General features: G+C 33.3%; 5 protein-coding genes across 8 annotated transcripts; 1 reads left to right on the top strand and 4 right to left on the bottom strand.

The window, feature by feature from the left end:
• Nucleotides 1-6,377: 6,377 nt before the first annotated feature.
• Nucleotides 6,378-14,428, bottom strand: LOC133194252 (uncharacterized). Its single transcript, XM_061330247.1, has 9 exons — nt 14,360-14,428; nt 14,172-14,267; nt 13,989-14,024; nt 13,726-13,785; nt 13,263-13,331; nt 13,117-13,176; nt 12,906-13,016; nt 12,681-12,788; nt 6,378-7,172 (listed from the first exon to the last, which is right to left on the bottom strand). Exons 1-9 carry the CDS (start codon nt 14,426-14,428, stop codon nt 6,378-6,380), a joined length of 1,404 nt encoding a protein of 467 aa, XP_061186231.1.
• Nucleotides 14,429-43,132: 28,704 nt separating this feature from the next.
• On the bottom strand, nt 43,133-44,094 carry LOC133194251 (protein HtrL-like). The gene is made up of 2 exons (XM_061330246.1): nt 44,037-44,094; nt 43,133-43,932 (listed from the first exon to the last, which is right to left on the bottom strand). The coding sequence occupies exons 1-2, from the start codon at nt 44,092-44,094 to the stop codon at nt 43,133-43,135; spliced, it is 858 nt and encodes a 285-aa protein (XP_061186230.1).
• A 17,920-nt stretch (nt 44,095-62,014) lies between these two features.
• LOC133195853 (intraflagellar transport protein 122 homolog) lies at nt 62,015-85,861 on the bottom strand. Of its 4 annotated transcripts, XM_061331814.1 has the most exons (30): nt 85,734-85,861; nt 85,250-85,480; nt 84,833-84,909; nt 84,644-84,682; nt 83,188-83,321; nt 82,893-82,972; nt 81,329-81,404; nt 80,961-81,152; nt 80,727-80,865; nt 77,396-77,575; nt 76,911-76,969; nt 76,369-76,512; nt 75,825-75,962; nt 75,176-75,340; nt 74,675-74,794; nt 72,578-72,696; nt 72,006-72,159; nt 71,482-71,643; nt 71,096-71,262; nt 70,715-70,886; nt 70,017-70,119; nt 69,774-69,914; nt 68,151-68,248; nt 67,276-67,376; nt 66,837-67,002; nt 66,307-66,418; nt 65,921-66,049; nt 65,546-65,631; nt 64,942-65,106; nt 62,015-62,450 (listed from the first exon to the last, which is right to left on the bottom strand). In XM_061331814.1, the coding sequence occupies exons 1-30, from the start codon at nt 85,790-85,792 to the stop codon at nt 62,370-62,372; spliced, it is 3,789 nt and encodes a 1,262-aa protein (XP_061187798.1). In that variant the 5' UTR covers nt 85,793-85,861; the 3' UTR covers nt 62,015-62,369. The 4 variants fall into 4 exon arrangements, with proteins under 4 accessions (XP_061187798.1, XP_061187799.1, XP_061187800.1 ...); XM_061331815.1 differs by lacking the exon at nt 84,644-84,682 and having other exon boundaries at nt 62,016-62,450; XM_061331816.1 differs by lacking the exon at nt 77,396-77,575 and having other exon boundaries at nt 62,017-62,450.
• A 1,502-nt stretch (nt 85,862-87,363) lies between these two features.
• LOC133195852 (contactin-like) lies at nt 87,364-118,241 on the bottom strand. The gene is made up of 24 exons (XM_061331812.1): nt 118,155-118,241; nt 117,156-117,250; nt 116,562-116,647; nt 116,172-116,323; nt 115,771-115,878; nt 115,276-115,602; nt 114,433-114,534; nt 111,924-112,160; nt 111,512-111,617; nt 109,946-110,136; nt 108,132-108,398; nt 99,306-99,599; nt 98,791-98,954; nt 98,508-98,631; nt 95,687-95,857; nt 95,243-95,380; nt 91,935-92,029; nt 91,659-91,757; nt 91,161-91,311; nt 90,664-90,785; nt 89,962-90,151; nt 89,623-89,738; nt 89,173-89,350; nt 87,364-87,895 (listed from the first exon to the last, which is right to left on the bottom strand). The coding sequence occupies exons 1-24, from the start codon at nt 118,231-118,233 to the stop codon at nt 87,753-87,755; spliced, it is 3,735 nt and encodes a 1,244-aa protein (XP_061187796.1). The 5' UTR covers nt 118,234-118,241; the 3' UTR covers nt 87,364-87,752.
• Nucleotides 101,084-103,339, top strand: LOC133194746 (uncharacterized). Its single transcript, XM_061330652.1, has one exon. It carries the CDS (start codon nt 101,095-101,097, stop codon nt 103,123-103,125), a length of 2,031 nt encoding a protein of 676 aa, XP_061186636.1. The 5' UTR covers nt 101,084-101,094; the 3' UTR covers nt 103,126-103,339.
• Nucleotides 118,242-144,179: the final 25,938 nt, after the last annotated feature.

Below are 144,179 nucleotides of genomic sequence, written 5' to 3'. Positions count from 1 at the left end.
TCCTATAGCCATGTTGTCAACAACACGTACCCCTGTCTTTTATGTATGCCTTTGTGTTTATTGTCCTGCCTGTTTGTCCGCGTGTATGTCCTTGCATATGTATCATGCATTCGTAGCTGTTATTTAAATAATAAAATGCTTTCTTAAGTGGTTCATGTGAGATATGCATGACACTAGCATAAAAGTAGCATTGCAGAAAAAAAAAACACATGTAACCCGTATTAGCGGATTATGTAATTTTTTTCTGCAATGTTTGCGCCAAGCATTTCCCACGTGAACCATCAAAGAAAGCATTTTATTGTTTATATTTAAATTCACCTCCAAAAATTTCTTTAACTTTCAAAAAAAAAGTTAAATATGTAAATTATTATTGATCTTCAGTACGTTATATAGAAGGGACACCCTAACTGTTCTTCTAAATATGTAAAGGTTGTCGTGATAACTACGCTTTTAATAATAGGTAGTCTGAAGTCAGCCCTTGAGGCCCGTACAGTTCATTCTATCAATGCTGCTGAAATATCGATCATTTGAAATATAATCCATGCATAGTAAATCTCAAAACTATGAGGTGGGACAAAATTAAGATCATAAAAAAATATTTATTCATTGATGAAATGAATTATATTTAATCGTAGCAAACAAACTAACGTTTTATTAAATCGCCACAAGAAAAAATACACCAGCGTGAAAACAAGTTGTCTTCTTCAGCAGCCATGACAGTTCTCAGGTGATGTAATGACTTTGATTGCAAACGTTTAATACTGCAGTAGATTAACTTTTGTTATCACTAAACAGATATATAAATGTTTATGAGGTATGTATTTTATTTTTGCTGCATTATTTACGTATGAAGTAAGAAAAATTCCCATATTCAGTTCAAGATCCGCTCCCAAATTCTCATTGGCTGTCCCAAAATAAAATCGGTCAAGGTCAGTAAACTTTAAAGTTTGCGGTAAACTCAGACTTTACTAAATATTTTGAATAAGTATGCTGAATAATATATGCTCTGAATAATTACATCAAAATATTTATTTTGAAATGTTTCTGATTAGTTGTAACCCCCCCCCCACCACCACCACCACCACCACCACCACCCCCATGAAAAGGCTTCATTATTGCAGCAAGAAGTACTTTCAAGTTCCTACTTTCCTACTTAGGATACCCTTGGTAAATGTCCGATATGCACATGGATGCATTCATAACAATGTCAACCCGTGCACGCACGGGTCAAAGTCTAGTAGTCTACATAAAAGTCCAGGCTTAATACAAACCAATTCACTAATCTCGAGTTTTATAATGATGACACTAAAACTATTTTTGATCAACTTATTATTCTGCACTTATTTGCTGTTAAAAGTAAAAAAAAAAAAATTAAGATTAATATCCCTCACCAAATGAGACAAAAGAGTGGACAAATTAACACAGCAGTTTTTCTCAATTGTTCAGAATAGGATTCGTGTAAGCCAATGAGACCAATAGTCTTTTTCAAGAAGTTTAATTACAGAAAGTGATAGGTCGTACAGATGATCGTTTAGTGGCTCTCTCGAAGAGCTTCGTAGATCGTATTTTATACTGTACAATGCATAATACTCATTTACATATGAAATAGACAAATCAGATTCAAGTAAACAAGTTATTCAATAAATTTATACAAAATCCTGGAATTTTATAAAATAAATTGTAATTGAAACATAAACTTTAATAAGCTTCAGTCCGACGTCCCAATATTGTGCAAAAGTTAATATAATGTTAAGATAACTTTAGCAATGTTCCATTACTGTTCCTGTATCGACTTCCCAAGATAGATAAACATCCTGGTAGCTTACATTGTCCTTCATCCGATTACCAGGTTTCTTTATTATTACGCAAAAGTCTTACACTTTCATATCCCGATTGGATTATAGGTCAATGCACTCTATAATAAGTACATTGTAAATAGTTTAATATGTTTATTTTTTGATTAAAATCATTGTCTCAAACCCTATAGGTTTACATTCGTCGTGGAACAGCGCTGTAGTGAAGTCAAGCTAATGTCTACTATCAAATTAATGCGTTAGCAGGTGATTTTTACGCGGCAAAATAACCGAAGTTCAATTTGGCAACGTTTGAACTATGATATTTTTTTTAACTTTAAAACTATTCCAGTTTCAGAAATTACCGTTTGATTTTATATACTAAGACTTTCATGTATATCTACTAGTAGAAATCCAAAAGAAATATATAATTATACTTTACAATGTTCTAAGATATACTTTGCTTTCTGGTTTTTCTGCTTGTCCTTATATATGTATATCTGAACAGTTTTGTATTACATGTACATTGTAACTCAATTAACGCGAAAAAAGAGCATGCTGTGCCTCTTTATAAATTCTGTCTTCATATCATCTCAATGAAACTAATATGTATATTTTGTCTATATTTATCATGATACAATAAATTGATTTACTCACTATAATGATTTTTTCATTTGTTTTCTCATCAATTGCTATTCATTCCTCTTAATTGTATGCACTTTTGCACCTGCGTGAGACTTATCGCAATGTTAAAAATCTTGCAGTAATTTTTTTTTTTTTTTTTTTGCTGTGTTCAAACAGGCATTCTGCATATTGCTTTAAAAGAATAAAATGATTGATGTCTATTTTTATTCTATTTTTGTCTTTTTCAGACGTAGAATGATGGACAAAGAAAAGAAAGCAAGAACGCCCCATATCAAAGAGATGTAAGTGTATTATGAAGTAGTTATTCAATATGGCAGAACATCTGCATACAAAACTCTATCTGTGCCGTTTTGTAATGTTTTGATGAGTTTGTCTTAATTATTTTTCCTCAAAAGAGAAAACAACTTCCTTAGTCTGGACATAGATATTAAAATGCAATTTTCCTTATTCAAATATAATCATTTATGAAATGTAATCCGAAAAATCCAATCATACTATCCTAAATAATCAACAGCAGTAAAATTTATTTCATCTGCTCGATTCTAGCGTGAGAGGAAAACTTGAGGAGGATGAGAAAAAAACACACGCACGCGCTTAAAATCTATAAATTGTAATGAAAATAATTACAGTATTCAACTGTTGAAATGTAATAAGCCTTGAAATTTAGATAGCTAACAATTAAATGTAGGAAATTCTTGATTAATAGGAATCAAAGGAATTGTCGGGAATGTGTACAATATTCATATTATTGGTTGTCCGTTTCCCAGCATAACATTTTTAATTTGTGAGGACAAACTTGAATAAAATTAATAATTTAATTTGCTAATATAATTGCTTTCTCATTTTTAATCCCATAAATGTTAAAATGATAAGCGAGAAAAACCATGTTCTTCATATGTCATACATGCTTCATTTCTGGAGTTTTTGAAAAACTTGCTTTCTGTTTACAAGTCAAAATTGAAAAAAAGATAAACATACAAATATATGGAATGTCCCTTTTTTAAAATGCTCTTGATTTAATCTCTTTCAAAATTTATGGATACAAATAAGAGGGCATTGACTAATCTTTTTTGATTTGAAAAATGCAGCATTTTTAGGTTTGTGTATTCAGAAATATTCATACTAACTTTAATCTTGGGTGCTTATTCATTATTTATTTGCTGCCATACGGAAAAATCCGTAAAGACTAATGAACCATTTTCATATGTCATACATATATATATGTCATATATATATATATATATATATATATATATATATATATATATATATATATATATATATATATATATATATATATATATATATATATATATATATATATATATATATATATATATATATATATATATAAAGAATTTTAAGGGTCATCTTAGGATAAATGTTACTTTTCTTTCTCTTTTTAAATCATCTTCTATTCTTGATTCCTTTTTTTCAATAATAGCACCATAATTCATATAAACTAGCTGGTGTCTCATATTATTGCAGTACATGTAGATATATACATGTACTATAGCTAAATGAGTACATGTATGCATGTTTCTGGCATATGTATTAAATAGATTCAGTATTTGTAGGTTATATTGCTTGTTTATTCATATTGATCAGGTTGTTGGCATATAATTGATTAAATTGATTTTTTAACTTTTGCAATGAAATGGAACACAATTTTACATATTATCTATATCTATATCTATATATATATATATATATATATATATATATATATATATATATATATATACAAAGCACTAAAAATGACCAACGACACGGACAATAATAATCGTCAAATTTTCGGGACGACCTGCCCCTTCCTCAGGACAAAGAAAAAGTTAAGAAGTCATAAAAACAAAGGAAATAGAGAAACAAAAACAACTAGCACTACTACTAAACTACCAAACACTAAATATTTACAGTGTTACATGTTTAATTTCAAGTTAATAAGCAGTCTTGAACAAAGAAATCCGGAGCGCTATGAATTGCGTCCGGTCTATCGGGTGAACTATGGTGAAGTGCGATTTACATAATTGAACGAATTAATTATCGCTAATTAATTACGACAAGCAGTAAAACGTACATTGTCTTATTCTATATATATATAGCACTAAAAAAAAAAAAATATATATATATATATATATATATATATATATATATATATATATATATATATATATATATATATATATATATATATATATATATATATATATACATATATATATATTATACTTACTCATGTACCCATATAAAAATTTGTTCACACATAGTGGCCCAACCCTACCACCAGGGGTCACGCTTTGAACAAACTTGAATCAACACTATGACAAGAACCTGCCATGTAAGTTTCCTCTTCTTTGACGAAGTTGTTCTTGAGAAGATTTTTAAATGACCCCACCCAGTTCTTACTATTTCTTAATTATCTTCCCTTGGGAGAGGGTGTGGTATTACATTTGAATAAACTTGAATCCCCTTTACTTAATGATAGTCTGTGCCAAGTTTGGTTGAAATTGGTGGTTCTAAAGAAGAAGACATTGTAAAAATTTACGACGACAACAACAACAATGACAGACAAAGGACAAATTTTGATCAGAAAAGCTTAGGTGAGCCTTCGGCTCGGATTTGCTAAAAATGAATAAACCCTTTTATCTACAATGTCAAATTAGGAGGGGATCATCCCTCCGATCTGTTCGTCAAGAACCGTGTAAATATTAAGGAAAATAGTTAAAAATGCTAATGAAGATCCCTACCTCACTTTCAGTTATGAAGATTTTCGACATCATTAGTATTCCCTTACATCATCTTATCTATAATTGTGCTCACTTCCCTAACTCACCCGTATATACCCATGCCTCCCCCCTGCCCCGCCCATTTTGAGACTCAAAGAATTCTTTTTATTTCTTTGTGGACATCGACTTCTGTGTCTCATTTACAACAACTTTCCCTGGGTTTATTCATTTAAACAATAAAATACTTTCTTTGGTTGTTAGTATAGGAATAAATGCATGTCGCAGCTGTTGCAGAAAAAAAAACATAAAACGCTTACGCAGGTTATGTATTTTTTCCCGCAATAGCTGCAACGTTAATTCCCGTACTAACAAACAAAGAAAGGCATTTTATTTGTTTATATTTAGATCTGTAGAAAAACAAAACAATTAAAATTAAATATATTAAATATCTTATTTTAGATGTGTATGTCTTTGTATGCATAATTGATGGAAGAGCCGCTGCTCAAGAAGCTTGCTTAGGGGTGTTTACTGTCTGATAAACGACAATGGTTTTCATATGAAATAAAGAAAATAATATTCAGTGGATGTAAATATCAATATGTAGCTGCAATAATATACAACCCCCTCTTTAAAAAGATGTGTATAATACTGGGGGAACGAGGCATGCAAGATTCAGAATCAGAAAAAAGAATGCAAGATTCAAGCATGTTTTGGCAATATGAAAAAGGAAAGATAACTCTCATTCAAAGAGGTTTAACGCTTTCAATTTGACTATAAAAAATAGTGCACACGATAGTAATTAGAGTAGGAGATACTTTCAAACTAATAGCAGTCATCTTATTGCTTATCAACATGAATTTCGGTAGATGATAAAGTCGAAATCACCTCATCAAATATCAATCTTTGTAATAAGTACACTGTACTAGTAACGCAAAGCGAAACAGCCCAATTCCCTCTCCATAGTTATATTCACCATGCAAGAAATACCCTTTTAAAAATTGTAATAATATAAAAAAAAAAACACACACACACACACATACACACAAACAAACAAACAGACAAAGCAAAATGCATGTATAAAAATCAAATACAAAACATAAAAAGTCATCACGTGATGTGATACATCATGTGATAAAAATATACTGTTCCGTGATACTACTATCACTTGATTTCAAACTTTATGTACAGCGAGGTTGCTCCTCTCTCTCATCTTCTATGAAAACAATTTAAAGGCATCAGACCAGCATCCGCAAACATTTTCAAACAGATTGGGATTTTCTTTATAACAATGAAACGCCACGTTTTGATCATCATCCACTATGTTTTCCGTGAGGAGTTTTCGAAAAGTTTTCTTGTAGAGTTTTTCATATTTCAAAATGGCCCCAGCATCACCCCCAAAGAACTCTCCATTAAAAGCAGGGACTATTTGGACTTTATGAAGGTCTTTGATATCTTTATATAACGCTGGATCGTTCAATACAATATAGGTGATCTTGTTGCGTTTACTTAAAAGAACTCTAGGCTGAAAGTTCTTCCATTTGGTAAGATCATCCCCGTGTCCATACCCGGCATCAATCCAAAAGAAATGTGTACTGTTAAAAGGATTTTTTCTTACAGCATCTGACAAAAAAGAAACTTTGTTGTTCATCAAGATTAAATATTTTGAGGAAAACGCTTCTGGATAATTTAGCATTTCGTTGGAATCTCGGAATTCTGGAGAAACAAGGACATGTTCTATATGCTGTCTGAATCGGTAGTATTCTAAATCAGTAAATGGTAGCGAGTATGACTGTGTTTTGTGATGTAGATTTTTTCTTTCATCCAACACAACTTTTTGAACTGATTCGTCGGAATATATTATCATTTTTACATTCAAACGCAGGACATTCCTGAAATAAGATAAGTATTCATCGAAACTTCGTTTAAAGTGTGTCCAGTTTTCCCGACCAATGTCGTACAGAGCCGTCACGAAAACGGCCTCCTTAGTTGGTTTGTGTGCCTGGCCGTTCTGCACTGAATTAAAAAGATCAACTCGTGTTATGTCTTATGAATGAATCGACAAAAACAAAAAAAAAACATTCGTATACATGTAACAACAGTTGAATAAAACTTACCAAAATGGAGACACAGGAAAACTACTAAGTATATTTCAGCATATATGTACTTAGGCATTCTTGTATTCTATACATGACTTGCACATAATGCTGGACGATAACTTGGTGTGTACTTTAAAAACCGGAGCTGAGCTGGTTAAATATACGTGTACACACGGACAGCAATTAAGCATATTACGTAGCAGGTTACACCTCCAACTAATAAGACTACAGAGTGAAGCTATAAACAGATACCTGCATAGCACAAGCACGGGTTGCATAAAAAGTAGAGATAGAACTCTGCATATGGTTTTATTATTTATATCCCCACTTTGAGTACACTTGTTTGATATAACATATAAATTCTAAAATTAAATGTTTTCTTTTTATAGTTCTTTTTCCCTTTATTGTCTTCAAAGGGCTTTTGGATCAGCCTTGAATGAAATAGACGTTTTTTCTCGGTTTACAATTTCATTCCAATGTAGTGTACCAAGGAAAGCACACACTTTATATTGTTCACTTCCAAATGCTATTCTTTTGTCTTGATAAATATTCAATGTGTTGTTGAAACTTTCCACAAATGTGTATCTCTTCCCAAATTAAAATGACCTTATATATATATTTAGAATTTATAATGACACTTAATTGCCACTGGGTTTTCAATAACAACCTTTGAAGGTTCATAATGTGGATCCTGTTTACATCCTGTTTACATCTAGACATGGAGTGACATTGTTAAGGTCTTTCGTTTCCAACCGGAAGATCTACTGATTTCGTTGATTAAGATTATTAAGGTCTTTCGTTCCAATGGAAGACTTTCTACTGAATCTGTTGGTTAAGATTTTTTTCCTTCTTTTTCCTAGCACTAACTTTGAGGCCTCATATCTCGCTTATTTCTCAACGGATTGTGCTCAAATTTTCAGTTTATAGACGTTGCTAAATTGTTCCAAAATGCTGTAATACATTTCAGAAACTCCCTTCTGCTTCCAAGTTATTCCCCTTTCATTGAAAATTTAGGGTTTTGGTCTCCAGACAAAGGCTCTGAGACTATAAAAGCTGGAGCAAAGTAATATTGAATTTGAAATAAAGAAGCATTGTAGTTGTACACATCGGTTTCTGATTTTTGATTTCTGCGATCAAAATTGCGCTAGAGAGGGGTGATAAAAAAATTAGGATGCTAAAAGGACATTGTCCATAACTTTTTAATGGTTAGTGCTAAGGCTTTCATATTTCACATGTATATTTCTTGTGGCAAGACCTTCTCTTAGGCACCCTTAATTAAGGCCATTTATCCTTGGCCATAACCTTTGACTTACGTTTCAAAACACTTTAACCTTTGCCATAACTTTTCAACAGTTGGTGCTAGGGCTTTCATATTTCACAGTTACATTCCACGACCTTTCTTTTTTTTTTTATCTCTTGACCTTTACCTTGGAGTTTGACTTGCATTTGAGAATCTTTAACCTTTGCCATAAGCTGCCAAACGGGGGCATCAGAGTTTCACAAACACATCTTGTTCAATATCCACACTGGACATAAAACATTCACAATGAATCTTTAAATCAATGTATTGAACCTAATAAATTATTGTGGAGGATTTCATATTTTGACTCGATGCAGGTTCTAAAACAAGATGGGTGAACTTGTCCAGTCGGAAACCCACAGATTGGGATTGCTCATAACCAGTGTGTGTTATGGAGCTCGATGCAAGGTCATTTGGACAAGTTCAATGTAACTGACAGAGAAACTGTAAATTCGTTTACCGTCTCTCTACTAGTGAAACATTGGAAGTTGATATCTCATACAAGATTGCTCATGACCTGAGATTAAGTCATGACGACCAATGGTCAATACTTCCTGTCCACATCTCCAACGAAAGACCTATTCTTTGCTTTGCAACGAGCTTTGTTCTAGTTCTAATTCTTTTTTTTCCTAGACGCCAACTTTGAAGTTTCATATCTTCCTAATTTTTGAACGGATTTTGTTCAAATTATTAGAGCGTTTAGACTTTACATACTGTAGTACATTTAAGAAATTCCTTTCCTCTCACGAGTTATTCCCCTTTGATTGAAATTTTAGAGCCTTGGTTTCCAGACAAAGACTCTGAGAGTATAATAACTGGTGCACTAATACCATTGAAATTGAAAAGAAGAAATTTTGTAAATGTGCACATCTGTTTTTGTTTTTTGTTTTATTTCTGCGTTCAATATGGCGCTAGAGGGGGTCAAATATTAGGACGTCTAAAAGAGCAAAAATTTAAATATCTTTTCCTTTGTATCTTTTTAACTAAAACTATTTTGTTAAGATATGTAGAATAAAAGTTGTCCATAATTTCAAGAGCTTTCATTTGAAGCCACAAAAATTAGGCTCTAAAATTAGGGTTAAAGGGCCCTTTAAAGTTTTCGTTTTATAACTTTTACATTCTCCATGTTCACCTCGATGTTAACATTTATGTAATCCAACCCTCAATCGCACGCTGTTGAAGTCACCAGTGTCCGCCTCGTTTTAGGTCCAGGGGGACCTAATACGATAACATATAAGGTCCGCCTTTTATAAGAAAAGCTCCGGCCCGTGTAAGAAAAGGTCCGCCTACGTTTAAAGGTCCGAGTGGTGCAAAATGTTTTAATCTTGACTTAAACACATAAAATTCAAGAAAGTTAGTTTATATCACATGAAGAAAGAAGGGTTTACCCTGTTGTGTTTATTTTTTTGTACGATATATCTCTAGTTCAAGAATTGCTACTCCTCGTTTAGTGTGCTTTTAGCAGTGCCGTTTAAGGCAATGATTTTTAAAAAAAAAAATGTCACATTTATTGTGTTCGTGTTTGTTTTCCCCCAGCATTTGCTTTGTGTGAATTGGGATGATTAAAGGTGTGAAATCTGCCGGTGGGTATAGGTAATAAAACAATGGGGTGTATTCAAAATATTCGGATACCTGACAGCTAGGTACCCACAGGTTGAGCCCACGGCAGATAGCAATGACAATGTAATGTTCATGTGTTTGCTTTATATCAATAGATCTGAATTTCTTTATTTTAATAAATCATGCTAAGGAACCAATTATAATACTATGTTATTCATGCTTACACTTCAAAATTGTGATACATATAATTATATACATAGTCTATTTTTATGTGAATATTTAAAGAAAGATTTCTTATCCCAAGTGTGGAGTTTAATAGTAAGACCAATGAAAAATAAAAGTATTTCTATGCTTCCCTTTAGTTTTTAACAATTATCTTTTGTTTTCAGTTTATAATCATATTTTGGCCCTTTATTTGCGGATAGGGTAAAATATAACCTAATGTTGTATTCGACTTATATTTACTACAGAAACAAAATACATGCAATGTTTAAGCTTAAAACAGGTACATGTAGCTCAATGTTGAAAAACGTATGTACATCAGATTTAAAGAATAATGGTTTGGATTAAATTCAATTCTTTCTTATAAAAATATCACTCTTCCTCGTTATAATGAACTGCATATATATTTTGTATTTGCATATACATAATATGTTTGTTTGTTTGGGTTTTTTTTTCAATCCAAAATATCATATTAACCTTGCCTATAACTTTTGAACGGTTGGTGCTACGACTTTCATATTTCATTTTTGTACTTTGTTGTCCCCCGCTTTCACTGAAAGTGGGGGATATTAATTTGGATCTGTCTGTCCATCCGTCCAATCTGATTAAAATCAGATCTTTGTTACCCTCCGAAATTCTGATGGTCGCTGTACAACGACCATCAGAATTTCGGAGCGTAACAAAGATCTGATTTTAATCAGATTGTCCATCCGTCCGTCCGTCTGTATTTCTGTCTGTAACACTTTCGTTTCCACTCGATATCTCGAGAACCCTTTGAGCTTTCGCAATGAAATTTTGCATAGCAACTCCCTATGGCTTTAAGAAAAAGAATCCTATTGATTTTTAGGTCAAAAGGTCAAAGGTCAAGGTCATAAATTCATAAATTCTGTCTGTTTTAACACTTTCGTTTCCGCGCGATATCTCGAGAGTCCTTTGAGCTTTTGCAATGAAATTTTACATAACAACTCCCTGTGGCCTAAGGAAGACCCCTTTTGATTTTGAGGTCAAAATGTCAAAGTTCGAGGTCGTAAATTCATAAATTCATACTTTTCGTCTGTGTGTAACACTTTCGTTTCCGGGCGATATCTCAAGAAGCTTTTGAGCTTTTGCAATGAAATTTTATACCTTAACTCCCTAGGGCCTCTCTCGCCCCTCTCAAAGTGTCCCGCCCAATTTTTTTTATTATTATTATTTATTGTATTTTAAGTCGCACTATTTTAGCACAGGGGCATGTGGAGAGTTATTACGTATAATTCAGGTTGTCGGCGGACTTTTTCTTATTACATCTATTAGAACTGTTTAGTAAAGGCTAAATTAGACACCATGTATTGTGTAAAATTTTGACAATATCGAACGTGAATATAAACATTATATGTGACCTAATGTTTGCATTTAATTTTTTATATAATCAAGTGCCTCCGTGGTCTAGGGGAATGACTATCGCTTAGCATATGACCGGGTTCAAATCCCGGACAATTCTTTTTTTTTTTTTTTTTTTTTTTGAATTTTTTTTTTTTTTTTTTTTTTTTTTTTTTTTTGATTTACTAAATGATAGTATTCAGCATATGAAATGAAAAAGCTATGACGTCTGGCTTGTACAAACTCATGAAATTATCATTACAGTGTGATAAATATTCTATATAAAAAGAATCTTCTATACACATATTAAATAATAAGCAATCAAATCTTTATATCCATATTGGCATTCTTTATTTGCTTCAATATACATGTATACATTTAATAATTCTACAAATCCAGGGGTTTCCGACCCCCCCCCCCCGGAACTGCGCATGCTCTTTTTTCCCCTAAACGGGGGACTCAAATTCTCTGAATTAGCTTGTTCATCACTACATTCATAATAAAGGGAATTCAAACATCACTATGTATCTTTGCGTTTTTAATTACATATCTATAGTACATTATAATTAAATAGATCTAGAAACTCCACCTCCCACAGATTTCGGTGACTGATCTTCTTACGGAAAAAAAAACAACAAAAACAAACAAAATTTTCGATATGTAATATATTTGTGACATTTTCAATTCTAAATATATCAAAATATTTCACAGATCAAGCTCCGACTCTAACCCCCCCCCCCCCCGAAAATACTAACAGTCTTTCATATTCATAACATTTCATTTAAGTCCAAAGAACTTTAAAATGCGAGTTTTGAGGCCTCTTCTCTTTGTTGGAAAGACTTTCTGAAGAAAATAATTAAAACTACTTTAAATAAAAAGAACAAAAAATGAATGTGTTTATGAAAAGACGATTATATCTCATTAAAGAGTTTTGAAAACAAAGTTCTAATTCTTTTATCAATGTCAATTATAAAGATACCTTTTCTGCAAAACGAGCCTTCTCTGTAACAAAATCATGATTATCCTGCAAACTACGCATGCTCGAGCAAAGGGTATTAATAGACACGATTTCATTTGGCACGTCACTCTGTAAAAGATGGAATAGCAGTTTTATTGTTAAAATCCCAGAAAAAAAGTAAAGCAAATATATTTTGAGTGTCGTCTCTCAGGGGATGTAAAAAAATAAATAAATAATGGTGTTTACCTGTGGGCTGTCCATGAAGGAATCGACATTAAATAAGAACAGCTTTCGGGGAACAAACGTTTCATCGTAATCATAATCTTTATCTTTCATCCGTCCTTCAAACTTGAAATTCTTTAAATATGAAATTAAAAAGGAAGTTTAAAACAAAGAGGAAAAACACATGAAAGTTAATTCAAATACATGTATTTTTAAAGTATTCCTACAATTTTACCTTTGATTTCTCCTGGGTTTCTTGTTGGCCCTGGTCTGGTTTCAGTTTGGAACTTGTGGCCTAAAGAAAGAAACATTTTCGTCAAGTGGTCAGGTAAAAGCAGACAATGAATTATAAATATTTGCAAGAGTTGGTAACAAACTTACTTTTGAATTATTCTCGAATTCTTTCTGAAGCTTTTCTTTCGCCATTTTAATTATCTTATTGATGTATTCCTACATGAAAAAAAAATAAACTACAGTAGAATAATTTAAATTTCTAGCGACCAATTTAGTAAATTTGCTGCAAATGTACTAGTTCGTTGGGACGTTATTTCGTGGGCGAATTATCTCAGTATGAAGGATATTACATTTAACTATTATTTATTTCAATATAGTTAAGGTAATAAAAGTGCGTGTTATACCCATGATATAAATGCACAAGAATTTAAACCCACAAAATCTTATTTCACAATGGTTTAAATTCGTGTTTAACCCCCCCCCCCCTCTCTATCTCTCTGTGTGTGAAGCATACACAAAGCATTATCTCAAAAATGAAATTTTAAAATTATTATTTACAGTGTCATTAGCCAAGGGCATAAAGGGTTAAGTGTTGTAAGGACATACTTACGCTTGCAATTTCCTTTCGCAGCTTTTCATTTGCTGCAATCATAATTTCTTGGACATATTCCTAGAGAAAGACAAGGAATTCGCCTGATTCATATGGATAATTCCAAAAAATTCTTCAGACTCCAATTCCTTTAACAACTTTATAAATTTATTTCCCTTCATATTGCCTTAGTCTAAAATAAGTTTACTGCTGTTTAAACAGTTTCAGTAAAAACACAGGGCATTTAACCTTTCAAATTACAAAACATCAATATCAAACCATACCTTAATGAGGCGATACTGTTTCTTCTTCTCCACTATCTAAAATAAATAAATAAAAGTAAAATAAAATGAATGTTACATGTAACATAAGTAAAATATTCATACACAATATGTGTATATCACATGAGAAAAAAAACTTACATGCACAAGTAAATAAAGGTAAAGTTATTATTGAGCACTACGTACCTTAAGCTCTCCATGGACAGCTTCCATTTTCTCTTTCTTTCGCATCATGGAGGACTGTATTTGTCGAAATTCGTTTGACTTTCTGGTGGCTCTATCCTAAAATAAGTAAATATTTGCTTGCATTTTTAAGATATGTGCTTTTAATTTAATGTTAATTAATTGTACATTTATTAATGAGCACTACTTACCTTAAGCTCTCTATGTACGACTTCCATTATCTTACTCTTTCGCATCATGTCACACTGAGTTTGTCGCATCTAGGTTAATTTTCTGGTGACTGTGTCCTAAAATAAAAAAAATATATATTTTTTAATTTAAATTTATGTTTTTAATTTACTGTTTATTAAGTGTACGTTAATTATTGAGTACTACTACCTTGAGCTCTCTATGGACAGCTTCCATTTTCTCTTTCTTTCGCATCATGGAGGACTGTATTTGTCGCAATTCGCTTGACTTTCTGGCGGCTGCATCCTAAAATAAATAAATATTTGCTTGCATTTTAAAGTCACACACTTTTAACTTAATGTTTATTAATTTTACATTTATTAATGAGCACTACATACCTTGAGCTCTCTATGGACAGCTTCCATTATCTCACTCTTTCGCATCATGTCGGACTGAATTTGTCGCATCTCGGTTAACTTTCTGATGACTATGTCCTGAAATAAGTATATATGTGTTTACATTTAAAATTACATGCTTTTAATTTACTGCTTAATAAAGGTAAAAAAAGGTAAATTAATTATTGAGCACTGCGTACCTTAAGCTCTCTATGTACAACTTCTATTATCTCACTCTTTCGCATCATTTCGGACTGTATTTGTCGCATCTCGGCTAACTTTCTGGTGGCTGTGTCCTTAAGTAAGTACAAATATTTTTTTACATTTAAAATCACATGCTTTTAATTTACTGTTTATTAAATGTAGATTAATTATTGAGAAATACGTACCTTGAGCTCTCTATGGACAGCTTCCATTATCTCACTCTTTCGCATCATGTCGGCCTGTATTTTTCGAGTCTTCTTTGACTTTTTCTTTATTGTCTTCTAGAATAAGCACAGAAGTATATATTTGTTAATTGTTTTTGTACATGAAATTTGTATATAATTTGTTCTTAATAATTCTGAACAATTGATAATTCAGTTAGATTAGCCCGTTTTATAACTGTTTGGACGAATTAACCTGGCAATGAGAGGGGGTTATCCCTATAATTTTTTCAATATACATAAATTATATATATGAGTCCCCAACATTAAATAACTCATTTTTTTTTTCATCCAGTGTTGAGACATGAGATATATATAACAATATCATTCTTTTTTTTTTTTTTTACTTACAATCATTTCATGGTGAACTTTGCTCATAATGGCTCGCAAAATCTTCATTCTTTCGTTTTCTTCTAACTCAGTTGCCTTGAACAAATAATTATATACAATTTTTTTTAAATGGGAGAAGCGATTACATGTACAATGCGAATTAGTTGTGTAACCTAGTATTAATACAATTTTTGCTTCCTTGTTAAGGTATCCGATCCATAATAGCCTCAGATTCAATGAACCTGAATGCATAACAGATATACGTTGGCTGAATACTCAGTATATGTAGACATAATCTTCATATTTTAGTATCAATATGTAAGAGCGGAATGTGTCCTAATTTTTGACCTTGTCCTGTCCTTGAAGAGTTATCCCCCCTTTGCTTTTAATCAATAAAAATCAATTCTAAAAAATCTATCTGGTCAAAAAATTAGTTTTCAATCGTTTTTCTATTCCTAATAATTAAATACATCTTTCCACCACAGCATTTTTTGATATTCTTAGTATTTAAATTTTTATTTTCAAAAATTTGCTTGTCCCCATAGACCTCAATGCATTCTTCATTAATTAATTACTGCTTAGGTAATTATATTTTTGAAAATTTCTCCTGATAAATCCTTTTCTATTCTAAAATGCTTTGAATTAATTTCCAAGTATTTAATACAGGATGGATATTTAAGGTTAGAAAATTAGGTCCTTTTATGGATCGGATACCTTAAAAAAAAGAAGATGTTTGAAACAAGTTCAATATGTATGTCATGAATTATACAAATCACGTGTAAGTATAACAAATCTCAGATACATCCAAACTATAGTGTTTGTTTGTTTACATGCATTTTTCATTGGTGAAATAACAAAACTCGGTCGATGTCATGTCCAATCAAAACTTTCGGAAATATAATGCATACATTTTGTATTTTGTTATAGGGTAGTTAATGCAATGCCTTCATTGAAAAAAAAAACAAAAACAATATACTTTATTCAGTATTCCTGACGAATTATGCTTACGTGTTCAGGTATTTTTTGAAGCAGGATAAACATAAAATGCCAAGCGATCTACGTTTTATATGATTTTTTTTTATGTATACATGTATCATAACATCCCATGAGCAATGCGTCATTATTAGTAAAGGCTACATAATGGTAAGAAATTATCACCAATAAATATGTTAAGTATACCTCCAGTCTTTCTTGTCTCTCTACTTCCTCGGCCCAATTATAAGAAAACTTTAAAATTTCCAGTTTGGTCTCCTGAAATAAGACAAAAAAATAACATAGACCGTAATTTATGCACAAAGCACGTTTTTAGTTTTTCAAGAAAATGTGACAGCAAAAGATTACATATATATCGATATCAAACATGAACAAAAGCTTTGGTGTGTACTTACTCCCTTGTCACTGAAATCCAGTATTTCACTGTAGTCCATCATAAATATTTCTACAAAAGAAATTGTAAAATAGTTTTCACTTATGACAGACAGTTGTAACTCAGAAAATTAAGCAAATATTACAAAGCTGTAACTCACAGACTGACCTTTCTTTCTGCTTAGTTTCTTTGTTTATGGTGATGATTATGACGTCAACTACGTCAAATAGCTATGATGTCACAATCACATTTCGTTCATAACAAAAGAGAGGTATTGATAATTTTTCCCCGTGTATTTTTTTAATACAATTTGTATTTTATCATATTTTAACAAATGTAGCTCACGTCAGTGTCCATTCTTCTTTTAAGTAAATGATACTGTTAATTCAAAGATTGCATTAATTGATTAAAAAAATAAATAATTGCCTAGTTTGATGTTGCTTCTAGTAGTAAACAAAATATCTTATAAAATCAAAGAAGATGGGTGAACAAGGCGTGCAGAATGCCTATAGCTTCAGAAATTAAAAAAAAAACATATTCAATTTGTGATTTAAGTATTTAAAGTAAAGTTCTAATTATTGAAATTTATGCCATTGTGATGAGCAAAACTTTTCTGAGAAAAAAAGATCTCGGAAAAAAATATTCTTTTATTAAAAAAAATAAAATGGTATTCGTAGGATTCGAACCCTAGCAATAAAAATCGGAGTATCATACTGCTTTTAGACTAACACGTTAACCAGCAACGCTACACAGCCCCTGATGACTAGTGGCATTCAAATAATGTTTGTGATATGATCCTTGACTTAATGGACTTCAAGTATTTCTCGGAAAGATGCGAATGCTTTATCATAAAAGTGTACTTTTAAGGTATAGTGGGTCTTTGCTCCATGTTTTTGTAAACCAAAAAATTTATATTTTTATGCAAAATTTCAGGATTAACTTTCACAAAAAAAAAGGAGCGAAGACCCATTCAAATCGAAAAATTTGTTAAAGTATGAGAAAATGATCCTTTTTGTCCTCTTTAGTATGTGTATGCTATTTCGTAGGCAAATAATTTTTGTCTTTGTGAGATTTATATAAATTAAAGAGATTTTACATAAAGTATACTTTAATGTTAGATGAAATATCAAAGAAAATTTTTATATAATTGGGATTTTAATTTTCACTTCATGTCACTTCCGGCCTCCATTTTCTGCGATTTACTGAATGGGAAGCAGTAGACTGAGTTTGGAGTGATATTTGAATAAATAGGATGGATGTAACGTGATTTCAGTGGAAAAATCCGAAAGTTGAGATATATTTAAAGTAAGTAATTAACGTTGATGGCTGTTTCCGTTGATTTTAAACATGTTGTAGGCAAAAAATCGAGGCGATGTAGTTGACCTGAAAACTTCAAGATGGCGACCGTGACGTACCTTGTTATTATTATAGTATGGGGATATTTTTATTAATAAAGAGAAAAGTTTAAAACGTCAAGTGCCTGTGGTCATAACTTAGGATTAAAAGAGCAACGTCCAGTTGATTTTAATTATTATATTCAACCAAGTTCCGGTTGCTCCTACGTTTTAAGCAATGCAGCGGCGATGCGTTCAGAATAATTGACATTCCTGCTGACTGCAAGCTCTAAATTCTGGGGGGAAAGTGAACCATTAACATTAATTTTGCTAGCATTCACCTGTTTTCTCATGACATATAGCCAGAGCCCTCGGGCATACGTTAGTCTTTTTGCATTGAGTGTATGGATTCGATGTCATGCAATCTATGATTAAGTTACTGGTACTAGCTGCAGTGTTTTTCGTGCATTTAGTGCGGCATACAAGGTACAACACAATGTGCAATAGAAATTGTCAAATGTTTGGGACGCCCTGTATCTTCCTGAGGACAAAGAAAAAATTTAAAAAAAAATCATAAAAACAAAGAAAATAGATAAACAAAAACAACTAGCACTACAACTAATCTACCAACCCCCAACCCCTTTCATGTTTAATTTAAAAGTTTAAAAACCAATTGCTTTGAAATAATTCCGGACCTAGCTCTATGAAATACGTCCGGTGTTGCATAATATTTGGTCCGCCTCATATAAAGGTGGGGGGGGGGCAAAAAAAAGATAATATATAATCTATAATAAAAGCTCCTCCTTCAGTCTCTTATATGCAAAACATCGTAGAAACTTTACTTTTCTGTATTGATTTTTAAAATCTTTTTTAAAATTTAAGTAGTTGTTAGAACGGTTGTTTCTCCCAGCTGAATGTACGACACAAAAGGAAGGAATACGAAAATTAAAGTAAAATTTTTCATACTTAAACAGTGTTTTAGTTCCTCTCTTTACTTCAGTAGTTATATGATACATAGTGTAAAAAGCTTGTCCTATCATTGCAAGACATTACAATCATTTCTAATTTCATATCATGCTAATAAAATTTGGTATATAAAACTAGATTAAAGGAAATTTCGATTTCTTTAAGAATTAATTTATTTTTGTATTTCTATGGGACACAAACGTCAACTTTTTACAAGGATGTTTCTAATACGTCAAAGAAGCTTGAATCATTTTGAGATGCATAAAATGAAAATTGTTGCATGAAAAGGTTTCCATTTCAAGCTTCACGCTGAAATTTTAAAAAAATAAATTTAAGAGTTATCGTTCCTGGCTGAGGAGCAGATATCCTTCATCGTTTGTGGTAAGATCCGTTGTGCGTAATAATAACAATAGCCATGTAAGGTAAACACATTTATCTAAAAAAAAAAAAAAATCTACCAGCGTATTGGGTGACTGAACTCCAGTCTTCGCAGTAATTATCATAAAAGCGAAGATTCAGTAGGATGCAATTTTTTTTAGCTGCAGAACTGTAGCTCTCCGAAAAAAATATTGATAGACCGGAGAGCTACAGTGCCACCCATTAAAAAACTGTATATTTATTGCGCGCTTAAAGTTGCACTCGGCTCTGTATTTATTTCTCCAAATTCTTACCTCAACTGTACAAAAGTTAGATTTTAAAAAGTCCCTTGGACCCCTATCAACTACTCTTGTAGTTGACATCAGCTCGAAGTGTGTTGGACCAAATTATCTTGCCATCTAAAATGGTAGTTTCAATAGCTAGATGTAATATCGGGTGGTCTCAGTTTCAAGTCCAGGTGAGCTATAACAACGATTATGGGAAATGATTTGATGTGGAAATAGTAATAGAATATGTTAGGAAAACACGGGAAGTAATATTTTGAGATGGTAGTTTAAATATACGGGGAAATAAATCGTGAAACAGCGCACTTTTTCGTGCGCAGTAAATATGCAATTTTTTCAATGGGTGGCACTGTAGCTCTCTGGTCGTCCATACCAATTTTTTCAGAGCAGAGAGCTACAGATCTGCAGCTAGTGATTTTCAACCCACCCACCTACCCCTTTCCTTTTTAAAATCATGAAAATCTATCAGAAAGGTATGGAAAATCATTTTTTTTTTCATGCTATATGTATTTAAAAGAAACAGGCTATAGCAATTTTCTGTTTACTACAAATTTTATCTATAAAACCATACATGTACCACAGCAAGGTTGAAAGTAACTTATTATTTTTCATGCACATTTTATTACGTAACCAATGCTTAAAGTATTGAAATAGAAAACAGAGGAAATGATACATTTCCAGAATTATATATCATTTAAACCCCTTTAGAATCCTGAGAATTCTTTTCAGATCAGTTTGATAATCAGATAATTATAATATTACAATCCGAACTTTAGAGCCCTCTGGCTTTCACACATCATAAGATCAATATCTTCATACTTATCATTTGAATTTGGTACTACAAAGAGGCTGCATATTGTTGACTTAACTTCTGGCCGCTGCAGGAATGTTACCAATAGCAGACTAAGGAACACCTTAAACAGAGGGGTGTAATTTGTAAGTCACAGTGTTTTCAATAAGAGCCGGTGTAACCACGAAAAGTGACCCCGTAGAATATTGACCGGGGGGTCAAATTTCTACGTGGAAAAGTGACCCCCGGTCAATATTCTACTGCAAGTAGGGTCATTTTTCGACCATAGAAAACCCTTCCAGACCGGTAATTCTACGACTCCACACACGTTGAAAAATGACCCCCACAGAAATCTGACCCCCTACCTTTTAACTATATTATATAATGCAAGTAAAACTTGTCTAATCCGGATGTATAATCCGAAATCTTTCTTAATACGACGTTAACTTTAAGTCCATTTCAGTAGATTCATTTGTTTTAAATGTTGTCTAATCCGGCCATTTTCTATGGAACCAGTGGTGTCCGGATTAGACAAGTTTTACTGTAAAACCTTTAGAAAAAAAAATACACGTTCATCCCATGGTTGGGGGGGGGGGCAGCGAAGGCCCAGAAATAATTGCGTTTCCTGATTTTTTTTTTATACTCTCAGATGTATGTTGGGGAGCAAAGTACATTCTCCCTTCTTAACGCCACTTCCTAATACTATCATCATGTACAATGTATGTGGTATGTCTTTTACTTGTTTCCCATGAGTACTGAGTATATATATGTATATTATTGGAGAAGTATAAATATATTTCTATCAGGTTTTGTCGGTCGTCGTCCAACGTCTTTCGTGCGACATGCATCGATGGTAAGCTTTCAAACTTTTTCAGCTTTTTCTCTTGAACCGCTGAATGAATTTTAAACAATTTTAGCCTGTACCATCAATGACTGAAGGTCATTGCTCCCCTGGAACATAAGGGGAGAATCTAAAACCATCAAAATTAGTGCAATTTCAAAAAAACCCTCTTTACCTCTGGACATCAAGCATTAACCATTGAGTCCTCTACCAAAATAGTAAAATTCATGGTCTCGGGGTCAGGAGTTCTAAAGTAAGAGCGGGTCTCTTATGATCATATAGTGAAAATGACCTCTCTCCCCTATATATATAGCAGATAAACTAGGTGCGTGGTAATGTTGAGAAAAAGTGCCTTTTCCTAAATTGTGATATTTTTGGTCCCAGATCAGGGGTTCCGATGTAAGAGCGTGACTCTAATGATCACATATGTCCTCTCTTCCCTTTAGATAAACTAGGTGCGTGGTAATGATGAGTAAAGACGCCTCTTCCAAAACTCGTATAGAGGCGTCACCATACACTGGTGAAGAGCTTCAAGTTAAAACCTAAACACGGCACCCAGGGCCATTGAGCAGTAACGATTCTTTATCGTACCAACGCCTACCGTGACACGGGACCTCGATTTATATGGTTTCACCGAAAGAACCCTGATTTCTAGTACAGGGCGCTTGAATGGCGAAGGAACAGGTAGAATACTATGTAAACGTGTTACGTTTGACGCGGCATAGCGAACGAGAATCGAACCCAGGCTTCCTTATCACGAAGCGAATGTCAACGCTTTTCTGTTCTTATTCTATAAGAGGTTACCGTCACGGTAAATGTAGTTCACTCGGTAGAGCGCTCGCTCCGTGGTTGAAAGGTCGTGTGTTCGAATCACGGCCGCGACTGACCTAAGTCGATAACAAATAGGTAGCAACTGTTCCTTCGCCAAGCGCTGGGCAGTTTGAAGTGAAAGTTGCGGGTCATTCAGATGAGACCTTAAAAACCGAGGCCCCATGTCACGGTATGCGTATAAAATGGTTTGCAAAAAAAGGACAAAACAAAACCTTCCTATGCATAAACTTAAAATCTAACAAGGGATTCGGGTTACCCTGGAGGGTACTATTTCATTTACTACATATATGTAAGGAGATCTCCCACCCACGCTCGATCCTCTTCTGAACAAAAGAAGTAAAAAGGCAGCTGTCACGAGAAAAAGTCTTGTAAGTTTGTAAATCCGATCTTGCAATTGTAGAAGCTTCTTAGTCTACACATGTAAGTAGGTAATTACGATTAATTTTAGCATATATATAGTTCCGAACATACAACTTCAGAATTTACTGTAATTTTGCCCCGCTTGATATCATACTTGTACACTTCGTCTACTTGTAGTCAACAAGACATTTAACTTGCATGTATTGTAAGTTATCCTTTCATCCCCCTATACATGTTTTCTGCTATCTATATTGCCGAGTTCTTTAAACAAAAACAAAGACAATTCACAAGTCTGCAAATGTAAAGTCTACAGTTTGTCAAATTTTGATAATGAGAAAGTTTGGAGGAGTATCAGTACCACTTTTTTTTAATGTTTTATTTTCTAGCTATATCTTAACTTCTTGTTTTTCAAAATATCAATACCCCCGTACGAAACGTTGTCACGAACCTGCATTTATTGGGTGGCTATTTTCAAAAATTTGATATCATTGCAATTAAATTATTTCTCAATAACTGAGACACTGATCACAGTAGCCTATAGCTAGTGTCTATGGGAGATAGCTTCGTACGCCATGGGAGCTCAGGGTTCGATTGTCCAATCTTTCTGGTGCCGTGCCAAACCAAGATATTTTAACATACATGTAGATAGTGACTATTCCTTTGGCATTTAATTCAATGGTTTCTTGGCTGGGACCTTAAAAACCGAAGCCCATCTAGATCCCCGCATGTCATGCGTAAGCGGGAAATAATTCATATCATTTTTTTCTCTTTTATTAAAACATGGTACATAAATAGTTCAGTGTATAGAAAATCATAATACATACATTGCATAGAAATTTATAAATCAAAATCACAAATAATTGCCTACTTCTAGATACAGATTATCATTAATTACATGTGCTTTCCTTAGAATCACGTTTTGTGAACAAAGACAATTTTTTTATCTTATTTCGAAAAACTTCTATATACATGTTTTCTTTTTGAAATCTACATTTCATTTTATATTTATAAATGGTAAAACAAATGAATGACAATAGATTATTCAATCTAGTTGTTTTTAAATTGATTTCATTGTAAAAACCGAGTACCAGTATTTTCCATGTGATTTCAAAACCCAAAAACAAACTAATTTTTTTCCAAATATTTTCACAAAGTTTACACCTGTACAGGAGATGTTCAGTGTCTTCAACAACCATACAATATTCACAAAAAGGTTCTACATCTTTGTTCCATTTACTTACATTTAAATTATTGTTCAATATGCAATTCAATAATTTATAATTGAATTCAGCAACATTTTTTTCATACATATACTTAATTTTAGCTAGATATACATTTTTCCAGAAATATTTGTAACTAAGATCAAAAGTCTTTTGCCACATATTTTCATAAACTGATCGTTGAAACTTTATGTTTACCAAAATTGAATAATAAAAATCACATTTAAGGTTTGCTACAGTTCTTACACTATTATCTCTAAATAAAAATGACACTTCGTTTTTAATATTAATCAATTTTGCATATGTACAATCAAAATTGTTTTTGTATTCTCTGAGTGCCTTCTTTATCATGATATATTCACAGAGTATATTGTTTTTCTTTTCCAGTATATTATAAAAGTGTTCAATACTAAGGAAGTTTCCATCATTATCAAAAAGATCTTTGATATATAGAATATCACTTTTTATCCAGTTTTCAAAACAAAGAGGTTTAGAATCATACTGAAACAGATTATTGTTCCAAATGAATTCCGATAAAAATTGGTCTCTCTGTAAAGCACAAATTTGTTTAACTTTTTTACATTTATTGAAAGCAGAAAGGACTTCACCATAGAAAAGTGGTATTCTTAGCATCTTAAAAAAAGCAGTATTTTCAAAGTTACATACACTTGCTTTAACAATATCATTAACTGATAGGTTTTTAAGATTAAGAATATTATTCAACATTTTATATATTATACTTCTTTTATCTAGTATTCGTTTTATCCAAGAAGTCTTCGCTGCAGTAAATTTACTCTCTACATCAACAATACCTATTCCACCTTGGTCAACTTTACCAATTAGCGTATTTCTCTTTATCCTATCTTTTTTCTTCCATAAGAAATTAAATACAAGTTTTGATACATTTTTAAAGAATTCATTTTTTGGATTTGACAAAATAAAAGCATTATATACCAATTTAGATAATGCTAGTGTATTTATTATAGTGCATTTTCCGAAGATCGTTAAGTTTCGCCTTCTCCAAACACTCAGTATTCTTTCAAGTTTCTCTAATTTATTTGTCCAATTCATATCATAACAGATATCCTTATCATGACCGAGATATACACCTAATGATTTTACATGACTTTTAGCAATTCTAACACCACAAATATATTTTTCATTTAAATACATTTCAATAAATTTTCCTGTCAATAAACATTCTGTTTTGTCCATATTCAATTTCGGGCCTGCGACTTTGCTAAATTCACGTATTGTTTCTAAAGCTTTTTTCAATGAATAAGTGTCTTTCAATAAATTAGTGCAATCATCGGCATGCTGTACGATTTTTAAATTTCCATTATCACCTGGCGATAAACCGATGATTTTTTCATTATTTTTAAGCTGAACTGCTAGTATTTCTAGCACGAAAATAAATAAAAGTGCTGACACAGGACAGCCTTGTCTAATTCCTTCTTTGCATTTCACATGATTTTGACATCCAGCCATTATTTTTAACTTTAAAGGTTGGTTTAGAATATAATGTTTTTATCATTTTGATAAAATTTTCACCAAAATTAAATTTTTCTAAAGTTTTGTACATGAAGTTATATTCAACAGAATCGAAAGCTTTTTCAAAATCGAGAAAGAGCAAAATACCATCAATATCATTATTGTTACAATATTCAAATATGTCTAATATTATTCTCGCGTTCTCCCCAATGTATCTACCTTTGATATAAGCACTTTGTTCACTACTAATTATTCTACTAGCAACTTTTTGCAAACGATTAGCTAGAACATGAGCAAAAATTTTGTAATCAACGTTTGTAAGACTAATTGGTCTATAGTTCTTAAGATTTTCTTTCTCTCCTTTTTTATATATCAGGGATATCACAGCATTTCTTTGCGAAAAAGGCAAAATACCATCATCAATACTTTTAAGTAAAGAGGAAAAGAATGTTTCCTTTATATCATGCCAAAAAACCTTATAGAATTCTGCTGTTAAGCCATCTTGACCAGGGGATTTGTTATTTTTCATTTTAAGAACAGCTTCTTCACATTCTAATTTTGTAGGCAACATGTCACATAACTCTTTCTCGGCCTTTGTAACCTTTTCGCAGTTAACATTTTTTAAATAGTTTTCTATTTCATGATCAGAAATCTTCTTACTAGTATATAATGAACTATAAAAAGTAAACAAACATTTCATAATATTATCATTGTCACTGATAACAGACTCATTATCATCCTTGATTTTAGTTATTGCATTATTTATTTGCTGATTTTTTTCAAGACCTAAAAAATAAGAGTTACTTTTCTCACCCTTTTCTATCCACAAAGCTCTAGATCGTACATAAGCTCCATTACACTTCTGAGCATAATAATTATCTCTTTCTTCTTCAAGTTGTCGTTTGTACCTCATATTTATTTCAGTATAAATAATTCATATCATAATATATGGTGATACAGAACAACATTCAAGCTCAAAAGTCCATTCAAACAATAAAAAATCAGGAGCAGAGCAAACAAAGACCTCTTAAACATCAGAGGTGGAATCAGGTGGCATGAAGAAGTGAGCATCCCTGTCGACCGGTCACATACATCGGGAAATAACGGTAAATTCAATCGACAATTCAGTGTAAAAATAATGGCCTAACAATTTGCATAAAAAAAGTCAGTCTGCATTTGGCTTAATGATAGATTTATTTTGCTGACAAGGTCATTGTATCGAACGTAGTACTTTCAAAATGATGACTTTAAACGAGATTGTTGATATTCTTGTTTCATCAACTTGTTTGTCAATAACTTACCTCGTTTTAGAAATACGAAGAGCATGCTCTTGCATAACGAATCAACTGAGAGATATAAACCCCGTATGCAGCTGATAAGGGTATATTGCTGCATAAGTAAGGAAGTTGACTATTGAAAAGGAAAATTTTTTTCGGCAAAATTTATTCTTTTATTGAAAAAAATAATGTTGTATTCGTGGGGTTCGAACCCTAGCAATAAAAATTCTGAGTATCATTTTCTTACGAGACTTTGTATTTTTAGGCAAACTTCGAGGATTAACTTTAAAAAAAAAATGGAGCGAAGACCCACTCCTATAGAAAAATAGTGTTATAGTATGAGAAAATGACCCTTTTTTGCCCACTTTAGTATGTGTACAATATTTCATACGCAAATAATTTCAATCTTTGTGAGATTTTTGCAAATTGTAGAGATTTTACCTAAAGTATATTTTAATGTTAGATGAAATACCAAGGAAAAGAGCAAGGTTCACTTTATGCATAAAATGGCCCTGCAGATATACCAATTTATTGACTAACACCTTATGCTTTATTTTAAACATCAAGATAAAGTAGAGACTTAGGGCTTTCATTTCCTATAAAAAATTTTCTCCTCAAAGTCCAGATCTTTGAAAACAAGCTTTATGAAATTGCAATGTTTTTGAATTTTAAGGAAAACAGGTATATTTAAGTACTTTCTGAGAAGAAAAATTATATGAGCGCACCCTCTGATCTAAAAAATAAAACATGTTTTGTAATCCTCAGAAACGGTTCTATCAGTAAATAATTGCATATTTTAGATCAGAGATTGCGCTCTATATTAAATATCGAAAAACAGCTTTAAAAATTGGCTGTTTTTGTAGAATTGTTCAGGATATGAGGAAAATGACGCATTTGATGACGTCATAATGCATTGACTAGCCAGAAAATTACGTCATTTTTGGTAGATTCGTAATCGCCAAATGTCTAAAAGAAATTTAATGCATTGTCAACTAAAACTAAGCAGTTTTAGTTTTTCAGAAACTCACAGGGCCAAAAAATGCCCTAAGTGAACCTTGTTCTTTTGATATAATTGACATTTAATTTTTCACATTCATGTTTGTCACACTATAGGCTTTTTGCTCGTCATGCTCACCCATCTTCTTTGTAGAATTTACTTTTGTAAACTTGTGAATTGCGCGGCTTTATATATAAATACTGGAAACATATAGAGAACTGATCGGTAAGTTGCAACACAATGAACACATTCAAGTTAACTTGCAAAACATTCAAGTTAAATATTTTGTTTTATACAAGTAGAAAAAATATAGTAGAAGTATGTTATCAAGCGTGTCAAAATAAGAGTAAATTTTGAAGTACCCATACCAGAGAAGCAAAGTTTACAGAATAAGATACAACAAAAAGTCAGCTCAGTTGTATTTGCAAAACCTGAAACACCACTCTCTCTCCCCACCTACTCTCACTATTTTTCTCCCCTTCCACTGTCTCTCCCCACTAAGCTCATTCCCTCTCCATCCACTAACTGTCTCTATCTCCCTACTAACTCTCTTCACCCGCTCTCTCTCCACTCACGCCCCCACCCTCTTTCTCTCTCTCCCCACTCGTTCTCTCTCCACTCGTTCTCTCTCCCCACTTGCTTTATCTCTCCCTTCCTGCCTCCCTCCCCACTCTCTCCCTCTCTTTTTATTTACTTCTTGTCTGTCTGACTCAGTTCCACTTCGGCCTCGAAAAATAAATTATATATATGTCTTATACATTGATGTTTCATAGTTTTTACAATAAAAATAATGAGGAAAATACTTATTCTACAATAAAGAGAATTTTTTTTATAGTTATTTTAAAATAAATTATTAAATGTTTATTCTTGATCTTTTTACTTATAAAATGGATATAGCAGAAATGTTTATTTATGCAAAAATGAATGCAATTTAAAATTATACGGGCGATATCTTCACACAACAGAAAATACTGCTTCCCATTTCACAATTAGATCATTGCATTGTTTGCGTATTTAATGAAGAAGGATTTTATATGCTTGAAGAACAATACTTATATGTTTACTTACATGCAACGAAGATAATATGTCAGCTTGAAATCCCAGTTGAATATTATTTGTTGTACCGTTATGAAAAGTATCTAAATTATCCACATGCTGAGAGGAGGTCTATAAAATATTCTTTATTTGACCAAGTATGTAATAAGGGTTTGACATTCACTTTCCCTTGTATGCATTCAGTTTACTTTAAATTTTAATTTATATATTTATAATTTTTATCCTGTTCAGATATCGTGTTGTTGCGTTGAATGTTAGCCAACATGCGTTTGCATCATGAGACCCTTGCTGTTCTACGCATTACGCGGTATGTCATATTTTCTCATTGCATATAAGGTTCGTTTGGTGCTTTATTCAAATGCGTACTGTTAATAAAACCTACATGTAACCTTTACTTGTTTGCATGGTGCTACTCTACTTTCTACTCTTCTAACAATAGCTGTTGAATGGATAGTGTTAATTGACTTACCGTTGGGCCATCAGTGTAATTTGAGTAAATATTCACCTTGAAGCAGGCCTTAGCCACGCTTCTGGGAAAATTACAATCATTCCGTTAAGCAGTAGAGCCATTCAATAAAAAAAAAAAGAGAGCCACGCATTCATTCATTCATTCAATCTTTATTTCCCCCTTTCGGAGATTTCCGATACATACAAATTAAATATTATAATGCATAAAGAACATCATAGAAAATGAATACGACAGGTGAAAATAACATATATACATGTCAAAGAGAAACGAAAAGAAAGAAAAAATAGAGAGAAAAAGGAAAAATAATCCTACTGTTAGTGGACATTTTGAACATTTTGAGTAGCCTTGCCATAATAGGCAGTGGCACCACAAATAAATTTTGAGCTTGTACAAATAAATTCTTTAATGTCATTTATATCTGTTAAAGAAGTTGGTTCGAGCCTTCCTAGTAACATTAAATACAACACATCATTGCTTGACTGTGAGAGTTCTACGTACAAGTGTAAGTCAAAGTTATTTACTATGTTGTCAAAGAAAGCATTTCTGATATGACTAGTGAGTGGGCACCCCAACACAGCATGCTGAAATAGATTATCATACACATTTTGACATAAACTACATATTTGTACCGTAGACGAAGGTGGGATAGTCCAGAGTTTGGCGAGAAATCTGATGTATGGGACATCATCGAACGAAAGGGTAAATTTCCAAATTTTGATAGGTTTAACGCTATATTATGAAGGATTCTAGACATTCTGAAGTCGGGGTCTGCTTCTGTGCGGATTTTCCAAGCCTCAGTTTGGAAGTGATGGATCGCCTTTTTTTCAATAATTTCCCACGTTCCTTTCTCGGGAAATTGTCCGTTTTCAGTAAACAGCTGTAGGCACTGTATTAAATTGTATTTCATCAATATTTCGAACAAATCCTTCATAAAACCAGAAAAATGTTTCTTGTTGTTCTGTAAGAAATCATATAATCTTGCCAAGAAGATGCTTTTTTAGAGTGTTAATGTCTAATTTACACAGTTTCCCAAAGAATAATAGTTTTCGCTTGTCTATTTCTGAGATAATGGGATGTTTGCACGTATCTGATCTGGTAGAAATTTTAAGATGCTGAATATCTTTTGTCATAAAATGCTGAAAGTTACTTTGGAGATGTAAATCCGTTTGTTTTAAATTGTTCCACAGCTCGCATCCATATAAAACAGTAGGTAACACAATTTTCCTGTATAGACTAACAAGGGTTAAAGGGTTGGTATTATTGGACAGATCATTACGTATCGCAAAGTATGCTTTTCTACCTTTGTTGTGCACAGCTATTTGTTGTTCGGCCACTGGATTTAAATCGACAATGTTGGATGATTCCCAAATGTTTATAGCTGTCACTCGACGGAATGTTTTCACCACCTAGTTTCCAAACTTGCTGTGTTGTGGGCTTGCCCTTACCATAAACAACAATACATGATTTTTGCGCATTAAATGAAAAGCGCCATAAACAAGAATACTTATATGCTATGTCCAACATTTTTTGGAACCCGTTCGGGCTTAAACTTAAGCATGCTACATCATCAGCTAAGGCTGGGTTTGTTGATGTTACATTATATACACCGAAATTTTTATTTACACACGCTAATGAATTCAATAAATCATTAATAAAAACACAATATAAAAAGCCAGACAGTACATCTCCCTGCCGTACACCCTGTTTTATTTCAAACCATTGGGACATGTGCCCATTAACAGCTACTAAGCTTTCGGTTTCACAATGACAGTCATCTATAATTTCCCATACTTTACCCTTTAAACCCAATTTACGCAGTTTTACCATAAGACCTTTTCTCCAAACTGTGTCGTATCCTTTTTACAATCTAAAAATGCAGTGTATACAGTGCTGCCATGATCATTGAAATGCCCAATTGTTTCTTGTAAGTTAAAACCTGCCGTAATGCAGCTCAGATCCCTCTGAAATCCCTGCTGTTGGGGGTTTGGAAATTTGATTTTACTGAGACTAATTTCTGTTATTCTATTATATAATATTTTTTTCAAATAGTTTTAACAAACACGACAGTAGAGACACCGGTCGATAGCTATCTGGAGAGTTTTTTGCCTTGTTATCCCCCTTGTAAATAGGAACTACGATGCTCCTTTTCCATTCTGTAGGAATCCGTCCGACCTTCAGGATACCATTAAATAGTCTGCAGAGTTGATGCGTAACTGCGACACCGCCATATTTTAGGTGTTCTGCTTGAATCACCCGGCGCCTTGCGCAATTTGAGGGCATTAGTACACAGGTAGCTTGAGATAATTTCTGATTCCAAGATTTCGAACTCAAGACGTACATCATTTAATTATCATATTTGATATTTCCATACTCTGTATCCACCTGTATTTTGTTTTCATCTTCATATTTGCTATCACTGTGGGGAGTGTAAATGTCTAAGTAATATGCTGCAAAAACATCAGCTTCCGCTTCGGGTGTAGTTGCAGTTATTCCTTTGTATATTATCTCTGGATAAATCTTATCGCGTCGGGTTATTTTTTCTACTTATCAGTTTCCAAAATAGTCGTGTATCACACCTAGCTGCTTGGTCAATGTCAGTATAAGTGTTTTTGATATACTGTTCGAAAAGCAAATGTCTGGCATTTCCGAAAATGCCTTTTGGCACGTTTATAGTTGAAATATGCTTGATAATGCATCCCTCTAGGTCTTCCCTCCTCAATCCAAATGTTTCTCATACTCCTTTCCTGCGCATGGGTCTCTTTCACTTCTTTCGTCCAGTATATGGTTTACTATGGGGGTTAAATTTAGATCTAGGAATAACAGTATCTGCGCTTGAAATTAGGCATTTAACAATGGATCCATAGAGTTCATTTATTTCTGAAAGAGTTTCTGGTTCTTTATTTCCTATCTCTAGCTGACGACAAACTTCAGTTTGGTACGACAGTATAGAATCGTTAGAAATTTTGTGCCAAGCTGGTGATTTGCTTTTAATATCAGTGAGATGGTGTTGGTTACTCTGTATATTAAATACTTATATAATGGGGAGGTGGTCAGACGTACTTGAGAATGCCCCTTCATCAAGGATATCATAGGATCTGAGACACATGTACATATAAGCATCTGAAAAAATGTAATCTAACATGGTCTTGGTAACCGTAAATGTGTATTTTTTGTATGCTACCCAACAAAAAATTAAGGTTATTTCGCCTTACGAAATCCCTTAGTGCTTTTGATTTGTAAAAATTACAACTTCCGGGCGATATCTCGATTAACATGTGAGAGGTCCCGGGTTCTAATCCCGCACGATCTTTTTTTTTTTTTTGATATTTTTTTTTATTTACTAAATGATAGTATTCAGCAAGTGAAATGAAAAAGTTATGACATCTGGCTTGTACAAACTCATAAAATCATCATTACAGTCTGATGAATATTCTATATAAAAAGAATCTTCTATAGAATAAGCAATTAAGTCTTTACATCCATATTGGCACTTATTATTTGCTTCAATATACATGTATACATTTAATAATTCTACAAATCCGGGGGGGGGGGAGTCCGACCCACCCACCCCCCCCCCCCGAACTGCACATGCTCTTCTTTTTTCCCCAAGCGGGGGACACAAATTCTCTGAATTAGCTTGTTGAAATCTTGACCTTGGAGTTTGACCTACATTTGAACAACTTTAACCCATGCCTTGAGCTGCCTTACGGGGGCATCAGTGCTTCACAAACACATCACGTTACTTCTTCATTTGCAACTTAAATTTGACATATATTTGAAAATTTGAAAAAAAAAAAACATTCAAAATACTTATTATACCTAAACAGCAGGCAAGTGAATTAAAACGATCTTCCAAAACATAAAACCTTGATCTTCGACCGCAGTTAGCATGGTTAGAAGAAACCTGTGTTTCTAATGTTTCTCCATTTTAAAATTGTAGCATTATCAATATTTACTTTTTTTTTTTAAATTTAATATTAACATTTTTACCCTGTGACCTTAATCTTGTCCTAATGACCTTTGTATCAAGTATCAATATCTAAAGTTTCTCTGTTAAAGACGTTATTCACAATGAAATCTTTTTTAAAATGCCACAACTCTTTAAAATTTTGACAAATCAATCTGAAACGTACTACAATTGGTATATTTTACTTCTACAAGTGAAATTTGTGTGTGAACTAAAATATTAAACAGGAACATAGAGAGCAATTTCAGTTTTATAGGCCACAGGACCCCCCCCCCCCCCCGTTCCTATGGCCATGTTAAATACTTTCCGACATAATCAATATTAAAATGTTAATTTTAGACAGAGTGTTTAGTCCCCATTTTATTTTGGTCAAAAATACAACAATAGTATTCAAGGTTTGATATATATATATATTTAAATTCATTGAAAGACTTGGGCAATGCTTGTTAAATACTTGTTACTTTATAAGGAATCAAGTCTAAATATTTCCAGTAAAACAATTACTTTCAGTCTTTCACTTGGAAAAAAAATTAATCTATCATCACTTTCACCCCCCCCTTTTTTTTTAAATATTGTAAGCATTGGTCTGATTACTCCTCTTGTCACCTTTCTAGAAATACCTTTTCTTCAATAAAGGCACTCTTTCTAGCATCAGTGGATAAAATTTGATTAATCTAAAAGTTTTTAATCTTTTATTTCTTTTTGTTTTCGGATCATATTAACATTGTACAACATTTAATTTTACAGTAGAAATAAGTTACTAAGAATGCTATTTTTTTCACATTCTGTGAATTTTACAAAAATATATAATTTACAAAATCCTTTCATCACACTTAAATATAAATATCAATTAAAGAATTCATGGAATTACTCAAAACAAAGACATTAAAGAAACAGCATCACAGGATTTGCCAAGACTTGTATAAGAGGAAATCTGAACAGCTTGCCATTAAAACTGAATGGGAGATTCAAAAAGATGCATATACTACACTTGATGCAATACCAGGACTTTGATACAGAGATTTCTTTCTTGGTTTAGATCATGATTTGTGATCACTAGTTCTTTTTTCTCATAAAATGGATTATGATCCCTTTTTTTGTTGAACAATTTTTCAGTCATCCAAGGTGCTCCTACAGAATGGACAGTAGATATTGGAGTTCAAAGTCATTTGTGTGGAACAACTGAAAACAGAACAATTCACATCTACTGAGTAACATCAACACAACACTCTCACAGAGAATAGAAAACTGCTGGAATTTTTTGTTGGTTTGAAAATACATCTTTACATAAAAATCAGAAAGTACTAGTGCATTTTTTATGTACCACATTAATTCAGTGTAGCATTATATAATATGTTGCATATGTGTATCTTCTACATCATAATACGAGTTACCTCTCGTTATTATTCACAAGAACTCCATTTTTAGCCTCAAAAGAAGCTTGCAAAATCACATAAAATCAAGTTCTCAGCAATAAAATCTGACTTATAATCCAATGGCATTACATGTATTGCATTTAGATCAGTGTAACAATGGTAACTTTAATTAAGATATCCGATCCATAATAGCCTCAGATTCAATGAATCTGAATGCATAACAGATATATATTGGCTGAATACTCAGTATATGTAGACATAATCTTCATGTTTTAGTATCAATATGTAAGAGCGGAATGTATCCTAACTTTTGACCTTGTCCTGCCCTTGAAGAGTTATCCCCCTTTGCTTTTAATCAATAAAAATCAATTATAAAATAATCTATCTGGTAAAAAAATTATAGTTTTCAATCGGTTTTCTATTCCTAATAATTAAATACATCTTCCCACCAAAGCATTTTTTGATATTCTTAGTATTTAAATTTTTATTTTCAAAAATTTGCTTGTCCCCATAGACCTCAATGCATTCTTCATTAATTAATTACTGCTTAGGTAATTATATTTTTGAAAATTTCTCCTGGTAAATCCTTTTCTACTCTAAAATGCTTTGAATTAATTTTCAAGTATTTAATACAGGATGAATATTTAAGGTTAGAAAATTATGTCCTTTTATGGATCGGATACCTTAAACTTGTTTCAATTAAGACTGTCTTTCCTGTTACAATGTAACATCTTATTATGCTTGAGATAGTGAGTTACAGTTACCTAATTCTGGTAATACTTTATCAAATTTGAATCATAGTTTTGACTAAAAACATTATTTGCTACATGCAAATCGTGTAATGATTTTACATATCACATTAAGAACAGTGACGTATTACCTAATTACATTTAGAACATTGATGTGATGGTGACATCGAGCAGAAAAGATATGAAGAACTGATATCTGTTACATTTTATTACATTTTGGAGTGATATATTACCTTGTTGCATTTAGAACATTGATGGTAACCACAGGCAGTAGGGATCTGAATAACTGATATCTGTTACTTTTTATTACATGTAGAATATTGATGTATTACCTTGTTACATTTAGGACATTGTGTGATGTTGACATCAGGCAGTAGGAATCTGAATAACTGATATCTGTTACTTTTTATTACATGTAGAATATTGATATATTACCTTGTTACATTTAGGACATTGTGTGATGTTGACATCAGGCAGTAAGGCTCTTAAGAACTGATATGTCAAAGGTTTTGGCCACTTAAGAATGTAAACCTCTGATCTAGATAAAGTCATCCTCACAATGTTGTGGAGTTACGAAATCACGAAACCTTGACATTGTGAGGATGAGATAAAGTTTGTAGAACAGATTTTGTAACAACTACAGGACGGAATTCTGTTTTTTCTTGCTGAAAAAAAATACTGATTTTAAAAGAGGCAAATAATTCAGAAAGACTTTACTTTTCCTCCCCAACTCCCCCCGAAAAAACCAGGAACTGAAAAATGATGTTAAAGTATACACTAACAAAAGGTATTCTACTACAAAAACCACAAACACTGGAGATCCATTTGTCACCTTTAATCTATACTACTATATTAAAATTATAGACTCAAATTTTTGGCCTTTAATACCGATAAATCGGAAGAGTACTGTCTTTTGTTTTATATATTTTAAACATCATTGGTACTTGAAGATTACCAATTTGTTTATATTTTTCTCAATTCAGCTTCGCTATTTAATAATCAACGAAAATTCCACAAAAAATTCCGGAAATCATCTGGATTTTTTGGATTTTACAATCTTGCGCGTGCGCATTACATTCACGCTAAATCACAAAAATATTAAGTAGATATATATTTTTTATTTAATAATTTCTCTAATAAGAAATCATAAATATATTTGAACAGAATACATAGCAAATTTCCAATGAAAATTTACACGTTTTTGTATTTATTTATCGTTTCTGAGTTTATCCATGCAAATGTGATATTGTGGCTACGTGCATAATCATTCGCCATCACGGAGACACATTTATTACATGTAATTCATGTCTCTGGCCATCTCAACGGAGGCAAAAATCTCATGATCGTAGGAACAATATAATGTAACTACCCGATTTTATTTTATTCTTCCTTTCTTTGATGCTTTTTTGAGGGGAAGGGGGTGGGGGTGGGGGTGTTACAACTCCAGCTAGAATCACATCTTAGTGAAGTAGGCAATCTTTTTCCGCCAAAAATTACAATAACATTATTTTCATTTCTTAACTTTGAAATAAATCGAAATAATCAAATAACGTCAATATAACCAATATTTTCAATTTGAAATGTGTCTAAATGATTGCAACTTGAATTTGTTCGCCATGTTTACTATTACCTTCACTGCTGAGATTTATAACGCGGTAAATATGAAACATAAACTAAGGGCAAAGAAATATTTGATTCCATGCAAAAAATTCACATTATATTTCTTACGAGAGTGTAGTGAAATTAATAGCATTATTGTAGGCTTATAGGTTTGTTATGTAAATACATGTAACACTGTGTAATGACCTCTGATCCTGGTCTGTCAACAATACTGTGAACACCCCCTGAGTTACCTGGGGCCCAGGTATAACCAGTCAAATCCTATAGCCATGTTGACAACAACACTTACCCCTGTCTTTTATGTATGCCTTTGTGTTTATTGTCCTGCCTGTTTGTCCGCGTGTATGTCCATGCATATGTATCATGCATTCGTAGCTGTTATTTAAATAATAAAATGCTTTCTTAAGTGGTTCATGTGAGATATGCATGACACTAGCATAAAAGTAGCATTGCAGAAAAAAAAAACATGTAACCCGTATTAGCGGATTATGTAATTTTTTTCTGCAATGCTTGCGCCAAGCATTTCCCACGTGAACCATCAAAGAAAGCATTTTATTGTTTATATTTAAATTCACCTCCAAAAATTTCTTTAACTTTCAAAAAAAAAAAGTGGGTTAAATATGTAAATTATTATTGATCTTCAGTACGTTATATAGAAGGGACACCCTAACTGTTCTTCTAAATATGTAAAGGTTGTCGTGATAACTACGCTTTTAATAATAGGTAGTCTGAGGTCAGCCCTTGAGGCCCGTACAGTTCATTCTATCAATGCTGCTGAAATATCGATCATTTGAAATATAATCCATGCATAGTAAATCTCAAAACTATGAGGTGGGACAAAATTAAGATCATAAAAAAATATTTATTCATTGATGAAATGAATTATATTTAATCGTAGCAAACAAACTAACGTTTTATTAAATCGCCACAAGAAAAAATACACCAGCGTGAAAACAAGTTGTCTTCTTCAGCAGCCATGACAGTTCTCAGGTGAAGTAATGACTTTGATTGCAAACGTTTAATACTGCAGTAGATTAACTTTTGTTATCACTAAACAGATATATAAATGTTTATGAGGTATGTATTTTATTTTTGCTTCATTATTTACGTATGAAGTAAGAAAAATTCCCATATTCAGTTCAAGATCCGCTCCCAAATTCTCATTGGCTGTCCCAAAATAAAATCGGTCAAGGTCAGTAAACTTTAAAGTTTGCGGTAAACTCAGACTTTACTAAATATTTTGAATAAGTATGTTGAATAATATATGCTCTGAATAATTACATCAAAACATTTATTTTAAAATGTTACTGATTAGTTGTAAACCCCCCCCCCCCCACCACCACCACCACCCCCCATGAAAAGGCTTCATTATTGCAGCAAGAAGTACTTTCAAGTTCCTACTTAGGATACCCTTGGTAAATGTCCGATATGCACATGGATGCATTCATAACAATGTCAACCCGTGCACGCACGGGTCAAAGTCTAGTAGTCTACATAAAAGTCCAGGCTTAATACAAACCAATTCACTAATCTCGAGTTTTATAATGATGACACTAAAACTATTTTTGATCAACTTATTATTCTGCACTTATTTGCTGTTAAAAGTAAAAAAAAAAAAATTAAGATTAATATCCCTCACCAAATGAGACAAAAGAGTGGACAAATTAACACAGCAGTTTTTCTCAATTGTTCAGAATAGGATTCGTGTAAGCCAATGAGACCAATAGTCTTTTTCAAGAAGTTTAATTACAGAAAGTGATAGGTCGTACAGATGATCGTATAGTGGCTCTCTCGAAGAGCTTCGTAGATCGTATTTTATACTGTACAATGCATAATACTCATTTACATATGAAATAGACAAATCAGATTCAAGTAAACAAGTTATTCAATAAATTTATACAAAATCCTGGAATATTATAAAATAAATTGTAATTGAAACATAAACTTTAATAAGCTTCAGTCCGACGTCCCAGTATTGTGCAAAAGTTAATATAATGTTAAGATAACTTTAGCAATGTTCCATTACTGTTCCTGTATCGACTTCCCAAGATAGATAAACATCCTGGTAGCTTACATTGTCCTTCATCCGATTACCAGGTTTCTTTATTATTACGCAAAAGTCTTACACTTTCATATCCCGATTGGATTATAGGTCAATGCACTCTATAATAAGTACATTGTAAATAGTTTAATATGTTTATTTTTTGATTAAAATCATTGTCTCAAACCCTATAGGTTTACATTCGTCGTGGAACAGCGCTGTAGTGAAGTCAAGCTAATGTCTACTATCAAATTAATGCGTTAGCAGGTGATTTTTACGCGGCAAAATAACCGAAGTTCAATTTGGCAACGTTTGAACTATGATATTTTTTTTAACTTTAAAACTATTCCAGTTTCAGAAATTACCGTTTGATTTTATATACTAAGACTTTCATGTATATCTACTGGTAGAAATCCAAAAGAAATATATAATTATACTTTACAATGTTCTAAGATATACTTTGCTTTCTGGTTTTTCTGCTTGTCCTTATATATGTATATCTGAACAGTTTTGTATTACATGTACATTGTAACTCAATTAACGCGAAAAAAGAGCATGCTGTGCCTCTTTATAAATTCTGTCTTCATATCATCTCAATGAAACTAATATGTATATTTTGTCTATATTTATCATGATACAATAAATTGATTTACTCACTATAATGATTTTTTCATTTGTTTTCTCATCAATTGCTATTCATTCCTCTTAATTGTATGCACTTTTGCACCTGCGTGAGACTTATCGCAATGTTAAAAATCTTGCAGTAATTTTTTTTTTTTTTTTGCTGTGTTCAAACAGGCATTCTGCATATTGCTTTAAAAGAATAAAATGATTGATGTCTATTTTTATTCTATTTTTGTCTTTTTCAGACGTAGAATGATGGACAAAGAAAAGAAAGCGAGAACGCCCCATATCAAAGAGATGTAAGTGTATTATGAAGTAGTTATTCAATATGGCAGAACATCTGCATACAAAACTCTATTTGTGCCGTTTTGTAATGTTTTGATGAGTTTGTCTTAATTATTTTTCCTCAAAAGAGAAAACAACTTCCTTAGTCTGGACATAGATATTAAAATGCAATTTTCCTTATTCAAATATAATCATTTATGAAATGTAATCCGAAAAATCCAATCATACTATCCTAAATAATCAACAGCAGTAAAATTTATTTCATCTGCTCGATTCTAGCGTGAGAGGAAAACTTGAGGAGGATGAGAAAAAAAAACACACGCACGCGCTTAAAATCTATAAATTGTAATGAAAATAATTACAGTATTCAACTGTTGAAATGTAATAAGCATTGAAATTTAGATAGCTAACAATTAAATGTAGGAAATTCTTGATTAATAGGAATCGAAGGAATTGTCGAGAATGTGTACAATATTCATATTATTGGTTGTCCGTTTCCCAGCATAACATTTTTAATTTGTGAGGACAAACTTGAATAAAATTAATAATTTAATTTGCTAATATAATTGCTTTCTCATTTTTAATCCCATAAATGTTAAAATGATAAGCGAGAAAAACCATGTTCTTCATATGTCATACATGCTTCATTTCTGGAGTTTTTGAAAAACTTGCTTTCTGTTTACAAGTCAAAATTGAAAAAAAGATAAACATACAAATATATGGAATGTCTCTTTTTTAAAATGCTCTTGATTTAATCTCTTTCAAAATTTATGGATACAAATAAGAGGGCATTGACTAATCTTTTTTGATTTGAAAAATGCAGCATTTTTAGGTTTGTGTATTCAGAAATATTCATACTAACTTTAATCTTGGGTGCTTATTCATTATTTATTTGCTGCCATACGGAAAAATCCGAATTTTAAGGGTCAATTCATATAAACTAGCTGGTGTCTCATATTATTGCAGTACATGTAGATATATACATGTACTATAGCTAAATGAGTACATGTATGCATGTTTCTGGCATATGTATTAAATAGATTCAGTATTTGTAGGTTATATTGCTTGTTTATTCATATTGATCAGGTTGTTGGCATATAATTGATTAAATTAATTTTTTAACTTTTGCAATGAAATGGAACACAATTTTACATATTATCTATATCTATATCTATATATCTATATCTATATCTATATATATATATATATATATATATATATATATATATATACAAAGCACTAAAAATGACCAACGACACGGACAATAATAATCGTCAAATTTTCGGGACGACCTGCTCCTTCCTCAGGACAAAGAAAAAGTTAAGAAGTCATAAAAACAAAGGAAATAGAGAAACAAAAACAACTAGCACTACTACTAATAAGCAGTCTTGAACAAAGAAATCCGGAGCGCTATGAATTGCGTCCGGTCTATCGGGTGAACTATGGTGAAGTGCGATTTACATAATTGAACGAATTAATTATCGCTAATTAATTACGACAAGCAGTAAAACGTACATTGTCTTATTCTATATATATATATATATATATATATATATATATATATATATATATATATATATATATATATATATATATATATATATATATATATATATATATATATATATATTATACTTACTCATGTACCCATATAAAAATTTGTTCACACAGAGTGGCCCAACCCTACCACCAGGGGTCACGCTTTGAACAAACTTGAATCAACACTATGACAAGAACCTGCCATGTAAGTTTCCTCTTCTTTGACGAAGTTGTTCTTGAGAAGATTTTTAAATGACCCCACCCAGTTCTTACTATTTCTTAATTATCTTCCCTTGGGAGAGGGTGTGGTATTACATTTGAATAAACTTGAATCCCCTTTACTTAATGATAGTCTGTGCCAAGTTTGGTTGAAATTGGTGGTTCTAAAGAAGAAGACATTGTAAAAATTTACGACGACGACAACAACAATGACAGACAAAGGACAAATTTTGATCAGAAAAGCTTAGGTGAGCCTTCGGCTCGGATTTGCTAAAAATGAATAAACCCTTTTATCTACAATGTCAAATTAGGAGGGGATCATCCCTCCGATCTGTTCGTCAAGAACCGTGTAAATATTAAGGAAAATAGTTAAAAATGCTAATGAAGATCCCTACCTCACTTTCAGTTATGAAGATTTTCGACATCATTAGTATTCCCTTACATCATCTTATTTATAATTGTGCTCACTTCCCTAACTCACCCGTATATACCCATGCCTCCCCCCTGCCCCGCCCATTTTGAGACTCAAAGAATTCTTTTTATTTCTTTGTGGACATCGACTTCTGTGTCTCATTTACAACAACTTTCCCTGGGTTTATTCATTTAAACAATAAAATACTTTCTTTGGTTGTTAGTATAGGAATAAATGCATGTCGCAGCTGTTGCAGAAAAAAAAACATAAAACGCTTACGCAGGTTATGTATTTTTTCCCGCAATAGCTGCAACGTTAATTCCCGTACTAACAAACAAAGAAAGGCATTTTATTTGTTTATATTTAGATCTGTAGAAAAACAAAACAATTAAAATTAAATATATTAAATATTTTATTTTAGATGTGTATGTCTTTGTATGCATAATTGATGGAAGAGCCGCTGCTCAAGAAGCTTGCTTAGGGGTGTTTACTGTCTGATAAACGACAATGGTTTTCATACGAAATAAAGAAAATAATATTCAGTGGATGTAAATATCAATATATAGCTGCACTAATACACAACCCCTCTTTAAAAAGATGTGTATAATACTGGGGGAACGAGGCATGCAAGATTCAGAATAAGAAAAAGAATGCAAGATTCAAGATTGTTTTGGCAATATGAAAAAGGAAAGATAACTCTCATTCAAAGAGGTTTAACGCTTTCAATTTGACTATAAAAAATAGTGTACACGATAGTAATTAGAGTAGGAGATACTTTCAAACTAAAATCAGTCATCTTATTGCTTATCAACATGAATTTCGGTAGATGATAAAGTCGAAATCACCTCATCAAATATCAATTTTTGTAATAAGTACACTGTACTAGTAACGCAAAGCGAAAGAGCCAAATTCATTCACCATGCAAGAAATACCCTTTTAAAAATTATAATAATATAAAAAAAAAAACACACACACACATACACACAAACAAACAAACAGACAAAGCAAAATACATGTATAAAAATCAAATACAAAACATAAAAAGTCATCACGTGATGTGATACATCATGTGATAAAAACATACTGTTCCGTGGTACTACTATCACTTGATTTCAAACTTTATGTACAGCGAGGTTGCTCCTCTCTCTCATCTTTTATGAAAACAATTTAAAGGCATCAGACCAGGATCCACAAACATTTTCAAACAGATTGGGATTTTCTTTATAACAATGAAACGCCACGCTTTGATCATCATCCACTATGTTTTCCGTGAGGAGTTTTCGAAAAGTTTTCTTGTAGAGTTTTTCATATTTCAAAATGGCTCCAGCGTCACCCCCAAAGAACTCTCCAGTTAAAACAGGGTCTATTTGGACTTTATGAAGGTCTTTGATATCTTTATATAACGCTGGATCGTTCAATTCAATAAAGGTGATCTTGTTGCGTTTACTTAAAAGAACTGTAGGCTGAAAGTTCTTCCATTTGGTAAGGTCATCTCCGTGTCCATGCCCGGCATCAATCCAAAAGAAATGTGTACTGTTAAAAGGATTTTTTCTTACAGCATCTGACAAAAAAGAAACTTTGTTGTTCACCACGATTAAATATTTTGAGGAAAACGCTTCTGGATGATTAAGCATTTCGTTGGAATCTCGGAATTCTGGAGAGACAAGGACATGTTCAATATGCTGTCTGAATCGGTAGTATTCTAAATTAGTAAATGGTAGCGAGTATGACTGTGTTCTGTGATGTAGATTTTTCCTTTCATCCAACACAACTTTTTGAACTGATTCGTCGGAATAGATGATCATTTTTACATTCAAGCTCAGGACTTTCCTGAAATAAGATAAGTATTCATCGAAACTTCGATGGAAGTGTGTCCAGTTTTCCCGACCAATGTCGTACAGAGCCGTCACGAAAACGGCCTCCTGGGTTGGTTGGTGTGTCTGGCCGTTCTGCACTGGATTAAAAAGATCAGATCGTGTTATGTCTTATGAATGAATCAAGAAAAGAAAAAAAAAACATTCGTATACATGTAACAACAGTTAAATTAAATAAACTTACCATTGTGGAGACACAGGAAAAATACTAAGGATATTTCAGCATATATGTACTTAGGCATTCTAGTATTCTACACATATACTGTATATTTTGTGTATACTAATGCTGGGCGATAACTTGGTGTTTACGTTAAAACCCGGATCTGAGCTAGTAAAATATACACACGGGCAGCAATTATGCATGTTAGGGACAGATCACACCTCCAACTGATGACATAGTGAAGTTATACATGTTATAAACAGATACCAAAATTAGCAAAGCACAAGCACGTATTACATAGAAAGTAGAGATAAAACTCTGTATATGGTTTTACTATTTATTTCTCCGCTTTGAGTAAACTTGTTTGAATATTATTTCTAAAATTAAATGTTTTCTATTTAAAGTTCATTTTTCTCTTTAGTCTTCTAGAGACTTTTGGGTCAGCCTTGAATAAAATAGAAGATTATTCTCAGTTTACATAGTGTACCAAAGAAAGCACGCACTTTATATTGTTCACTTCCAATGCTATTCTTTCGTCTTAAATATATAAATATTATTCAATATCAAATAATATAAATATTCAATGTATTGTTGAAACTTTCCACAAAGTTCATAATGTGGATCCTGTTTACATCCTGTTACAGCTGGACATTGGGAGGGAAGAGTCTATTACTTAACCAGTCAGGCAGTTCGGAAAAACAAATCCCGGTATGACTCTAGATTATGTAATTGGAGAGGGAAGGCCTAACCCGATTGAATTGAATGACCTAATAGTTTCTGTCTTTTTCATATAGATGTTATAAAATCCTTTGTAATCTAAGTATAATTAAGTAAGGCAATTATTTGAACTTAGGAAAGGAAACTGCTTATATAATTTGTATAAAAAAAAAAAAAAAAAAAAAAAAAAAAAAAAAAAAAAACCCGAAGTATAAATTAATGGAAAGGAATTAAGAATAATAAAGAATGGATTAAAATACTGAGCTAAAAAACATGTCCGCATCCACTAATCAACAAAGGAATCTAAAAATTTAAAAAAAAAAATAATAATAACCCCAATATCACCCCCCGAAAACTAAACTAAGGCAGTTGAGAACTTGGTTATCAATTTCAAGCAGGTATATATTGGAGTTCATTTGTTTCTTTCTGGCACGTTGTATCATCTTTGAAAAAAAAGATGGGAGGAGGGGCAGAAAAAAGACAACTTGCTTAAAATAACAAATAACTTTAACAAGCCAACAAAAGAAAAAAAAGAAGGGGGGGGGCAAACTCGAACATCTTTTAACGTGTGGACGTGTGTGTGTCTTGGGGGGGGGGGGGGGGTGAGGTTAAGACTTCTTTCACAGCAAAATACCATTTATACTTATTCATACACATTTGCCTAGTTTGCCTATACTAAGGTGGTGGGCTGGGCAGCTTTTCAACGAACATTTTAAGCAGTAAAATGATGTGTCCCATCCCCGCCCCGTGATACTACGACCCTTTACATGTATTTATTAAGGAAACGGAACAAAAATACTAGTACATCTGATTTACACATGAAATAAACATAAAATATAAGTGAAAGTACCGGTAACGGTTAAGCAGAACATAAACGGTCAGTTTCATAGCCAACCCAGGTTGGTTAAATCCTTATCCAGTCTGGAAGGAATAAAAACCATTTGCTAAGAACATATTCCGCTCAGGTAGAAACATTATCAAGTAACTTTTAAAACCTAAAACTGAACCTAAAACATTCAGTTTAAAACCTAACCAAGTCGGGCAGAAATTATAAATAAGGCAAATTAGAAACCTAATCTACTCATGCGCGAACTGCAAACAGTCAGTTTAGAATCTAACCCAGTCAGACAGAAACAGGAACAAGTCATACAGTTTAGAACCTAACCCAGTCAGACAGAATCATAAACAGTCCGTTAAGAACCTTACCCAGTCAGACGAGAACCTAACCCAGTCAGACAGAATCATAAACAGTCAGTTAAGAACCTAACCCAGTCAGACGGAAACCTAACCCATTCAGGCAGGAACATAACACAATCAATTTAGAACCTAACCCAGTCAGGCAGAAACTTAACCCAGTCAGACAGAATCACAAAACAGTCAGTTTAGAACCTAACTCAGTCATAGAGAAACCTAACCCACTCAGGCAGAATAATAAAACAGCCAGTTCAATAGAACCTATCCCAGTCAGGCAGAATCATAAAACAGTCAGTTTAGAACCTAAACCAGTCAGGCAGAAACCTTACCCACTCAGGCAAAATCATAAAACAGTCAGTTTAGAACCTAACCCAGTCAGGCAGAAACCTAACCCAGTCAGACAGAATCATAAACAGTCAGTTAAGAACCTAACCCAGTCAGACAGAATCATAAACAGTCAGTTAAGAACCTAACCCAGTCAGACGGAAACCTAACTCACTCAGGCAGGAACATAACACAATCAATTTAGAACCTAACTCAGTCATGGAGAAACCTAACCCACTCAGGCAGAATAATAAAACAGCCAGTTCAATAGAACCTATCCCAGTCAGGCAGAATCATAAAACAGTCAGTTTAGAACCTAAACCAGTCAGGCAGAAACCTTACCCACTCAGGCAAAATCATAAAACAGTCAGTTTAGAACCTAACCCAGTCAGGCAGAATCATAAAACAGTCAGTTTAGAACCTAAACCAGTCAGTTTAGAACCTAACCCAGTCAGGCAGAATCATAAAATAGTCAGTTTAAAACCTAACCACTCGGGCAGAATCATAAAACAGTCAGTTTAGAACCTAACCACTCGGGCAGAATCATAAAACAGTCAGTTTAGAACCTAACCCACTCAGGCAGAATCATAAAACAGTCAGTTTAGAACCTAACCCACTCAGGCAGAATCATAAAACAGTCAATTTAGAACCTAACCACTCGGGCAGAATCATAAAACAGTCAGTTTAGAACCTAACCCAGTCAGGCAGAAACCTAACCCTGTCAGACAGGAACATAAAACAGTCAGTTTAGAACCTAACCACTCAGGCAGAATCATAAAACAGTGAGTTTAGAACCTAACCCAGTCAGGCAGAAACCTAACCCTGTCAGACAGGAACATAAAACAGTCAGTTTAGAACCTAACCACTCAGGCAGAATCATAAAACAGTCAGTAAGGAAGCTCTAAACACTGCACACTAAAAATTACTATTTGTAGGATAGTTTTATTGAGTTAGAGTGATCTACCCTTAGAAGAAAAATAGAATAAATGGGAATCTACAGTTTATGACACAATTTGTTATGAATCAATGTATTTTAATGTTATGTTAGACCAAGATTAAGTAACTGAGTACATCATTTCCATTAATTTTCCCGATGTAAGTAAACAACAATGATTTCTGTTCACAGATAGTCCATTGTCTTTGAACATTTTCCCTGCAGAAATAGGGCAGGTACGTACCCTATGTTGAAAATTAACTAGATATACGGAAATATTTTTCTCAAAGTCCAAAAAGCATTTTTGATTAGTGTTTAGAGCTTCCTTACACACCAATTTAATTTCTTGTTCATCGGACATTTGATGAAAAAAAAGTATGAGCGGGCAAGTGGTTAAATAATAATATTATTACCTTTTTAAGCAAAATTTTTAGGCGGAGCGTGAAAAAATTTGAGCGGACAATTATATTTTTTCTGATTTGCAGAGTAAGCAGATTTAAAATACGAAATATAGAGCGAAAATGGAATAGAAAATAGCACAGAATTTCCATGGTGCGGGAAATTGAAATTAATATTATTTGTATAGTTTAAATTCGAGCGTGCGGGACCAATGAACAAAACATTTTATTGGTGTGGCCTTAAGGCATATTTATTTATTTTTCCTGTTTCCTATGTCAGCACTGGAACCCACACCTGAATAATTAACCTGGTCGCTGTTGGGTGTAGTGCATGTATTTTTTTTATTTTATTGAGGGTGCATTTATGTTTATTTTACTTTGTAATGCATTGACCAGTGCAACTGACATCGAATATCTTTGGTAATAATTTTTCCTGAAGTGGCAGAGGCACACAGATGTCATTTCTGTTGCGCCCAAGTCCATCATAATGACATGAAAGAGATGTCTGTTCAGGTAAACTCTGTAAAGCAAAATACATTGAATCTCTAAACAAAGGTGAGGCTTATGTAGCAGCTAGTAAGTGACAATCTTGGATAAAACTAAATATGGTGACAAAGAAAATTCTTCCTTTTATCAATCGTGTTCAGCTTTAAGCTTAATAATCAGATATGTTTTCTGTGCTTTCTTCTGTCTTTATTCTTAATTTCTCCCATATCATTCTTGAGGTGTTGATTTCTCAAAGTTCAATTTTCACCATTTAAGGACAGTGCAATTATAGACTTACTCCGTTGTCCAATCCACTCAGTATATTTATATTTCATATTCAATTTATAATCACAATTCACAATCCGTGTGTATAAAAAGGATCAGTTTTTTTTTATAAATCACCACCTATTTTCTTAATATGAATTGAAAATGAACACAAGAAATCTACAAGAGTTCATAACTTTATTGCTTTCAATCCGTTTTGTATTCTCTGTGTACATTACTAGATCACTCATCAAGTGAATTATAAAGGCCTAAAAACAATGAAATTACAGTCAAACTTTGATACCTTGGACTCAACGGAACTGAGAAGAAACTTCCAAATCACTTTGAATTATCCATGGTATTTGAGATATCAGTGTTCAAAATACTGAAGTTCAACTGTACTTAGCGTTCGCTTAATCCCCCAGTCAGGTTCTTAATGAAGCAAAGTATAATCTAACAAACATGTGGTAATGTGACTGAGGTTACATCAAATTCTTCAAATAATAAACAATATTAAAATCTACAGTACAATGTTCTCTGTATACACTACTAGATCATTCATTAGAATGGATTATATAGGCCTAAAAATATGGAGGGTAATCGTGTTCAAAAATCCAGATTTGTAAGTTTGTAAATCCAAACTTGTAAGTTTGTAAATCCAAACTTGTAATCGTATCAGTTTCATAGTCTACGTATGTAAGTTGGTAATTCCGACATCCAGGCATATAGTTCCGAACATACAACTGTGTTGACTTTGAGTTTATACAATGTACTATGAATGTGTGTATTTTTGATGTTGTAAACTTTGTTTTCCGGAATTCATATTTCCGCGCACTGAATAAAACACAAAGACAATTGACAAGTTGACAAATGTAAAGTCTAGACATGATTGTCGAATTTTGATTATGAGAAACTATGGAGGGGCATCAGTGCCACATTTTTCCACTTTTTTTTATTCTAACTTCCTCTTTTTCCAACTGAAATAAATTATTTAGATTTTATTTCTTTTTTTTCTAACTTCCAATTTTCTATTAATATTTTCATTTTGAATTTGTTATTTAATTTTAATTCTAACTTTTTGTTTATATGTTCCAATTTTATTTTATCTTCTTAATTTTATTGTATTTGACGATGTGACATGAATCATTACCCGCTTATTCACGGCTTGCGCGGATCTAGAGGTGCTTAATTGGGTTTTTAAGGTCTCAACCGAAAAATTATTCAATTTGACTTTCAATGCCGAAGGAATAGTCATTACCAACACGTATGTTAAACGTCTTACATTTTGCCGGCCGGCACTAGGAACTTAGGACAAGCGAACTCTTACCCTCCAATGGCCTACGAAACTAGCGCCAAACCATTAGGCTACTGTGGTCAGTGCCCCAATTTATTAAGAACCAATGTAACTGCAATGATACCATATTTAAAAAACAACAACAACCACTCAGTAGATGAAGATCCGTATCAATGTTTATCGGGGGGGGGGGGGGGGGCTCCAAAAAATTGACGATGAAAAAAATAATAAACTGCCCAAACTCCTTCTTCGTGGGAGGCGATGTTTAGGATATCTTTAACTTTTCAGTAACTTTTTTTTCAACGCAAGAATTTGCCAGAGTTTAATGATACTGCAAAATAAGGGGGATAAGGGGTGGTGGTGGTTGGGCATATAGCCTATAAATGAATTTTCATATTAAAACAGCTGCAAAAGATTATTTTCCACACAAAAAGTTGGGAGCGCAACCTTTCGATCCCTCCTACTTCGGACCTGAGATTTGTTAGTGAAAAAAGTTTTCTCTGTCCTACTTTAAAAAAAAATAATGTGATGACAATATCAATTGAAAGATACCTGATATTTGTGTACCATAAGCGGGTAATCAAAAATGGCGGTCATATTTATCATATTTGAAACACCAGGACCATAAAACTTAGACGGGCTCATTTTTTATCACGGTCTCACATTTACCAAAGGAATTAATAGTATGTAGAAAAGAGAGACTGGGATCAAAAGTGAGCTCATCTAAGTTTTATGGCCCCGAACCAGGTCCGTAGGTAGCAAGTGGGGTGAGGGTGCCAGTATATACTATACCAATAAAAAAAAAAGCAATTTCTGATTGTGTCCCCTCTATAATTTTGTCGGTAAATACATAAGAAAAGAAATCAGGCTAATTCATCGTTGTGCCCCCTCAACAGGAATGTTTCATTGGGGGTGGGGGGAGCTTATCAAGAAATTTTTGTTTTGTGCCCACTGCTCCACCCCCACCCATACCCAATAAAAATGCTTCCTATGGGCCTGAAAACGAGAGAAAACACGCAAGACTGATATCATATGATTTTTAAAATGAAAAAAAAATATGTTCCATGGAAATGTTTCTACGTTTCGTAGCTAGACTGTTCGCCAAGATCTCTGTGTACCTGTACATAAAAGGTCGTAGCGCCCCTTTTCGTTTCATTTTTTTTTTTCGGATTTCTTAGTTTAACTCTGTAAGTTCTACTTTCTTAAACAAACTTTCCATTTTGCTTATAGTTGTTACCAAAAAAAATGAAGTATAAAGTGAAGTGAAATCAAAATTGCCAAAATAAAATAAATAAAATGAAATAAAACTGGAAAATATAAACAAGAACAGGCACGGATCCAAGGGGGAGTCCATCCCAGTCCAAAAAATCCAACCCAGAAATTTTTTGACAAGCAAAAAAAAAAAAAGTAAACTCCTTTACCAAGCATGAAAAACCTATTTCGCGCGCGCGCGTGTGTGATTGTGTATGGGGGAGGGGAGGTAGTCGTCAACTTAACACAGATCAGTGTTTTTGAGGGGGGTCCAAGGTCACTTTTAGTTCGTTTAGTATAAACATTTAATACGTCTGCAAATTTCAGGGGGAGGGTGGGGGGTCCGGACCCCCTTCTAGATCCGCGCCTTCAAGAAGTAAGAATTAAAATAAGAAATAAATAATGAAGAATTTAATTAGGAAAACAAAAAATTAGAATAAAAAAGAAAATAAGACCATTAAAAATAATTGTGGCACTGATGACCGTCCATAGGTTCTCATTATCAAAATTCGACAAACGTGTAGACTTTACATTTGTAGACTTGTCAAACTTTGAAGCAAAACAGTTGTCCATTTTCCTTGTTTTTGTGATGTGTGAATCCTTTACGCACTTGTCGTATGTAAACATATGTGAAAACTACTCATGTCATGTCAGCCAAGCCACCCAACACAAAATCAAAATCAGTGGGTACCAAACGAAAACACAATAGTCCTTCAGATAGCTTATCTAAAACTTCTCGTAGAAGATTTAGATCCTCATCATTGCCTGATTTAAATGAACTTTCCGATCAACCAGTAGTAGAAACTGAACTTGTAAAAATGGACGGGAAAGACACAGTCACCTCCGTCTCTGAAGAATCTTCTCAAACTTCTCAAATTACTCAAAGTTCATCTAAGAATGTTGATGAAAACAATGGGGAATCAGGTACAGCTAAGCAACCCCCCTTTATTCAAACTCAAGGCCAAACTTTCAGTCTCCCAGAGCTAATATTCAACTCTATGAACAGCCAAACATTTATGGCACAATTAATACCAGTGCTTGTAGAAGCTATCAAACCCTCCATCGAGCAAGCAGTACACTCTGTATTCAGCTCATTAACCAAAACAATTCAGAATCAAGCTGAAACAATTTCTAAGCAAAATAAGCAAATTGAAGATCTCTCAGTGCGGTTAAAAAATGATTAAAAAATAAATGCAACTTTATATACATACATAAATAAAAAGTTTATTTAACGTAGAACCTACGTCGTATGACGTCACATCAAGTAAACCAGTTTAGATCGTCTTTTTTATGCTAGATCCATTATGACGTCATAATTTAATGTTACTTTTCCCCGTACTTTCTCCAAGACTGCCTCTTCATGGGAAGAAATTCTGTGGATTTTCTCCGGTGTTGCTTTAGACTGAATTCAATCAAAGCGCAATTAACGCTAATCTTTATATTACCCATGAGAGTGATGCGAGACAAATGATGGCAGCACTGCTGAGGGAAGGATCCAACATTTTTTTCAGATTTAAAATTAAAGCTTTAAAAGAACAATATAAGGCCTTTCATTGGAAGGGGGGGCGGCGTGATTTCAATTTCCTACGTGCTCACTAATAATAATAACGAGTTTAAAATGAAACATATAATTATAGAAAATAAACGAGTAAACGATAAACAAATTAAAATAAAAAGGAAATTAAAATACATGTCTGAGTTTGTAACTCTTATTTTTTTTAGAAAGTATAAGCGTATCACAGGTTACTAATTTTACCCCTTTTCATTGACGCAAGTAGTGCCATATAAAAACACTGGTTTTTTCATAAATATGTCTTCGGATGTATACGGGGTGGAATGGGCTGATTTTAGGGCATAGATGGGAAGGAGAGTGTCTGGGGGAAAAGAATTAAAATTTCAAATATTGAGAAATATTGCCTTTGAATGCGTAGTAGGAAGGGTGTAAATAGGCCATGTTTACCTTCTTCTCAAGGGGTAAGTTAAATATGCAGGGTATGGGGTAACTCACGATGTCTTGGAGGGACTTGTATACTATAGATTCTCCTTAGATTTAAAAATATTTTAAGGCTATAATAAAAAAGAAATCGCTAAATTTCAAGATAAATTTAATTAATTCTAAATAAAATTTAAATAAATTCCACATGCAAAAAGGTAGAAGTTCGCGTGGTAGCAAAATAATATTGAGCATATTAAAGGAAATAAATGCTATAATTATCAACGACATCCGAGGAAAATATTTGTAAAAGTATTTTTTTTTTTAGATCCACCTCTACAAGATTCTGCGATAAATTGTCTCGAATCACTCTTAGGACGGAATATTGGTGATTAGCGTTAATAGCACTTGTATTGAGTTCAGCTCAAATCTAAATCGGACGGGATTTCTTGGGATGGTAATGAAGTTACACAACTGTGAATGGTATGCAACTATTTTGAAGGAAATAAAAAAAAACCTAAGAAATTTAAATAGTACAATATCTTGATAAAAATGTCTCCGGGTCAAAGATCTGTTAAATATTGTGTGTAAATTTTGTAATGTCTATCATGAAATGACGTACATTCCCTTTCATAATTATTTGTTAATTATTCATAATGGTTGGTGTATAATAATAATGTTTCCCTAAAATATCTTTTTAAATAAAAAAAAATTACATTTTTTGATAAATATTTACATTGTAAATCTGAACACAACCGCAAAACAGTCATTTAATAAATAAATCCTGTGTTAGTGCAGAAAGGTCAACAGAAGAAGTATTGATAAATAGAGTGTCTCTCATTCGTTTGTGGGGAAAGGTATATATTTTATTCACTTTTTGTAATTATTTGGGTATCTTCTTTACCATATTAAAGATTGAAAACATTCTGACAAAGACTTTTGAAAAATATATACAAATTTAGGTGGTAAATTGACTCAAAAAATATTGAGCACATTTGCCTATATTCGTTGAAATGTGGACTTAATCTTTTATGGCAATTGAATAAAAAAGAATTTATTCTTGAATAATATTGCTTAATACGGTTCAATTGATAAAGTCTATAAAAGACGATGTTTGAAGAAGTATTGTTGTGATTTTCTATATTCTCATTATGACCAGTACCCCTAAAAATGACTGAAAATATGTAGTCGCAGTGTAAAATTATCATTCCAAGTTGCACAGGCTGTACTACATTTAATTACAAGGAAACATACCATATATTTTTATCTGATTGACAAGCGAGTGCTAATTTATCATTTTGAAAAGTTTGAAAATCTTGTGACAAAGACTTTTCCGACATAGGTTCTACCTTAAAAGAATCATATTGCTACGTAAGCCGGTACGTTGTAGGTGCAAGGTAAGAAAAATATTTTATCTGGCGGCCACTACATAATTATTCGGCGGCCTCCAGAAAAATATATCTGCCAAATAGTTTTCCTGCGACCACATAAATAACTGGCAGTGACCAGAAACTTATTTGGCGGCCGCCATATAAATAACTAGAAGCCGACAAGTAAGTTTCTTGCGGTGTGGACATGTAATCTAATAAAACATAAATTTAAAGTTATGAGGTGAAGACCTTATGAATGAAATATATGGAGATAACGAACAGTATTCAAGCTCAAAAGTCCATTAAACAATACAAAATAGGAGCAGAGCAAACACGGACCTCTAAACATCAGAGGTGGGATCAGGTGCCATGGAGGAGTGAGCATCCCCTGCCGACCGATCACACCCGCCGTGTGCTCCTTGTCATGATCGGGAAATAACGGAAAAATCCGTCGACAATTCAGTGTGTAAATAATGGCCTAACAATTAGTATGAAAAACGTCAGTCAGCATTTGACTCAATGATAAATTGTATTTGCTGACAAGGTCATTGTATCGACCATAGAAATTACGAAATGATGACTTTAAACGAGACAGCTGATATTCTTGTTTCATCAACTTGTTTGTCAATAATTTACCTCGTTTAAGAAATTGTTCATACGTAGAGCATGTTCTTGCGTATCGAATCAACTGAGAGATATATACCCCGTATGCAGGTGATGAAGGTATATTGCTGCATAAGTAAGGGAAGTTGACGATTGAAAAGTTAAAGTCATCACGTTTATCATAAAGCTTGGTTGTTAGATTACCATTTACGTCTTTTTCAAGTAAAATATCCAAATATGAAACAGATGTGTTAGACTCTGTGGTATATTTTATCTCAAGCTCACCGGGATATATCGTATCGACATAAGAATGGAAATAGCCATTGTTAATGGACAGTACGTCGTCGATATATCTAAATGTCGAGTTGAAGGCCACAGCAAGTGTTTTCTTCTTTTCACGTACAAGATTTTGGACAAATTCTGCTTCATATGAATACAAAAAAAGGTCTGCTAATAACGGGGCGCAATTGGTACCCATGGGAATTCCAATAGATTGTTGGAAGACCTGGTCTCCAAAAACCACAAAGATATTGTCAATCAGAAACTCAAGCATCTTCTTAATGTCAACTTCAGAGTACTTGTGTGTACAATCAGAATGTTTTTTAACAAAATAATTTTGCAAATGACCAATGACAAGGTAAGTATATTTACGAGTTCCATTTTTATTGAAAAAGCAGCTGTCAATTATATCAAAAACCTGGACTTTAATTTATCGTGGGAATGGTTGTGTATAAAGTAGAAAAGTCATAAGTTTTTAAGCTGTTGATTTTGGTAAAATCTTGCGATTTCAAATTTTCCAAAAGTTCCTTGGAATTTTTAATGAAGTGAGTTTTTGTATAAAGTGTAGATTTTATCTTTGCTAATAAGGCATGAAACTCCTAGATTTGACAACAAACAGAAGTTGTAGATGTCGTTAAAGGCAGAGATTTTAAGCACCCCTTTAAAAATACCTGGTCTGTGTACCTCTGTCAATCAAGTGCATTAAGGTACATCATTGGGTACTACAACTTGATTGGCAAACCACTAAATTTTTTCTGATGGCCGCCAGATATTTCAATGGCAGGCGCTAGAAACTTATCTGGCGGCCACCAGATAATACATTTTTTTACCTAGCACCTACCGGCTTCAGTATATTGCAAAGTATTTGATAATATGAATAATATTAATTATAGTCAAAAATATTTTATCATAATACGTAATATTTGAATAGCCAAATGATGGAAAAATCTATAATACATTGTTTCCTTTTCATTATGAAACTTAGAAGTATTTGCCTCCATTATGTTTTCAGCATAACTGAGAGAATCCCAGCCAGGACTAATTTCCTATTGCTTCCCAACTCTCCATAGATACTTAAATTGCTTCACAAACTCTAGTCACTTCTCATTTAGAGAGTTTTAGAATTCATTATAAATGATTTGCTAGACCAGAGCGCAGTTCATAATACACGTGTAAATGCCAAAGATATGTGTTTAATCCTAAATCAGGCAGACATATGCACCTAGACATCCAGACTTAAAACAACCCACGTTCCCTATATGTCAATCACATCGAAATATATGGACCCTTCTCTAGCATGTTGGAGCGTGGATTTCTATACAAGAAAGTCAAAATATTTATATTTTTGACTTTCTTGTAACTACGCATGATAAATAAGGATTAAGGAATGGACTTGCTCTAAAACTTATTTTTTGTTCAGTCAGTCGGAAAATGTAAGAAAGATCCAGCATCTGAACCATCTCTGGTAGTGTCTGGTAGTGGTAGTGTGCAATCCTAGATGCATCATCTGTGCAAGTTTGGTTACGATAGCGCTTATAGTTACATAAGAATGAGACACGCTTCAAAATCTTTAACCTGCTCACTCATTAAGGAAATGTAGGTCATATCCAGCATCTGAAGCAATCTAGTAGTGTGCATCCATAGATGCATCATGAAGCAAGTCTGGTCAACAAGTGCTGACAGTTGCTCTGCTCCAAAAACTTAAACCTGATTTTAAAACATTTACCTGGACATTCTTTTGCTAAAATCCAGCATCTGAAACCTTACTGGTGACAAGGAAACACGCTAGATCAGGTGACTGTGATTAATATAGGGCATAGATATACTTGAAATAAAAATCTGCTTCAAAAACTTTTACCTGGGACACCGATGCCGAAGGTATTACAAAAGCTCCCCCAACTTCGAGGATGTGAGCTAAAAATGTGACGTTAACGTTATACGTTGGCGACCGAAAAAAACATCTAAATGAAGATAGGATACGATAATGTTTTCTACTGTCAAGATAATCGAGAATCTTCTTTGATTTAAAAAAAATATGCTACTTTTAGCTTAGTTTTTTTAACACAGAGTCAGATCAAGAAACCAGGAGTTTCTTATTTTAGATATGCAAATGTTATGCAATTTTCAATTTTTGGATACGAAGTGCACACGCAACACTCATCATATTTCAAGAAATTAGTGTGCAGAGTTTATCTAATTACTGAACAAATTTAGGTGAGTGTCCCTCATGCACTTCATATTCTAAACATCAATTTATAAATGCCACCCTCTTATATTTTCAAATAAGCCTAATGTTAACGAATCTGAGGGTACATCTAAGTATGTATCAGCTACAGGTGAATGCTTCTCATATTAACTTTTAAAATATAAATAGCAAAAGTTAACATATTTAACTTGAATTCTAAGCTAATTTTGAAAAAAAAATAAATTGAAATTTATTTTTATGAAAAAAAGTGGGCCGCTGAGCGGCCTTATGGAAACTCTCCCTTTAACATCAAAATTGCAAACTCAGAATGTCTGGATCTAAACTGACTTGTTTTGTTCCAGCCTGACTGGGTTAGGTTTTAACCAGAGTGGATTTGATTCTAAACTGACTTATTCATGCTCCTGTCTGACTGAATTAGATTTCTGCCCGACTGGGTAAGACTCTAAACTGACAGTTTTACGATTCTGCCCGACTGGGCTAGGTTCTGAACTGACTTGTTCATGTTTCTGCCTGACTAGGTTACGTTTTTTCCTGACTGTGATAGGTTCTAAACCGACTGTTTTATGTTTACATCCGACTGGGTAGGTTCTAAAATGACTGTTTCACGATTCTGCCCGACTGGGTTAGGATCTGAACTGACTGTTTTATGTTCCTGTCTGCCTGGGTTAGGTTTCTACCTGACTGGGTTTGGTTTAAGGCTTACTGTTTTACAATTCTGCCTGACTGGGTTAGGTTCTAAACTGACTGTTTTATGATTCTGCATGACTGGGTTAGGTTCTGAACTGACTGTTTCATAAATCTCCCTGACTGGATTAGGTTCTAAACTGATTTGTTCATGTTCCTGCCTGACTGGGTTAGGTATTTTCCTGACTTGGATAGGTTATAAACTGACTGTTTTATGTTTATACCAGACTGGGTTAGGTTCTTAAATGACTGTTTCATGATTTTGCCTGACTGGGTTGAGTTCTAAACTGACTTTTTCATGTTCCTATCTGACTGGGTTATGTTTCTACTTGAATTGGGTAGGTTCTAAACTGTTTCATGATTCTGCCCGACTGGGTTAGGTTCTAAACTGACTGTTTTATGATCCTGCCACACTGAGTAAAGTTCTGAACTGATTGTTTCATGATTCTCCCTGACTGGGTTAGGTTCTCAACTGACTTCTTCATGATCTTGCCTGAGTAGGATAGGTTTCCACCTGGCTGGGTTAGGTTTCTGCCCGACTGGGTTAGGTTCTAAACTGTTTTATGATTCTGCTTGAGTGGGTTAAGTTTCTACCTGACTGGTTTAGGTTCTAAATTGGCTATTTTATGATTCTGTCTGACTGGGTTAGGTTTTAAACTGACTGATTCATCATTCTGCCTGACTGGGTTAGGTTCTAAAATGACTAGTTCATATTCCTGCCTGACTGGGTTAGGTTTCTACCTGACTAGGCTAGGTTCTAAACTGACTGTTTTATGTTCCTGTCTGACTGGGTTAAGTTTCTTCCTGACTGGGTTAGGATCGAAACCGACAGTCTTATGATTCTGCTTGACTGGGTAATATTTCTGCCTGACTGGGTTTGGTTTAAAGCTTACTGTTTTACAATTCTGCCTGACTGGGTTAGGTTCTAAACTGACTTGTTTATGTTCCTGCCTGACTGGGTTAAGTTCTAAACTGACTTGTTCATATTAATGCTTGACTGGGTTATGTTTCTACCTGACTGGGTTGGGTTTTAAGCTGACTGTTTTCTGATTCTGCCTGACTGGGTTAGGTTCTAAACTGACTTGTTCATGTTTCTGTCTGACTGGGTTATATTTAATCCTAACTTGGTTTGGGTTAAGTTCTAAACTGACTGAAGGAAGTCACTATAAGTCGGGGTAAGTTAGGTTATAAATTGACTTTATTATGTCCGTCCCTGACTGGAATATATATTGTTCTGAACAAGATTCCTAAATGACCACACTTAAGTTTTTGCTTATTCTTAATTATCTCTACTTGAAAGGGGCCATGATCCTTCATTTAAATCTTTACGCAAGGATACTCTGTGCCAAGTTTGGTTAAAAGTAGTTTCAAAGAAGAAGAGGAAATTGTGAAAAGTTAACAAAATAATCAATGATGTAAATGACTACATGCAACAATCTAATTGAAATTAAATCCTTTGATCAGCTCACATACGATCGCTACACAAAGTGTGTAGGGATCGTATGTAAGCGGATCAAAGGATCTAATTTTAATTAGATTGCATATGCAATGGACAAATTTGGATCAGAAAAGCTCACGTGTGCCATTGTGCAAAAGGAGAAAGGGGTATTGATGCTGTGTATTATTCGTAGGGAAAGTAGTCCCGAAGAATTGACACTGTATGGAGTATGGTATTCAGCTATATATTATAAAACTGAAATCATACCGGAATTAATTTTCCCGAACTGCTTGACTGGTTAAGTATAGACTCTACCGACATTGGGGCGACATTGTTAAGGTCTATTGATTTTGTTGATTAAGATTATTAAGGTCTTTCGTTCCAAAGAAGACCTTCTACTGATTTTGTTTTTATTCTTTTTTTCTTCTTTTACCTAGACTAACTTTGAGGCTTCATATCTCGCTTATTTCTCAACGGATTTTGCTCAATTTTTCAGAGTTTATAGACATGACTAAACTGTTCTAAAATGCTGTAATATATTTCAAACATCCCCTTCTGCTTCCAAGGTAGTCCCCTTTCATTGGAAATGTAGGGGCTTTGGTTTTTAGATAAAGGCTCTGAGACTATAATAGCTGGAGCATAAATACCATTGAAATTGAAATATAGAAGCATTACAATTGCGGAAATCGGTTTTTGTTTGTTTTGATTTCTGCGTTCAAAATTGCGCTAGAGAGGGGTCAACAATTAGTATGCTAAAATGAGCGAAAATTTAGACATATTTTCCTTTATATCTTTTAAACAAGAAATATTTTGTAAATTCATGAAGAATAGAAGTTATGCAAAATTTTAATATCTTTCTTTTGACACCAATAAAAATTGGCTGGCCCCTAAAATTAGTGATATAGAGCCCTTAAATTTTTTTGCTCTCCAACTTAAAAACGGTAAATATTTCGATATGGCTTTCGCTTAAAAAGCTGTTCTTCAACATCGTATTGATCTCATGAACTTGTTATTTTGTTTGAGTCTTGTGTATAAATGACCAAGAAGCTTGGCCCATATACAGGTAACTGTTTTCAGTCAGCAGGTAAACGAGAGCTCTTCATGCGTGTAACTAAAAACTTACTATAAATAATATCCCTGGACACACATTAGATGCTAATATTCTTTAGAATAAGGTTCTTAAAGTGTTCTGTGCTTTATTTCCAAATTATTCACTGACAACTTTCCCGTTTTTTTTTCAATTTTATTCAGATTTGAATAAATAAGTCTACTAAAGAAAGAAGAAAAATTTTATTTTCATCATATAAAAACAAAGAAATAAAACAAAAATACCCCCGCTCTGATAAAATATACACTTTCATGTTGACATCTAATTCAAACAAATATGAATCCCACCATTTGGCATGCTTAAACAAAGATTGTGCTAAAATTCCAAGCATCTGTGCTGAGTAGTTGCTGAGAAAACTGCGAAGAAATTTTGTTATGGACAGACGCATGGATAAACAGGAAGTTGACATCGGATTCGAACAAAAATGAATCCGACCATATGGCATGCCTAAACAAAGAGTGTGCTAAAATATCAATCATATGTGAGAGTAGTTGCTGAGAAAACTGCGACGGAAACTTGTTACCAATATACGCATGGAAACACAGACAGACAGACACACAAGGGTAAAACAGTATACCCTTACTCCTTTGGAGCGGGGGTATAAGAAAACTTTGAAGCATAGACCATTCACAGCCATAATCCCGCACTGGGATTCGAACCCGCGACGTAGGGATCAACTCCGTGACTCTCTAAAGCACTGTAACCACTGCCCCCCCCCCCCATATTAAATACTTTTTTACCCTGTGACCTTAACCTTGTCCAAATGACCTTTGTATCAAGTATCAATCTCTCCTCTTAATTCTGTCAAAGACGTTATTTACAATTAAAATCTTTTTTAAAATGCCATAACTCTTTAAAATTTTGACAAATTTTAATCAATCTGAAACTACAAGGTGCACAAGTTCAATTGGTATATTTTAATTCTACAACTAAAAATACCCCTGGTATTAAATACTTTCCGACATAATGTCTACAGATAGAAAAAAACAATAGATGAGCATAGATACTCCAGTGTATCTACAAAACTTTGTGGTGGTGTGTACACAAATATTAAAATGTTAATTTTAGACAGAGTGTTTAGTCCCTGTTCAATTTTGATCAAAATAATGATTTTATGAATACAACAATAGTATTTCAAGGCTTGATATATATATTTTTAAGTTTAATGAAAGACTTGAGCAATGCTTGCTAAATATTTGCAACTTTATAATAAATCAATTCTAAATATTTCCTGTAAAAAATTACTTTCATTAAAATATCACTGAATTTTTTTTTAATCCAATAACAGTCTTTCACTTGGAAAAAAATTAATCCATCACTTTCAACCCTTCTCTATATTAAATATTGTAAGCATTGGCCAGATTACTCCTCTTGTAACCTTTCTATAAATACCTTTTCTTCAATAAAGGCATTCATCTAGCATCAGTGGATAAAAGATAGATATAAAAGTTTTTATTCTTTTATTTCTTTTTGTTTTCAGATCATATCAACATTGTACAAGAATTCAATTTTACAGTATAAATAAGTTACTGAGAATGTTATTCTTTTCAAATGTGAACGTTCCAAAAATATATAAATTACAAAATCCTTTCATCACACTTAAGTATAAATATCAATTAAAGAATTCATGGAATTACTTAAAACAAAGACTTTAACGAAACAGCATCACAGGATTTGCCAAGACTTGTATAAGAGGAAATTTGAATGGCTTGCCATTAACTGAATGGGAGATTCAAAAAGATGCATATACTACACTTGATGCATTACTAGGACTTTGATACAGAGTTTTCTTTCTTGGTTTAGATCATGATTTGTGATCACTAGTTTTTTTTTTCTCATAAAATGGATTATTATCCTCTTTGTAGAACAATTTTTCAGTCATCCAAGGTACTCCTACAGAATGGACAGTGGCCTTTTTGTAGATATTGGAGCTCAAAGTCATCTGTATGGAACAACTGCAAACAGAACAATTCACATCAACACAATTCTCTCAGTGACAGAGAATAGAAAATTGCCTAAATTTTTTGTAGGTTTAAAAATATGCTTTCACATTAAAATCAGGAAGTATTAGTGCATTTATTATGTACCACATTAACTCAATGTAGCATTATATCAAAACATATGCTGCAAATGTGTATCTTCTACATCATAAAACGAGTTACTTGTTATCATTCGCAAGAACAGTCAACTCTATATTTTTAGCCTTGAAACAATATTGCAAAATTAAACAAAAATCAAGTTCTTATGAAAAAAATGTGATTAATAATCCACATTTCTATATATTTGGAGCATTGTAATAATGGTTACTTTATTTAAGCTAATTTAATTAAGACTTTCCTGTTACAATGTAACATCTTATTATGCTTGGGACAAAGAGTTAGTTACCTAATACTGCATGGTAATACTTTATCAAATTTGAATCCTAATTTTGACTCAAAACCTTTTTATTTGCTACATGCAAATTGTGTAATGATTTTACATATCACATTAAGAACAGTGATGTATTACCTAATTACATTTAGGACATTGAGTGATGGTGACATCAGGCAGTAGGGATACAAAGAACTGATATCCATTATGTTTTATTACACTAGATGAAATCCCGCGCAAGCACGGGGAATTGAATTCATACCACTACCGACAGAAAAATTCCAATAATATATATTGCAGTTTCTACCGACAGCCTACAGGCTTATAGCAGGAAGAAATACTTTGTTCAAAATCCCGCATTTAGCTTTGGAGCAGCAGTAGATGTACGTCACTACAAAATGTACCACGGGTTCGTTGCCACTATGCTCTCAGTGAGGAATATACAAATTTTACTGATAAATTTATTTGGAAAACCTACTAAAAGTTTTTCGATATATAAATATATTCACATCTTATAGTTTTATCAATGATTTACCATTATTTCAATGACCATTTACACTAAAGCTTTTTCTTATGCTCATGCAGCTTTTCTTTTTTAACATCGGGCTCGATGCTTTATGATGTTCTAGAAGTTTCCATCAATATTAAAATCGGTGAATGACAAAAATAATTTGCACAGTTCCCGATTAAATCGGTTTTCACAACTTATTTCTTTTATATCATTTAAATGAAGTTTTGGTTATTAAACAATTCAGTGATGATGTTTTATGAAATAAATAAATGATTGCTTGTTGTCAGTTTCATTACAAATTGCCAGTAACTTGGATCTGCCAACCGGAACCGCTGCCGTACTCATGTTTTTGCTATTTCATGGCTGTTTATAGAAAATAAAAGTAGACTTTTAATTTAAGGAGGCCGACTGGGGTTTTCATTGCGCAATACTTCGCGCAGCATAGTAAAATAAAGCGTATTTACTCTTTTAAAGCAACTATTTTTACTTAATTTATAAAAATTAACAAATTTAGGAAATCTAAGGTTAAAAAATCTTATTATGTTTTTAAATAATTGATTTTTTAAACGATTTTTCAAATCATGGGTAGATAGACGTCGTAATAGCGTGTTTTTGACGTTATGAATAAACGAAGTTCTTTAAGCGGGGTCATTAATTATGTCATAAAATAAAAAGTATAAAATAGATGCTCTTGAAATTTTTAACATAGGAAATTGAGAATCTCACAATCATTTTTCTTATTTCTTATGTAAATCTGTGGTATCTGTCATGTTTTGTTGAACTCCATAAAAACAGGAAAATATCATGATTTTTGGCATTTTGAGATGCCCCCTCTGGAAACCAGACGGTAGAATTTTGTGTTTCTTGCATAAAATGTACAATATAGTATTACCCATCAAATAATATAATTTGAGCAAAAAGTCTATAGTAGCATTTGTATAATTTGCTCCGAAGTGCAAAAAAATGGTATTTTCCTATATAATCCTATAGTAAATGTACCTGTATTTTGAGATGGTCCCTAAAAAATAACCAGACGATAGATGTTCACTAAACTTGGCATATATACTGAAGTCAATGTAAGGTACATATGGTATAAAATTAAAGAGTTTCTCTATAGTAGTTTTCATACAATAAAACCCCAGTTGGCTCCCTTAATGTACGATACTCTTTATACAAGTGAAATGTGAATATAGTTTATGGACATCATCTTGTATCTAGTGTATTCATAGAGGGGTTAGTAAGAACTATGGTGCACCGGTTTCGGAGTTTATTTGCAAAATTTTGTAATTTAAAAGTAAAGACTTAGGAGAGTGATATAATACCTTGTAGATTTATGACATTGATGTGATGGTGACATCGAGCAGAAAAGATATGAAGGACTGATATCTGTTACATTTTATTACATTTAGGAAAGTGATATATTACCTTGTTACATTTAGGACATTGATAGGGACATACAGCAATAAGGATCTGAAGAACTGATATCTGTTACTTTTTATTACATTTAGGATCTGAAGAACAGATATCTGTTACTTTTTATTATATTTTGGATATTGATATATTACCTTGTTACATTTAGGACATTGTGTGATGGTGACATCTGGCAGTAAGGATCTAAAGAATTGATATCTCAATGGTTTTGGCCACTTAAGAATGTAAACCTCTGATCTAGATAAAGTTTGTAGAACAGATTTTGTAACAACCACAGGACGGAATTCTGTTTCTTCTTGCTGCAAAAAGCAAAACATAATCCAAATTTAATTTCTCTTAAATGTATACACTAGTGCATAAACAATACTGATTTTAAAAGAGGCAAATAATTCAGAAAGACTTTTTACTTTCAACAGTTGCTAAAATGATTTCAATATGACATTCCAAAGCTCACACTTTACATGAAAAAAGCCAGGAACTAATGATGATGTCAAAGTATTCACTATCAAAAGGTATTTTACTACAGGAGAACCCCAAACACCGGAGATCCATTTGTCTCCTTCAATAGTCCATGTAAAAGTTTATGCTTAATCAATACCATGAATGAAAAGTTCAAACAAATGTTCATGGTAGTCTTAACATTACCTTAAAAGGCCCTGACTAAGAGACCAGAGAATTTTCTCTTTCATTTAAATCAATATTTTTGAGTGGAGTACTATAAATCCCCTCTTTACTTACATCAAATGTCATAAGTTTAGCTGAGAATGGGTCCTCCTCTTCTGGTTCATCATCCTGAGCCTGACCTAAACTCAGAGTCTGGGCATCTTGAAGGCAGTCAAGGGAAACAACCCTCTCCTACATTTAATCATTTACAAGCCCAAATTCATAACACCTATCCACCAATATAAAATATATGAATAAAAATTATCCTTGGATCAGGAAAACAAACTGAAATTCATAAATTTTTTCATGCCCTTCTTCATAATTAATCTCTTATATATAACTCATATATTTCATTACTATTATACAAAAGACCCTGAACACATGTCACTTAAAGTGCATAAATCAGATGTCAGATTGACTCAGCATGACTTTTTGTCATATAAAGGATACGTCCGATGCGCCCCTCCTTCCAGCCGCGATCCTCCTTCTTTTGTCTGGGTATGGAGAGATCCAGGATTTGTACTGCTTCCTCATCAGTCAGACTGCTGTCTAACACAAACTCCACCAGGGGGAGCACCTCTATACAACAAAAGTTAAACTACATTTAGCAAAGGTTATCTTTTTATTTTTACTTCATAGAAGCTCATCTATCCTATCAATCTTTTGCTTAAAGTCATCTGTTATACAAATAACAATTCACTGTTCTCTACTTCCATAACGATGAAAGTAAAACTAATTTTTTTTTTATCAACTTACTATTCTGCACTTAAAATGAACAAGAAATTTGCTGTTAAGTGAAAAAAAAAATATTTAAGATTCTTTCAAAAATCCCTCACCAAATGAGACAAAAGAGTGGACAAATGGTTGTCTACAATTAACACAGCAATTTCCTCCATTGTTCAGAAGAGGGTTCGTTGTGGAACAGCGGTAACACATAGGGAGAAGTTCCTGCAGCATAACATAAATCATCAGTTTCAATTTTTTTCTTTTTAAAGATTCATCCAATGGAAAATACAATACACTTTCACAAACTAAATCTCTTGGATTTTATCAAAATTTTCATTCTCAAATCTCAAATGAGTTCAATTACTACATGTATATAATCTCATTTTATTTTGTATTCAGACCAACAGCCTTCATAATAGTAAATAACACTAAAATAGTAAATACATGAAAAATAACACCAAAGCTTGCAATAATAATCACTTTGTCGTAAGTTTGGTGTATGAGTTGATGCTACCCTGGCAATAACATGACGTACACAAGGTACACACATACATGTATGTGAACATACATGTATACTGTGTGTAAAATTTTGGTAACGACACATCAAATATAAAATGAGCCAGTTTATACACTATTGTACCTCGGAGTCTTGGAATGCCTTTGAGCGGATCATCACACTGCCTAGATCCACGGCCTCCTGAAATCTACTGGGTATCCGTAGTGTCTGTAACTTCTCGTAAGCATAACGAGCTAACTTATAGGCTCCAAGGTTCTTACTCTGCTTAGCTAATGCATATAAGGTCCCTCTTAACCTCCATTAAGGAATATTTAAAACTCAACAAATGCTATACTCATCTTTACTGTTGAAAATGGTTTTACTAAAAATTGACAAGTGAAAAATTAATTCTAATTCTTTTAAATGGTTTTCATTACATTGTACCAGTACTTGTACAGGTTTCTTCTGGAGTTATAATAAGAAGAAAATAAAACAAAGGGAATCCATATTTAAAGTATCAATCCTCAAATAGGCCTTTCATCAAAGTTACTGTATTAAATCATATCCATTGCTCAAAGGATACACTTTAGAGATTCCGTGTGGTATACCACTCTGGATCATATGAAGCAGGTATCGAGAAATGTTAAACAAGGCTTCTGGTAAATGTGATGTAAAAGGCTCATCCTGAAACAGAGACATTCCATTAAGGTGATTTCTAGTTCTGACATGCAACAACACAAATCATATTTAAAGCAATGACTCTGAGTTAAAACTTTCAATTTATAAAATAATTTATAATACAATGATATACAATGTTTTTTTCTCCATAATAGGTAACAGTTCTCTTTGAATACATGTACTTTAGCAAATTTAAAAATTTAGCAATTATGAAATTATGAAATGTCATTTTTGATAGTTTTTCCCCCATTTTTTCCCTTCCATCAAATATATTTTAGCCAAGATCATGAAACTAAATTTAAAATGTCAAAATACGAATAAAACTAGAGGTATGTAATAAATATTCTGTGAAAGTCTCATTAAAATAATTTTCATTCATTGGTATAGGAGGAGTTGCAGATATGAGATGGGTACTCCCAACATTATAGAAGGAATGGCAGTTTCCATGTTTTGCTAGGAAACCTGAAATGTGTGTCCGATCAAAATGTAAATGGAAGATGCACAATGACACTATGTAATATTCTGTGAGAGCCTCATTAAATTTTATTCATTGTATAGGAGGAGTTGCAGATAAGGGATGGCTACCCCTAAGAGTAACAGATTTATGGACAGACAACCCATCAATATATCCCCCCCACTTGAAAAGTGGGGGTATAATAAGCAAACATACATTATTTAACTGTTTTGAGGAGCAGAAAACAATGATAATATTCCCCCTCCTATTCTTATAAAGCTTCAGTGTTAAATTTATCTTATTTCTCTCTAGAACCCTGGTCTTACTGTATATCTCTGTATGGAATGGTAGGCGTAATACATGTCCGCCTTCCTCTGGAAGTCTTGGAACTTGGCAAACATTTCTTCTCGTTTCTCTGAATCCTCTACAAAAAGCGACAAATCTAATGCAATAAAGCTGCAGAGAAGTATGATATTGTACAGTGCCTTTAAGTATAGCTCAAAATAAAAATGACTCCAATTATACCAATAAATTCACGGCCATGAGCTGTACAATTTTTTACAGGTTCAAGACTATTCATAAACTCATAAGTAACAAGTTTAAAAGAAAAAAAAACAACATTTTTGTCAATATTCACACTTCATAATATTTCAATTTCATAAACAGACCAACAACAAAATGATAAGAAAACTCAATATAAGTTTTTTTTCCCAGTACATTTACATCTTATTATAAGTCTAGAATGAAAAAATATTTTGATATCACAGCAAGCACAAATCAATCAAAATAAAATTTGTGTTACATGTTAATAAAAAAATACTGAAAAGAAATGATGTAAAGTTCTGTGCAGGGAGTAGTTATTGGCATTCTTTAATTCTATTTTTGGGGGGAAGGAGGGGGGGTATTTTTGCACATATAAAATTTTATCCATGGGTCAACAACAATAAAACTGAACACTCCAATCATAATTGTGTGGTCATTGAAATGGTGCAAATTTACATATATAATACAAATTAATCATACCACTGTTCTCTGTATAAAGTAGAAATTCAGAGAGATCAAACATACATAATACAAAGACAAAAACACATGACTCTCTGTATAAAGACTAAACAGTTAAAAATAAACTAACACAGGTTTGTAGCTCTCTAATACACACATATTAAATATCACATTCTGTTTCTCAAATTAAGGTGTATCAACTAAAGCTCCTGTAAATCTTTCATGCTAGTTTAGCAATTTTTTTTTTCCAGAAAGGATTTTAATTCTTTAGCACTATTTCTAAACATACACGTTTTCAGTCACACCTTCATGCCTAAAACTACAGTAACCTTTTCAGCAGGGCAGACAAATTTCCAAGAAATTTCAAGTCAACACATTGATCTTAGCTCAGAAAAATTTGAATTCAGGGGTTGCAACTTTTGGGAAAATCCAAGGGAAGGACTTGATCTTGACTCACACTTTCTAGCTTTTACATGAGTACTGTGGAATCATTTTAATTTGTGGAGGCCAATTTTTGTGGATTTCTAAAAATTTAGAGTTTGTGGGGAATAAATTCAGTAACTAAATGTCTTGTTGAAGATTTCTATTTCTGATACTCGATGAGGTTGTAAATTCTTGAAAATAGAACCTGTGAAAAATAATCCCATGATTCCACAGTAGATAAGACTAGCACCCTGGCAAGCCCTGGTTTTTCAAGGCTTAAGGCTAGATTAGGGACACTGAACCTCCAAATGTTTAACAAAAAAAAATTATAATTTAGTGTTAGCCAATGAAGCATCAAAATAACCCTGAATACAAACCATCTTCTTCTTCTGAAAACAGGCAAAAACAACTCAGATTTTCAGAAAGTTTGATTTGAATTAAAATCATTACAATTAAAAAAAACATGATGAATAGTATCATTAGAAAGAAATCTTAAGTAATGTGTCTGTTTTGAAGTCACCAACCTCTTGCTATATCCAGACACTGCATGGAGAGTTTCCAGAAATAGTAACCGGCATCATTGAACCGGCTCTCAATAACAGCATTATGTGTAAGCTGTTCCAGGACTTTGACTGCCTCCCCCTGCAGACCAGCCTTATGGAATGCTACAAAAAAAAGTACATTATAACTCCCTTCCTTTAAATCTATGCCTCTTGTTGAAAAAGTCAGAAATTTTTACAAAACTAGTTTTAAATTAGAATATTCACCCTCTTGTGCGTCATCAAACTTGTCGTTCTCGGCAAGCCACTGAGCGTACGGTACATAAACCTCCTCCTTGTACTCAGGGTGTTTGTCTGCCAAAGTAAAAGCCTGCCACAAAGAAATACAATCATTAGATATCAGAAAGCTTACATGCGGTTTTTAATAATCACTACTTATTACAAATCTATCAACAGTTTGGTCTTTCAGTAGGTGGTGACATGCTTACATCACACTGAACTATTAAACAGTGATGTAGACTGTATATTTCACACTAGAATAAGCATTAGCAGGGGGAAATGGGGTGAATTTCACTGAGATGATGTAAACATTGTTTCCTACTATCAAAATATTATGCTTACATCATCTTGTTTGTCACCTGAAAGTCCAAACTATCAGTAGAAATGTTCTAGCACACTATTTATATAAAAATAAAGTAACTTCAGTTTATGAAAAAACATTCTTGCTTTAATAAATGTAACTGCATATCAGTTTCCATTTATTATAAAGAATATGGAAATAACAGTGACAGTCACACAATTAAGGTCTTACTTATATTTTAATATAATTTTTAAAAAAGGCTACTTAAATTTCTACCTCAACAGAATGCAAATTTTGACAAATATCATTGCAAATTGCCTGACTTTTAGAGTTAAAACATTCTTCTTAAAGAGAAATCCTTATATGAAGTAAGATTTATTCATACATCTTCCCAGTGCTTGGCCTCTACATGAAGGTTGATGAGGGCTTTAATATCTCCCATTTTACTGTACACTTCAGCAGCAAAGGGATACTGCTCCATCTTGGTCAAGTGCATGGCTGCTCTACTCAATGCCTCCCGATCAGCTTTGTCTAACTTACGGGCCAAGTCAATCATCCTGTAAATAGGTCAATCCTCAAATATATGTCAGCATTGTCTTACAAATCAAAGGACCATATTAAAAACTCTAAATGATCTAGAAAATGATTTTTTTTTTAAAAAAAAAAGTCCAGAGTTTTTGTCCGTGATACCTAAATTGCAGATACATATGTAAAACGCATCTTCATTTTGACCAAAGCCTTCATTGTAATTAAATATGAATCTCACATGTCGGCCCATCCATGTTCCCCTACGATGTCGATAGCCTTGCAGTATTCACCAGCTGAGATGTACATTTCAGCAGCAGCCTTTGGTTCGTTACTGCTCTTGGCCCAGTCTGCCTGTTTGGTAATCAACATCTTCTTATCCAGAGGGTCTCCTGAGCCAATGTATTCCTGCAAATAACAGCTCAGTTACTTAATTTCAATTAAATACTAATTTGCAAGAAAATGCAATCCAGTGGATTCGTATCACAATCATATTTCAATAATGAATATCTTGATATCTTAACATCAGTACAAGCTTTTCACTGTAAAATATGAATATGTTTTATGTATTTCAGATGTGTTAATTAAGAATTATGCATATAATGTACTAAATGTAGTATATCACACCTTGGCCTGGTCAAACATTCTGAGGTCTGTATACATATTCATAGCCTTCTGTTCCCCACCAGCCTTTTTGTATAGTTTGGCAGCCTCGTTGAATTTTCCTTGGTAACTGTATACATCACCAAGGAAGATCATGTTATCATTTTCACCTCTCTTTTTCCTTTCCTGAAATTAAATACAATTCTTTCAATACATTGCTCTTATACAATTTCAGATTCATAATTTATGACTCTTTTCCACTTATTTTCAAATGTTCAACATTTTGGCTGGAATCAAATTTATGAACTTTTGAAACAGCTCTTAAAGCATCACCTCCAAATACTATTATTACTGTGCAGAAGTCATAATATATAAACAATTTTACACATAAATGTTTATAATAAATGTTGTACTATTTAACATGATTAAACCAAACATTGCACAGTCACCTCTTAAATACACAAGACAATTACACATATAGAGCACACATACACATCAGGCACTTTATTTTTCTAATCATTGTTACAAAAAGACAAATGAATACAGACCTCTATGGAGTGAATGAGTTCCAGATAACGAAGATCCTTGATTCTTATGAAGGCTTTCTTGGCCGTGTCAAAGTCCAACCCCTCAAGAGCCTCATGGGCCAGCACTTCCCAGTCCCCATCTGTCACCCCCAAACAGGCTACTTTGTAAGCATCCCTAGAAAAGGTCCAAGTTTTTAGTAAGCTTAAAGATGCAAGCAATAGTCATTCAAATGAAAATAACCAAGGCCTCTTGGTTTCATATTTGACATACTTTTTTTTTAAAGAACATCAATGGTTGTGTATGATAGAAGCAGGACATAACTAATCACACTGTGTCGTTATACTGATCAATTTGTCCTCAGCAAAATACTCTATAAAGGGCTAATGTCTTCACATTGCATTAGTTTCACCCTATCTTATTTTCAAACAATTTTGCTTCTGTTTTGATTTTTTTTTTTTGCACAGCTGTGTCAAAAAAGAAATAACTTTCTCTCTTTTGAATTTGCCCAGTTTATTAATTCATTCAGACCATAGAGGCAATAAGAAAATTTTTTTAACAATGACTTCAAGTTGAATTCGATCTCCACACTTACTTAAAGAGTTTCTTTTCTAGGTACTGATACATGGAGGCTGATTGTGGAACATCCACCGAGGACATGGAGTAGATGTGGAGACAGAAAATCTTAGATCCACTAAAGCCCACTACAAAACCCTGTCAAAACAACACACCATGTAACATTAAATTCTACAATGTTATACAGAAACTGATTACGTAAAGAACAGATGTATGTCAGCCTTATTAAATATACAGTCATCCTTATTCCATTTTATATTAATGCATCATTCAGTTTAATTAAACATTTTTTTGTGAAAACAAAAATTATCAGGGCAAATACAGTAAATTAAAATGATTAAGTAAACGTTATAACAAAGAAACATTAATAATTACATATTAATTATATATGTATGTGTGTACAATTGTATTCATATTTTATATACTGTAAACCAACTTTTATTCGCGTGCGAGAAATTCTCGCGAGGTTCGCGAGAGCCTCGTCATTGCGAATATTTCTCGCCGTGAATGAAATCAAATTCTCTCTTTCTATTAACAACAGATCAAAAAAAGGCTTGATCGCGAAAATTAATCGTCGCGAACTAGTTTATCACCAGTAAATCACGAAATAAAGTCGTCGCAAATAAAAGTTGGTTTACAGTATACTAGAATTCTGCTGATATTTCATTGTTTTGAAGTACATATACAAATGTATTTGTATACTGTACTGAGTGAAAGAGATTCACTACATCTAAGTTTGCAATAACCATGTTTCACTGCAAGACCATCTGTCCTGTTCTTTAGAATTTCAAGATATTCAACTTTGCAAGGATGTGCAACTATTTGGAACAAGAGACCCATGGGCAAAAACACTCTCTCAATCACACTGCCCTCACTGTGCCAGATAAAATTATAATGAAACACCCTTTATTGGCACAAAAGTAAGTCAGAGGCTCTATGTTTAATGATTGACGATTGAAAACATTAATTAATAATGAGAAATTATCACCATTTAGTTATGCTGGAACTCTGTATATTCGTAGGTAAAAATATTAAACCCAATTTCATTCTAATCCTTGCCCCTTATAGGTTATAAATGAACTAAGCTAAATCTGCATTACTGGTTAGTTCATTCCTTACTGTTCTTTGAAAGATAATTTTATCAAAATTTCTGTATAATTTTTTAAATCATTTTGTGATCAAAACCTAGAGCAAAGGACAAAAAAATCTGCTCTTTTTGTGCAATGATCAGACTACTCATATCTTGCTCTTCTGAGGGGATTTTTTTTTTATTATGGCCCCAGCTTAACTTGGGGGAGGGGCATGAATTAGTTCTGCATCTGCACTGCAGGGGAGTATCGCATATTTACTGAACTACTGCCTAAACATCTTACCAGTATGTTATGTTACAAAACTGTGATCCTCTCTTGTGGCCCCACTCTAGCCCCAAGGGCCATGACTCGTAAAAATTATAATATACACAACATGACAATGCTTTCAAATAAATAGGATTTACTGTAAACCTGTTGTTTTTGAGAAAAAGATTTTTCCAAAATATTAATAAATATACATTTGATCCCTTATGATGGCCCCACCCCAAACCCCCATCATGTGATCAGTGAACATTATGAATCTACTTAATATAACCTCAGTATGTTTTGTCTTTTCTGAATCATTGTGTCTTTATGAGATTTTAAATGATTACACCCTATTTTAAGTTTTTAAGTTTTCTCCTCTTGTTACCCTTCATTTGAACAAAATTGAAATCCCTTTACCCAGGGAAGATTTGAAGATGGTAAGTTTGACTGAAATTAGTCCAATGTTTCTAGGTAAATTGAATAATGCTAAAAGTTTACACAAGATATAAACATTTACAGACAGACATACATATGCATAACTTTAATCAGAAAAGCTCACATGAGCCTCAAGCTTTGCTGAACTAAGAACCATAACTCAAACATGTCAACAACAAAAAAACTAAAGAACCATCAGTTCACTCTTACCTCCTAATAAACCGAAAACAATAGGATTAAATACAATTTACTAAATGTAAGGTATTCTTTCTGAAACACTACATGATATTGTTATGTATGATATATTTATATGATCATGCACAAATTCCAAAATGGATCCTTACTTGTAACTTCTGTACATGAACTGGAAAATTGCTGGCCTTTATGTTGAGTAACCCATTCCCAGAAAAACAGAGCATGTCCTCATAGTGTGTATTCCATGCTACACTGTTAGCATTGGGTTCCTAGGCAATAAAAACTTTACATATTTACTTACCTATCAAAGGATTCATATTCAACTTAAATTTTTGAAATAACTTAAAAATTGCATTTGAGAAATAACTGAATTTTAAAAGTTTTCTTACGTTCAAAATCAGTGTCATCAAATTTAGCAAAATACATGTGTAACAAAGCATAAAATTGCTGTTAAATATTTATCATAGCTCAATAATTTAGCAAATAATAATTATCAATAATATTAAGCACTAATGCGGAAACATTAGTTGAGATTTTTCAAAATTTCCTCTTTGTTATGTTAAATGCAAATTTCAATTAAACAAATGCACCTTCTCTGATCCCAATAATTAAAATTTTATTTCACTATTAACCCACTGTACAGTATTTACCTGGAACAAAAGATCCTTGGTGTTGATGTCGTACACCAGACACGTGTTGTGTTCGTCCACCACAGCCAGCTTTGTCCGTGAGGCACTGACATCCAGACACCTGACTGAGGTGCTCTGTTTCAGTAACATGATGGGAAAAGCATTGTCCACAAATATCTTCATAATCTATTATCAAAAAAAACAACTAAGTTTGCTTAAATTACTATTAGTAGAAAGACTTGTTTAAATTCTAGAAAAAGCAGAAATTTTGGACTTGGTGTTCTCTATAAGAAGGTTTACACAGAGTGTAGGTATATATAAAATAAATTAAATCAAAATCCCAAATATATGTAAAGAATTAAGATTAGAAATGATTTCTTTCCAAGTACAAGTACAATAGTCTAATTAAGAGCTCATCACCAATGGTACATGTATATCAGGAATCAAGATATTGAAATTTTACTAGAAACAAACAGTAGTGCAGGAGAATACAATGACATAAACAGAACAAACTGACAGATGAAAAAATATCCAGGTTGGCCTTAAGGAAAAGGTGGTGCAAGGATGACCTTGTGGAGGTGAAGGTCAAAGGTCAAGCACCCACCTGACCATTCTTCAGGCCAACCAGAAGAGCCTCGCTGCCTAGAGGGTGATTGGGCGTGACACGTACCTGCCCATTCTTCAGGCCCACCAAGAGTCCCTCGCGACCAGAGGGGCCCCCAATGACCTTGATGTATCGAATCAGGGACTCCATCAGCCATTCTCTCTCTTTGATTCCTTGGAAGGAGTAGCACTGGAGTCGCTTGTCCTTTTCAAATACAAAATAATGTTATAAAATCTCACATCCAACCAAAAGATTTTATATACACTGTACAGTTTTGATTTCACTCTTAGAAATTGTAAGAATACTGTAGATTCCTTATTTAACTTTATATAATTGCTAAAATGCTTAAAGACATCAAATTGCAAGAACATAAATTTGGGAGTGGACTGTTGTTCTACAGTTTCAATGTTTTTAAGCAATACATGTATACAAGCTATTTAAAAAATACATGTATAAAAAAAAAAATGAAAGCCAGTAACTGTATTTCACAAGTGGTGCTTCCTGCAAAATTAAGCAATAATAAATTCCTCGAGTATATTTAGGAATCTACAGTATAAAATTTTGTATTCAACTTTTAAATTTAATCTAGAAGGTTGTCATTTCAGCTTACCTGACAAAGAATGATGTTCTGGGAACAAACCACGAGAAGATTACACTCAAACTTCTTGTTAATCTTCTCCTTGACTTTGTAGTGCATGTCAGCGGCATCGTCCGAGTACAGCTCGTATATAACTATCTTATCTGGTAGCTGCACCTAAACAGAGTGGAACAAAAAGATTTTAATAGCGTGAATTAAGGAAAGTAATAAATATTAATTCATATAACAAACACAGCTGTAACATATATGGTAAGAAGCAAAATTAATTCCCTTGTAAGGAGTAATAATTATTTATCACAATGTTTTTTTAAAATAAAAACTATCATGAAAATAAATTAAATACATTTAGAATACAAATGGCATACTTATTAGTCCTGAATTTTTAATTCTATATCAGAGAAATTAAGGAAACACAGTAAAAGTTAAATAAATATTTGACATAAATCTATATCTGAATAAACTTCATCTTTTTTCATCTTAAGACTTGGTATTTACGATTTATAACATTTTTACTGTCATTATTTATGAATGGAAGCAAAGATTTCTTGACTTACAGCCAGTCTGTGCCTATAAATAGCTATCTTCTTAACCAAGTCTCTGCATTTGATCCTCACTGAAGTATGGATGTTTTTTTTTTAAAGTCTAACAGTACAAGTACAGTATACATATGTATGTGTAACAGCTAGGGACAAGAAAAATTAATCTCAATTGAGAACATTTCAAAGCTACATGATTAGTCAGCTCTTTTGCTAAAGAGGATAAAAAACCATACATACTTCTATGAAATACATGGCTTGCAAAGGAATCTTAAATTTATATACATAACATGAAATTGAAAATTATACAACTACCAGTAACAAATTTTAATAGAGATTTGGGATTTCCTGATAAAAAGAAAAAAAATGAAAATACCCTGATAAGGCAAGAGAAAAAAAACACCAATAAACTTTAAAATACATGTACAAAAACATGCAAGGAAAAAAAATGAAAAAAGAGAAAAACCTCAACAACTAAACTAATAAAGGAAGAAGGGGAAAACCTGACTGACTACTGTGGCCTCTATATATGGGGGACTGACATACACTCAGCTCAGCCACGACTTTCTCTTTGGCTTTTGACAGAACCGAGTCTTTATCATAATACATTTCCTGCACAAATTTACAATTGTGCAGGACTTGATAACCATCCTTAATCAACATTTCCTGTCTCAGGCATTTCACTACAGGGCAAAAATAGAAAAAAGAACTTTATGAAACATAAACTTTCCAGTTCTGGAATTACACAGCTGTATATGCATATGGTACTCAAGCTAATGTAACAGTAATTTCTCTCATTGACAAAGATGAAAAGAAAGGCCAAAAAATATTGAAATTTCAATAAAATGAAGTTGAGGTGAAAAATATAAATTTATAAATGTATATTTTTCTGTAATTTTACCCAAAGTAATAAAAACAAATCTTGAATATGTAATTGCACAAATATTTTGAATATCATAGAGGTACATGTATTAGCCAGAGGTTTAACTATCATGTAGGTTGACTGAACGTATGTGTTTCAATGGGCATACAGGGATTGCATTCTGCCTCTGAACTTTCAAACTTATTCATTTCATGTTCGAGAAAGATAGATTCATGTAAGCTTTTCCTTCAAATAATAAATTAAAAATGATAAACATTTTTACCAAAAAAAAAAAAAAAACACCATTCTATCAACCAAAGATTTTTTTTCAGTAAATTTGATACATTATTAATCTAAAGCTACTAATGCCTTTCATAAATAATACAAACATAAACCAGAAGTCTCTGATGAGACTGTAGCTCTACTGGTCTGTTGGTATAACAAAAGAAAAGTAGCACTTGGATTTGAAACATTGCAACATGCAACAATAAATAGAATTATGTATCTTAATGTAGTCTACTTTTGTGACAAGGTTATATTGAAATCAAATGAAAACTAGGAGTAGTAGCGTTTTGAAAGTATTTCACGGAAATTTCTATTTTTAGTAACCATGAGAACACCATTCACCCAAATAAAAAAAAAAAAAAACAGAAATACATATTATGTATCGTAGTGTATTCTAACTGTGTGCCAAATTAGATTGAAATCAGACCAAAATTGTAGGAGGAGTAACGTTTTAAAGGAATTTCACAGAAATTTCTATTTTTAGTAACCATGGCAACACTGTTCATCGAATTCAAAAACCAATGCAATAAATTATGTATCTTAGTATAGTCTTCTTGTATGCCTAATTATATTAGAAGCAGACTAAAACTGTAGCAGGAGTAGTGTTTTAAAGGAATTTCACAGAAATTTCTATTTTTAGTAACCATGGCAACACCGTCCATTGAATTCAAAAACCGACGCACTAAATTATGTATCTAAGTGTAGTCTACTTGTGTGCCAAGTTATATTGAAATCGGAACAAAACTGTAGGAGGAGTAGCGTTTTAAAGGAATTTCACAGAAATTTCTATTTTTAGTAACCATGGCAACACCGTCCATCGAAATCAAAAACCGATGCAATAAATTATGTATCTTAGTGTAGTCTACTTGTGTGCCAAGTTATATTGAAATCAGACCAAAACTGTAGGAGGAGTAGCGTTTTAAAGAAATTTCACAGAAATTTCTATTTTTAGTAACCATGGCAACACTGTTCATCGAATTCAAAAACCAATGCAATAAATTATGTATCTTAGTATAGTCTTCTTGTATGCCTAATTATATTAGAAGCAGACTTAAACTGTAGCAGGAGTAGTGTTTTAAAGGAATTTCACAGAAATTTCTATTTTTAGTAACCATGGCAACACCGTCCATTGAATTCAAAAACCGATGCAATAAATTATGTATCTAAGTGTAGTCTACTTGTGTGCCAAGTTATATTGAAATCGGACCAAAACTGTAGGAGGAGTAGCGTTTTAAAGGAATTTCACAGAAATTTCTATTTTTAGTAACCATGGCAACACTGTCCATCGAAATCAAAAACCGATGCAATAAATTATGTATCTTAGTGTAGTCTACTTGTGTGCCAAGTTATATTGAAATCGGACCAAAACTGTAGGAGGAGTAGCATTTTAAAGGAATTTCACAGAAATTTCTATTTTTAGTAACCATGGCAACACCGTCCATCGAAATCAAAAACCGATGCACTAAATTGTGTATCTTAGTGTAGTCTACTTGTGTGCCAAGTTATATTGAAATCGGAACAAAACTGTAGGAGGAGTAGCGTTTTAAAGGAATTTCACAGAAATTTCTATTTTTAGTAACCATGGCAACACCGTCCATCGAAATCATAAACCGATGCACTAAATTATGTATCTTAGTGTAGTCTACTTGTGTGCCAAGTTATATTGAAATCGGAACAAAATTGTAGGAGGAGTAGCGTTTTGAAAAATTGTTTACAGACAGATGGACAGACAGACAGACAGACAGACAGACGGATGGACGACGGACATCTTACTATCGCATAAGCTCTTCTGGTCTCTGACCAGTAGAGCTAAAAAGGAGAATTACATTTCTACAACATATACATGTATTACAAAATAAAATTCAAGAGAAGATCCCAACATGACTCCACATCAGTGAAAAGAGTACATTTCCAGACACCAATGAGAATAAAGCACTATATGATAATTGACCAATCAGATGTGAGATGCCTCACCAAGGTAACTGTCCTGACTAAGTGAAAAATTGTGAGTTTTCTCTGCTATTGCCAGAAGGAAAAGTATAAGGATACTAAATCAGTAACTATTTAAAAAAACATGTGTATCAACAAAATCTTCAAAATTATTATATTAAATGTAATCATATCACATCAGAATCAACATTTTCAATTAAAAAAATGATTTATATGAATTTTCTATTTTATGACTTACTTTTAATTTATAAATTTATCTATTGAAAATTGTTTCTTATAGAAAAAGAAAACTGTTAGGACATACAGTCAAACCTCATTATCTCGAACTCGATGGGACCAAGAAAAAATGTCGAGGTATCCGAGGATTCGATTAAGATATTGAGGATAAAATACTTAAAGAATAAGTGGTTGGAACTTCCAAATCACTTCAACATATCCATGGTGTTCGAGATATCAGTGTTCGAGATACCGAGGTTCAACTGTAGTAAAATTTATAATGAGTCAAGATGGTAAGCTCAAAGCCTGGAAAAATATTGTGCATTTTGAGATCTCTCTGTATGCATACTTGAAACTTCATTCAAAATATACTGTGCTAACAAAGTCCTACATTCAACAAATCGATTTCTTTCATAAAGCAAAACGGTTGACACAGCACACTTTTTATCTACCATTAAAAATTAAATCAACTTAAAACTGCATTTATACACACTACACAAATATTTTGTGTGGCTACTTACCTTTCTGGTCAGTGATAAGGTGCTGGATAATGACGTCAGTCATGTTATCTCTGTAGGCGTATCTATCTTTGTACAAACCATGGACAGTACTGAAAATCAGCTGGTAATATGCGATGGTCCCATCCTGGCAACCCACAGCCTGTACCAACAATAGATGATATTGTGACTTTCAACAGCTCTACATTCTAATTTTCTAATGATGCATGTATTATGTTAAATTTCATTATAACTGACCACATAGTTTGAGTCTGGTTTGACTGCTGCTGACCATGTCCATGTAGACTGGTCTCCAATGACCCCAAGTTTGACTCCTTCCTTGGTGTGGAGACAGCACTGTTTGTTGGACCCTCCAACGACGACATACTCCCCCCGTGAAAACCAGCGAACATAATTAGGATCATAGCCAAGATTTCTGTCTTTTCCAATCTGCAAAATTACCACCAGATTTCAATAGATTTGGAAAGTATAAATGATTTTTTTAATCAAATGTAAATTTACATTATAAAGTTCTGTATTATTCTTTGTCTGATGTTGATACTTTCCATTAAAATCATGTCTCACTGTGACATGTCATGCCATACTATTATAGAATACAAGCTTACCTGTTTTCCAGACAGCTGATAGAAACATAACCTTTGACCCCAGTCTGCCACTGCTAGGACATCGTAGGATTCATCTCTGAAAATTACACATTAACGTCACTGATGTTTTACATTGTAAATCTCCAAGGTACTCTCATAGTTAAAACATAAATTTTTGTACAAGATTGTTGTGTACAAGAACTGAAAATCGTAATACTTTATTCTAGTATAACATATACCCACACATTCATGTCCATGTGACAGTGTTCTATCATTCAAAATATCTAGCATACAAAATGAGCATGTGCAAAAATATCCCTATCACCAAACTTCACTACCTTTGTAATACCAAACAACCTGGCCAATCTGTGACTTACTTTTTATTCTTTTGAAATAAATTGATCTCAGTTGATCTAAAACAATAGAATGGGGCTACAGGATGCATAAATTGTATGATGTGAATTATATTACAGGGGTTAAGGTTTATCAGTTTTTATAAATGATTTTGAATAAATATGTCTTTCAACAAACATAAGTAATAATAAATTTCTGTGTCAATTAAAATTCATCAACTTTTGGGTGTTGCTGTCAATCACTGAGATGACCTAACCATCATCTTCTGATCACAGGAGACACATTACACATTGATTAAATTTAGGGATGTCAATTTTGTCAGCAATTCATATTCGAATATTCAATGAAAGTATTCGAATATATTCAAATATTCGATAAGATTTACTTCATTTTATATATGCATCATCTTACCCTCATGACAGATTTGAAGAAAAATTGGGTGTAGAATTTTGTGGGTGTACAGTAAGGAATTTTACATTTGCTATTTGTCGATGTTTGAAATAAATATATTGATATGAGTGTACATGTAAACATCCAAAATATAATTTTACAAATTATATCTTGAAGCTCTAAACGATGAACTGATGGTCTTATCAAGGGCAAGATTGTCGTATACTGTTCAGACTTAAATGTATGTAATTAATTACAATTATCTACCCAATAAAAGTTGTAATTATAATCCTTGATTCAATGTTTTTAAAACGCAAACAAACACTTCCAAGGACAATTTTCGAAAATGATTTTTAGAATATATGGAATATGTACAACCGAGATAATCAAGTAATTAATGCAATTTATTCTGAATAGATCCCTTTATGGTATTACAGACTAATTAATTTAATGATCAATGAATTTATTTTGTCAAGTAAACTCTTCACATCTTTTAGATTTACAAAGAAGGGTTTCATTTTGTTGTCCTCGAAATTAATCATAGTTATCTCTTTTTTGTGAAATCTGAAAAAAAAACGAATATTCGAATCGTAAATTCTTATTCGAATATCAACTCATCAAATGAATATTCAAATAATCGAATATTCGTTGACATCCCTAATTAAATTCATAACATACTCTCACAGTTTCTTTCAAAACATACCCTGACACAAAATATACAATAAGCTTCTCGTTTGACAGGTTGATGAGACCCAAGTTCTAAAATGAAAGTCTACACCATCAATAAAATTTTACTAAAACAGAACCTGTATTTAAAACTTTGGATATCTTTGGAATGTACCTGCTTGGGTTCCACTGTAAAGACCATACTGGGGAAGTGGCAGCATTAGGTCTCTCTATTTTGACCTTCTCTTCTCCACCCTGTAAACAGGAATTGGGAATGAATCTTTAGAAAACAAGCATGCACAAATATAGACATAAATTTTCCAGTATAAGTAAATGTGTATGTACCTGCTATATAATTCTCATCAACTTGCAATAGTTTAAATCTATTTCTTCTCTTTTTATTTTATTCACTGCAGATAAGTTACCAGGAGCAAGAAAGATCAAAGAAATCAATGACTAAATAGACTCACCTTATTTCTAATGCTGACCAATCCATTATACAGTCCCAGAGCTAGGTACTGCCCATCGTTTGTCCAGCTACAACAGGTGATTCTGCTGTTGACTTTGTGTTTTGACACATTCTTCTGTTCAGGTGACCATAATCCTACAAAACATTAATAAGTTATGAACCAGCAAAACAACAAGCTTCTTTTTATGATACAGATAAACTCATTTAGTAGGAAAAAGGATATATATAACGTACTGAATTTACTGATATAGGCAAGTTTTGGGGGAGCCCTGGCAAAATTCTTAACAATTCCTTGTTAAATTTTGTGGCTTTAACAGGGCTAATTATTAATAAAAAATAAATTATTTTTAAAAAAATAATTATTTTTGTTTACTGGTCACTCGGGCTATCCCCTTAAATTTTTACTGGTCAGCTTAATACTTTCACTGTCCCACTGGGCCAGTAGATTTTAAAAAGACTGGCCCAAAACCATAATAATAATAGTAATATTTTTTTTATATTGTGATACTTAGAAGTACAACTTAACAAAACAGGAAACGGCAGAAGTTGGTACACGCAACCCTGTCAAGTTAACTAATCCGACTGTGAATGAATTTTATTATGCATAAAAAAAAATGCCGACCCAAAAGGCACATGCCCTTTGCAATGTACCAGCCCGAATTGAAAATTCACTGGCCCCAGACCAGCGGGCCATCAATTATTTCGAGCCCTGTTTAATGAACTTTGATATAACAAATTTATGGATATAGCGAACTGAATTAGTGCTCTGTAGCGGTTAAAATTAACCATATACTGTAAATTCCTTATTTTATGCAGGTACTTTATATCGAGAAATGGCTATTAAGCATCAAATCATGAGAACAATATTTTGCACGTGGACGGTTTGTCAAAAGACTATATATGAATTTAAGCTTCATATTAATACAAACAAGTAATTTTATTTCGGGAGTGTTGCGAATAATGTGATAATTAATTCCTCACATATATTTAGGAATCTACAGTATGCCTCTTTTATACATTTGTAAGAAGATTTTGAAGATCACAATATATAAAATATAAACTGACATTGTTTTTCATAAGTATTTATATTGGACATTCAGTTCATCAGAAAACTTTAGTAAACCAACTTTAACCAAGGTATGTTTTGTATTTAGTAGTTTTCTGAACATATTTGATGTGCATATTTGAAGGAAACATATATATATTGCAAATTCACAACATATATTTTTAGGAATTTGTTTTAGAGATATAACAAATTACAGATATAGTGGAAGTAAATTTATGGGCCCCCAGGACTTCACTACAAGTGAGTTTTTTAAGTAAACATTTCTAAATTAACAATTCTTACATCGTACAAAGTCATAAATTAAATAAAAATAAAACAACAAAATGCAATTTTTTAAAGGAATTTCAGCAACAGCAAAAATACCAACAAACAGATTAATAGATACATATACCTGGAGCATTACTCCTTCTTGCCTCATATTCTACAATGGCTTCAGAAAACAGGATATTTACAACATGTACAAAAGACACATAACTTCCTACATTATCTTAAAACAAACCATGTGTCATCAAGTCAGTTTGCTGAACACATTCTAAAACTGTTTGAACTAGTAAAGAAATGTGAAGAAGTTGATATTTACCAAAGTCACTGACTGCACAGCTTGCCAGTTGGTGGGTAACTGGGTTGTAAGCTAAACACTGTATAGCATCATTGTGTCTGTGAGAAATAAATCTATAATTACCTCAATGTTTTATGCGATTTAACATTTTCATTTGTACATTCAGCAGGCTGTTCAGGGCTCAACATGAATTAAAATATCCACTTGTCCTTCAGACAAGTTGCCATCAAATATTACTTGTCTGAATTTGTTGAAGCAACTTGCCCAACTCTGAACAGATATCAAGAAATTTGTAGAACATTACTTTCAAGAATGAAGTAGCCAAAAATAATTTGTGTCATAACATTACAAGTTGTATTTGATGATAGGGGAAGGAACAAAAATATCATTTTTTATTTGTTTAATTTTAAAATTATGACAAATATTGTTATAACTTACGTATACTTTAAAATCCCTTCTAATTTACTTGTCCAAATGATGACACTTTTGTCTGCTGCACCTGAGGCAAATCTCTTGCCATCCTTGGCATAACAAACACAATATACAGTGTCTTTGTGACCTTTCAGCGGCTGAATTAGTGTACCATCATTTGTGTCATAGACCAATACTCTGTTTCCCGCAGCAACAATAAGCTGACTACCATCAGGTTTGAAACAAAGATCCCAGATACTGAAAAAAAGTGCGCGTGTCAACAGAATAAATAACGGTTCAAGTTCTTGAAAACAAGTACAATTTAGTAGCAAAACACTTTGCTTTTATTTTTTCAAATTAAAACACAACTGTTGTGTTGCTCTTAATTGAAATTCCTTTAACCATTTTGAGAAAATTCGAGCAATCCAGAAAAGGTTTCTAAGGTAAACAATATTCGAAATTATCTACAGACTGTATTACACACAGTTTTAGTATCTAAATATAATTTTACCATTGATCGACTTTATCTCTGTCGTGTACTTTATCAACCCAGGTTGGTACCGCACGCATCGCTTTAGGTTATCTCATGAAAAACACTTTGCAAGAAATGTTTTCGGCACAATTCTGCTATGGAATTCACTGTACTGCGCAAGTCAATTGAAACCGGAAATCAGACTTTTCTATTTTCGTGAATATTTTTGGGCACACCTGCCGTTTCCGTATACAGCACAATTACAAACGCATACAATATTTGAAAATTAGGTTAAATATTCCGTATTTTGTGTAAAAGAGAAAGCATCATGGTTTTATACAAGTAATAGGGCAGGAAATGGTGCTGTACTATGGGATTCTTTTTTTTCAATGAATACATATTCCCCTCCCAAGACAATATCAGATATTCTGCCCTCAACTTTTTGCAATCTAATTGAAAATAGATGGTAAACTTTAATGGCCTTCTTTCTATTCAGTGATCTCCCCAAGGGGTGGAGGTCGTTAACAGTTATTATTGGGGGGGGGGGGAGGGGTAATTCTGACCTTGAAAATGTTTGAAGTTTTCTCCCTCTAATAATTGCTAGCTATAGTTTACCTATTATAGAGAACATACAATGTATCTGATGTTTTTAGGCTAATACTACTTGACTTATTGCATCCATCACCAAAAAATGTATAATGGCCATATCACATCTTTACCCTTTGGTCTTGAAAAAGTCAAACCTTATAAACTTAAATTGAACTTGATGGGACCAAGATTAAACTTTGAGATATCTCAGGATTCAAGATAACGAGGGTAAAAATCATACAAAGAAAAAGTTATTTGGACTGCCAATACACTTCAACATATCCCAGGTATTCGAGATAGAAAATGAAGTCCAGCTGTATATTCTTCCATTCTATTAGGATAACCTTTCACCAGGAAGAGCAACAATCTTTAAGTATCTACCTCACCATTTTCTTTCTTAATCTAATAAATGTGAGGTCTTAAGGTTCTAAAAGTTATTACATCACATAAATATGACCCAACAAACTATAAATACGGCTTTCTGCATAGTAATACTTGATCGCATGTACTTCATTCATAAAATCAAGTTTTATAAATAATAGCCACGAACTAACTTGTAAATCATCCAGCAGTACATTATAAGAACTATATAGTAAAGGTCATATTTAAGAGGAGGGTTTAAATTCTGGATCTCCATCTAATAATGCCCACATCCTAAATACATTTAAAGAATGCACAATAATACAAGGGCATGCACATAAAATGGTACAGAGGAAAACAATGTTGTACTTCAGTGTTCACCAATGCTCTGCCAGCAAGTATCAAGTTTCATCTTTTAATCACACATACAGTGAATGCTGAAGGCACATGAAACTTAAAATTGCCTTCTTCAACATAATTCTTATGAGCAGATTTTGCCCTTGGAATTAATCCATATAACTGTTGACCTTGTTTCAGTAAATGCAAGGATGGAGTTTGACTACACTCCTTCAACACTTCACAGAAATGAAATGCATTTATATGTACAAGTTTTTAAATTAGAATAGATTTCAAACCACATATTTTGGCTGGATACAAAAACATTTATTCAAATAATAGTAAACTTTATTTTTTTAATAATAATAAAAAAGAAACTGCCATTTCTCATTCTTAATATCTTATTAATACTCATAATTAGCATCAGTATATACAAAATAGAACATTACAAGAAGAAAATAAAGACTGAACTCTGAACTATGATATAAACAAACATTGCAAAATAAGTGCATGTATGCAAATGTATAATAATCTGTAAAAAAAAAAAAAAAATACTGAATTCTGAAAGACAAATGGATTTCATGTTGTAAATCACACGTACATGTATCACATAGTGTGTTTTTATAAAGTTAAATTATGCACATGAAAGACTTTAAATCTATAGCAACACAATATATATCTCAAAAAAACTGTTAAATATGAATACAGCTGTATATTGAAAATTACTTGTATTCATGTCCATGTAACCTGTATGATTAAGTTTCCTGGAAATGTTCAAGTCATCAATCTGAGTACTACTGCTATTATCATTCCGGGTAGTACTGCTTGTAAAGTGACTAAGAAGGAGAATATGTTCCCCCCACAGCTACTGGCTGGTAGAACTATAGTGCTGGTACTATCAAAGAAGATGTAGCCGCCTGTAATTGTAAGAACATCATCATTGATAGTTATATGCATTTATAATTACTATTCTTTCACTTTATTCAGATACAATAATACCGGTATAACAAATACTGATGCTCCACATCCCTACTAAATGGATTTTGAACTTTTTAAGGATAAATAACGCAACCAAACTTTTTTCAGAAATCATCAATATTTCTCATAGATTAATATCCAAATAGGTAACCTGAATGATATTACCTGGGTAAAGTGGGAGAATTTTGTAAGATTTTGTCAAAATGTCAAAAATATGTGCAAAATTTTGAATAGAATTATATAGAAAACGATACAAAGTCGCTTATCTAAGCACCAAAGAAAACTAATGATTTCTTTATAATTTAGGGATTGATTATTTATGTCATTTCCATTCAAAATCAGTCAAAAAATATATATCAATCCATGCATTGAATTTTTGTTTGTGGTATTTAATTAAACTTTCTGTTTATCTGCAAGTATGGAAATAAGCCTTTCATCCTTAAGCTCTTTAAGTATAGTCCAAACATTTGTTATCAAAAGACTACAAATCTCGTCTCAACAAATATCACCTATAAGTAAATCTGATGTAAATTTTTAGGTAGTGTGCATCCCTAGATGCAATGTTTATGCAAGTTTGGTCTGGGAAGGGTTTTAACATATAGTTACTTGGATTTGCTCCTAAAACCTTTTTTGTTAAATCACTTGGAAAATATACCATGTAGGATTCAGCAACTGAAGTAGTGTACCCATAGATGCATCATCCTTGCTAGTCAGCATAGGGCTTAGGGCCTAGTAATGAACCTCTTAAAAAAACTTTAATCTTGGCACTGAATGTCATCCCTTAAGGAATCAGCCATGTAAGTTTGATCACTATAAGGTTTACAATTCCTTGGGAATAGATCTGCTCTAATTATATAAAAGCTTTACTGTGTTCCATCACATGGGAAATGTAGGTCTGATTCAGCATCAAAAGTAGTTCTGGTAGAGTGCATTCCTATATGCATCAAACATGCAAGTTTGATCACCATAAGGCTTACAGTTACTTTAGAATGAATCTGCTCCAAAAACTGAAACATTCTAGAAGCATCATCCTTGCAGCTCTCATCAATTTGGGCACAGAAATTTGCTACAAAAAATTTAACCTTGTATGCTGAAGCTAACTCTGATACCGATGCCAAGGGTATTACTAACATTAACTCCCCTGACTTTAAGGTGTCAGAGCTAAAACCTGTGAATGTTATAAGAATATATATAGTATGTATAATCATTAATTAACCTAGAGTGAAGAAGGTCGGTGGGGAGCTCATGGTCCCATCTCCTCCCCTACTGTATCCCAGGACCCTCAGTTTGTACACAGAGTGTTTCTTGATCCCAGTCACAATGCCTTGTACTGTCCTTCCAACATCAATGTCATAAGCCTGTCGAACATTATCTGACATTTCCCACACACGAATCTGAAATCCAAAGAAGAAAAATAATAATATCCAACTATGTTTCAATTTGATCCATTTTAAACATGAGCTAAAATTAATGAAATAGTTCATATAAAAAATTCTCACATTCATTATGTGTTTGAAATGCAATTGGCCTTGACCTTCAGCTACATATGTGTTTAAATATATATGTGATAATGGAGATGACAAAATTAATGAAAATTAATATCTCCACCCCATCTTCAAACTGGGGAAATGAGAGTGAAATAGGGGGGTTAAAAGTATCTCCCTGCCTTGTATCCTCGTAATGGTTCTTCCTCCACTTCAGTTGAGACACCACGAAACGTGACCTTAACCGAGTCTGAACTGTAGGAGTGGACGTAAACTTCTGTGGGGTACATATGAGGAGCTATAAAAGTAGTATTGCATATAAATAGAATATAAAATGAAAACAAGACAACTATTTACAATATATACACTACAAGTTTATATATTTTCAATTTATTTTTTTCAAATACCTGTGTCTTTGGCTACAGCAATCTGCTTTTCCACACAAATACATTTAAATTCTTTAATACAGTGTACAGGTATATACAATGTATGTAAAACATATCTATGGCCTGTTCTTTTACCTCTTCTAAATGTTTTCTGGGGGTATTTCTCACTTTTCTGTCCATTGCCCGCATCATTATATACCTGTACAGTTACATAATACCAGGTATCTGGCAGTAAGCCAATAACAAGAGCGTGGTCAGCTTGACCACTAAAACTGGCCTGGATTGCCTGGTTCTCATCCTCTCCATATCGCCGCCAGTAATTAACCTGTTCATGAAATTCAGCAAATTAAGTTTATACACATATCTTCTTGCTTAACTTAAGAGAGAATTATAATTGTTATAATTCTATACGAGAACTACTGGTAGTACTCCTAAAGACAGTAGAATTTACTTGGTATAAGATACAAAAACTTCCAAAATGTTTTCCACCTTCCCCTCCAAAAATTAATACATACATCTCAAACATGGATATTTCAATACATGTATCTTGAACACTGGATATGTCAATACCATTGATCTAAAATGTTAAGGTGAGTTTTTTGGTTCCATCAAGTTCAACATAACATAGTTTGACTGTATTAATCCATATACCCTACCATCAGAAACTTTTTAGATATGTTCTAAGTGCTTATTCTACAGAAGTTCTGAGTACTTATTCTACAGAAGTTCTAAGTACTTATTCTACAACAGTTCTAAGTTCTTATTCTACAACATTTCTAAGTACTTATTCTACATGAGTTCTAAGTACTTATTCTACAGGACTTAAGTTTATCCTGCCTTGTATCCCCTGAGTCTCCCTTTCATACTCTCTCTGTTGTCAGGCACTTTGTCCCAGTGTACTGTCAGGGCTGTACTATTATAGGCCTCCACCCAAACCAAACCAGGCACTGCCACAGGAACTGAAATATGTAAACTCTCCACAATTCTCATCTGACTCAGTCACCTTGCATTTCGTTTTTATTAAATGAATTTTTTTTTCAAAAAAAATTATATGAATTTCCTACTGTGACCCCATCCTGGCCAAAGTGTGCATGATTTCAACAATTTTGCATCTTCATCATGTGAACACTTGTACGTTTATTCTGATATTAAATTGACAACATTGTAGTCTCGCTGTTCTTGAGAAAAAGATTTTTTCCTAAGATTTCTTCACGATTTGAAGCTGTTTTATGGTGGCCCAATCATTTGGCTGGTAACTCTAAATCTCTGCTACTTAACAGTATCAATTATTTCACAAAAAATCTGTGCCCCTTTAAAGAAGGATGGAAACTTACTGTCATCAGCAGAGTGGATGTACTGTACTGGGGAGGGTCTCCCAACACCAAACATGTTATATGCTGTCACCCTCACTTCATACTGAATGTAATACTGGTCTGTCCCAGCAATGGTTGTCACAAACTCACTCCTGTTATCTGGTAGAATTTTCTACAAAGAAGCAGATACAACTTAAGTTGACTGAATGGGACTGACACCTTTGCAAGATCACAATCAAAGCATGCATCTTATTACATGTCCACAGATCCACCCACATCTGCCAGTTCAGTTTGGATACCCCTTGAGATTAGCAAAAAAGTGAACTTAACACCGAGCTTTACTTGAGTCTTTAGACGTACAGCTAGACAGAGAGTCAGACAGACACAGAGTGATTCCAGTATATCCCCCTTCATTGCAGGGGTGTGATAAGTACAGAAAAAAAGTTTTTTTATGCAAAGAGAAGTGTACAAATAAAGTCTTGGAAATTGAACAAAAATATCTTGTCATTGTGTTAATACCTTTTCCCAAGCGTTCTCTGTACGGATATCCTGCCTGGGGAGTCTCCATTCTACAATATAACCAATACCCCAACCATTCCGATCCTCAGGTGGGAGGGGCTACAATGTAAATCTAAGAATTGGAAACATTTCTGTACTACAGGCTTTTTTTTTCTAGGGCATCTCCTTTAATTTTTGAGATTTCTGAGTTGTTGATGAAGTCACAATAGCAAATTATGCTTTTAGGTCTAGATGAATCAGTGACCTCTTTGGGAGGAAACTGATCTTAATATATACCTCCCATATTATATGTAAAGTGCCAACTTTCCCTTTCCACCTTCTGATATTTCTTGGAGCCTTAAATGGTGCAGCACCCGGAATAGGATACTCATCTAAAAGTAAACGATCTGAATCAGCTTAGTCACTTATACTGAACAGTAAACTACAAGTAGTTATTTTTCGTTTTTCTCAGATATGCTGAAATCTTTCCAGAAGTCATATTTTTGGCAGATTACATCAACATTTTTTCCCCTTACATTTATAAATTATGCATAAAACAAAAGTTGTATTGTTTAAGAAATGAAGATTATTTTAACCTATGTTATACGATATAAGATAACTTGGGTAGTTTACGCTTTATAAACTGCGAAGTGGTTTATAAAAAAATGTAAACTGCCCCAAGTTATGTTATATTGTATAACATAGGTTAAAATAAGCTTCGTTCCTTAAACCGGTAATTTAATTTCAGTGTAGACAATAAGACAATTTTTCCTGTAAAAATGGCTTCAAATTGAGCATATTTTAAAAGTAACATCAAGTGGAGTAATACGTTTTTGACGTAACTCATTGTGATGTAGGCAACTTGTGTTATACGATATAAACTAAATCTTTTATCCAATCAAATGACATGTTACAACTAAAATTAAATTATATTTTGATAAATTTACTAAAACACCTTTTAACAAGAGGCCCAAGGGCCTTAACGGTCACCTGAGTATAATACAACAATTTAGAAGTTAAATACACTGATAGATGAAGCTTTGTTGCCCTAAAGCAAGAGAAGTAGGAAGATCAGGATCAACAAAATAATTAATCTAGTATTCAGTATCAACTCATAAATTAAGTTCTAATCTGTCCCCCACTTAACACTATCACCATGCAGACTATTAACAATCTATTAGTGCTTCTGTACTATTTTTAAGCTCATATTAAGAGCTCTAGCATTGACCTCTCTTATGGTCTTTGAAGAACTTTTAATAAGATAAGTTATTTTTGTCTCATTTTTATTTATCTATTACTTACAGGTCAACCTGAATATTAAAACTAAAAAAATACTTTTTGAATTATATGATAAACATTCTTGCATAATTATCTTATTCTATTAACCTTTCAAATACATTATTTACAGTGATAAATTATCAAAGGTGAATGGAAAAGGGGAATAACTTCTCTCAGTAGAATACAAATTAATAGAGCCCTGCCCAGGACTAGAATGCTTAGACAAATGGTCCAGATGTTCAAAAATCTGGTAGAAATACGCTTACTTATATCATATAAACTTTTACTCAGTTTTCTTCCAATATGCCCAGAAGCAGAGAAGAATTTCACAGGTACAATGCATTTTCACTACAGATTCAACAAAGCCTTACCCTAACACCAGAACCCAAGACCAAAGGTCAAGAAATTTACAAATTTGGGAGAGTTACCCTCATCATCATACCTATGGACTTCAAAGAATTAACACTTTTCCACTATATTATCAAAAGCCCCCCCCCCCCCCCCCCCCAGTTATGCCAGAACCCCTGGCCCTAAGACCACAAGATTTAAAAATTCTGTTTGAAGCTCACATTTTCATCATAGCTAAGCAATTTATTTATCAGCTCAACGCTAAGGAGCAGACAGGATTAATTAATTATTAATTAATAGAATTAATGCTTTTTCACTATATAATGTGAAATTCACAATTTTTGAAAAGGCATCTTTATGCATCATAACCATGCACTTAGTTTGTTTAAATAATCTCCAGTAGCAGAGAAGACGATTTTCAAAGAATCAATGCATTTTCACTATATAATCAATAGAGCCCCACCCTAACACCAGAACCCCTGACCCTGGGGCCATGAATTTCACACTTTGGAAGAGGCACTCTTGCTCTTCATAACTATGTACTTAGTTACTTTATTTAATACCCAGGAGCAGAGAAGAAGATTTTCAAAGAATTAATGCATTTTCATTATATAATCAATAGAGCCCTGCCCTTACACCAGAACCCCTGACCCTGGGGCCATGAATTTCACACTTTTGGAAGAGGCACTCTTGTTCTTCATAACTATGTACTTAGTTACTTTATTAAATACCCAGGAGCAGAGAAGAAGATTTTCAAAGAAATAATGCACTTTCACTATATGATCTATATAGCCCCACCCTGGGGTCAGAACCCCTGACCCAGGGGCCATGAATTTCACAATTTCGGAGAAGGCACTCTTGCTCATCATAACTATGTACTTAGTTACTTTATTTAATACCCAGGAGCACAGAAGAAGATTTTCAAAGAATTAATGCATTTTCACTATATAATCAATAGAGCCCCACCCTAACACCAGAACCCCTGACCCTGGGGCCATGAAGTTCACAATTTTGGAAGAGGCACTCTTGCTATTTATAACTATGTACTTAGTTACTTTATTTAATACCCAGGAGCAGAGAAGAAGATTTTCAAAGAAATAATGCACTTTCACTATATGATCTATATAGCCCCACCCTGGAGTCAGAACCCCGACACAGGGGCCATGAATTTCACAATTTCGGAAGAGGCACTCTTGCTCATCATAACTATGTACTTAGTTACTTTATTTAATACCCAGGAGCAGAGAAGAAGATTTTCAAAGAATTAATGTATTTTCATTATATAATCAATAGAGCCCCGCCCTAACACCAGAACCCCTGACCCTGGGGCCATGAATTTCACAATTTTGGAAGAGGCACTCTTGCTATTCATAACTATGAACTTAGTTACTTTAACACCCAGGAGCAGAGAAGAAGATTTTCAAAGAAATAATGCACTTTCACTATATGATCTATATAGCCCCACCCTGAAGCCAGAACCCCTGACCCTGGGGCCATGAATTTCACAATTTTGGTAGAGGGCTCACTGCTTATTACAATGATGCCAACAGTTTGACTGCTTGATGTCCTGGAGTAAAGAAGAAGATTTTTAAAGATTGCATTATTTTTGGTGGTTTTAGCCCCACCCCTCAGGCCCCAGGGGGGCAGGGACCATGAAATTCACAATTTTTGTTCCCCTTCACCCATAGATGCTATATGCCAAATTTGGTTGAAATTGGTTTAGCGGTTTCAGAGAAGAAGCTAAAAATGTTCAAATGTTAACACACGACGCACGCCGACGGACGAGAACGGATAGCAATAGGTCACCTGAGTGACTCAGGTGACCTAAAAATTTTATATCGATCAGTCATAGTCACTTCAGAAGTCTCTCACACCATAGTTGAGAATAAAGTCAAAGTTACATTTCACTGCATATACATGACTATCTTTCAATTCCACAGTGAAAATGTCTCGACTGTAAGTTAGTTTTGACCCCTCACCTGATGTTGTACTAGGTGATCCCTCTCCAAACTGATTGATGGCCAGGACTCGGAACTGGTAGGAGGATCCAGGATTTAAGTGTTTTATGCTGACCAACCTTAATGTGTCTTTTACCATCACAGAACTGATAGGTGCATCTGTACTTAATAATTGCAAAGTAGCAAAAATTATCAACTATCTGACAAGCAAATTTAGCTTTAAATTTATGCTAAATAATAAATATTGTTTTAATGAAGTTTGAATTGAATGCTACGATCTGTTTAGCAGGTGCAATACATGTACTATATGTAATTGTCCATTTCTTCCACTGCAATCTTGAACAAATCGAAGTGAATTGGAATTCAAAATGATCATAAGAAAAATCAGATAAATAACCTACACATAAATTTAATTTAAAGCTGTGAATATGCATTTATTTGAAAGAAAAATTACTTTTAACTCACTCATAATGACGCTCCATTTACTGTCTGAATGATTGGATTTGGCCGAGATTACATAAGCCTGTATAGGTCTCCCATTGGTGGCCCCATCTTGCCAAGCCAACTGTAATCCATATGGGTCTACTGAGTCCTGTCCCTTGATAACATGGACACCCACAGGCTCCCCAGGGGGTCCTATTGTTTAAAATTTATATCATACATGTATTTAATATAATTAGTATTGCAAACATACCTACAGTATCCCCTAGCAAACAATCACCTAGAACGCAATTACTCAGAATGTTAAATGTATACAGATTACTGTGGAATCATCAATGTTCGTGGGGGACCAATGTTCGTGGATTTCGTGGGTCATCCTTATCCACGAATTTACATCCCCACGAACAATTATTTTGTTAGCATATTTATTCATTGAATTTTCTGTATATACGAGTTACCCACGAAATTACGTCCCCACGAACCAACAAAATTTTGCTTACCCACGAACATTGACCCCCACGAATTAAAATGATTCCACAGTACTCAGAACATGAAAGGTATAACAATTAGATATTCGTTGCGAGCAACGAGATCTCTTCCGTCCGAATAACCATCCTTAAATGTGATATTCTTTGCTTGTAAAATTACTTTTATATCTGCTCGTAGTAAAGACACCTAAAAATTTAACATGGGTCTTTAAAAAGATTTTTTATTTAAAAAAAAAAATGAAAAGGAGCACAGAGTTCACAAAGAGAAAAAAATACCTCATCATTGATAAAGATGAAAATGTAAATTTAAGCTAAAAAAATCAGATACAGTTGGGATTAAACCAAGAACACCTGCATGAACATTTAATATTGAAACCACTACACTAGCGCAATGTACCAGCCATCATCGATGTTTATCTTGCACTCATTGCCTGAAGTAACGAGTGTCAGGTAGGTTAAATTTTTTTCCATAATGCAGAATTACTAGTTTAGGATGAAAGCTAGCCAGCTAAATTATGTGCAACTACTAGTAGATTTACCCTGGAATTTGTTACTTGAGTTTTAAAAATAACTGTTAGCAGAAGAAATAATCTGTTAATGATGAAAACTATTAAAATCTATTGTGTTTACTTCCTTTTTTTATGCATTCAACTTTTTATTCCATGCAATTCTTAATACAGACATGTCCATGTAATCTTTTTCTGTACTCCTACACTACTGCATCAGTCCATTTGTCTACTATAAAAGGTGGGCCATACATTATTTTGCGCCAAACATCATGAGTAAATCTTAGCGCCTTTTCTTTGGAATGTGAGTGTATGTGATGACTTCAATGAAAATTTAAAAAGTGTGTTCTTATAGCCTGATTTTCGAGCTTAAGAATGTATATTTATCACACTGTACATATAACATATCGTATATGAGCAAGTAACACTAAAACAGTGAATTCGCTAAGTTTTTCTACGTGTTTTATATTCCTGTTTACCCCAAAAGTGGACTATTCCAATTAGTAACACATTCATGAAAAGACCAGAATGTTTCTCTACAAAACACGTCTCGCCATACGACAGTCAAGAAATATGATATCTTTTATGTTCAGTAACCTGCATCTATAAAGGAATTTTAATATCAACTTCATTAAAAAATCTTCCTACCGGTAATTTTTTTTCTAATTTTTGTCATTTATTATTCATGTTATACAAGTGTATAACATGAACATGTATGTACATGTATGTGTATAACATATACAAGTGTATAACAAGCACTGCATGCATTTGCAATGTGATAAATTCTTAATATATTGATTGCTTATCCAATAATGCCTTCACATGTCATTGATCCTTATGGTAGTTTCATTCAACCAGACGCTCTGCTTTCTCCATAATCTCCGACCTGCTATATATATTATATTCCTATATGTTCCTATGTAAAATTTTCAATCCCCACTGTGGCCCGACCCTATCCCAGGGGGTCATCATTTTAACAATCTTGAATCTACACTACCTGAGGATGCTTCCACATAAATATGATCAATCAGGGTTTTGCTGTTACTGAGAAGAAGATTTTTAAAATTTTACCTACATATTTCTATGTAAAACTTTGATAGTCCATGGTGGCCCCACCCTACCCCCAGGGGGTCATGATTTGAACAATTAAGAATCTACACTACTCCAGGATGCTTCCACATAACTTTCAGCTTTTCTGGCCCAGAGGTTCTTGAGAAAAAGATTTTTAAAGATTTTTCCTATATATATCAATGTAAAACTTGGATTCCCTATTGTGGCCACGCCCTACCCCTGGGGGTCATGATTTGAACAATTTAGAATCTACACTACTCCAGGATGCTTCCACATAAGTTTCAGCTTTTCTGGCTCAGTGGTTCTTGAGAAGAAGATTTTTAAAGATTTTTCTTATATATTTCAATGTAAAACTTGGATTCCCTATTGTAGCCCCGCCCTACCCCTGGGGGTCATGATTTGAACAATTTAGAATCTACACTACCACAGGATGCTTCCATACAAAGTTTGGATACAAAGTTTGGTTAAAATTGGCCCAGTGGTTTTTGAGAAGAAGTTGGAAATGTGAAAAGTTTACAGACTGACGGATGGACAGATGGATGGATGGACAGACAGACGGACAGACAACAGGTGATCCAAAAAGCTCACTTGAGCTTTCAGCTCAGGTGAGCTAAAAATGACTTCAAATTGTTCAAAACTTAAATGTAACATCAGGCAGATCGATATGTTTTTGACGCGACTGTGACGTAGGCAATCCAATTTATACGATATAAAGTCAATTTTTCCTCCAATCAAATACTGCATTATAACCAGAATTAAATTATTAAGAGTTATAATTACCCAGAACATGAAGAGCAGCTGATGAGCTAGCAGAGTCCAGCTGCGTAGTGGCCATACATTTGTACACACCAGCATGACTTAATTGAGCTGCCACAACATACAGATCTCCTGTGTATGGACTTCTCTGTAAGGAAGGTATCATAAATCTATCAAGGCTCCTTTTCAATATCATAAAACAGATGGTAATTTACTCCCATCCAATGTTTTTCAACCATCAATCAGCTTACTAAGACCATAAATAGGTGTTTACTCAAACAAACCAGTGTCAGTTTTTAGTTAATACCATTTTAAAGTGTGTATCCTGGTGGAAGTCAATTTTCTGGTCATTGAAAGACCAGGTGTACACGAGGTCAAGACTAGAGCTGTATGAGGCCCGACAGAGAAGTACGGCAGTTCTATTGACCACTACAGTGCTGTCTAAAGGCCGCTCCACAATCAATGTCCTGTCTGAAATATAACAAGGTGGCTTTGTAAATTACAGCATACATACTTTACATACATAAATGTAATCTACAGGGATGTTTTAAATATATTGTACTGTACTAAATGTGTTGCCAAAAAAAGTTTATGGATTTCTATATATTTAATATATACTTATATATTTTTCAAAAACCCTCTCTCCCCCTAAAAGAAATCAGAATCATCTCTGATAATGTTCTAGAGGGGGCCAAAGGAAGGGATATCTAAATTAACCTGGTCTCTTCAACTCCACCTCAGATCACCCTCCTTAGTTCAAGAAAAGTTTCAATGAAATACTAGAATATGCTGGAATATCTTCAAAAACAAAAGAAAACTTACCTAACACTGTCAACTGAGTAAAGCTCTGTGCAGAGCCATGAATATTAACAGCTTTACAAGTGTACCCTCCCTCATCTGTGTAACTCAGATTGACAATCCTTAAATGACCACTGGTCAGTGGCTGAAGATGAGATGGGGTCCCTTTCAGTGGATGAGGAATGATCTCTCCATTATACAGCCAGGTGATGTTAGGGTGGGGGGCAGCCTCGGGATGACACAGAATAGTCAAGGATCCTCCCAATGATCCAAGTGTGGTGGATTGTAAGGGGTGTTTTTTGAATGTTGGAGGAATAGCTGTGTAAAATGCAAATATTCAAGTAATTATCTAGTACATGTATATTATACATTATTATAATTATGCAATTATAGAGTATCTTAAAAATCCTTATTGCTGAGATGGATCTTTTAAAAAGAATTTGTATGTATTTTTTCATTCAATTAAAAAATCAAATCTAACTTTTTTAGCTCATTGTGACATCATGAACTTGAGAATTCATTCCCAAAGATTTTTGATGACTTTATAAATTACCACAGTGCGTGGCTTCCCTAGTACTATAGGATAAACATTCAAGTCCATATAAGTAAATGATGATTTCAGGTTTAATTTTATACAGTTATGATGGCCTCCAATTTCACACAGCTTGACATTTTTAATATACTTCTGTGTAAATGCTTGCCAATCAGTATGACTACTACATGTACTGTCAACCAAGTTTTAATCATGTGTGAGAAATATCATCATAAGTTTCATTACCTTATTATACTTGCTAATATTTCATCCCACAAACTATTTATTTTGGCGGAATATATGTCCTCAACCACAGATTTTAATAGTAATGGATGGATTTCAAAGTGACCAATCAAGAATAAAAGTCATTACAAACAATGGTAGATTTACAGTATATGATGTGGCTCTGCTTTGTTCCCATGTAAAATTTCAACCCACACATCTCCCCAACCCACTCCATAATTCCTGAGTTTTTCAAAAAGTTTGCTACATTTATTGTCTGGCCTTACATTTTTCATTTGCTGAATAACAAGTCTCGATCCTTGCATATACATGTAACACCATCCTCCTTCCCCTTCTTAAAATTATATACCGGTACATGTATCTCAAATTTAAATGATATTCCAAAAAATTGTGTAAAATTGTTCAAAAGTATTTTTTTATGAATCCACCCTTATCTGTTTCAATACACAAATGCCATATTAAAAGTGCATCTAACTCAATTTTTTTTTTGGTATCAGAAAATCAATGGGCTTTCCACGGTGACAAGTGCATGCAAACTCACTGATAAAGGCTATGATAATTATGTCATTTAAATGCGCAACTGCAAAACACTGTAAACTTGTAAGGATAACCTCACCATTACATTTCTGAGCAATGGAAATTATTACTGTGGTCAAAATAGCATGAAATTTAAGTTCTAGCATTTGACACCTGAATAACAATAAGGTAATGTATATATCTGGCCTTAATTTATCTTTACCTTGAATTTAAATGTTTGGTTTGTTTATTTATGGTAATTTGTCCAAGAGAAAAGATTTCTTAAGAAAAGATAACTTGTGAATATTAATGTGTCAATTTTATGGGGAATTTTAAAGAAGTAAAAAATACCTGAGCTGTGTATATCACAAGACAATTACTCACTCTACTCCAATATTCGGTTAAGCCATTCATGGTTTTATGCTATGATTCATTCATATAGCACATATGTACTTTTAGCAGCAATCCATTAGAATACATTTATTCAAATTTCTTATTTAAGATTCTCCTGCCAAAATAAAAATGGAACATTCTATAGCACAGGAAGTCATCACCTGTGATATTTGTTTAAAAGCCACTCCTCAGAAATTCTGTAACAACTGTCAAGTCAACCTGTGTAAGGCCTGTGTCAACAAACACTTAGACGGAAAGAAGTGTCGGACACATGAAATAGTGCTATTCCAAGACAGAAATGAGTTGATGTTTCCTCAATGCTCTCTCCACCCCAACCAGATCTGTGAGGCCCACTGCCAGTTCTGTGAAATCCCAGTCTGTATGAAATGTGTGATCAAGTCCCACAGTCATCACAAACTGATGGAAATAGCTCAGCTAGTCTGCTTAAAAAGAGATGAAATAAGGTCCGATATGGAAGAGCTCAGGAAAGTAGTCATACCTCGTTGTAAACAGGAAAATGAAGAAATTGTTTCCAAAATATCTAAGGCTCAAGTTAAATATGAACAAATACACCGAGAGGCAGAAATTCAGAGGAGAATATGGCACCAGGAGGTAGATGGCTTCTTCAATAAAGTCAAAAGTAAGATTCACAGTGACAGAGAAAAATATATTGCAACTCTAAAATGGCAACAGACAAAACTAAAACAGTTGCACCAAGAGATGTGTCGCACTGTTCAGCTGAACAAAGATATCTTAATGTCAAAACAAGCCTCTACTGTTACCGAGTACCAGTCTAAACTGAAAGACTACATCAAACGAACTTCCATCACAGATATATTATTTACTTCCATTCAAACAAGCATAAAAAAAGGGAAAGAACTCTTTTTAGAGATCGGCCAAATCAAGGCATCATTGACACAGAGTGATGAGCAAGTTAATGACCATACTGAAGCTACTGCTTGTATTCCAAATCAAGAAGATTTCAAAAAATGTCAAATAAACCCCCATATTCCAATAGCAGTGAAAGCTGACTCTACATTGTCATCTCAAGATTTGCCAGACAGCATCAATGGTACGTGTAAATCACAAGCAGACATTCTCTCCTTGAAACCAGTTCCACAGGTACTTGATAAAGCCCACAATGTATCCAGTCCACCATCAAGAAAGAATATTTTCTCTCTCTCATTGCCTAACAAAATGCATCTACACAGGGCTATTGTGATATCCAATTCAACAAAAGGAACTGCAAGTTCTTCCTTGCCAGGTGTCGAGCTGCTTAACAAATCTAAAGTGATATCCAAGACTCCAACCAGAGTTAATAATCTGAATGCTGTGGCTTGCTTTGGAACACATGAAGCCTGGATATGTGGAGAAAGCAAGAATATATGCCGAATTGACTTACATGGGTTCCAGAAAGAGGCTGTGACTGCCACCTGTAAGTATTTTCCTGGAGACATTGCAGTTACTAAGAATGGAGAACTTCTTTACAGTGATATCAATAACAGAACTATAAATATTGTTCGGAAGGGGATAAGTGAAACTTTACTTCCTATCCCCAAGGAATGGTATCCATACACACTTTGTTTCACCAGGTCAGGTGACATTCTGGTTGGGATGTTTACAGCTGATAACAGACATCACAAAATTGTACGATATCAAGGGCTAGAAGTGAAACAGGAGATTGAAAAAGATTTCAACTACGAAAACCCCCTGTTCAAAGGAGGAGAGCGTCCCATTTACATTACAGAGAATGTCAATGGAGATGTCTGTGCTGCTGATCTTAACGCAAAAATGTTGCTAGTTGTGGACAACAAAGGAAAAGAGAAGTTTAGATACAATGGCACACATGCAAGAAGGTCTAAACCATTTGTTCCTGGTCAGGTTGTGACCGATTCCTCTGGACACATCATCATGACTGACCAGATGAATGATTGTCTTCATGTCTTGGATCAGAATGGCCAGTTTCTGAAATGTATAGATGATTGTCATCTAGAGCAGCCAACAGGGTTGAGCATTGATGAAGAAGGAAGGTTGTGGGTGGGGTCATATAAAACAGGAGAGGTCAAGGTCATCGAGTATACAAAACCCAACAATGGCCATTCCTCTTGGAGCAGAAGTTTGTCTGCTGTACATCCATCAACAGTCCAGACATCAGTGTGATTTCTCGTCTAGTGTATAAATAATCTAATGTCTAAGATGTTGATGTTCCTGTTTTAATATAGAGGATATGTGACTATCTGTATTTGTCTACGACTCGGCAATATTCGGCTTCATTCTATAGAATAATACATTTCCTATCAAAATAGTAATTCAGGAAATATTTGTGAAAATCATTTATAAAAATATGTTTCTTTTATCTAAAATAATGTATGATACATACTATTTATAAATGAAAGAATATGAAAATGTAACAGATTATATGGAAAGACTGCAAAATGAAACTCTACTGTTGTTAATCATCAGCATTTAGTCACCAGCTACAAAGCATGGAGACTGAAGCACACAAAATCATATCTTGTATACTTGTATTCAATTTGATAATATAAATTTATCTATTCATAGATTTTGAAGACAAAAATTATGATAGTTTCCCATTGAAGAGGTTAATGCCTGTATATAAAGTAAAGTCACAAATTTTTGCTGGGGGGGGGGGGGTTAATTTTTGTTGTTTTTGTAGTATGAAGAGACCCATGAATTCAAGTCCTCCATGAAATGTTAAATTTCAAATAAATAACAACTCAGCACTTCTTCCTGCATGAACATGATGAAATCAAATTCCCACAAAAAAAATTTTCCCAAAAACGCGAAAATTTGACCCCATGAAAATATGTGTTTTTACAATATTTTTACCAGTTTCAAAGTCAAATATCAAGGCCTAGGCCAATTTGATGAAACCATCATAATTTGCTTTAGTTTTTAAAAATTGTAAAAGATGATAACCAGAATATGATATCCACAATACAAATAATCATGTTTAACAAAAACGGAATCAAATGCTACAGTAATTACACTTAAGTGGTGGCATTTTCTGTAAAAGCTTTATTACACCTACACAAGACATTCATTAGATGAGATGTGCTCCAGACTGTAGGAAATGTCCATAGTGCCAAATTTTAATTTGAAGTTTAGGTTTGAACTTGGTCTTCATTGCATATTCGAGGGTTGTCCCAGAAAAACGTGAACTTTTTAAATATTTCATAAATTACCTGACCAAAATTATTTATTTTTGGCATAGTGTTGGTAAATGATATTTTTGTCATTTTGGCTAATTAAAATAAGATTCCAATGCCATTTGCATTTATTAACAACATTTAAAGGGTGTTAAATATCGGTGGTCGGCGCACAGCAATTTCTTGACATTCAAAAATAGCACTGACAGCAATATTTTCTTTATTACCAGGCTATACAGAAATATAATGTGACAAAAATTATATCCATAGAAACTTTATTATCTAGAGTACTCGTGTGTAAAAATTCAATACTCTGACATCATAAATAACAAAAATATGATGTTATGTGCACAAACACTATTAATTAGATATTGCCAAAAACAGTGACGTCAAGCGTTAATGTGGCGCACCAAATTATCACTTAGTGTTGTGTGGAGCAGGATTTGACTCCTGTCCATATGGAAAAAAGAGCTGGGAACAAGGGAACAACACAAATACATGTATCAATCACAGGTTTATACATAGGAAAAGAGGCCCAGAGATGAATAGACTGGTTATCCAATGCGGGAAGCATTTGGTTCACCAACAAATGACTACAAACTAAAAAGGCTAGAGCTGGACGTCATACATTTAAAGAATTTATTCCTTGATTTATTCTTAACTGTAGTAAGTGTGAAATGGATAACTCGGTAACTAAAAGAAAATTAAATCCAGTATCAAACTTAATTATGCTTCAAACGAATTTTTAAAGACACAAGATTTCTGAACAAATTAAAAAACTCTACAAGCTACGTTTTGATGTCGTCGGTGTGGTGCCGGCAGCTATTTTGAATGATTTGTTTACCAAAGACAAAAATGTTATTTACAGATATATTTTACTGAAATTTCTGTGAATTATTTAAAAAATGCTGATTTTAATGCATGCCATTTTGAACTTTATAATATTAGTGAAACAAAAAATATTAACTAGAACTGTCCAAAAGGGACAAATACCCCCCGCTGGGTTTTTCAGAGAAAGTACCAAATCACTAATGTTTTCTAGATGTGAGAGGTGTTCACAATTTCCTTAAACATTTACAGTGAAAATTTAATTACTCATTATATATTTTTATACGTCCGTCTTACGACGGGACGTATTATGTTATAGCGTTCATGTTTGTCCGTCCGTTAGCTTTTTCATGTCCGGCTCATAACTTTAATACTATTAGGCCTAGAATTATCTAACTTTGACAGCTGATACATCTAGGGTAGAAGGTGTGTCCCACATTAAAACCAGGTCGCTCTGACCTTTAATAAAGACGCTATGGCCAGATATGGAAAAATCATAACTAGAAAACCATTAGACTTAGAATCAAAAAACTATGTCTTTTAACTTTACACAGTCCCAAAAGATGTCAGAGTATTGCAGTATCTTTATTAAAAAAGTGTTAAATCAAGAAAATACTAGTCTTATTTTTTTCATTATGTTCTTTACAGCAATCTGTAACAACAAAAATTCCACCTCTCCCATGGGTGTAATGATCAGGCACTGGTCAAGGAAAATTTTGATAGCAGAAAATTGCATGTCAAATTAGAGAGAAATTAATGAGTTTAGTGTGAGGAGATAACTGCTAGAGCATCTCTGATCAAGCAGGTGTTATCTACATCTCTTGGGAATTGGGCAAAAGGAATCAGTCTCTTAATTAATTGCTTGTGTTATATTGAATTGTTCTTGTTGGCTAGTCTTACTTTCAAGATAAATTTGATGTAATTAAAACTAATTTGATATTGTATATAATAATTAAAAGTTATATGATATTGTATAATATAATTTAAACTAATTATTTATTGTACATTTTTTATTTGAATTTTTATATCTTTACAACAAATTGCAGACTGCCTTGTCTCGCTAAGATGTCATTCAAACAATTGAATCTAAACTGTTTATGATAATTTAACAATATTTGATGGGCGTATCATGCTGTGGTGGGGCACTTTATATAATGAATGAAACTAAGGTGCAGCCTAATAAAACATCAACACTAATAATTACAGTGTTTTTTATTACATTGAAAAAATAGTTTGCAACTATCTGCCATCTTTGTGAGACATGACACTCTGCAAATTGATTGTTGAAAAAAAGAATATCATAATTAATTATAGAAAATCAAATTGATTTTAATACCTTTATATCAAACTCATTTTAAAAATAAAAGGCTGGTTTTAGTAACTATGTATTTTGACAGACATAAATTACAATTAAGAGACTTCACAACAGAGATCTTTATTTCTTTCTGCCCAATTCCCCTGAGATATAGATAAGACCTGCTTGATCAGAGATGCCCTAACAGCTTCCCACACTCAGTGATTTTTCTACAATTTTTAAAAGGGGCCTGTGCCTTTTCAATTGGGAAAAATTGTCGACATTTGTGTCAAATTGGGAAAAAAACAATAAGATTGTAATTAACCTTCATATTGACAAGTAAAATAAAATAATAAGTAAATGTAATATCATTTATTGAATTTATTTGCTACAAAATTTTTCAAGTTCAACAAAATTGACAGTTCTACATTTTAATTTTCTTTCATTTTTGTATTTTGATTGTCCTATAGATATTCTTTTTTTTTACCATTATGGTAGAATTATAAATTGAGAAAAAAAAATCATTCCCGATTTCTCGTTATTGCTCGCATTGGAGATGGAATAATCTTGACACTATTTACAAGCATGTATTGCTGTATCGCATATTTCTCTGCAATGCCAGTCTCTGCAGGATGAAGAAACAGTTTAATTTTCGTGAAATCAAGGACACTTGTTGTAGAACTACTAGTACTTGCAAATTACAAATAAAGCTATGCTTAACAGATTCACATGCATATTTAAATTTCTTACGATGTATTGACACAAAAGTTTGACTTCCACATGATCGATTTTCCAAGTCTTGCAAACACACAATTAAACTGCTGTTTTTCGCCGTTATTTTAAGCGTCCGAATGACCAAAAACAATAGCGTTCCATTTTAGATAAGTCGTACATAAAAAATTCAATTAAACCAAAACAATACGTTTTGATTTTGGGAAAAAAGCAGTTGAAAATTGGGAAAAAATCGGTAATTTTTAAGAGGGGAAAGGGCCGATATTCGGACCTAAATTGAGTGTAGAAAAATCACTGCACACTGAACTCATTAATTAATCTTTATCTGGATGCATGTCCACTTATAGGGACAAATGGATTTACACTATCTGCTGTGTAATGTAAAAACTGTTTTTAATACTTTGTGGGGTTTTTTTAGTTCTAATGAGTAGTTTTAAGCTGTAGTTCACATTTTTGTACAGATGTTCTAGATTCTATGTCTCAAACCTTAGACATGAACCCAAAATGACTAAGTCAATAAATTAAATTAAAAAAAAAACACCTGTAAAATGCAGAAAAATTATCAAATAATGTTGAAAATACCAGGTGCACATCTTCATATGGTAAATAATAAGTGTACAAATTTTCATACAAATCTATGCAATAGTCTCTGGGGACAGATCCAGACAAAACCACATAATAAAAATGAAAAAAACTCCTGTAAAAGGCAAAATAATTATCCAATCATAATGAAAATACCAGGTGCACACCTTCATATGGTGAATAATAAGTGTACAAATTTTCAGACAAATCCTTCCAACAGTTTCCAAGAAATGGTCTGGACAAAATCTCGTCTACAGACAGACGGACAGACAGACGGACATGCTGATTCCAATATACCCCCCCTAAACTTCGTTTGCGGGGGGTATAAAAATGTTCGCGTTTTTATGGGACAACCCTCGTAAAGACCCTTAAGTCTCTTTGCGTACAATGTTAAAGTTATGGACAAACAAACAAACAAAAATCATTAAGCCCTCTCTATGCCATTGGCATAAACAATTAAATAAAATTTTTAATTGGATTATCTCCCTGGATGTGGAAATGGAAAAAGGATTAAAGGAGCTGTGTGTGTGTGAGAAAGAGAGAGAGAAGGGGGCACTTACACAGAACCCTCAGCTGACCACCACTAGTGGACACTCCATGGGTGTTTTTTGCCATACACTGATACATCCCTTCCTGGTCCTCTTTGAGAATATGGATTACCAGAACATTCCCTGTGATGGTCATTTCTCCAGTACTGGGCAATAGCTGACCATTCCTGTACCAGGTGTAAGTGGGCTGCGGAATTCCATAAGCCTGACATCTCCATGTGAGCTCCGACCCCTTGTCAGCATGCTGGTCACTCAGTTCTACGGAAAACATAGGCTTTGCTGCAAAGAGAATTTTTTCAAAAAATTAGGTAATTATAAACAAAAAGCCTACAAAAGAGGCAAATTTCTATTCAACCTTCAAAACTTTAGGTTTGATTTGAATCTGATAAAATATGAAGATTTTTTCACGTTCTTAAATGACTTTCATTGTAAGAATTGTGGAGAGACAGACAGACAGATGGACCTAATATTATTTTCAATCTTGGATAACTAAATGTGTTGTGATTCCGCAAATGCCCTTGCCAGCAGCCAAAATTTGAAATACCATGCACAAAATGTGCATTTATAACTACAATAAATAGAAACTGCAAATTGTAACTTGCACACTTGTAGTAGCCAAGGTAATGATTAGAAAGGGTGTATTTTTAAATCTTTTTTAAGTTCAAGGGGGATAACTGTCAAAAATCATCGGACCATGACCAAATTATCCATGACCCATATCTTCTGGTAAAATACCTGCATATGCAATTTCAACCTTATACATACATCCCTACAAGTCAGAGAGTGGAAACTTTCTTATTTTTTTCTAAGTTCAAGAGGGATAACTCTGTCAAAAATCATTGGACCATGACCAAATTCGAACTTGACCTGTATTTTCTGATAAAATACCTGCATAAGCAATTTCAATCTTATACATACATCCCTACAAAAGTTACAGTGCGGAAACTGAAAATTTCAGTGACCAAATTTAAACTTGACCTGTGTATTACTATGACATATCCATATGTCAAATTTGAGTTGAATGTGTGCAACTGTTGCCGAGATAATGAACGGAAAGTCAATGATGACAGAATGATGGAGCAGGGTAACACTATATGCCCCGGCCATTTCATGTGGCAAGGGCATAAAAATCCAAAATAGTATGGTACTAATGGGTTTAGCCAGCTGCTCAAGCATTTGTTTTAAAATTAAAAAGTCATTTGCCAAATGTTTATAAATAAATGCATATATATATTTAGATGTCTTTTAAATGACTTTGAAATATCAATAACATTCAGGATCTACATCTAAATGTTAAAACGTTTTGGGTTTGTTTGGTTTAAATTTGTTCTTTTTTAACTTTTTTCCTCCCTAGATCATGAATTAATCAACTTGTGATCAAAATTTTATCAAAAAAAAAAATGAAGAATTACAAAAAGCTAGTGCTTCATGAAAAATATGCCTACGTGCAAGTCTGTGTGATTTACACACAAATAATTCACACTAAACTTAAAAACATTCCTTATATAAAATTTACATTTTATATGTTCAAAAGCACAAAAAATATACTCCATGTTTGAATTATTCGCTGCCCTATATCGTTACATTTTTATTAACGTCTCTGTAGCTCATTGTGATGTCACTTTAGAGCAAGTTTCTCCGTGCATATTTCTACGCGTGAGCATACATGAAAATGGCACTCAAATCAATTTCACAGTTGGCTTAGTAGAAGAACATATTAAATGTAAATATATTCAATTATTAAAGGTTAAAATCATATATACTAAATTAAAGACATCTTTTCTTTACTTAAGTTGTGATAACATTTTTCATTAATGAATACCAACACTCTATGTTAAGGTGGAAATCCTTTTGGTCCCTGCTGCCTGACCGCCTGCTGCTACAGATGCATGTGTAGACCCCTGTGTCCTGGAGAGTGACCCCAGCAATGGTCAGCACTCGATTATTGTCCATGTACTTAAATCTGGTGCTCTGGTCTCTCACAGATGGAACATTCCACTGATACAATAAAGGACCACTACAAATATACCACTATTTTAAGTCCATGTCATACGATATGATAATTCAAAACGGCATTAAATTTTGTTAGATCACATTTGACTTAACATGACAGGCACTGCATTCAGATGTTCAAACTTTGTTTTCATTATTTTTAATTTTCAGATGTCCCTATTTCTAATACCTGTAATTGCCCCATGAGTTTCACATTGATTACTTGACCCTTTAGATCATGAACAATATTAGTTATCCAAGTTCAATCGAGGGTGTACGGGGATTTACCCTTGGTTTTATTCCATACACCCTGAGGCAAAGGTAAATCCCCGTTCACCCTTGATTGGACCTGGATAACGAATTTATTACCTATGTAACCAAATATATTCTTTGTAAACATAAGTCCAATCAACTGTGTTTCAGCCTATTGATAAGATTTACTACGTGCTACAATGCATGGTGAAGTCCTGTCATTTGCTTTTTATCATAGAGAAACTATGCATTGTTACGTCACGTTATTTACCTCTGGCTCAAGTCGGGGGTACAGAAATTTACACCCGGCTTTGAAACCAATCAAAGTATGACGATTGGGCTCGGGATTCAATTATAGACGGGCTTTATCATTAGGGGTATGATGGAAGCCGAGGTTAGTCCGGGTGTCGCTGGTGTATATATAAGAGCGCATCCGAGGTAAAATTGTCATTCTGTGTTTGGCTGTCGAAGGAGAAGGTTGCTAACAGGTACGGTGGTTAGAGTTAATAAAAAGAATTATAGTGTTAAATACAACTGCCCAGTGTTGTATTGTGTTTTCTAGCTTGTTACGGAAAATACAGTGGCATTTAACTGTATATACGAGCGGTGGATATATATCTAGTACCTGGCTGCAGCCTGTGTAAGATCAAAAGGACACAACCGTCTTGGGACACAGCCTATAGAACACATCCCAGAGACACGTCCCACAGACAGATACCCAGGACAGAGCCCTGTCCTTAAGAAATTACCTTTTATTTTTTTTTTTTTTTATGTTAAAGTGATAGATAACCCTAGATATATGTATATATTGACTCGTTCTTATATTAGCTTCCGTACATAATTCTTGTAATTTTGATCATTTTTATACATCCTCCCAGACTGGTCCAAATCATCGGACCCAAAACACGTTACAAAAGCTTGTGTTACAAGCTACATAGGAAATAATATTTGTGATATTTGATGACAAATAAAACAAATGACAACTCTTCTCAACTACCATGCCTCTGTCAGATTGAGAAGAGACATAAATTTCATGCGACTACCCTCAAACAATAATTGAACATTTTTGAATATTCAGAACTCATTACAAAATATCATTTATTTACTATCTTTATATCAAATTCAAGGATATGGAAACACACACATACCTTCCATATGCGAAACACTCCAACTTTACATCACTGCCTACTACTGGTTGCCTTGGAAATACCTGCACAAAACTGTCAGGGATCTGAACACTCAATATTCCTGAAGCTACAAATTAATGAATATGCAGTATTACAAAGTGCCAGGGACGGACGATTTTGCACTGTTAAAAAAGTAATTCATTATATCCATTAGCAAGTTCTTCACAATATATTTTAAAGCCACAGGGAATGAAAATCGCTTCACTGTAAGAGTCAATTCATTATAAGCATGTTCACTATACGTATGTTTTACTGCATTACGAAACTAAATATTCTTAATAATTAATTCTACTTTGTATTGAAAAAAATATGATCTCAACATGAGTCTCTTCTTCAAACACCTCAGGTATGAAGGATCGAGCTGTTAACTTACGAGAACCTAAAACTTCTAATGGAATCCCTGTACTGATGCGACTGGGAGACTGGAAAGACCCCATGTAGTTGTCTCTGTTGGTGGGATTTGTCAGGGTAGCCATGCAGTAGTATACTCCGTTATCCCCTCGGGTCACCTCGGAGAAATAAAGCTGTCCATCTCCCGAGATAAACACATAGGGCGTTAACTGAGAGTTTACTGGCTTCGTCTGGTCCTTAATCCAGTTGTAACTTATAGCTGTAGATAAGATAAAAAAATATGTATATTTTAACAGCATTATTATTCAATCTGGATGAAATGCAAGATATTGTAGACTTAAAATTATTTCTGCTTGGTCAAAGTTAGGGTTGCACAATAATAACGATATTCTGGTATATTGCTATTCGTTGAGAAATTCTCAGTACCATCCAATATACCGGCAAAATGCTTGCGCTTGGGATTTCTAAAGTAAAATATGAAAATTAAGATGTCAGAAAAATTTTTCAATTATGCCAAACAGTAAGGTTGCTGTTGTATGGTTGCATTTCATTGCAAAACTGTAGTGAAATCACCAAGAACTTTCTTGTTACAACGTATTTATAATAGTTATATACACTCTGCATCTAAATGGAGGCTAATAAAATAAGAAAAGATCATTTAAACTGTTATTGAAAATATTGAAATACATATCTCAATACAGTTAAAAATATCACAGTATATCGCAAAACGAAATTCCCAGCCAATACCATGCCCTAGTCAAAAGTTATGTTTTATAATTTAGTCCATGGGCATGAAATCCTGCAGATTTTCATGCGACACTCTGGACTAATAAATATGTTAGGACTGGTCATTCAGGCCCATTTGTCTTGATTATGTGTAAGATACACAAGAAAGAACCATGACACCAGTATATGCAAGGTGGTGTGGTTAACATTTCGTAATTCTTACATGTAATAGCACATAAAAAATAAAAGTTTGTAGATCTCATGACATTCAACAATTAATTTTTGGCTGTGTAAACATTTGTGAACAAGCTAAAGCACATTATATGTTTAATTAAAAATTTTACTTTTAAGAATTGGTAATAATTATTGAACCAATATTTCCATTTACATGCATTATGAGGTTATCATTAAATTTTTGTTTGATGTACTCCAACCTATATTTTTCAAGGTTGGTAGGTAGGTAATATTTTTTATTTGACATTTTGTAACACACTGTTTATCGTCATTAAAATCAAGAAATTTATTGATGTTTTCAGTACTGTAACAATGTATACTGGTAAAAACTTTCAATCTAGGAAGCGTACAACTCTTTGATGAATGATAAATCTTAATTTCAAAAAATGCAGACAACCAAGAAAAAAAATTAAAATTTAAAGCACTGAAAAAAAATAAATAAATAAATGATCAGGTAGGAGTGATTTTCACTGCTCGGTCGGAGTACAAATCACTTTTTATTGTAACAGTTGGTCTGGCCTACCTCTAACCTTAATTTAAGAAAGTTTTTAACACCACACACTATAATAAGAGTTCTAATTTTATGGTAGTTTTGTGCACTTAGTGATCTGCCTTTAGATGTCATGAAATAACAATGAACAGGAATCTAACAGTCAAAGACACAATTTTGTAATAGCTAGATTTTAGATTTCTTGAGATTTATATTAGACCCAAGACAAATTAAATGAATACATAATTTACATGTATTCTCCAGATGTAAGCAAACAATAATGATTTGTGTTGGATTTTTATCCAAGGGAAATATATGACAGCTACCCATGTTGAAAATGAGTTATCACAAAGAAAAACTTTGGCCACAATAATTTAAATTAATACATGTATTTATGTAATACATAGAAGACAGAGGTAATACTCAGTTTCCTAGAAGATGTTTCAAAAAACACTTTCAAGTAACCTTGGTTGTTAATATCAAATGAAACAGAAATTGGATGTTCTTAAAATTAAAAAATATCTGCCATTTTCTTTCTTTACTGGATTTGAATATCGCCATCAGTAAAGAATTGTCTTCCCTCTCCTGGCTGACTGATTAAAAATAGCCCAGCTCAAAAATCTATTTGAACCTCCAGGAAACAATTACAGTTGAACTTGACAGTATCTCAAACACTGACATCTAGAATACCATGGATATGTCAAAGTGATTTGCAAGTCCCAACCCCTTATTCTTAAGTATTTCACTTGGGATGTCTTGAATCCTCAAATATCTCAGTTATTTCCTGGTCCCATTGAGTTTGAGATAACAGATTTGACTGTATATTTATTCATTCCAGAATATATCAACCCATTAACAACTATTTTAATTTTATAAATACTTTCAATTTCAATAAAATTTGAAAATTAAACATTGATGCCAAAAATTTCTGAAAAAAAAAAAAAATTTTCTCTTCCTATGCCAACTCCATTTTTTCACCCTGAGTTGGAAGATGGCAAGCAAGCATATTTTAAAAATGGCCTAATCTAGAAACATTTTTTTAGCTTTTAAGTTTCAACTTTTGTTTGGTAGTGAAACTTACCTAGACTGGAAGTAGAGGATATCTTTGGACACTGTATGGATGTTCCCTGGTATTCTGCAGGGCGTACAGGGGCTGTATCAACATTGGAAAATTCTCCTAAATCTGTAATTAATTAGCCTGCTGCATCAGTAAATATCTGACAAGCAAACAAATCATTTAAAGGAGCGGATACAGCTAAACAATTAATTTAGAAGCAGATTACACATTACACAAACTTGAGGTTAGAAGAATGGTCATCTGAAATATCAAATAAAAGGAATGGATTAAACTAAACATGTATGTAAATGTGCCAAGTTTTAAAAGCCCTTGCAACTTTGGTTCAAGTAGGGCTTATATTTACTTTGGACCTCTAAAAAACATTTTCTGGCAAATCATTCATCTGTTCAAGACATAGAATATACAAGTAGATCAGAAGCAGCACCCTAGTGAAGCAAGTCTGTTGGTGTTGCATCTCATTAATGCATGATTGGACATGCAAATTTGGTCCCAGCTGGGCTTATTATACTTGGTGGGGAATAAACATGCTTTAAAAAGTTTAATCTGGTATTCCTAGAAGTATCAGCCATGCAATTTCGGACAACGTACGGTAAGCCTTACAACTACTTGGAAAATGGGCTCCAAAATCTTTGACATGGGCTAATAATTGTTAAAAAATATTTACTATTGTACACCTGCATACATGTAGCTCACTTGAGCATGTACCTCCTGAAGACATGAAAATGTTGCAAAATAAACATTTTAATCAAAGTATTAAATGAGAAATGTTTAAATGCATAAAAATGACCTTCCTTAAGCTATAATATCATGAGGTAAAAAAAAATCCATGAAATGACAGTCACAAACCTGCAAAGGCCAGCACCACAGGTGGGGTGAGAATAATTCCAAACTTATTCTGAGCCATACATTGGTACTCTCCTCCATCCATGGTCACCTGTGGGTTGTCAATGCTGACTCTGCCATTAGTCACTGTGTACCGTGGACCCTCCAGGGACTGAGCCTGCCCATTATCCCTCGTAACAGTCCACTGATATGTGGGCTGTGGGAGCCCAGTAGCAGCACATTCTAGGTAAACTTCTGAGGTGGATCCTAGAATTTCAGTGTCTGAGGGGAGTAAATAGAATGTTGGACCTCTGGGTGCAGATTCCTCATCTGGAAAGTCTGTTCCATATGCTGTTATAAAGAAGCATTAATTTTTGTAATTATTCTGTTCTCTTAAAACTTTTTTTTGGGGGGGGGGGGGCAAAAAAGGGGGGAAGGAGAGGTCAGGTGCTACAGAATGAATGAGAATGGTGACTGAAACTAAACATGTCACAGCATGGACATTTATATCAATCTTACTGAAGTCTCTTGTATTCTGTATTACTCTGTAGACTTCATTCTTTGGAATTTCACAAATGTAGCTCATCATTTTACTGCCATCTCCCTTAGCCCAGCTGTATTGTCCTTCTGTACATAAAATACAAGATCAATTCACCACAAGCACAAAGTCTTTGCTTATAATGTCATTAAAGACTGCACATTATTTGATCATTTATTGTGATAAATGGTACCAAAGTTATCATATTTTGCTTTTATTTAACTAAAGTGTCTAATGACCTCTTTGTAAAAGTTATAAACCTAAAAAACATTGTGAATGATATATATGTAAAGTAGTTCTGCACAATTTTACAACCTAGTATGATGTGCACAATATAGTGAACTGTGCAGTCAGTCATTAAAACTACACTAAGCAGTTCTACCAGAATATTCGTAGATGATATGCAATCCCTGGTGGTTGTCATCAGAGTATGTTGACCACTGTATATTTCCACTCAACTGTGTGTCAAAATTTTCAAAGTTTAGGAAATTATCTTCCTCAAGGGAAACAGCTCCACTGGTGTACCAACTGTTTCTGAAAGTGTAATTTTTTAAATGGACACATCTTATCACAGTAGTCATCTCATGCAGTCCCTGTAGTAATAATCATTTAGTATGAAAAGTAAATTACAGAAACTGAAATTCAATCAATATTTAATTCAGGTCATGATAACAGTTTACACTGACCTCCATTATGTTTAGTAAATAATTAATCAGCATAAATCTGATGAGGTTTTATTATTCACATTAATACACTTGTACAGGGTACTTGCCTCTCCATGTCAAAGTCGAGTAACCAACCACGAACAAATGTGTGTTCTGCAACACTGTCCACACTCAGAACTTCTGCTCCATTTTCCTACAACAGAAAATTAAGGTGTCACTATTGAATGAACTTAAAATTAAAATGTATGTGTCTGCATTCAATATACTGATTTGTAAAACTACACATCTTTATACATATTATGTATGTCTTAACTTTCAAGTGGTGCAAAATGGAATGACATGTTAGCATCAAATTATATAGAATCAATTATAGTTATGCAAAATTATTGACCATGTTCTTCTGAGCTCTTGAAAAGTAGAATTATATTTCCTTGAATTTCTAAAAAATGCATCAAGCAATTACTATGGGAAGTTAATAGACTGAATTTTTACTAACAGCATCATTTAATATGAGAGGTATAATGCCTCATTTCTAGAAACAGAACCTCTGGAATATCATGAAAATACCCAATTTAAATGAGTTTTAAAAATATTTCCCCACCCCAAACCCTTCCAAATTATTGACCAGTGATATATCTGTACATAAATCAATCATGTCAGAATCTGATGAGGTTCATAGCAGACAGTTCAATTTAAAATACCTTGCAGAGTTCTCGAGCTCCAATATATGAGCGCTTTGGATGAAACACAAACTTGTAACAGTGGAAATCATATTCAATCCAATCAGATGGGCAATCTAGGAAATAAACAATGTTTAATTTGTTTGTCTAGTTTAATCTTAAAATTTAAAATTTTCTCATCTTTTAGACCTTAATTAATAACTTCTGCTTCCACTTAACAGCACACTCAAAGTAAACAACCCTCAACTCAAATACATTTTACTGCTCCTTCTCTGGTTATTTGTTTCCTTAAGGTCATATGCAATATACATGTACATGCACCTTACAATGTACTTTACCTATACTGATAATTCTTCAAGATATTCTTATTTTAAGTCATAGTACCATCAGACGTTCACAGAAAAAAATCAGCATTCATTACTGGGGTTTTGAACAGATATCAACAGTGATCAAATGATAACAATCTTTGTTATTTGAAGAAAAACTGACAAAAATACAAATTTAGCTGTTTTTTCCCTCGAAATTTGATTTAGAAGTGTACAGCATCATTAGGCATTATAAAAGTTGCTCAAAGGTCCTTCAATCATGGAAACTTTTAAATTATACGGAAATAAGTAAATAAAGTTAAAAACTACGTTGCCTATGTCCTAAATGAACGAGAGTGGAAGTTTAATTATATAACAACTATTTTCTTGTGCAAACACATGACCAATGGTGTATTTCAGTATATACATCGAGATTTACTCAGCAAAATCGTAACAGGGATCTTATAACAACTATTTTCTTGTGCAAACAGTGCATGACCAATGGTGTATTTCAGTATATACTTCGAGATTTATTCAACAAAATCGTAACAGGGATCTGTGTTATTGAATAGTAATTAATCCAGCCTAATGTGGGAAACAAGCGCCCCTTCCCCCAAACTCGAAACTGTTCAGAAAAAAAAATGATTTTTGAGATAATAACTAAACTTCACTTAGAAAGAAGACATAAGGTAAATGGGCAAAAGAATTAACAAACCGAAAACAGGCAAAAGATTCACACTGCAAAGGCTCAAAAGTAAGCAAAAAACCAGCAATCTTCTATTCGTCAATGGCATTTTCAAGTTTCCATGGCTTTTCATCAATCCATGTCAACAAAAAATTGAAGTTTTGGCGCGGTCCACAGCGCCACCTGTAGGAAATTTGAAATCCTAACCCGATCAGAATTAATACGAAGCAGTTCGACGACTTTCAAGAGAAGCTTGCGGAATAATGATAATTAATTAATCAATAAGTAAATACATAAATAAATAAAAATAAAAAATAAATAAATTGTAATGAGTACAAATAATTTAAAAAAAAAAAAAAAGGTTTCATTTTCACATACAGTAAACTTCTTTTATAACGTACTCGGTTATACATGTTATAAAGTATCTCCTGATGTAAAGTAGCCATTCCGTAGTCCCGGCAACGTGTCTATATATTTCATTGGGAAAAACACCGCTTACAACGTATTTGTATATAACGTAGTATCGCTTATAAAGTATTTGAAATTTGGTCCCGTTACATAATTACACCTCTTATAACGTATTCTGACACATGGTTTCACACCTTTTCAGAGCAATGACTGCGGATTAGTCACGGTTTGTTGACTTTATAGCTTCTCCGTATGGGTGTTTTTCTAACGATCGAGGTTTCTTTGTTGTTTCAGGTATATGTAGATGTATATATTTATAATAAATTGTTTGAATAAAGTTCATCGAGTAGATGTACTCAAAATTGTTTGAATAAAAATTCATCTTTGAGTCAGTAAATAGCAATATAACCGAAAATGATATAATTAAACTTGTGAAAGAAAAATACATTGACTCAATATCAGTAGACGATCAGGGGGCGTAAATCCGAAGTTTTCACGACTCTGGCAACTCTGGAGACTTTTGTAAATAAATGTTGTCAGGCCAAACAGACAAACATTACGGACTTTTTATATGATCTGAGGATCATCAAGATTGTACAGCACTTAAGTATACCCGTAAATCATTTATTTACATACTATACATACTTTAAAATATCAATAAGACACTAGCGGTTAGGAAAGTGCTTACGGTAAAGGTGTACTGTGTACTTCCGGTATCCGTTTATAACGTACACCAGTTATAACGTAGGCTTTATCATAGTCCCCTGAGATACGATATAAAAGATGTTTACTGTTTATATCCAATTTGTCTTTTTCCCCATTTTTCCTCATGAAATTGGTATTCACTCAAACCTTTTCTGCTTAATTCTATCCCGAACAATTTATTTTTGAAATACATGGACCATTTAGATTATGTGATATAATATACATGTACTTTATATAGATGTACTGCATACATGTAAGTTTGTGTTTTATGGAGAAGGCTTAAATGAGCAATGTCAGCTGCCTAATCTTTCCATGTATGTTACAGAATGAAATACGTTGGTTTGAGCATATTTTAAGATGTTAAAACAAAAGGATCGGACACAAGTTCTTAGATATATACGTTGTACATGTATATGTTCAAATCTTATCGTACTGTAAGCGCACTTTTTTTAGCCAAATATGGCAACACTTGGTTCAGTTTACTTTACTTTGGTGTATATCTGCGTACCAAGTTTTGGTAAAATCAGACCAAACGTATAGCATTTAAACAGAATTTAACGGATATTGGTATATTAATTAACCATTGCAGTGCCATTGATTGAAAATCGAAAACAGAATGGTATAATCTTAGTGCAGTCCAATTGAATATGTACAGAATTTTGCTGAAAACGGACCAATCGAACCAAGACTGCAAAAATTTCAAATTAAGTAACCGCTCATTAAAATATTTTTTTTTTAAATATACAGAATATTGTATCTCAGTGTAGTCTATAGCTACATGTACTTCTATACGAAGATTAATGAAATCAGGCCCCAACATCATAAAACTGAGAACAGACTCAAGTAAAAATTTTGATTCTTAATATCTTGATAATTATCTCAGGTACGCTTTTATTTATTATATTGAGGGCTTTTTTATAATTCAAATGCAAACATATGGGACAAAATTCGTTTGAATATCAAAATTATTTTTAAAGTTATCTTTATGTGAAATTTTTACTTAAGTCTATTCTCAGTTTATGGTCTTGAAGCCAGATTAAGACTGTAGGAAGGGTGACGTCTAAAAAAAAATACAAACAGACAGACGTATGGATGATATATACTTACCAACACATCAGCTTTTTTCTGGTCAGCCACCAAAAGAGCTAAAAATGAGTATTACAAATAGATAAATAAATAAATAAATAAATAAATAAATAAATAAAAAACACAAATCCGAAAATTTAAATATCCATGATTTTATTATGATAAGACTTGTGCAGATAACATGAAAAAAAATTACATTTTTAAAAAAAATTATTTCTTCGTCCGACAGATTATTATACAGTTATATACACGTATATTGCCATTGTGTATTTATGAGAATATGAGAACTAGAACTTGTGTACATAATTAGATTTATTTGTGAAATGGTATCAAGGACTTAAACGTTATCCCAGGAATCTAACTTGCATCCCTTCCCCGAATCACATCTCGAAAGAATTGCCCAACCAGAGCCCGGAGGTGAATTAATATAATTTATAATTTGCATAAAATTTATTTATCGTTTATTTATATATTCATTTTTTAATCTGACATTTATTTAATCAAATTTCATTGTCTTTCGTTTAACTTTGATGAAGATTAAAGAAATTAATCTTTATTTATCTATGCGGCTACAGTACGTGAGAATTAAGGACATTTGGTGTGAAAACATTTCATGAAATATATAATTCAGTGGAAATCTAATTCAAGTCGTTTTTGTGCAATTTGTTTGAAAATAATGCCAAGTCACGAAGTTTCCAAAAATTAAAAGAGCAATTAACCGGAATGACAGTTAGAATACATATAACTGTGTAAGTCCATATCCTTTAATATTGGTCAAAAGTGGACAATGACATAATATTACTTAATTTATAAATCTATTTATGTTTGCAACAACTTGAAAAAAACTAATTTTCTCAATTCTTGCTCAAATCTTATTTTTATGAAACTCTGCCCTCGTCCAACAGCTAGCTGTTTTCAACATTATATCAATATGACAATAGGCTGATCTTATGGGTATAAGAACTTATTTGAATAAATCTAAATCATTACACAAACTAATTTTCTCAATTCTTGCTCAAATCTTATTTTTATGAAACTCTGCCCTCGTCCAACAGCTAGCTGTTTTCAACATTATATCAATATGACAATAGGCTGATCTTATGGGTATAAGAACTTATTTGAATAAATCTAAATCATTACACCTTACTTTTTGATAACTGTATTTTCATTTCCTCCCAGTTGTATACCTTGACCTGCACTTACAATGAAAATGCAATCTTTAGGAATGTTAATTGCAAGGAGAAATAACAAAATCAGATTTAGGATCTAGCCAAATCAATTAAGTCAATTTTTTCCCGTTTCCCTCTCTTAGGTGGGTCAAAGTAAAGAAAATAATGAAAGACAGAGCGTTAGCAATTATAGAAAAAATCATGAATGCATTGTTTAAAGTTCGATCGGTAGTTTCCAAGCATTTACATTTCAGTTGATGGTTCTCCTTTTTGTCGGTCTGTCCGATAGGTTCTACTCTGTTTGGGGAAATCTCAGAATTCTTGAAATGCTGATGCAGCACCACAGCTTGAAAGATGACAGTAAGTCCACTGAGAAAAAGCTTGTTATTCATATAGATGATGAAATATGGAGTTGTTTCTGTTGTTGGAAAGTAATTGTTGACGATAGTCAGAAACACAGAAAACGTTAAGAAGATGGCGATGGATGCTCCCATTTTTTCTCCTGAATTTACGGGCAGTACATAGCAGAAGATGTTGATCACTGATAAAAGAATGACTGGCAGCATAACGGAAATGACGACTTGGGTTGACTTCCGTTTAATGTGTAACATAAAGTTAAGCTGTTGAAGCAATCCAAACATAGGATCCCACACATGCGAATCATAAACATGCGATCCAAGCATCTGCCATTCTTCATTGTTGTGGGAAATAAAGTGGTAGTGAGAATTTGTCTTATTTAAGGTAATGTTGTCATAAGTATGAATCAAATTAGCGATGGAAATGGAACACATTTGCTCATCAAACGGATATTTTGTGATATCCATTTCACAGAGAGTTAAACTCTCTCGAGAAGTAGTGTAAGTAACAACTCCTGTATTTAAAACTAAAACATCTGAAACTTCACACAAACATTTGTCAGTTCCCAGTTCATTGATAATGCATATAGATTCTGGAGTCCAAACATAAGTTGATTTTGTTCGTAATGATGTAATGCCATTGTAATGTGAAGAATTCCACACGAGACGATGGTCAAACCAGGTCATTGAGATCCACAGCGAGGCTTCAAAAGTTTGTTTCTTTTCATTAACCTCCCTTATGGTCATAAGATTCAGTATCACAGATAAATCTAGGTGGCTATCAGCGTTTTCATACGGTGCTACTCTTGCTTCTTGCCCGTCTATGACATTTCTGAACAACTGGGACCGATTGGTTGCCGCACAGAAAAAGATGAAACTAAGGACAACACAAATGATGAACGCAACCATATTTGCTGCAGCAGAAGCTTGTCCGTTGCGAGGTTATTTGTTCGCTTAGATCAGTGTGACCCAAGATAATAATGACCTGTGCTTAATATATCCCTTGCAGGGGCAGTTTATGAGTGTTTCTTATTTATATTTCATGCGGGTGTATAGTTTTACATAACTGTATAATCAAATCTCTATTTCAAATGATCAATGGAAAAGCGAGTGCTTTCAATTGAAATAAAGATCAGATGTGACAAGATACATTCATCACAAACGCTTTGTGAATAATGGTCCTTTTTAGTTAATTATTGTAATCATTTCCAGAAAGCAACATAATTATATGAATGATATTATAAATATTTTATATACCGATAATAAATGTTTGCTTTGAAACAACAATCTATAATACAAGTGAATGAAAACATGAATGAGCTCGGAGCACTTGAGAATGTACTCTATAATTGATTTTGTTAATAGAGTGTCAGTTATGGTTTGATTTAACCATGAACATAAGTAGCAAGAATCAAAAGGTAAACCAATTATTTATTTTGTCCAGCTAAGTAATACACGTACAACAGCAACCGAAAATTCACTTACATAACTGTCAATTGCCAATGAGTGCATGGCCAATCGGAAAATGTGAATTTGAGGAAAACCTTTAATTACTGAACAATTATTTTCTATACATTTTACATGTACAACTCTTAAAACACAAAATGTCCTCGGTTAAACCCTTTAAAAAATTGCCTCTGGTGGCATTGTGTGCAGAATTGCGCTGCACGTATTGTCTCAAAACACGGATCCTTGAAAACACCAGAGGTAAGATCAGATAAGTTGGAAAAGTAAGCAGTATCTGTCGACCATTCACATTTGTCATGAACCAACTATATTAATCAAGTAAACAGAGCAATCTGTAGTCGAAACGAGTGTAAAACAACACTTTATAACAATTAATTTGAAACATTTTCTTGAAAATGTGACCCAGCTTGCATTTTGAAACAAGGTCACTATAACAACCATAGAATTTGCGAAATGCTGACTTTAATCGAGATTGTTGAAAGCTTTGTAACATCAACTTATTTATCAGTAGCCTGACTCTGTTTAAAAAATAATCTCAAAACTCGTCTTACCTTTTGGATCACTTGGGAGACACAAACACCGAGTGCAGGTGAAAGTGGGATATTATTATATAGATAGTGGAAGTTGACGATGGAAAAGCTGAACTCACCTCGTTTAATTTCTTCATACTTCCTATGACATATTTGATCAAAAGAGTTAATTGGCCATTAACGTCTACATGCTCAGTAGCCCTCGAGTGAGAGGTTTATTTTTCTGCAATGATTGTAAGTTTTGTAACCGTTAATCTCTAAAGAAACAAAGGTTTTTATTTAGAACTGTATGAATTAATCACATAAAGTGGATGAAAGTATACGTAAATTGTTGTGTTATTTGTATTATTGATCCGTTTGTCACATTGATGGAAGACTCACGAAACAGCTGCATGTCCTTTGACAGTTCTTGAGAAACCTTTCATACAGTGCCAGATCTAACTAGTTTTAAAACTGATTGTATTTATTGATTGATCAACAAAAATCGGTTTTCTCAAGAAATAAAGGGGAAAATATTCTACGGACGTTTTTGAAAATTATTATTATTTTATAAAGGGTATATATTGGTGTATCATATGATATTGACAAAAGTCGAGAAAAGGTACAGTGTATAGTGTATGTGTATAGTGTTCCTGTCGACTGAATCGAATATATAGCGTTCCTGTCGACTGAATTGTGAAGACAACGAGCAGTGATCCACAGGTACTTGTGGACAGGACCCCCCCCCCCCCCGATATTCAACCCCAGGGCTTGTTGGACATTTTTTTTTCACAATACACTATAATTCACTATACATTATAAGAGAGATAAAATAAATACATGTTTTTAAACCCAGAAAGACCAGTGGGGGTACAACGTAAACAAACCGGAGTGGCATACCTTTCTCTCTTATAATGTATAGTGGGGTATTTTTGTGTGGAACGATTGTTTTGGGGTTTTCACGATTTTTTCCTATGGTACACATGATGAATAAGTGTAATAAATATAATTTGTGAACAAAAATGTCCAACAAGCCCTGGGGTTGAATATCGGGGGGGGGGGGGTCCTGTCCACAAGTACCTGTGCAGTGATCATGATAAAAATCCAGATAAATAATATAAATTGTGAGTAGAGCGAAGACGGACTCCTGTAAACCGTGGAGGAGTTAGCATGTCTGTCGATTGTCAAACCCGCCGTGAACCCTTTATCATGATCGGGTAAACTGATTGCGCAGATAATCCTGTATGAAGATAATGGCTTAATAGTATGCTTTCTAAACATGCGACCTAACGAAAGGTTATATTTGCAAACAAGTAATTGTTTCGACAATAGAATTTCTAAAATGTTGAGTTTAAACAAGATTGTTGGTACCCTTGTATCATCAACTTATTTGTCATAAATCTGCCTTGGTTTAGAAATTGTTCCAACGTAGAGCATGCTTTGCATACTAAAACGTAAATATTATAATACTTATTAGTGAAAATTCATATTCAGACAACTCTCTTGCACTGTCCATTATATATGTAGCTGAGTTTATTGTAAGTTTACATACATTTTCAAAATGTAGAACATGGGAATTTAAGTTTAATCATTAAGGTTTATTACTGTTCCTAAATGAATTATTTTTAAATTTAAAAATCTGTGAAGAAACACAAGCTATAATCAGTTTTTTCTTCCATTCTCCAAAGTGAACCCGGATCTTAAATACTCTATTAAATATCGATGAGCACTATAACTTTTCCGCCTGTTTAAGCCCACTATCCACACTTCCTCGTCATTTCCTCTACGAATCATGCTGCTTCTTAAAGCCTCCTACTCCCCTTTTAACCAAAGTTTCCAGATCCTGGTCCTCTTGCTCCCCCAGGTCCTCCTGCTGCTCCTCCTCCTCCCCCTTGTCCTGATCCTCCTGATCCTGATCCTCCTGGTCCTGACCCCCCTGCTCCGATTCCTGTTGGTCCGGCTCCTCCTGCACCTGATCTTGCTGAACCTGGTCCGTTTGTATTTGATCCTGTTGGCCCTGGTCCTTCTGCTCCTAATCCTCTTGGACCCGGTCCTCCTGCTCCGAATTCTCCTGGTCCGACTGCACCGAATCCTCCTGCTCCTGGTCCCCCTGTCCCTGGTGCTTCTACAGCAGGTCCTCCTCCGATGCCGGACCCTGCTCCTTCTTGAGTCAATGCAATGAATGTCACAAAAGATATTATATTTACAGCTATGATAAAGATCAAAAATATTTTCTCTAGACTCTTTTCGTTCACAATTCTCCAGTATTTATGTTTCAGTGGTTGCTTTGTATTATTGTCGGTGTCCAAAAAGGGTTTGACTTTAGTTTTGGAATCCTCAGGAACATCACTTAATTGGAAATAGCGATGTATCACGACGGCTTGAAATATGACTGTAAGTCCACTGAGAGCAAGTTGCGTGTCCAGATAGATGATGAAGTATGGTGTTTTGTCCGTAGTAGGAAAGGAATCGTTGATTATAGAGAGAAATACGGCATAAGTCAAGAATATTGCCATGGAAGTTCCCATTTTCTCCCCAGACGCTATCGGCAGCAGAAAACAGAATATGTTTATGATTGATAGAAGGATAATTGGAATTAATATAGAAACAACAGCTTGAGCGGACTTCCGTTTAAGACGTAATATAAAGTGAAGTTGTTGCATCAAACCATACTTCTGTGACGGGATGCTCATATCAGCTATATGCGATCCAAGCACTTCCCATTCTTCATTATTGTTGAAGGAGATAAGATGGAAATTGGAATCGGTCTTATTTAAGGTGATAAATTCTAACATATGATATAACCTACCAATGAAAATCATACACTTTTGTTCGTCAAATGGATATTTTATTATGTCCATTTCACAAAGGGTCAAACTCTCACGATATGTCGTGTAAGTAACGATTCCTGAATTCATAACTATAACATCAGACACTTCACTAAAACATTTGTCAATGCTCACTTCATTCATAATACATATAGATTTTGGGGTCCAGATGTATTCCGATGTTGTTCCAAAAGAAGTAATTCCATTGTAATGCGAGGAGTTCCACATGAGACGTTGATCAAGCCAGCTCAATGAAATCGAGATAGAGTTAGCAATCGTCTGCTTTTTTTCATTGACCTCTCTTATTGTCATAAGACTAATGAAAATAGACAGATCTAGAGGGTTTTCTTCAGTTTCGTAAGGTGCTACTCTTGCTTCCTGGCGATCTAAAACGTCTTTGAACAGCTGAGTTCTATTGGATGACTCACAGACTGTCAAACAAAGAACAATACCAACCAACAATATCGCCATTATAACAGCGATTCTGAAAGCTGCTTGGAACAAAGATTTTATAGTCTAACACAAGATTTAAATATGAACTACTATTAATCAACAACATTTATCTTAGCAGGTCATCAATAAGTAATGAGTACATTTATCAATTGCAATCCGGATTTGAAATACGCTAGGTGAAGGTTTCTAATATTAGTATAATCATTGCCTTTAGTATTAATTATAATCGATGGACCAAGCCTTGATACTTACAATATTTTATGCTAGTATTCAGTGGTCATCTGTGTTGTTCTGATAGGGAAAAAATGTCCTGGGGATACATATATTGATGATGAAAGAACTAATATTGAAAATAGTAAACAAATAGTGTAATATACCAGCAATATCGAGGATATTTCCATATGTGTTATATGCTTAGTCCTTAATTGAAATTGTACCCAAAGCTTTAATTAACATCATGAAATCTGTGCACAAGTAGACATGTCAAAGTACATAAAAATAAAAGTGAAAAAAGCCTTGATCTGCCAACCCGAGTTCTTGAATGCTTCTTGGATTTTTAAAGAAATGTACATACATGCCTCTAGAACATGTAGAAGGCCGTTTCATTATTACTTGACAACTCTGGAGTGATACATTTTTACTCAAATGGCACTGTCTTTTGTATTAATTTAAGCAACTTGTCCTTAAGATGGATAATAACAATTTAGAATGATCATATTAAATTTTTATTATCTTGAAATCAAAGGAATTATGATTCAATTAGATTGTGAATGCAAGATACTTTCCGGGATGTTCTATATGTATGGTCATTTCCGTTCCCATAGTGCTTTTTTGGCATGTTTCTGGCCAAAATAAAACGAAAATTACGAATATGTATAATTTTTTACTGATCTTTGCAGTCATACATTTTGCAAAAACTAGGGATTATGAGTAATACCAATCAGGCCTGTCTTCTCTTTGATTATGTTAGTTGTAATGAGTTGGCAAGAACTTTCTAGAGCTAAAATGGCCATTAAATAGACTTTTGATAAATGTACAATTTAGCACTTAAAATTTTATTAAGATATTGATATTCTGCTTCCGTCCTCACTAGTTTGAATACAGATACCCTTTTCAGAATTAAAAATACAAACATGTAAATAAAAAAAAATTAAGGTTTTTCTTTGAAAATAAAGCTAAAAGGTAACGGATGACTCTAATATTATGCACGGGGGGTGGGGAGGGGGGGGGGGGGTCAGAAATTGTAAGAACAATCTGAAAAGACGATATTAAGATGTAATCGTTTTGTTATTTTAATACCAACAAAGTAACATTTAACATCCTTCTTAAATCTAATGAAAATATTCGAGGAATTTTTTTTAACACATCAAATAAACTATCCCATTTCGCCTTGTTAAAACTGGGTACTTGGTAAAAAAAATTTCTTGGATAGAATTGGTACATTTTTTTTCTCGAATCTTTTTGTTTTGTTCATGAATGATTTATATATCAAATACGTGTAGTGGTTATTTCCTTTGAAGTGGACGTAAAACTTGAAGAGATCACAAATCTGTTTCTTTCAGTTTTAGGGTAAATGTAATGATACTGTATTAATATCGGTTTAAGTGTACTTCCGTGGCGATTACATAGGTGGCAGGATGAAATGTCTTTCAGTATATATATTTATTTGAATGTCTCTTACTTGGGTTGATTCAATAAGTAATTCAAATGAATAAACCAGAAGTCTCTGACGAGACTATAACTCTACTGGTTTGTACTTATAACAAAGGAAGAGAAAAGTAGCACTTGGAGTTGAAACTTTGTTTGGTCTCTTTTTGTGGCAAGATTTACTGTAATCAGACGAAAGCTGTCGGAGAATAATTTCACAAAAATTTCTAATTTTCGTAACCAGGGCAACGCCATTCATCAAGAATGAGAAGAATTAATAAAAAGAGCTATATTTAAATCAGACCAAAACTGTAGGAGAAGTAGCGTTTTGAAAGTATTTCACAGAAATTTCTATTTTTAGTATACATGCCAACACTGTTCAACGAAATCAAAAAACGATGCATAAAATTGTATCATAGTGTAGTCTATTTGTGTGCCAAGTAATAATGAAATCTCTAAAACTGTAAAAGGAGTGGCATTTTGAAAGTATTTCACCGGAATTTATATTTTTAGTAACAATGGCAACATCATTTATCGAAATCAAAAACAGATACACAGAATTATGTATCATAGAGTAGTCTACTTGTGTCCAAGCTATACTGAAATCAGATCAAAACTGTAGCAGGAGTATGGTGTTTGAAAGTATTTCATAGAAATTTCTATTTTCTCTGGTCTCTGACCAGTAGAGCTAAAAATAGAAAACTTTAAGAAAGTAAATAAAACGTAACTAAATTTTGTAGTACCAGAGGCAGGTCGGCTCTATCCCCAGCTTTAGCTATTTTCCCTGACTTAATGCCAGTGCTATGGTCAGTTTCAGTGGACCACCCACTCAGGAAAACAGTAAGGCAACAAAACAACCGAAACAGAGCTCTTTAACTCTATTCGGGCCACTGAGTTGATTGTCTACTTACCATTCCTAGTACAAAAAACCTTTATTAACCCTTACTTTTTATTACCCTTCCTCCTGGCATTACACAGAAGCAGGTTCAGAGAGCGATTATGTATTAAACAGAGACAGTTGCAATTGGTTACTGACAAATTAATTAGATCATTTAAAGTCGGCTTGTGAAATTCTATGGTTACTCGTATGCAAATACAACGCACTGATGAGCGAATTTTGACTGATATCTTCATACCAATTATTCGACGATTGGTTTATTTCGTCTATGGATTCTCTGTTTACGTAATCATTACAGAGTGTTCACGGCTGATATGACTAGTCTACAGGGGATGCTGTCTCCTCCAAGGCACCTTATTCCGTGCACCTCTGTTAATTCTAGATTTGCAAGATTGATCACTGTTCGATATCTTTACCTATTTCATGCAAAAGCCGCTACAAAGGACTCATATCATTTCTTTTTTAGATGATGTATTGTGATGTTTTTTTTTTCTAAACTTCTATCAATATTTGGAGGATTATCATTTTCAAAGGATCCGATTAACAGAATATCTTATTTCAATTAACAGAACATTTTATTTCAATTCACAGAACATTTTATTTTGGAAACCAATGGCAATTCCATCAAAAATCAAAATCGATATTTAGAATAACATACTTTGATGTTTTCTACTTCTTCTTTCACTTTTATTTAAAGTAGACAAAGTCTGCAATAGTAGTACAGTCATGTATTTTTAAAGGATCTCTTACATGATTTTATTTTTAGTAACTATGGCAACATTGTTCATTGAAATAAACAGCCAGTAAAAGAAAATTATGCATCTTGGTGTAGTTTACATGCACTAGTGTTTCAAGGTCTACTGTAGCCGAACTAAAACGGAAGGAGGAGTTGCTATTTGAAAGAAAGAAATAACATCAAAGTCAAGAATTAATTATGCGTCTTGGAGTAATCGAATTGTTTAAAGAGACAGTACAGCTGCAAAAAATGGGGGGTTTTTTAAATCAAGTTTACCCAATATATCTTTGAGAAATAAGGTATAAAGATGAAGTCGACAGTTTGAGAAACATGAATATTCACTCCTCATACCTAATTAACGTAATAAGAATCTTCCGGAAATCCAAGGTCCTAAGAACAGGAAAAATTTTAGATCTGTTCATTTGTACCACGTGAATTCTGAATGACACAAGCCTAAACTACAGAATATAATTAAAATGGAATATGAAGAGCAATTCTCAAAAGCAAGAATATCATTATTGTTGCGATAAATTAACAGTGTACTTTTTAATCTGCCTTCAGACGCATTTTAAAGATTTCAAAGTACAGCTGTTGACATTTTGTGTATTGAGGCCTGAGAAATAAAACCACCAAATCATACGTTAATATCGCAAAACGTCAAAAAATATTTTCAGGGCAGTTCAATTTAAATTTGCACTTTAATTGATAGTAAAAATATTCTTAGAACATAGGTGTATTTTTATGTTGAGTTTGCACTAATTTTTTTTTCTTTGAAAGCGATGGAGTTTTAGAAAATGATAACATGTATCAATAAACCTGTCGGGGAGAATTTTCACGAACCCTGCATAGTCTCATCCAGCTCCCATTTGTTCCTCATCCAAAGATCACATTGATCTCCCATATAAAAAGGTTTGGTCACGCTCTCTTTTCAGTCTTTTTCTTGGCCGACTCTGTCAAGGTAGCAGGCTTTCCCATCTTTTACCAGTCATGTTGTTTTGTTTATGTATTTTATCCTTTAGATATACATAATTATGTATCTCCTTTACTTAAAGCGTTGTATACACACTTGTATCCTAGAATATCTTAAAATAATGAAATTTGTGTCTCATTTTCTAAATAAATGAATTAAATTGATTTCATAGAATTAAGTTTTATAATGATTATTGTAGTGAAAATAATGAATACCATATGTAAGAATGGACCTTGCACCAAAAATCTACGTATGTGATGTGTTGAATTACGTTGTCTCTGCGCGAATCTTTGTTCACGCAAGAGAGGGGAAGGTAAAAATAACTTAGTGTCAATGATCTACTTTAAATTTAATTTCATTTGAAAGCATCCTCATATAATTCAGACGATACTATAAGGATTCGGTAACAAAATTAAGAACCCTTAAGGAGTCATGGTCTGTAATTCTCCAAACAAAACAAAACAAACAAAAACAAAACAAAAAACAAATCAAAACAAAAACAAAACACAATTATTTCGAATACACTGAGATACTTGTGTTCCATGAGCATGTTGTTTTTCATGAGATTTCATAAATTATTAGCATTGAATGACCTAGGATTTTGACGTGTGACACTGCTTCGACGAATGAGAATACTGACTAAAACTGCTGGACAGCCATATGCATGCTGAAACCATTTTCAATTTCTGAAAGGAATGTTGTTCTCTTGCTCACGTACTTATTTGCTTCCATGTATCGTCTATGCCTTACGAGGTGGCCAACTGCATTTTAACAAACTTCATTTTCCGAAAAAAAAAAATGAGCTTTCAAAATTGCAATTTTCTATTAAAATCACTATAGTTTTGGCTAAAAAGGAAAAAAATACAACTTTCTCTCAAGTTTGTTTCTTTGTTGAAATACTTGTATATATGATATGCACGACAACCCATCCTCTAATTTTGTCACAAGGATCATATTGTACAAGCAGTTCAATCAGTAGAACAGTAACACAAGCAAACAATTAATTTTCTTTATTTCAGAAATGTTATAGTAAACAGTTGGGTGTTAACCAGCAGCCAAATGCCAAGAATACAAAATGTCGTAAAAGGCTTACTAAAATATTTTTGCAGTAATAGGATTATTTTCTTCGCAGATGATGCTCAGATTTTTTTTTATGATTTTTACTTTTAAAACAAACACACACACCCTCACACATACACAGAGAGAGATAGAATTGGGAGGTTCTACCCAAGCCCATTCCTTTCAAAAAAAGGATCATGCCCTCGGCGTTCATCACGTCTCCTCCGGACGACATCAAATATTACGATGTACAACATCTCCATCGTTTGACAAAGCGACCAAGTGCCTTCCACGAAATACTGTTGAAATAACTATATATAACTGGGTTTATAATATGATTAAAGAGTGAAAATCGGGCACAGAACATCCATCCAAAATACTCCCAAACCGACAAATCAAAGTAATCAAAATCTGAAATTGTATATCTCACTATTATTAATATAAATGGAGGAATATATGAAATGGTATAGCACAAAATGATCGTCGATATCATTATATTGAAACGTCTGGTTTTGCCATTTTGCTTCGGGTCTTCCTTTGGAAACCGAGTTAATATCTTTGGTGTTTGTGCTGTATGTCCAGAAGACATATTCAACGCATTGGGAATTCCTGTCCCCTCTCGAACGTTCTCTGAACATGTAATAAATACCTTGTTTACATTATGAAAGGAGTGATCATCATGCCTATTTGTTTCCCGATACTGTTGGTAATTGAGTTGTATTTGTTTTGGTGTAGCGTTTCGTTCTTCTTTGACCTTCTCAAAATTCGCCACCCGTCTAGAGAAAAATACCTTAACATTGGCTACAAAAAGTCCGTACATAACTGCAATCGCAGTAATAAGAGCAACTGTTAGGGCGAAAACAGAAAGTGTGTAGGTTCTGTTTAAAATAGAATTCTCGACGATAAAGAAACAGACAGTCACGGTCACCTGTTTCTTTTTATATTCCTGGATGTATGTTTTATTTCCGGAGATAACCAGTAATGGAAAAGTAATTAAGATGATAATTAATGTGCCAAATATGAATGCCTTCCAAAGTAAGGTCTCAAAAGATCCATGTGGCTTGCGAATATATAGAAACCGTTGTATGGAAATGACTAAGATAATTAAACTCGACAGTCCTGATGCAAGGAAATTTAAGAAATAAAGAAGACGACATATGACGTCACTTGGAAAGTTCAGCCGAAAGATATCCCCTAAAACATAGTATGTCCCGTAGGAAAAACAGGCAATACAATCCACGAATGCTAAAACCAGCAAAAATTGTTTTTCAGCATTTTTCTTCCATTTCTTTCGGTAGAAAATGACTATTGCACTATTTCCGATAATTCCAAAAATAGCACTGAAAATAGACAGAACACAGCTGATAATCAGCGCTTTCTCAAAATCTCGGTAAATAACAAGTATGTAATTATCAGGCATATATTTTGTGGTTGTTGAATTACTATCCATCTTTCTTTCTTTTTGCTGAAAGTGCAATTAGTTTCATTGAAGAGATTCCTGTGAAACCTTTAATGGCATTGTTTCATATATGATCTATTATACAAGTAATAAATGTGGCAAGTAATAAATGCTTACCAATTTTCAATAATTAATAAACCTGGTTTTGACTCTATTCTATTCTAATCCACGTATCGATTTTTATTAATTGTCAACAGTTTTTACCAATGATTACTCCCTAAGGAACATTTCCTAGCCATATGCAGGCATGTTTACGAAACTTACTAAGATATGTCCAAGGACTCTTCCTAAGATATGCCTTAGGAAGAAAAATAGGAACATCTTAAGATCAACTTAGGACATATCATAAGATGTTGCTCGACGGTAACTATAATAAACTGTTGCTCTTTCTGTTCACTATGTCAATCTTTCCTTATATCGAGGTCAGACAAAAAAAATTATTACCGCTTTATACTGTTTTCTATTTGAATCTAATTGGTGATTAAAACCGATGTTGGAAATTAAAAAAAAAGAAGTGAAATTTAGAGCAGAGGGTCATTACTCCTTAATTTAGTGTGGATTATCATTTTTTTATTTAATGGCCGGTCCCCAACTTTCTATTGCAGTATTGACGGAACCCCACTCACCCAAACAAACACATATTACAAGGTTTTTGAGTGTGGAAAAATCTATTTTTTATGTCAAAGTTTTTCAGGGAATTTCAGAACGAATTGTCAAATTTGTTAAACGAGTTTTACTTCGTTATAACAATTTTTTTGAATTCGGTAAATTGAATAAAATCTGTTATAACAGATTTGTTGAATTCATAACGAATGTTAACGTTAGGAATGGGGGGGGGGGGGGGGTGTCCGTACATACTTCCACAGAAAGTAAAGGTTGGGATGGACTAGCCTTTTATTAAATCTTCTTTTATAGATTAAGAACAATAGACTATTTTCGGAAAATAACGAGGGGCCACACCCACCCACCGATCTGCTAGCTATTAAAAAAAAAACAATCATACAAGTTTTATCTGTAAGGGACAAAAAGCGAAATATGTTCTCTTATTTCTATCTATGGCTTTGACATAAGTAAATCAGGGCATATTGTTTTTATTAAAATGAGAAAAAATTCATTTCATTTTTCATCAGCTTATTTTTCAAAAAATGATAAAGACTGTTATAATACGTATAGCATATCATTATCATCATCAAGGTAGATCATTGAATTTAAGATTTTTTTTAAAAAATTAAACTTTAGCTTTGGTAGAAAAATTTTGCTTGTTTCGATGCGATTTACATGCTGTATTAAATATTTATATAATTTAAAAGGTGCAAACATTAAAATATAATTACGTCACATGTACATGTAAATAGATTTTTTTTTTTCATGTTATGTGAAAGATTTTTTTGCTATAAATGTCTCCAAAATTTTACACGTATAGATAAATGTGAAGAAACAACAGTGTTCATTGTATGTTAGGATGCCTTAACTTTAGATGTTCCTATGTTTCCGTCGAGCTACATCTTATGATATGTTCTAAGTTGATCTTAGATGTTCCTAACTTTCTTCCTAAGCCACATCTTAGGAATAATCTTAGAAGTTTCGTGAACATGCCTGCTCCTTGATAAGTCGGGAAAAAACAGATATCATCTTCAGCAAATTATCAAACATTGTAATTAATGTTGAAAGGAAGAGAGTTTAGGATAACATTTTTGAAAAAAAAATTGATTTGAGTAAATCATCAGTTCATACACGGACTATTGGAGAACAAGAAATTGTCGATGATAAAAAAAAAAAAAAAAAAAAAAAAAAAGCATCACAACAAACATAAGACGATCTTAAGACAAGATTATGTAGAACGAACTTATGTCGAGGTCCTTAATTTAGGAAAGCTTCGAGTAACTAACTTAAGACTTCTATAAGAATTCTTCAAAAGAACAAATTCAGTTGCATTAGGGTAGTAATCGATAACCAATAATTGTTGTTTCTGACTCCAATATCTACCATTCCTGTTGCATGTTCAGTTTACATTCAAAGAAAATAATTTCGCTTTGAATTCATATCTGAAAAAAATATATATTTCGAAAATGATTCTCATCTTGAGGAGGCTTTGCAACTACTATTTGGAAATTATACAAAAACATCAAAAACAGAGAAAAAATCAAACAAAGAAACGATAAAAACAAACAAACAAATTATTAAAATACCAACATACGGAAATACGATAACAAAGATATTTATTGTTTATTTTTTCAAAGCATTACAAATTTTGTGAAAACATATTATGAATGATTTAACATTAATTCAATTGAGACATATTTTCTTATGGGATTCTTTACTGATGAGTGGTTTCTTTGATAAAAATCTTTTTCGTTTTTTGTTTAATCGCCTTTCGCAATTCGGCATCAAAATAACCATAAATAAATGGGTTGATAAAATGGTTAATAAATACAAAACGCCCAACAAGCATCCAAAAGAAAAACTGAACTTCTGAGAAATGTAAATAACGAAACTTGCTTAGGGTATACCTTAAGATTAACAGAACAAGACTTGGGAAATATGATAGCATATAACAGGTTATAATGACAGAAAACATTAAGGACATTCGAGTCACCATCCTTCTCTTTCGGTTGTTAGATGCCAGCACAATATCAGCATGTGATCCAAACGGGTGGGTTTTGTTATAATTGTCACATTTCCTTTCCTGGGCTTCACCACAGACATGTTCCACATAAACGGAAGTACTGGGTCTTGACTCCGCGTCAGTGGCTATTGATGTAGGTTGTGGATGTCTCAGTTCCACACTGCTAACAATAACACTTCTACTCTCAGTATTTCTCATAGAAATTACGCTGCGATATTTTCGTATAAATGGGCTGTAAACTGAAATTACTGCGACTATGTTTGCCAAGGTAATTACAAGCAGAATGTAAGTATATGTAGCATGTTCGGGAATGTTGTTGGCAACAAAATAACACTCCATATACACTACAGATTTTCCATGATATTTTTCTCTTGTCACTGCGTTTCCTGCAATGAAAAGCACAGGAAAAGAATAGATGATTGCAACAACAGTGATGATGATTAAACTGGTTCTCTTCCAAAACAAGGTGAGATGAGGACCATACGGTTTACATATCAAGAGATATCGCTGGACAGACACTGCCAGTATGATATGTCCAGATACTGCGGAAATAAACACATGAATGAAATACAAGAGACGACACAAGATATCACTGGGGAAATGTAGCCAGTAAGTATTTGAGAGGACGTACAGGAATCCCCCCGAAACACAGGCCATGCAGTCCACGGCAGCCAAATACGGGATGTAGTATCGCTCGTCGTTTCCTCTCCATCTCAAAAAGTAGAAAATTATAATGACAATGTTTCCTATTATTCCAGCAACGGCACCCAGTATTGTCAAAATACTGTTTGAAATCAGGGCTCTTCTGTAGTCCTCGTAAACAAAGCAAATGTCAGTTAAATTTTGATCACTCATCCTGGGAACGCATTCCCTACCATGTGCAACTTGAGGTAAATACACAAAGAAGTTTTGTTAAAATTAAGATTTTTTCCTAAACATGTGAATGTTTTTGAAAGACAACAATATTGTTTTCAAAATAAGAAAATATACCAGCGTTATATTTTTCTTATCAAACGAACATTTTTACACAAACAATATCGTTCAGTCCATTGTGTCAGAGATAAGATTAAGCTGTTGTAGTATCTCTCCTTTTACGGAAAACTTAATATGGATTTTCAATGTTTTGACTCTTTTTGTCATCTTGAACCGATCTTGTGTTTCTCGGAAGCGAGGTCAGAATGCGGGTAATGACGTTTAATCACCTGTTGCCATCCTGATAACTGCAGTGTTTTTCACATCTTAAAACACATTACTCTGAGTTTTCTGGGGCAATGTTGACAGCAGAAATAGACATACACCATCTGTTATATTCTTGAAATCATCTTTCGGTGAGCGTTTTTTCATTCCACATACAAGTAACTGTTCGCTAGTATTGCGACCGTGACTACTTTTTTCAGTGTAAGAAATGTAATTGGAGACAATTTTAAAAAGATTACAAAACAAAATGGGTATGAATCAAAGTAGTTGTTTACTTATAATTGAAATGTTCAGACCCACTGTCTTTTATTTCTTTCAGAAACTTTTAGGTTCCAATTTGCTACGAAAAAGTGTTCTATTATCTCCATTAGACGTCAAAAGAAACAAAAGTTTATAATGTCAACGTAGGATCACTTACAGAATCTGTACAACTCTTCAATATCTGGTGGACAGAAAATCTGACGAAATAATCATATTTTTATACACTTCTTATACACTTTGAGAAAGCAAAAACTTTTTAATGTTATGATTCATCTTGTGTGTGCATTAGGAGACAGTGAAAGAGAAAGGAGAGACCTCAGCTGAAAAAAAATTATTATTTTTGAACTGTTTGAATTCGTGTCATAGTCATGGTCATTTCCGAAAATTTCAAATTGTAAGAATGGAAAACACTGAGCACAAGCAAAATACTTTATAGAAAGAGTCACAAAGCTTAGGCAAAAAATCCTGATAGACTGCACTTAATTGAACTGATTGATTGTATCTTGTTTTACGTCCCAATTTTTCACTCATATAGAGAAGTCGCTTTATATCGGTGAAAGAGGCTTCTTTAGACTCGGAGCATTGAGCAGTGAGGGTTTTTGATCGTGCCAACGCCTATGGTGACACTGGACCGAGGTTTTTAAGGTCACATCCGAAAGACCCGTGCCTTTCACTTCTAATGCCGGGCGCTTGGCGAAGGAACAGTCACTACATATGTATACGTCTTAGGTTTGACATCGAGCGAACGCCCTATCACTACACTACTACCGTGACCGGTGCGACTGCACTTGGAAAACGCAGTATCACCATTAAAATTCATGCAACACACACATACAAACCATCGAAGTTAGGTTCAGGAAGTTACTTCTTCATAAGTCAGTCAAACTTTATAATGCAGGAAACTGATAGTATATCAGTAGTATGTTAACATTAAGTTTGCAAAAGTTAGTACGGCCTGCAAACAAGAATAAGTATTCGAATCATACAAGAATTACAGGATTCTAATCAACCTAACAATAGAAATATTTCTTGGTTCTATTATAATGAATAGTACTAGTCTATTGTTTAATCCGGCCTTTCATCTTATGATTAAGTCAGGTCAAAACTGTTATATTGCTGGGTTCATTCAAAATACCGAAATAGATTCAACATTAGCTATGCAGATAATTTGCTTTAAAAATCAAATATTTTTGTGGGATCAAATGTTTGAGGAGAAAAAAATGGTTCGTGGGAATTTGATTTTGTGGATAAAGAAGTGCTAAGTTGTTGTTGTTGTTGTTGTTGTTGTTTTTTTTTTTTAATATTACATTTCGGATGTCATAAACAAGCACAGGTCTCCTTATAGCACAAAAACAAACATTAAACCTCAAAGAAAATTTGTGATTTCACAGTTTCTATATCATTTTAATTTCATGCAATAGAAGATGTTTCAAATATCAATTGACAAAGAGGAATACAAAAGTTTATTTGACTCATTATTTACATGGAACATTATTTTTTCTTCTTTAACCAACACCAGAAACATTTAGAAAACTCAGCTCTCAGTTTGACGTCAAAGTAACCATATATGATGGGGTTGATGATATGGTTAATAAACACAAATCGCGAAAAGAAAAACCATATGAAATACTCGGATTCTGTGAATTCTAAATAGTTGAAATTTTTCTTACTGTATCTGAGAATCAGTATAACAAGTGACGGAATATAGGACAATACATAAAGTACAATAATCGTCAAAAACATTACATTCATTGTTGTTTTCATTCTTTCAAGCTTGGAAGAAGATCGAAAGAGTTTCATTCCATTTCTGAATGTCCACGTTTTGTTTTTGCCAGGATGATTTTTGGGAGATAAAGTATCATTCTTGCCATCAGCGATTTCATCAATCTCATTCTGACTTTTCGCTGTGGAGCTTGGATGAGTTATCTGCTGAGAAATACCATTGTGTTTTGTACTGCTATCTTCATTTTCAGTTATTTCACGACAATGGTCTAGTGATGAGGATATCTTTGGATCATTATTTTCACTGTTTTGAATTTCGTCATCTGCTTTTCTTTGGTCCCCAAAGGCACCATTTTGATGAGGAGCACGCAAATCGTGGTCCCTTCTCTCATCATTTACAGAAATTTCAATAACGGAAATATTTGCCCCATCGTTTTGCTTTCCATTCTCAGAAATATTTTCAGTTCGCTCCAATACTGTATCACACACGTTCTTTTCACTGTACTCGTCCAGGCTTATAAGATCTGTTCGAGAATTTCCTACCGTCCCTAGTACATCGTCCGTTTGCATCTCCTTTAAAATATCATTCAGCCATACTCTATGCTTTCCACTGAAAGTAGAACTGATGCTATTTTCGATGTCAGACGTGGTATTCTCGCGGTTTCCACAGAAAGGTATGATGGTCCTGCATGTTTTTGATGTTGAAAATGAACTATGGATAACTTTGATGATTGGAAGATACAGAGCTATACAGACTATTACATTGGTCACAGTAAGGAAGAGTAGAATAGCACTGTACGTTATAGCGGCACCCGTGTAATCTACAACAAATACACACATCCTGGTGGTAATGTTTCTTGACATGAACACACGGTCGGTACTTTTGATTCCAGACATAGCCAGTGATGGTGCAGCATATAAAGTCGTGGCCAGTAATGTCACCAGAACGGCAAAGCGCTTCCAGAAGAGTGTCATATGAGGACCAAAGGGTTTACAGATCAGCAGGTATCGCTGGAGGGCAATGATCAAAACCATGTGTCCCGAGAATCCAGCGATAAACAACTCAGAAAACCATATAACACGACAATGAAATTCTCCAGAAAAGTCAAACATATAGGTGTTTAAAACAGTGTTCCCATACCCGTTTATAATACAGGCTGTTAAGTCCATTGCTGCTAATACAGGGATGAAGTAGCGCTCAGATTTATCTTTAATGCGAAAATAATAAATAACAATAATTATGAAATTTCCAATTATTCCCACTGCGGCTCCAAATAACGTCAGAATGCTGCTTGCTAGTAAGGCATTGGAATATTTCTCGTATATGACACTATAATCTGTTGTGTTTCCCATCAGAGAAAAAATTGCAAGTTTAAAAATGATTTTGTTTCGAGAACACGTTCATTTCAGCTAATGTGACACACCTGTATTTTGATAAAAATAAAAAGTTTGTCTCGGTAGCTTTGTTTTTCTTCTAAATTTAAAGGTCAAAAATGTTTCTTGAAGCAAATTTTTCATTCAATTTTCATCAATATCTCTTTCAAATGTAAATATATGTAAATTTTCGATGTTGATCTAGACGTATTATTTAGAAAAAAGAGAACATCATTGCGTTTAAGTCTCCTTTGGGCCATTTGCTTTCATTATGGATTTAAAAGGACATACCTTACAGTGCATTTTCTCGAAGAGGTGCATGTATGTTTCACCGAATAGCTTTGAAATTCCTCCATTAGGCAATAATGGTTACACCTAAAATAACTTATTTTGTAAGTGATTTAGCAAAGAAATAAAATTACATTTTTTTACTGATCTATTAATAAATATATTATTAAATGAATTGAATAAATACAGTTAAGCAGTTCTGTGATTGAATGCACTGCGAATTTAATGGCCTCCTATTAAATAAAAGTTGACATTATCTATTATTTAAGAACATTATCTTTTGAATGCTTGGCAAGAGAAAAAAATTTGAATTAAAAAAAAATGAGATAAAAAAAAACCCCATAATATTCTGGGTTTTTCTTCAAAGTACGGCATTGGAGGTTTAAAAAATCTGCATCACCTGTAATACTTAACAGATTTAGAATTCAGAACAATGAAAAGTTAAACTTTAAAAACGAAGATAACTGTATTTTAGAAAATCAGAAATTAAACTTTGAACAACATTTATACTTATTTTTTAGTGACATAACAATGCACTTTACAAATATAGATTTTTATCCGTGTTCCGAGTGCATTGTGTCGACATACCTTAAACCTTATCAGGCTATTTAACTTTCATTCAGTCATGCGCAGTAAATGTGCAATAAGGTTTATCAATTTGATAAACTCCACGATCTCAAAAGGAAAAAAATATCACCAGTTATATGATCTTAAAATCAAGTATTTCTTTAATTTATTTTAAAATCTAACCGTAAGGATTAATAACCATTCATATAAATGGCATCTCACTGAAAATAAAAACTCTAAAATTGATGAAGATTTGTCTCTTTGTGTTGTATTTTAAAGAGATAAAGATCTTTATTTCAATATTCCACAAGGATAGAAAATATAAGTCTATATAAGATATAAAGACTTTTCCCCCAACGGGAGAGGCACTTTGTGTCTTACAATGAAAATTTACATTAATACATTGTAAGCACATTTTTTTGGTTTCTTTTTTGTTTTTCATTGCTTTCTAGTAAAAGCTGTTGAGAAATAAAACACAATAGCGAGCATGTACTGGGGTGGGTGTGGGGGTTATATTTTTGTATTATATTCATACGATCTCCTACATGTACCAAATACAAAATTTTAAACAGGTCCTTTTGAAGAATATCACTCCAAGCGTATTTTTGTGTGTATATATGGCATTTAAATGAAACCCTTATTGAAGTTGACTCCCCCCCCCCCCCCCATCCTGATTGAGTTCAATCCTTTGTTAATTGTCAAAACCTTCCAATTAACAGTATGAAGTAATTTACTCCAAGAATCCACAAAAAGGTATTCTTTAGATATTTTAGAGTATTTAAAATGACTGTAAGATTCAACATTCTTATTTTCTGAATTGTAATACAGTACTGCAAAGATTGTTTGGGTCATTAGCTAAAATGTATTTTTAGTTATATAAATAAATAATAAATATGCAACGATTTTTCACATTTTTTTTTCGTAGAATACTAGAAGAAACTACATTTCCTATAGCAGTTTAATATATTTTTAAAACATTTTTTCATTTGAGTTCGTAGCGTAAACTAGCATTTTTAGCCGAATTGTTTTAAAACTAAACTAACATTTTACTAAGTTAAAACCACAAAGGAGATTTTAGAGTCCGAAGGTTATCAATGTAATCTCAGCAAGTTTGAAAACAAATTTCTTATGTGTTAAGAAATAACAGTCATTTTAATTGTTGAAGCTTGTGAATTACAGTCTCTTCATTGTATACACAAAGCGTTCTTTCTATGATCTCTTTTATGATCTTAAACAAAAAGTTCTATTTATTTTATACAAACAAACAGATCATTTATTTTAATACCATGTATTCTTTTTGGCATAACGTCTCATATGAGTGAAAAATTCTCGCAAATAACGTAAAACATCAAAAAAATCAATCAAAAGTACTTTTCAAATATTTTGTATATTTCATACAGTGCTTCTATTTATCTTGTAAAACGATATGGTCATAAGTACGTTTCCAACTGTTTTCCACGCGATAACTCTGAAAGTTAAGTGTGTTGATTTCTCGATAATTATATTTGAACGTAAATTTTGCCAAGTGAAAGGTTTCAAGAATGTCTAATACGCGGCTGTCTTTGTGTCTGACGTCAGTGGGTAGGGACATGGAATGCCTAGCGTATTTTAAATCTAATAGACAGCATTTTTATAATTTATATTTACACATTTATTTTACATATAAATGTAAATATAAGGAATCGCTGTCTAGTTTGTTAGGTATGCCAGGAACATAAATGACAATTGGAAACGTGGGATAATTTATGCTTCGCCCGTTATACAAATTATCCCACATTTCCAGCTATCGTTGATGCCCTGGCATACTCAAAAAGTAAGACAGTGATTCCTTAAATCTTTTTTATACAGTGTGTATTTATCTTATACAATGCGATCTATTTGTCTTATACAATTTGTTCTTTACAGAGTAAATATATGAACTCACCAGTAAGACAGTAACTATTGAATGTTACGAGAAACACCAGGAAGACTGCCCCTCTACCAGCAATATCTAAGTACAAAGGCAATTTACAGAAATAACGTCGGTGGTATACCAGGAATTATATAGTGTTAATTGAATTTCGTTAAAACCTCTGTAGACGGAGGATAAGGCAACGAAAGAATCAAAGATTTTATATACAAAGAGAAAAGACCTAAAAATCTTGTTTGAACTACAACATTTATCAGTCGGATAAAAACATTTTTTTAATCAAGATAGACATATTTCAGCTTAATATGGTTTCATACATTCCTCTTTATTATTTTAGCTTCACTTCCGTCAGTTTCCGTGA

This window comes from Saccostrea echinata, unplaced genomic scaffold, assembly GCF_033153115.1.
Source record: "Saccostrea echinata isolate AGI-Se365-2 ecotype Australia unplaced genomic scaffold, CSIRO_AGI_Sech_v1 ptg000029l, whole genome shotgun sequence".
In the NCBI taxonomy this organism is placed as follows: Eukaryota; Metazoa; Mollusca; class Bivalvia; order Ostreida; family Ostreidae; genus Saccostrea; species Saccostrea echinata.
Note: the sequence above shows the minus strand (reverse complement) of the source record. Positions and strands in the feature narration are given on the sequence as shown.

Bases quoted from the DNA above. Each gene is read 5' to 3' on its own strand.
- LOC133194252 (XM_061330247.1), bottom strand. From the start codon at position 14,428: ATGCGACAAACTCAGTGTGACATGATGCGAAAGAGTAAGATAATGGAA. The intron at 13,017-13,116 runs GTAAAATTGTAG...TCATATTTAAAG, and splicing joins AAACCCAGGAGAAATCAAAG to AATTTCAAGTTTGAAGGACG. The intron at 12,789-12,905 runs GTAAACACCATT...CATCTTTTACAG, and splicing joins CCTTCATGGACAGCCCACAG to AGTGACGTGCCAAATGAAAT.
- LOC133194251 (XM_061330246.1), bottom strand. From the start codon at position 44,094: ATGCCTAAGTACATATATGCTGAAATATCCTTAGTATTTTTCCTGTGT. The intron at 43,933-44,036 runs GTAAGTTTATTT...TTTTTAATCCAG, and splicing joins TTTCCTGTGTCTCCACAATG to TGCAGAACGGCCAGACACAC.
- LOC133195853 (XM_061331814.1), bottom strand. From the start codon at position 85,792: ATGCGTGCGGTACCAACCTGGGTTGATAAAGTACACGACAGAGATAAA. The intron at 85,481-85,733 runs GTAAAATTATAT...ACTTTTTTTCAG, and splicing joins AGAGATAAAGTCGATCAATG to TATCTGGGATCTTTGTTTCA. The intron at 74,795-75,175 runs GTAAATACTGTA...TTTATTGCCTAG, and splicing joins CCAAGGATCTTTTGTTCCAG to GAACCCAATGCTAACAGTGT.
- LOC133194746 (XM_061330652.1), top strand. From the start codon at position 101,095: ATGGAACATTCTATAGCACAGGAAGTCATCACCTGTGATATTTGTTTA.
- LOC133195852 (XM_061331812.1), bottom strand. From the start codon at position 118,233: ATGCCATTGACGAATAGAAGATTGCTGGTTTTTTGCTTACTTTTGAGC. The intron at 110,137-111,511 runs GTATGTGTGTGT...GTATATTTGTAG, and splicing joins GAGTGTTTCGCATATGGAAG to TGGTCCTTTATTGTATCAGT. The intron at 98,955-99,305 runs GTAAGTTTTCTT...GTTATATTTCAG, and splicing joins TACTCAGTTGACAGTGTTAG to ACAGGACATTGATTGTGGAG.